Source organism: Staurois parvus, unplaced genomic scaffold (genome assembly GCF_062004578.1).
Source record: "Staurois parvus isolate SC_StPar_1 unplaced genomic scaffold, SC_StPar_1.0 ptg001819l, whole genome shotgun sequence".
Classification (NCBI taxonomy): domain Eukaryota; kingdom Metazoa; phylum Chordata; class Amphibia; order Anura; family Ranidae; genus Staurois; species Staurois parvus.
The window spans coordinates 47,501-180,000 of NW_028319615.1; the positions used below are offsets into that span (position 1 = coordinate 47,501).

Below are 132,500 nucleotides of genomic sequence, written 5' to 3' on the forward strand. Positions count from 1 at the left end.
AGATACAAGATATATACGCTCAGGGGACAATCTCCCCTCCCTGCATAATGACACAGGGCGGGCAATCTACATTTAGTAACAAGAGACACACAGGTATTCAAACTTCACACAGCAGACAGTCCCATCAGGAGGGAGGGCTGCTGGAGACACCCCCCATCAAGCCAATACACATAAACACATACATTCCATAACAGTTTGCTCCCAAGCCAGACAAACAATAGAACAATGGGATGCAGCCAGATGACATTAAACAATCAACAACCCCCCACCCCACCTATCTCCTAAACATGTCTACACAGTCTGAGACAAAGCCCACCTCAATATTAGGACAGATCACGCTGTACCCCTAACAGGCACAGGGTGATTTACACATAAAAGGGATATGGGGAGCTGAGACAGGGGTCTCCCCACCTCTCCAAAGTGAGCTGGGTTCTATGGGCCCCCCACCCAAAGTGACTCCCGTCACAGTGATTATTTGAATGGGGGAGATGGCGTTTGCCAAATACCTTAATAAATGGCAAATATATGTGAATTGATTGATTAAAGCAGTAGCAAACTTTTACTTTGCATTGTGATTGCTTATTGTGCTTAGTAAAAAAGTGAAGCTGTGTTGGTTGAGATGGAAGAAAGAAAAGGAAAGTCGGAAGAATATCCAGAAGAGGGTGTGATTGGACAAACGTTCCCAACTGTCTGCATCAACGGATCATCTGTCTAAGGATAAAGACTTTCTGAATATTCAGTTATAGACAGGAGTTCTCCTGCCTTTCCTAACCTCTATTTCTATCTATTTAATATCTATCTATCTATATAAACTCACCGGCCATTTTATTCGGTCCACCTATTCAATTGCTTGGTGACACAAATTGCTAATCAGCCAATCACATGGCAGCAACTCAATGCATTTAGGTATCACAAGGTGGTGAAGACGACTTGCTGAAATTCAAACTGAGCATCAGAATGGGGAAGAAAGAGGATTTAAGTTACTTTGAATGTGCCATGGTTCAGATGGGCTGGTCTGAGTATTTCAAAAACTGCCTATCTACTGGGATTTTCCCACACAACCATCTCTAGGGATTACAGAGAATGGTCCAAAAAAGAGAAAATATCCAGTGAGTGGCAGTTGTGTGGAGGAAAATGCCTTGTTGATGTCAGAGGTTAGAGGAGAATGGGCAGACTTGTTGCTGTGACATTCAGATGGTAGGGTCAGAATTTGGTGTAAACAACATGAAAGCATGGACCCATCCTGCCTTGTATCAACCGTTCAGGCTGGTGGTGGTGGCGTCATGATGGGGTATAGTTCCTTGGCACTAGCAAGGTGTAGCCAATAAAATGGCCAATGCACGATGATATTGATCTGCTATAGTGCCTAACAATCTTCAACCCTCGTTGGTTTATGTATGTAAACAAGCCTGTGGGAATCCTGGATGATGTCATTGATCAAATATGCCCATGATGATATTTGGTCAATGACGGCCTGGCCAGTTGGCACCCAGCTGAGAATTACAGGAAGGATGGCATGTCCCTAGCCCTTGCCTACTTGTCTGGAACCTTTCCCTACTGCTTTTCACTTTCTCTGACAGACAGGTGACCTGTCCCTACTCTACCCACTTGCAAAATGCATGCCAAGTCCAGGAGCCAGGGTCTTAATAGACTCTGCCTGACCCAATATGGCCACCAACAACACATAGGTTAGCAGTATCCAGCCGGATAGCTTACCCAGTGACCCAGGAAACCATATAGGAGCTTTGTTCCTCTTGACTCCCTCTGCCATGCCTCTGCAGTTGAGTGCCACCAGCAGTGGAGAAAACAGACCACACCAGCCTACAACCATCTATATAAATGGTGATTATTTAAATTGGGGAGATGGCCTTTTCCAAATACATTAACAAATGGCATATATATGTGAATTGATTGACTAAAGCAGTAGCAAAAGGTTTCTTTGCATTGTGATTGTTTATTGTGTTTAGTAAAAAAAAGTGAAGCTGTGTTGGTTGAGGTGGAAGAAAGAAAAGGAAAGTCGGAAGAATATCCAGAACAGGATCTATCTATCTATCTATCTATCTATTATCTATCTATCTATCTATCTATCTATCTATTATCTATCTATCTATCTATCTATTATCTATCTATCTATCTATCTATCTATTATCTATCTATCTATCTATCTATCTATCTATCTATCTATTATCTATCTATTATCTATCTATCTATTATCTATCTATCTATCTATTATCTATCTATCTATCTATCTATTATCTATCTATCTATCTATCTATTATCTATCTATCTATCTATCTATCTATCTATCTATCTATTATCTATCTATCTATCTATCTATCTATCTATCTATCTATCTATTATCTATCTATCTATCTATCTATCTATCTATCTATTATCTATCTATTATCTATCTATCTATTATCTATCTATCTATCTATTATCTATCTATCTATCTATCTATTATCTATCTATCTATCTATTATCTATCTATCTATCTATCTATCTATCTATCTATTATCTATCTATCTATCTATCTATCTATCTATTATCTATCTATCTATCTATCTATCTATCTATCTATTATCTATCTATCTATCTATCTATCTATCTATCTATCTATCTATTATCTATCTATCTATCTATCTATTATCTATCTATCTATCTATCTATCTATCTATCTATTATCTATCTATCTATCTATCTATCTATCTATCTATCTATCTATTATCTATCTATCTATCTATCTATTATCTATCTATCTATCTATCTATTATCTATCTATCTATCTATCTATCTATCTATCTATCTATTATCTATCTATCTATCTATTATCTATCTATCTATCTATCTATCTATCTATTAACTATTATCTATCTATCTATCTATCTATCTATCTATCTATCTATCTATCTATCTATTATCTATCTATCTATCTATCTATCTATCTATTATCTATCTATCTATTATCTATCTATCTATCTATCTATCTATTATCTATCTATCTATCTATCTATTATCTATCTATCTATCTATCTATCTATCTATCTATCTATTATCTATCTATCTATCTATCTATCTATCTATCTATCTATCTATCTATTATCTATCTATCTATCTATCTATCTATCTATCTATCTATCTATCTATTATCTATCTATCTATCTATCTATCTATCTATCTATTATCTATTATCTATCTATTATCTATCTATCTATCTATCTATCTATCTATCATCTCTGTCTTTGCAAGAACTAGCATCTGTATTGGATGGTATCAAAACTTTTTTCAGTACATTACATTGTTATTTTTTAAATCAATGATTGCCTTACATTAATAAAGGGCATATGTATCTGTACTGAATTACTAAATTATTGGAGAATGTTTACTTTGCACAATGACTGTTTGCTGAAGATAGTATCTAAGTTGAAGGTGTGTGAATGTGGCTGAAGAACAAAATAGGAGGAACAAAAAAAACATTCAGCATCATATGATTAGCTATTATAGAGATAACACTAACATGCACAAAGCCTTCTATTGAGTGACATCGAAGGATCATCTGTCTGAGGATAAAGAATTTCTGAACACAGAGGTACAGTCATGGGTTCTCCTTCATTTCTAAACCTTTATTGATTATAGTATTCTAATTTTATACCAGCTGTCTATCCATCAATATCTATTATTGATCTATATTTTATCTGAATATCTATAAGATATGTATTAATCTATCTATCTATCTATCTATCTATCTATCTATCTATCTATCTATCATTCTATCTTCTTTCCCCCGCATTCACTATATCCGCTCTCCCCAGACCCCGCATTCACTATATCCGCTCTCCCCGAACCCCGCATTCACTATATCTGCTCTCCCCGGACCCCGCATTCACTATATCCGCTCTCCCCGGACCCCGCATTCACTATATCCGCTCTCCCCGGACCCTACATTCACTATATCCGCTCTCCCCGGACCCTGCATTCACTATATCCACTCTCCCCAGACCCCGCATTCACTATATCCGTTCTCCCCGGACCCTGCATTCACTATATCCACTCTCCCCGGACCCCGCATTCACTATATCCGCTCTCCCCGGACCCCGCATTCACTATATCTGGGCTCCCCGGACCCCGCATTCGCTATATCCGCTCTCCCCGGACCCTGCATTCACTATATCCGCTCTCCCCAGACCCTGCATTCACTATATCTGGTCTCCCTGGACCCTGCATTCACTATATCTGGTCTCCCTGGACCCCGCATTCACTATATCCGCTCTCCCCGGACCCCGCATTCACTATATCCGCTCTCCCCGGACCCCGCATTCACTATATCCACTCTCCCCAGACCCTGCATTCACTATATCCGTTCTCCCCGGACCCCGCATTCACTATATCCGCACTCCCCGGACCCCGCATTCACTATATCCGCTCTCCCCGGACCCCGCATTCACTATATCCACTCTCCCCGGACCCCGCATTCACTATATCCGCTCTCCCCAGACCCCGCATTCACTATATCTGGTCTCCCTGGACCCTGCATTCACTATATCCGTTCTCCCGGACCCTGCATTCACTATATCCGCTCTCCCCGGACCCTGCATTCACTATATCCGCTCTCCCCGGACCCCGCATTCACTATATCCACTCTCCCCGGACCCTGCTTTCACTATATCCGTTCTCCTCGGACCCCGCATTCACTATATCCATTTTCTTCGGACCCTGCATTTACTATATCCGTTCTCCTCGGACCCTCAGTCCCGAGTACTAAAAACCTTCTGGGAAAATCCTAGGTGCCAGATGGATTGCTCCTCTACTAGCCTTGCAGTTCCTTTACAAAATCTGTGTTCACTTTTTTTCAGTGAGACCACCTCTCCTAATTCTAGGTTCTTAACTTCTGAGTTGCCTCTTAAAGTCTGAATATTCCACTTCTCAGTCTGAGTCTGCCTCTTAAACATTTGAGTTCACTTTTTTTCAGTGAGACTTTCTCTACTGAGTTTGAGTGCGCCCCCTCAGAGTTTTACACTTCTAAATTTACCCTTTTTTAATCAGTTTGCTTCTTCTGAATCTGGGTTTCTCACTTCTGAGTCTGATTTCTGAGTCTGAGCCTGCCTCTTCTGAGTCTGAGTTCACTTCTTTTGAGTCTGAAGTCACGTTTTCTCAGTGAGTCTGCTTCTTCTGAGTCTGTCTCTTCTAAGTTTGAATCTACCCCCTTTGAGAAAGTCCCCTAGGACTCCAGGGGTGTCTCTTCTGAATTTAAACAAAACTTTCCTGTATATCTTCCTCATCTGAGTTGACCTTTTTCAGTAAGTCTACCTCTTCTGAGTCTGTGTCTTCTGAGCCTGAGCCTGCTTCTTCTGAGCCTGCTTCTTCTGAGCCTGAGCCTGCTTCTTCTGAGCCTGAGCCTGCTTCTTCTGAGCCTGCTTCTTCTGAGCCTGCTTCTTCTGAGCCAGAGCCTGCTTCTTCTGAGTCTGCTTCTTCTGAGCCTGCTTCTTCTGAGCCTGCTTCTTCTGAGCCTGCTTCTTCTGAGTCTGCTTCTTCTGAGCCTGCTTCTTCTGAGCCTGCTTCTTCTGAGCCTGAGCCTGCTTCTTCTGAGTCTGCTTCTTCTGAGTCTGCTTCTTCTGAGCCTGCTTCTTCTGAGCCTGCTTCTTCTGAGTCTGCTTCTTCTGAGCCTGAGCCTGCTTCTTCTGAGCCTGCTTCTTCTGAGCCTGCTTCTTCTGAGTCTGCTTCTTCTGAGCCTGCTTCTTCTGAGCCTGAGCCTGCTTCTTCTGAGCCTGCTTCTTCTGAGCCTGAGCCTGCTTCTTCTGGGCCTGCTTCTTCTGAGCCAGAGCCTGCTTCTTCTGAGTCTGCTTCTTCTGAGCCTGCTTCTTCTGAGCCTGCTTCTTCTGAGTCTGCTTCTTCTGAGCTTGCTTCTTCTGAGCCTGAGCCTGCTTCTTCTGAGCCTGAGCCTGCTTCTTCTGAGCCTGGGCCTGCTTCTTCTGAGCCTGCTTCTTCTGAGCCTGCTTCTTCTGAGTCTGCTTCTTCTGAGTCTGCTTCTTCTGAGCCTGCTTCTTCTGAGCCTGCTTCTTCTGAGTCTGCTTCTTCTGAGCCTGCTTCTTCTGAGTCTGCTTCTTCTGAGCCTGCTTCTTCTGAGTCTGCTTCTTCTGAGCCTGCTTCTTCTGAGTCTGCTTCTTCTGAGCCTGCTTCTTCTGAGCCTGAGCCTGCTTCTTCTGAGCCTGAGCCTGCTTCTTCTGAGTTTGCCTCTTCTCAGCCTACCTCTTCTGAGCCTATGTTTGCCTCTTCTGAGGCTGAACCTACTTCTTCTGAGTCTGCCTCTTCTGAGTCTGAGTCTACTTCTTCTGAAGAAAAGGATAAAAGAAAGAGCGCACCAACCTTTGCGCATTACCTCAGTAAACAATGAATAATTTTATTGAAGAAATATACTCACAAGAGTAGTGATAAAACAGGCATAAAATAACCAAAGTCAACACAGGGTTACAGGTCACGTAATTTCATTCAAAGGGGATAAACAATCTTTGTTCGAGCTAACACGTTTCAAAGGGTGATCTCTTCTTCATCAGAGCTGGTCAAAAAGACAAGTTCCCCTCAAAAAAAAAAAAAAAAAAAAAAAAAAAATATATATATATATATATATATATATATATATATATATATATATAGTATCATTTCATCTTACATAAAACAAAAATAGCATACATGGCATATATATTTTTGAGGGGAACTTGTCTTTTTGCCTTCGGATGAAATTACGTGACCTGTAACCCTGTGTTGACGTTGGTTATTTTATGCCTGTTTTATCACTACTCTTGTGAGTATATTTCTTCAATAAAATTATTCATTGTTTACTGAGGTAATGCACAAGGTTGGTGCACTCTTTCTTTTATCCTTTTCTACAGTTTTATCAAGCTTCCCCAGCTTCATGATGGAGCTGCACAACCTTTGATCAGCATCGGATGAACCCTCTGTTCTTCAAATAATCTTCCTTTGATCGGAGTTCTTGAGCGCAGGAGATAGTGGATGTTTAAATAACAAAAAAATATATATTGTGATGAAGCGCTCAGCTTATACAGTGTATAAAAAACAATTAATACATAAAATCCCTTCTAGAATAATAATAAATATCATGATAACAATGATGAATAAGTGCTCACATACACATAAATTATACAAAAACCATTTATAAATAAATAGTGCCAATTCTCACTCCTATTAAGCCACCTAATGGTCAACAAAACCAAGTGAAATATATAACGAAGTGGTAACACTTGCAAAGTGACAGGTGTATCCAATTAAATAAAATAAATCAAAAAACAGAGGAGGCATTTTGGCTAAATCCAGGGGAGTCACATCAGAGTGTCACTAGGAGCACGTTTGCAGCATGGAAGGAAGTTGTGAATCACTGTGTACTGAACACTTATTATTTGCACAGTTTGGGATCACATGTAATTTACAACTTCCTTCCATGCTGCAAACGTGCTCCTAGTGACACTCTGATGTGACTCCCCTGGATTTAGCCAAAATGCCTCCTCACCTTAAAGCCTTAAGTGTAAAGAATCTCAGACTGGTTTTTATAATCCACTGACTGAGTGGCGAGATTTAAGATGACGACTACCCTTCCAGTGTCTCACGTCCAGAGCACCAGGAGTAGGTCTTACATACTCCATGCATAATCCCCTTATGCATCCGGTTAGTGCAATCTACATCCAGTCCTACTACCACAAGAGTCACGATTACTCTGCTGTGTCATTCTTTGACGCATCACGGAAGTCACGTTTATTTATTTTTGCTTGAACTTTATATATATATATTCATTTTTGCTCTATATTTCATATTTTAATCTGACAAATAGCGCTACATTTTATTGATCATTCTTAGTTCAGAAGTTTTTAGAGGTTTACTTCTCATGTCAGCGGCCAGCCTTCCTTGTTATTAGACATCTAGCGCTTGTTATTGCTCTTCTTTTTATACATGTGAGTGTTCATTTGTTTGGAGCTTTTAAAGTGCATTAAAACAGTGTTGCACTATGGAGGTCTGTCCTTGTCTCTACATATACGTCCTGTATTTATGAGTCCATATTGTGAGGAGAGTGGTCTGAGAGGAATTCATTGCTCGGAGGGGGACCTTAATTGAGTCGGTGGAGTCAGGGGATTATAAAAACCAGTCTGAGATTCTTTACACTTAAGGCTTCATGACCCGCAAGGGTCGAATTTGGATGGTGAGGAGGCATTTTGGATAAATCCAGGGGAGTCACATCAGAGTGTCACTAGGAGCACGTTTGCAGCATGGAAGGAAGTTGTGAATCACTGTGTACTGAACACTTATTATTTGCACAGTTTGGGATCACATGTAATTTGGACTGTTTTTGGATTTATTTTATTTAATTGGATACACCTGTCACTTTGCAAGTGTTACCACTTCATTATATATTTCACTTGGTTTTGTTGACCATTAGGTGGCTTAATAGGAGTGAGAATTGGCACTATTTATTTATAAATGGTTTTTGTATAATTTATGTGTATGTGAGCACTTATTCATCATTGTTATCACAATATTTATTATTATTCTAGAAGGGATTTTATGTATTAATTGTTTTTTATACACTGTATAAGCTGAGCGATTCATCACAATATATATTTTTTGTTATTTGCACATATCCTATGGTATAAGAAAAAGGTGACAGCAGCTGGCTTTGATTAAAGATTCCGTGGAGCGCAGGGGGACCTCTTCTATAGATAGTGGATGTTTGTCTACTTCTTCTGAGTCTGAGCTTCTTCTTCTGATTCTGAGTCTACCTCTTCTGAGTCCGAGCCTGCCTCTTCTGAGCCTGCTTCTTCTGATTCTGAGTCTACCTCTTCTGAGTCCGAGTCTACCTCTTCTGAGTCTGCTTTTTATGATTCTGAGTCTACCTCTTCTGAGTCCGAGCCTGCCTCTTCTGAGCCTGCTTCTTCTGATTCTGAGTCTACCTCTTCTGAGTCCGAGTCTACCTCTTCTGAGTCTGCTTTTTATGATTCTGAGTCTACCTCTTCTGAGTCCGAACCTGCCTCTTCTGAGCCTGCTTCTTCTGAGTCTGAGTTTGCCTTTTCTGAGTCTGAGTCTGCCTTGTCTGAATCTACATCTTTTGAGTCTGAACCTACTTCTTCTAAGTTAATTTCTTCTGTATAAGGGAAATCCTTTTTTGAATGTGGGATGGCCTCTTTTATAATGAAAGAAATCTTAACTTGTGCTTGAACCTCAACTGGTTGTCCCAGCTCTCCCAAGACTTTACCATTGTCACACATTCCCGACGCTTTTCAGTGCCACACAATTCCAAGAGTTTCGCACACTCCAAAGACTTTGCCAATACCATGCACTCCCAAGACTTTGCCAGTGTCATGCACTTCCGAGACTTTGCCAGTGTCATGCACTTCTGAGACTTTGCCAGTATAATGCACTCCCAAGACTTTGCCGGTGTCATGCACTCCCAAGACTTTGCCAGTGTCATGCACTTCCAAGACTTTGCCAGTGTCATGCACTTCCGAGACTTTGCCAGTGTCATGCACTCCCAAGACTTTGCCAGTGTCATGCACTTCCGAGACTTTGCCGGTGCCATGCACTTCCGAGACTTTGCCGGTGCCATGCACTTCCGAGACTTTGCCGGTGTCATGCACTTCCGAGACTTTGCCAGTGCCATGCACTTCCAAGACTTTGCCAGTGTCATGCACTCCCAAGACTTTGCCAGTGTCATGCACTCCCAAGACTTTGCCAGTGTCATGCACTCCCAAGACTTTGCCAGTGTCATGCACTCCCAAGACTTTGTCAGTGCCACGTTATTAGCTGTTAGCTCTTACTTTCCCTAAAGAATTTCCTCCTACCAACTTCTGATCTAGTATCTCTGATTCTGACATATCTGATGCTTCTGATTCTGTGCCTTCAGATCGAGAGCTTAACCCCACAGAGATCAGGAAATATTCCCACAACCAACACTAATAGCACGTCGACAACCTTCCAGTGTGCTTTTTGTGAAACTTTCTCTAAACAGCCAAATACTAAAGGGAGCATCATCTTTCATGCTGCAAAGTTGTAAAACTTGCACACAAATCCACAGAAACAATAGGGTACCAGTACTGGGATCACAGTGGCAGTACAGAATAAGAGGGTACTTTTTACAAATACATATAAATATTCAAAAATCTAGACCACTGATTCTCAGCTGTTTTGAGTCCAGGGCTCTGGTAAATTCTTCCAAAACCTTCCATGCCCCAGCAGTAAAGAATGAAATATATACTTACACAATAAAACTATGGGAAGGCAAAAACGTGTTAAAATGCTGGAAAACTCTGGATGGGTCTGGGTGTCACTGCAGCTGACTTGGTAGTCCTGTATGAGATGATTTTTCTGGAGGGGGCTGTGGGAAGTTGGTGGACATTATGGGACAGTGATGGAGGTTGGGAGCACCATGGAGGTCTGAAGGCTCTAGCAGGCAGGGGAGCACTTTTGTAGGCTGCACTGTGGGAGGCTTACAGATACTCTAGAGGGGTGCCCGGGTGGGCTACGCCCCCCCATATTTCAGTTGGCCCCCTCAAGCTAGTCTTTCCATGGATGCTGTGCCTGGCCACTGAGTGCCCATCACAGTTGGGACAAGGGGAGAGCAGCCTGGAGAAGTGAAGCCTGCAAAGGAGAAATTACAGGAGAGAGGTGGGAGGTGCGGGTTGTGCTCTCCTCTCCTGTCAGTGGAGCGATTCTCCATAAAGCAGATGACACAGGATCGCTCTTACATCGACATGTCCAGTGTTTGACTCATTCCCTGGCTCCCTGCTGCCGAGAAATAAGCAGTCGTTGGAGAAGAAAGGGGGTGGGGTAATCAAACTGTGCACAGCCCAATCCAAGAGCGATCCTGTGTCATCTGCTGTATGGAGGATCGCTCCACTGACAGGAGGGAGAGCACAGCCCACACCTCTACCTGGTTTCCCGCCTTACAGGCCTGGGGACTGTATAAAATGAAAGGGGGGGGGGTAACAATCATTTGTGCTGAGATGAGAGGTTTCTGCAGGAGGGGGGACGGGGGCTATTTGTGCTGGGAAGGGTAATGGTGATGACGGGGGGCGAGGGGGGGGTTGTGCTAGGAGAAGGAATGGGGGGGATATGTGCTATGAGTAGGAAGGAGGTTTTGGGGGGAGGGGGATTTATACTGGGGGGGGGGATTTGGGTAAAGTGGGAAGATTTTAAGCTGGGAAGGGTAATTTCGAGGGGTTTTAGCTAGAAGAGAGATTTTAGAGAATGTGTCCCATGTGAGCAGTTTGATGGAAGAGGATTGGTGTTGGGAGTGGGAATTGGGGTGATTTGTACTTGAAGGGGGATTAGTGGGGAATTTGTGCTAGGAGAGAGGATTGGGGGGATTTGTGCTAGGAGGGGGGATTTGTGTTGGGGGGGGGGATATTGTGGAGGAAAATTGTGCTAGGAGGGGAGATTGGGAAGGGTTGTGCTAGGAGGGGGGATTTGGGTGGGGAGGAAGGCATTGTGCTGGAAAGAGTAATTTGGAGGGGATTTGTGCTAGGAGGGGAGATTGGGAAGGATTGTGCTAGGAGGGGGGATTTGGGTGGGGAGGAAGGAATTGTGCTGGAAAGAGTAATTTGGAGGGGATTTGTGCTAGGAGGGGAGATTGGGAAGGATTGTGCTAGGAGGGGGGATTTGGGTGGGGAGGAAGGAATTGTGCTGGGAAGGGTAATTTGGAGGGGATTTGTGCTTAGAAGCAGGATTGGGGGGATTTATGCTAGGAGGGAGAACTTGGGGAGAGGATTTGTGATAGGCTGGAAATATTTGAGGGAACAGAGGATGTGTGCTAGGAGGGGTGAAGTAGAACTATAGGGTTTTTTTTTTGGGGGGGGGGGAAGTAGCTGGTGTTGCCTATGGTGCAAAATAGTCTAGCACCATCCCTGTAGGTACTGGTGCAAGTTGAGGTCTCTACAGCTGTCAGAGACAACAGCCCTTTTGTGAACCCCGCCCCGGGGGGTTGAGAACCACTGCTCTAGACTGTGGTCGGAAAAGGGGCAGAAAGTTATGTCCATTTGAATTTTAATCAAATATTAGACTTCTGACAATAAAGCATGCCCGGAGGACTAAAAGCTTCTTCCTTCACCATATCTCTGAAAGTAATGATTAAAAGCGTATTGTCAACTAATCATGTATAGTAAACAGGTGACGGCACACCGATGTGTGTCAACTGTTTGGAACAAATGTCTACATTCCCATCGCACGTGTTCCTGGAAAAGCCTTGAGGATGGGGGGGGGGGGGGACTGTAGCAACAACCATCTGGAGAGTGGAAATATAGGAGGATAGTGTACATATTTGCCAACACGCCACAGATCTCCAAATAATGTCCAAGTGGATTTTATTGGAAAATGAATACATTGCCTAGATCATCAGCAGTGACCTGAGTCTGCCTTACAGGAGAATGCTACTGCTGCAGTGTGTGGTGGGTTTCTGTGCCCACCAGAGACTGTATTACTGTCCAGGACTGAGCTCTCCTGCTGGAGGGAAAGCTGCAGGAACACGTGTCGCTGAGAGCTCAGGCAGGAGCTGCTGTGAAGAGACCATGCATAGCTGAGCCGTACAATGTGTTGAGTGACAGCTGAGAGAGGTAAGACGTGATGGCTTCAGAGGTAGACCCAAAGCCTGGTGGGCTACTTTCACCTGTTTATACTTTGGAGGGACAGCCTAGTTTTGTCTTCCTTTCGTTCTAAGTGTGGGCTCATCCATCACTAGATCACAAAACGTATAGAATTTAGAGGAATCACTAGGTGTGACAAGACGTACTGGGGTGACATGGCATATTCTGGTGACACTGGGACACACGGGAAGATGAAGACACAGGGATCGCTAGAACAGATATAAGTGGGGACATGGGGGTCATTGGGGCATTGGAGCCACAGGAGTTCAGAGGGGTGACAGATACTGGAAGGGCAGGAATGCTTGGGTTACTGGAGGCTCTGGTGTCGCAGGAGAGCACAGAGCCACACTCAATGGAAGCACGGGAATACAGGGGTCAGTGGAGATTCTGGGGTTTACATGAATGCAAGGGGACACTGAGGATTGCCTAGTCACTGGAGGCTGTGGGGTCAAAGGAGTGCAGATGTCTATGGAGACAAAGCAATTCAGGGGTCCCTGGGGGCATGGCAGTACATGGGTCTCCAGAGACATGGTAGGGAAAGGGCATCTGGAGGTATTGCATCACAGGGTTCTTTGGATGCATGCTAGTGTCTTTGGAGGTATGGCAGTGCAGGGTTCTTTTGAGGTACTGAAGTGCTGGGGTCTCTTCAAGGAGCAAGTGCAAAGGTCTCTGGATGCACAGAAGTGCAGGGGTCTCTGGATGCACAGAAGTGCAATCTATCTATCGATCTCTCCATCTATCTCTCCATCTCTCCATCTATCTATCTGTCTATATCTATCCATCTCTTCATCCATCCATCTCTCCATCCATCCTTCATCTCTCTATATCTGCTCTCCCCGGACCCAGCATTCACTATATCCGCTCTCCCCGGACCCTGCATTCACTATATCCGCTCTTCCTGGACCCTGCATTCACTATATCCGCTCTCCCCGAACCCTGCATTCACTATATCCGCTCTCCCCGGACCCCGCATTCACTATATCCGCTCTCCCCGGACCCCGCATTCACTATATCCGCTCTCCCCGGACCCCGCATTCACTATATCCGCTCTCCTCGGACCCCGAATTCACTATATCCGCTCTCCCCGGACCCCGCATTCACTATATCCGGTCTCCCCGGACCCCGCATTCACTATATCCGCTCTCCCCGGACCCCGCATTCACTATATCCGGTCTCCCTGGACCCCGCATTCACTATATCCGGTCTCCCTGGACCCTGCATTCACTATATCCGCTCTCCCCGGACCCCGCATTCACTATATCCGCTCTCCCCGGACTCTGCATTCACTATATCCGCTCTCCCCGGACCCCGCATTCACTATATCCGCTCTCCCCGGACCCCGCATTCACTATATCCGCTCTCCCCGGACTCCGCATTCACTATATCCGCTCTCCCCGGACTCTGCATTCACTATATCCGCTCTCCCCGGACTCTGCATTCACTATATCCGCTCTCCCCGGACCCTGCATTCACTATGTCCGCTCTCCCCGGACCCCGCATTCACTATATCCGCTCTCCCCGGACCCCTCATTCACTATATCCACTCTCCCCGGACCCCGCATTCACTATATCCGCTCTCCCCGGACCCCGCATTCACTATATCCGCTCTCCCAGGACCCCGCATTCACTATATCCGCTCTCCCCGGACCCCTCATTCACTATATCCACTCTCCCCGGACTCTGCATTCACTATATCCGCTCTCCCCGGACCCCGCATTCACTATATCCGCTCTCCCAGGACCCCGCATTCACTATATCCGCTCTCCCTGGACCCTGCATTCACTATATCCGCTCTCCCCGGACCCCGCATTCACTATATCCGCTCTCCCCGGACCCCACATTCACTATATCCGCTCTCCCCGGACCCCGCATTCACTATATCCGCTCTCCCCGGACCCCGCATTCACAATATCTGATCTCCCACAGTACACAGAACATGGAAATGCAATTATTTTAGTAAATATAAACTGCTAAATACCTTTTCTCATCAGCAGTATAGAGCAGTCTTGTGTCCAGCAGAGTGCTGGTGAAAGCTTGTAGGATGAGTTTTCATTCTGCTCTAGGAGGATGCAGGACCCCTGACCTCTGTCTGGACTGTGCTGATTGGCCCTGTGCTGATCACATGCACCCTCCCAAGAAAAAAAAAAAGAACACACCAAACTGAGCATGTGCAAAGTGACTGCACACAATATGTCTTATCAGGAAATAAGAGGAAGGACACTGGAAGAAGGGGAGGATCAGAGAAGACAGGATCAAACAGCCTTTTTACACAATTCGGAGGATTAACCCCTTAGGTTCCTCAGCGAGTATAAAAAGAATGCTTTGTTACATCTACAGACTGATTGTACTGTTGTGGGTTTAGTAACACTTGAATTCCACTGGACATAACCCGTCACATACAGGAATGCACAAGCAGGGATAAGTAAATGGGCATTATCATTGCTAGGAAGAGTTGATTTAACTCAAACTGGTTGCCAGTAGTCAATAAATATGAAATGCATTTGTGTGTATATATATATATTTATTTTTTATTAAGTATGTTATTAATAACAATTGGTTATCATGAATACACTGCCCTTCATAACGACTTGATTTTTTATTGTCCGCAGCTTGAAGAAATGCCATCTCCCCCGGCTTCACAGATTCTCATCTGTCTCAGTTTCATCATCTTTCCTGATAGTGAGCGATTTTATACTTCGTCCCTCTAAATCCTCTGGAAGTGTTACAAATGCATTATCCATGTCAAGATTTCTTTACCGTATCTTTTTCGTAAAAAGATTTAAAAAGTGGTATGATAAAGAAAATATCTCTCTCATCATTTGAGAGTTGTGGGCAGTTGGGCCATAGGGACCCGGGGCACCAAGAGAGAGAGAGATGTAGGGAACATGCCCTGGGTTTCCCGTGCTGGCAATGCTCATGCAGGTATAGAGTAAAAGATGGTGTCCAATATCATGAGAAATAGGTTTTGGGTTTACATACACTGTACAGCTATTCATAATTTAATGACAGGTGCTCTTTAATCCCTTGACTCGCTGTTTTTTTAATTATTTACTCCCCCTATAGCAATGGCAGAGAAATACATCCATCAGGTACCAGAGAGGACGAGCCATGAAGTTGGCCAGTCCACCAGCATACAGTGTTGGGTCGAGAAAACCATCGACATTCGAGGACTCTCTCTGTACAAACGCAACTCGCTCATTTTCACACTTTGGACGAACAGTGACACCTTCTCCAAAAGGCTGAACGTTTCTGGCACATATAATAATTTTACCTGGACCTTAAACCAAGACGGAGGAGGAACGTTCCCATGCACCTCCGGTAAGTAGTGCACTTCAATGACCTTCAATGACAAAAAAATGAATGGTGACTGTGGTCCCAGCTGCCTGGAGATCATTGACAAGATCCTCACGTGTAGTTCTGGGATGATTCCTCACTGTTCTCATGATCATTGACACTCCGCGAGGTGAGATCTTGCATGGTGCACCAGACCTAGGGAGACTGACACTTGTTTTGTGTTTCTTCCATTTGTGAATGATTGCACCAACTGTTGTCACCTTCTCACCAAGCTGCTTGGCCATAGTTTGGTAGCCCAGTCCAGCCTTGTGTAGGTCTACCATCTTGTCCCTGACATCCTTGGACAGCTCTTTGGTCTTTGCCATGGTGGAGAGTTTGGAATCTGATGGTTTGATTGCTCCTGTGGACAGGTGTCTTTTATACAGGTAACACAATGAGATTAGCAGCACTCCCTTTAAGAGACTGCTTCTAATCCCAGCTTGTTACCTGTATGAAAGACACCTGGGAGCCAGAAATCCTGCTGAATGATAGGGGATCAAATCCTTATTTCCCTCATGAACATGCAAATCAGTCATCATTTGTTAGACATACATTTTTTTTCTTGGTGACTGTGGTCCCCGCTGCCTGGAGATCATTGACAAGATCCTCACGTGTAGTTCTGGGATGATTCCTCACTGTTCTCATGATCATTGACACTCCTCGAGGTGAGATCTTGCATGGTGCACCATACAGTCAATGGTGGGACAGGAGGGTCCTCCACCTAGGGGAGGGGTGTTTTGTGGATCCTTGTGGGGGTGTTCTGAAGGGTTTGGGGGTGTCAGAGGGCTGGTAATATCTCCCTCAGCTCCTCTCCCTCCTCAGTGAGGGGGATGGTGGGACAGGAGGGTCCTCCAACTAGGGGAGGGGTGTTTTGTAGGTCCTTGTGGGGGGTGTTCTGAGGGGTTTGGGGGTGTCAGTGGGTTGGTACTATCTCCCTCAGCTCCTCTCCTTCCTCAGTGAGAGGGATGGTGGGACGGGAGGGTCCTCCACCTAGGGGAGGGGTGTTATGTGGGTACTTGTGGAGGTGTTCTGAGGGGGTTGGGGGTGTCAGTGGGTTGGTACTCCTCAGTGAAGGGGCTGGCAGGACAGGAGGGTCCTCTACCTAGGGGAGGGGTGTTTTGTGGGTCCTGAGGGGGTTGGGGGTGTCAGTGGGTTGATACTATCTCCTTCAGCACCTCTCCTTCCACAGTGAGGAGGCTGGCGGGACAGGAGGGCCCTCTACCTAGGGGAGGGGTGTTTTGTGGGTTCTTGTGGAGGTGTTCTGAGGGGGTTGAGAGGGTTGGTGGGGTTGACTGTATCTGGGGTTGGGTGTTGGAGGGTTTGGTTTAGGATAGTCCCAGTGGACCATTTTCTATCCTTGGTCCATTCTTGAGGGTCCCCTCTTGTAATCTCTGAGGGGGAGTTATGGTCCTCTGTCATGCAGGATTGTCATGTCTCCGATGGCTTATATCTGTCTATGGTGCATAATAAATTCCATTGAGGTTAGCCTTTTTTTTGGTGCGCAGCCTTTTTTTCGTCCCCCTTCTTTTGTTTTTGTTATACTAGGGCAACATGCTGCTTTGTATTTCTCTGCTGTGCAGAGAGATACAAAGCAGCATGTCCTTGCTGGCAGGAGAGAGACCTGTGCTGTTTACTGTCAGCTTTGCCCGATGATCGCCGGGTGCTGGCAGGGATTCTCCAGCCAGGACCCATTGATTAACATCCCTAGCCACCAGTGGTGGCGCAGGTAAGGCGGCTCGCGTCCCCCTACCCAGAAATGCAAATCACATATACAGTTGCAAGAAAAAGTATGTGAACCCCTTGGGATTACGTGGAGTTTTGCATGAATTGGGCATAAAATGTGCTCTGAATGTCATCTAAGTCACAACAATAGAAGAACACAGTCTGCTAAACATAATACTACACAAACATTAGCTGTTGCCATGGTTTCATTGTACATAACATGTAAACATTCACAGTGCAGGGAGGAAAAAGTATGTGAACCTTTGGACTTAATAACTGGTTGACCCTCCTTTGGCAGCAATAACCTCAACCAAACGTTTCCTGTAGTTGCAGATCAGACCTGCACAATGATCTGGAGTCATTTTGGACCACTCCTCTTCACAAAACTGTTTCAGTGTAGCAATATTCTTGGGATGTCTGGTGTGAATCGCTCTCTTAAGGTCATGCCACAGCATTTCAATCGGGTTGAGGTCAGGACTCTGACTGGGCCACTCCAGAAGGCGTATTCTGTGCTGTTGCAGCCATTGTTTTGTTGAATTACTTGTATGCTTTGGGTCATTGTCCTGTTGCATCACCCATCCTCTGCGGAGCTTCAGTTGGCGGACAGATGGTCGTACGTTTTCCTGCAAAATGTCTTTATAAACTCTGGAATTCATTTTCCCATCAATGACAACAATCCGTCCAGGCCCTGAGGCAGCAAAGCAGCCCCAAACCATGATGCTCCCTCCGCCATGTTTTACAGTGGGGATGAGGTTTTGATGTTGGTGTGCTGTGCCTTTTTTTCTCCACACATAGCGTTGTGTGTTCTTCCCAAACAACTCAATCTTGGTTTCATCTGTCCACAGTATATTTACCAGTAGTGCTGTGGAACATCCAGGGGCTCTTTTGCAAACTTCAAACGTGCTGCAATATTCTTTTTGGACAGCAATGGCTTCCTCCGTGGTGTCCTCCCATGTACTCTATTCTTGTTTAATGTTTTCCTTATTGTAGATGTGTCAACAAAAATGTTAGCATGTGCCAGAGATTTCTGTAGGTCTTTAGCTGACACTCTGGGATTCTTCTTTACCTCATGCAGCATTCTGCGCTGTGCTCTTGCAGTCATTTTTACAGGACGACCGCGCCTAGGGAGAGTAGCAACAGTGCTAAACTTTCTCCATTTGTAGACAGTCTGTCTTACCGTGGACACATGAACATCAAGGCTTTTGGAGATACTTTTGTAACCCTTTCTAGCTTCATGCAAGTCAACAATTCTTGATCGTAGGTCTTCTGAGAGCTCTTCTCTGCGAGGCAAGGTTCACATCAGGCAGTGCTTCTTGAAACCAGTAAACCCAAAACAGGTGTCAGCAACACATCCAATATCATCACACTGATTGGAGTCAAGGTTGGCTCACTCCTGGCTCCAATTAGCTCTGGGAGAAGTCATTAAGCTAGGGCCTCACATACTTTTTCCTCCCTGCACTGTGAATGTTTACATGTTATGTGCAATTAAACCATGGCAACATCTGTTTGTGTAGTATTATGTTCAGCAGACTGTGTTCTTCTATTGTTGTGACTTAGATGACGTTCAGAGCACATTTTATGCCCAATTCATGCAAAACTCCACGTAATCCCAAGGGGTTCACATACTTTTTCTTGCAACTGTATATACGTGATTTTGCGCAGCCCTGCCGCCCTGTAGCAATATTTCTACTATAGGGCGGAGGGCAAGCGGTTATACTGTATGTGCTTTCCCCTCTGATTTCATACTTCACAGATGGGTCCACCTGGGGGTATGAGAACAATAGAATAGAGAATATTATAGAGTGTCACTTACCTATCACCCACTTTCTTTATTTTTTCTTCATTTGCAAGCAAGCTCTCTAGAGTCGCCCACCATGGCCTGCCGTGGCCCAGATGAGAAAGATCCAAAAATATATTTGTCAAATGGAGCTGAGAACGTGGCCTCATTTTTGGTACACAGCATATTGGATTACAGGAGTCGTATCCGGCTTTCCGGTACCATTCTGAACCTCACCATGACGCTGACCGGTCTAAGCGAGAGCGACCGGGACTGCTATAGATGCCACGGGACTGCAGAAGGAATTGGAGGCGATATTACAGGACGGGAAACTTGTGTTATTGTAGGTAAGATATGTACGGGTATATTTATATGGTGAATAAAGAGCACTTTACAGGGTACGTCTGCTCATTCACACAAAATACTGACACAAGGGGGGGGGATCCTTTTTCCAACTCATTGATTCTGTTTTTGCATTTTTTTTTATTTTTTTCTGACATGTTGGTGTTTTAAAGTGGAGAAAATTATGATTTGATCCCCTGCAGATTGTGTACGTTTGCCCACCACCAAAGAAATGAAGGGTCTATAACTTCTATCATAGGTGTATTTTAAATGATAGAGACAGAATATCAACCAAAAATCCAGAAAAAACACAAAAATGTTATAAATGGAGTTGCAGTTCAGTGAGTAAAATAAGTTTTTGATTCCCAAGCAAAACATGGCTTAGTAGTTGGTGGAGGAACCATTGTTGGTGAACACAAAGGTAAGATGTTTCTTGTAGTTGGTTCCCAGGTTTGCACACATCTCAGGGGGGATTTTGGTTCTCTCTTCTTTACAGATCTCTAAATCCTTAAGGTTTCTTGGCTGTCGCTGGGCAATTCGAAGTTTCAGATCCCTCCATAAATTTTCTATAGGATTAAGATCTGGAGACTAGCTAGGCCACTCCATGACCTTAATGTGATTCTTCCTGAGCTACTCCTTTGTTGTCTTGGCGGTATGTTTTGAGTCATTGTCATGCTGGAAGACCAATCCATGACCCATCTTCAGTGTTCTGGCTAAGGGAAAAGGGTTCTTATCCAAGATTTTACAATACATGGTCACGTCCATTGGCCCCTCAATGCGACAAAGTCGTCCTGTACCTTTAGCAGAGAAACAGCCCCAAATCATAATATTTCCACCTCCACGCTTGGCTGTAGGGATGGTGTTCTTAGGGTCATAGTCAGCATTTTTCTTCCTCCACACAACGGTAAGTCGAGTTAATGCCAAAAAGCTCAATTATGGTCTCATCTGACCACAGCACTTTCTCCCAGCCCTTCTCTGAATCATTTAGATGTTCATCAGCAACTTTCAGATGGGCCTATACATGTGCCTTCGTGAGGAGGGGGACCTTGCGGGCCCGATAGGATTTCAATCCATGGCGGCGTACTGTGTTACCAATGGTTTGTTTGGCGACTGTGGTCCCAACTGCCTTGAGATCATTCACAAGCTCCTCCCTTGTAGTTCTGGGCTGATCCCTCACTTTTCTCAAGATCATCCTTATCCCATGAGGCAAGATCTTGCATGGAGCTCCAGACCGAGGGTGATTGATGGTTATTTTGTATATCTTCCATTTGCGAATAATCTCTCCAACCGTTGTCTCCTTCTCACCAAGCTCCTTGCTGATGGTCTTGTAGCCCATTCCAGCCTTGTGCAGGTCTACAGTCTTGTCCCTGACGTCCTTCAACAGCTCTTTGGTCTTGCCCATGGTGGTGAGGATTGAATGGAAGAAAGAGACCTGTGGACAGGTGTCTTTTATACACATAACGAGTTGTCGTTAGGAGCGCCTTCTTACATTGACAGGACTGATCTGTGTACCACACGAGCACATGGCCAGTCTGTGGGAGCCAGAATCATTGTTGGTTGGTAGGGGATCAAATACTTATTTTACTCACTGAACTGCAACTCCATTTATAACATTGAATCGTGTGTTTTTTCTGGATTTTTGGTTGATATTCTGTCTCTATCATTTAAAATACACCTATGATAAAAAATTATAGAACCTTCATTTCATTGTAAGTGGGCAAACTTACACAATCTGCAGGGGATCAAATCATTATTTTCTCTGCTGTATCTTTCAGTGACACCCAGTCAGTTCCCCCCCAGTATCAGAATGCCAGCCGCAGTCCCGCTATAAGTCGCTGATCGCCGCCAGTACTCCCACGTATTGGGATTTTTTTTTTTAGCAAAGACACGGAGCAGAATATATTTTGGCCTAAATTTATGATGAAATTCAGATTTCAAGTCTCCATGCACACGTTTGTGGGAGCTGGTAACATTAGCTGTGTAAAGTCACATTAAAAATGTGAGTTTTTCAGGGTTTTTTTAACGTTTTTGTATCTGCGTTTAGCCGCCTCTTTTTGCATTTGCATTTTTTTTGTGTTTTTTAGAGGTTTTTTTTACCAAAATAAATTTTTTTTTTTGGTCAAAAAACATCCAAAGATGCTGGTTTGCCGCGTTTTTCAGCGTTAGAGCACATTTACAATTAAAAAACTCATCTAGAAGCCAGGGGTGGACTGACCATTTGGCACTGCCTGAGGGCCCAGGGTCAGTGGGGGCCCCATGAAATGCCCCTGGTACCTTTTTCATAGGCTTTTTTGAGTTTGGGCAAGGACACAGGGGCCCCACGATCCCCTATTGCCCGGGGGCCACATGAGTTGTCAGTCCGCCTCTGCTAGAAGCCTACTAGTCCCGAGTTTTTTTCAAGCCAAAAAATGTCCCAGCCAAAAAACCATTGATTCCAGTCTCTGTGTGTATGGACACCTAGGAGAACATGCTGGGGGGTTTACTGGCTGTAGAAAAAAACACCCAAAAACGTCAATGGTTTGCGTTAGTGTTTAGCGGCGTCTTCCTGCATTTTTCCGCATTATCGGTTTTTAGCAGTTTTTTTGACCCCCAATTTTTTTTTTTCGGTATAAAAAAGTCAAAAAACACCGGTTTTCCGCGTTTTACCACATTTTTCACTGTTAGACCGTTTTTACAGCTAAAAAACTCCTCTAGAAGCCCACTAGTCCCGGGTTTTTTTTTCCAGCCAAAAATAGTCCCAGCCAAAAAACCGTTGATTCCAGTCTCTGTGTGTATGGACACCAGGAGAACATGCTGGGGGGTTTACTGGCTGTAGAAAAAAACATCAAAAAACAAAACAGTGGCTGTAAAAACGTCCCGTGTGTGTGAGGACTTCAATTTTTTTTACTGGACACGTTTAATAGCAAAAAGCAAAAAATATTGTTTTGTTTTTTTTCAAAATTGTTGATCATTTTTTGTTTATGGCGCAAAAAATTAAAATCACACATGCGATCAAAAGCCATTGAAAGAAAGCTCCATTTGTGGGAAAAAAGGACGTACATTTAATTTGGGTGCAGCGTTGCATGACCGCGCAATTGCCAGTTAAATTAATCGCCAAAAAATGGCCTGGTCAGGAAGGGGGGGGGTAAATCCTCTGGAGGGCAAGGGGTTAAATGTGCGTACAAAAAAAAAATGCAAAGGTGGCTCTGGCAGCAAAAGGCAAAGCCCGGGTTCACACATACATGCGATGCGGTACATCCCATGTGATTCGCACAGGAACTGTGCTGCCATTCCTGTGCCAATCACACGCGATTTGTGTGCCGTGCGATCGGAGTCATACATTATGTATGACTGTAAATGCACCGCACCCGCAACAAGAACACGCAGGACCCTTTTTTGGTTCCGCACTAGAATTGGATTGCACGGGTATTCACACCTATGCGATCCGATTCTGCACATCGCACTGCGTTCTGCGGACCAATGTGGGGGTGTCGTTAACATACACACCCGCATTGGTCCGCTGCATCTTCATCCGCTTACATCCGTTGTGTTGCGTTAACCACTTCCCTTCCGGCTGCTGTATATAAACGGCCAGACGGTGGCAGTCCAGGGGCGGGTTGCCGTTCATAAACAGCGCCTGACATTTTGGATTGTGTGCGCTCCCTGAGAGAGCGCAGCACCGTGATCCGGTGCCCGCTGTGTCCTCCGCTGTACGGGACCTCTGTGTGAGGTCCCGATCATGTGATCACTGATTAGCCAATCAGTGATCACATGAACAGTAGTAAGCAATGATGTCACTTCTGATACCACTGTACTGTTAGGGTGACAGTATGTTAATAAATATGTGTGATAGCGCTGAAAGCTGAAAATTGGCCTGGACAGGAAGGGGGTGAAAGTGTCCGAACAGGAAGGGGTGAAAGTGTCCGGACAGGAAGGGGTGAAAGTGTCCGGACAGGAAGGGGTGAAAGTGTCCGGACAGGAAGGGGGTGAAAGTGTCCGAACAGGAAGGGGTGAAAGTGTCCGGACAGGAAGGGGTGAAAGTGTCCGGACAGGAAGGGGTGAAAGTGTCCGGACTGGAGGGGGGGAAGTGTCCGGACTGGAAGGGGGTGAAAGTGTCCGAACAGGAAGGGGGTGAAAGTGTCCGGACAGGAAGGGGTGAAAGTGTCCGGACAGGAAGGGGGTGAAAGTGTCCGGACTGGAAGGGGTGAAAGTGTCCAAACAGGAAGGGGGGGAAAGTGTCCGGACAGGAAGGGGTGAAAGTGTCCGAACAGGAAGGGGGTGAAAGTGTCCGGACAGGAAGGGGTGAAAGTGTCCGGACAGGAAGGGGGTGAAAGTGTCCGAACAGGAAGGGGTGAATGTGTCCGGCAAGGAAGGGGGTGAAAGTGTCCGGACAGGAAGGGGGTGAAAGTGTCCGGACTGGAAGGGGGTGAAAGAGTCCGGACAGGAAGGGGGTGAAAGTGTCCGAACAGGAAGGGGGTGAAAGTGTCCGGACAGGAAGGGGTGAAAGTGTCCGGACTGGAAGGGGGGTGAAAGTGTCCGGACTGGAAGGGGGGGTGAAAGTGTCCGGACTGGAAGGGGGGGTGAAAGTGTCCGGACTGGAAGGGGGGTGAAAGTGTCCGAACAGGAAGGGGTGAATGTGTCCGGACAGGAAGGGGGTGAAAGTGTCCGAACAGGAAGGGGTGAATGTGTCCGGACAGGAAGGGGGTGAAAGTGTCCGGACAGGAAGGGGGTGAAAGTGTCCGGACTGGAAGGGGGTGAAAGAGTCCGGACAGGAAAGGGGTGAAAGTGTCCGGACAGGAAGGGGGTGAAAGTGACCGGACTGGAAGGGGGTGAAAGAGTCCGGACAGGAAGGGGGTGAAAGTGTCCGAACAGGAAGGGGGTGAAAGTGTCCGGACAGGAAGGGGTGAAAGTGTCCGGACTGGAAGGGGGGTGAAAGTGTCCGGACTGGAAGGGGGGGTGAAAGTGTCCGGACTGGAAGGGGGGGTGAAAGTGTCCGGACTGGAAGGGGGGTGAAAGTGTCCGAACAGGAAGGGGTGAATGTGTCCGGACAGGAAGGGGGTGAAAGTGTCCGAACAGGAAGGGGTGAATGTGTCCGGACAGGAAGGGGGTGAAAGTGTCCGGACAGGAAGGGGGTGAAAGTGTCCGGACTGGAAGGGGGTGAAAGAGTCCGGACAGGAAGGGGGTGAAAGTGTCCGAACAGGAAGGGGGTGAAAGTGTCCGGACAGGAAGGGGTGAAAGTGTCCGGACAGGAAGGGGTGAAAGTGTCTGGACTGGAAGGGGGGTGAAAGTGTCCGGACTGGAAGGGGGGGTGAAAGTGTCCAGACTGGAAGGGGGGGTGAAAGTGTCCGGACTGGAAGGGGGGTGAAAGTGTCCGGACTGGAAGGAGGGTGAAAGTTTTCGGACTGGAAGGGGGTGAAAGTGTCCGGACTGGAAGGGGGTGAAAGTGTCCGGACTGGAAGGGGGTGAAAGTGTCCGGACTGGAAGGGGGTGAAAGTGTCCAGACTGGAAGGGGGTGAAAGTGTCCAGACTGGAAGTGGCATCTGGACAGGAAGGGGGTGAAAGTGTCCGGACAGGAAGGGGGTGAAAGTGTCCGGACACTTTCACCCCCTTCCTGTCCGGACACTTTCACCCCCTTCCTGTCCGGACACTTTCACCCCCTTCCTGTCCGGATGCCACTTCCAGTCCGGACACTTTCACCCCCTTCCTGTCCGAACAGGAAGGGGGTGAAAGTGTCTGGACAGGAAGGGGGTTAAAGTGTCCGGACTGGAAGGGGGTGAAAGTGTCCGGACTGGAAGGGGGGAAAGTGTCCAGACTGGAAGGGGGTGAAAGTGTCCGGACTAGAAGGGAGTGAAAGTGTCCGGACTGGAAGGGGGTGAAAGTGTCCGGACTGGAAGGGGGTGAAAGTTTTCAGACTGGAAGGGGGTGAAATTGTCCAGACTGGAAGGGGATGAAAGTTTTCGGACTGAAAGGGGGTGAAAGTGTCCTGACTGGAAGGGGGTGAAAGTGTCTGGACTGGAAGTGGGTGAAAGTGTCTGGACTGGAAGTGGCATCCGGACAGGAAGGGGGTGAAAGTGTCTGGACTGGAAGGGGGTGAAAGTGTCCAGACTAGAAGGGAGTGAAAGTGTCCGGACTGGAAGGGGGTGAAAGTGTCCGGACTGGAAGGGGTGAAAGTGTCCAAACTGGAAGTGGCATCCAGACAGGAAGGGGGTGAAAGTGTCCGGACAGGAAGGGGGTGAAAGTGTCCGGACTGGAAGGGGATGAAAGTTTTCGGACTGGAAGGGGGTGAAAGTGTCCGGACTGGAAGGGGGTGAAAGTTTCCGGACTGGAAGGGGGTGAAAGTGTCCGGACTGGAAGGGAGTGAAAGTGTCCAGACTAGAAGGGAGTGAAAGTGTCCGGACTGGAAGGGGGAGAAATGGTCCGGACTGGAAGGGGGGTGAAAGTTTTCGGACTGGAAGGGGGTGAAAGTGTCCGGACTGGAAGGGGGTGAAAGTGTCTGGACTGGAAGGGGGTGAAAGTGTCCGGACTGGAAGGGGGGGAAAGCGTCCAGACTGGAAGGGGGTGAAAGTTTTCGGACTGGAAGGGGGTGAAATTGTCCGGACTGGAAGGGGGTGAAAGTTTTTGGACTGGAAGGGGGTGAAAGTGTCCGGACTGGAAGTGGGGAAAGTGTCCGGACTGGAAGGGGGTGAAAGTGTCTGGACTGGAAGGGGGGGGGGGAAAGTGTCCACACTGGAAGGGGGGGAAAGTGTCCGGACTGGAAGGGGGTGAAAGTGTCCGGACTGGAAGGGGGGGAAAGTGTCCGGACTGGAAGGGGGGGAAAGTGTCCGGACTGGAAGGGGGTGAAAGTGTCCGGACTGGAAGGGGGTGAAAGTGTCCGGACTGGAAGGGGTGTGAAAGTGTCCGGACTGGAAGGGGGTGAAAGTGTCCGGACTGGAAGGGGTGTGAAAGTGTCCGGACTGGAAGGGGGTGAAAGTGTCCGGACTGGAAGGGGGTGAAAGTGTCCGGACAGGAAATGGCTAAAGTGCATACATGTTGCATTTTAGCGCAACGCAGCGTTAAGGTGCAAATACGACACGATGGAAATGATTGTTTTTCAGATGTCCTTCCGTTGATCTGCATAAAATGCAGATCAGCGCACCTGTGTGAATTGGCCCAAATGATCCAAAATTCGTTAAGATTCGAACATTTCTGTAAACCTGCACTAAAATCTAGAAATATTTCCACAGAAAAGCCCGCTCTGCATTCCTCAGGACACATCGGTCTTGGAGTTGGAGTTGCAGCAATCATCATCGTCATCGTGGTCGGATTATCGGTACGTAGTGCAACATTGTAGCTCATCATACACGTGTACATGCATTCTTCGTGCATTTCATCTATGACAACAGGCTCCTCCCCCTAGCAACCTTAACACATCCCAAAAATGCAGAACGCATCAAAGACGCAATTAAAACGCATCAAAATGTGCAATTAAAAGGCATAGAACAAAAAAAAATTTGAATGCCTGTAAAAGAGTGTTTTGTTTCGTATCGATTTGTTAACATTCTCGTTTTATTTTGTTGCATTTGTAACAAAATTTGTTTCCTTTATTCGTTTTCAACCAGATTTTTCCAGTAAACTTGCAGTATTCAAATCTTATTCGAATTGAAAATATTGAATCAATTCGAATTCATTGTGAAGAACAGCTGGTTCTATTCTGTTTGAAAATCAAATTTCTTTTTATTTTATTGAATTTTATCCTCTTCTATTCTAGTATATTCTGGTTTATTCTATTCTTTTCAAAATTCGAATTTCACAAGACGGCTGTATTCTAACACTAGTACACTCCAGGGGCGGACTGACCATTCGAGCACTTGGGCACTGCCCGAGGGCCTGGGGTCAGTAGGGGGCCCCATGAGATGCCCCTGGCACCTTTCATTGGCTTTTTCATAGGCTTTTTTGGGTGTTGGTGAGGACACAGGGGCCCCATGCTCCCCTATTGCCCAGGGGCCCCATGAGTTGTCAGTCCGCCCCTGGTACACTCAGGCTTTGAAGGAAATCAGCAATAGTCAGCAATATGTTTACATTTTGAATTTGCTTCTAATTTGGATAATTCAGACGAAATTTTGTTTCGTTATTTCAGATTCATGTAAATTCGTCACTATCGTCATTTGGAAATTTGGATATATCCAGATCTCCGAATGATGAAATTTTTGGTTTAGAACGAAACGAGCCGCACATTTCTTCCTATCCAATGCATGGGGGGCAACACCTCTGACTTCACCTGCCGCTTGCTGATACAACCAAGGCGGGGTGTGTCTTTCTTTCTTCCTTCTTTACCTCCTTCACTCCCCGCATGCTTCCCTTCTTTCCATTCTCTCAGTTTATTTCAGTTTTGTAATTTCTCTCTCCTTTCCTCTTTTTTTTTTTTTTAGATATTTGTTATTTATAGAAAATGTCAGAAAAAAAGGAATGAAGAAGAAGACCACAAAACAAGTAGTGTGATCTGATGCTGCACTAGAGAATAATCGCAGATTGAAGAATGAATCTGCTTTTGTTGAGACATTTCATTTTTAATATTTTGTTGAGAATCCTTTACTGGCAATGACTGCCTGAAGTCTGGAACCCATGGACACGACCAAAGACTGGGTTTCCTCCTTTCTGATGTTTTGCCTGAAGTCTGGAACCCATGGACATGACCAAAGACTGGGTTTCCTCCTTTCTGATGCCTTGCCTGAAGTCTGGAACCCATGGACACGACCAAAGACTGGGTTTCCTCCTTTCTGATGCTATGCCTGAAGTCTGGAACCCATAGACGTTACCAAAGACTGGGTTTCCTCTTTTTTGATGCTTTGCCTGAAGTCTGGAACCCATGGACATGACCAAAGACTGGGTTTCCTCCTTTCTGATGCTTTGCCTGAAGTCTGGAACCCATGGACATGACCAAAGACCGGGTTTCCTCTTTTCTGATGCTCTGCCAGGCTCTAACTGCAGCTGTCTTCAGTTGTTCTTTGTGGGTCTTTCTGCCTTTAGTTTTGCCTTCAGCAAGTGAAATGCATGCTGAATGGGGTTGAGATCAGATGACTGACTTGGCCATTGCAGAATATTCAACTTCTTTTCCTTCAGAAGCTCCTGGGTTGCTTTTGCAGCGTGTTTTGGATCATTGTCCATCTATACTGTGAAGCTCCGTCCAATCAACTTTGCTGCATGTGGCGGAATCTGGGCTGACAGTATATCTGTAAACACGGCAGAATTCATCCGGCTGCTTCTGTCTTCTGTCACATCATCAATAACCACCAATAACCCAGTGCCACTGGAAGCCATGCATGCCCATTCCATCACACTGCCTCCACCCATGCCATCACACTGCCTCCGCCCATGCCATCACCCTGCCTCCGCCCATGCCATCACCCTGCCTCCGCCCATGCCATCACACTGCCTCCGCCCATGCCATCCCCCTGCCTCCGCCCATGCCACCACCCTGCCTCCGCCCATGCCACCACACTGCCTCCGCCCATGCCACCACACTGCCTCCACCCATGCCACCACCCTGCCTCCACCCATGCCACCACACTGCCTCCACCATGCCATCACACTGCCTCCACCCATGCCACCACACTGCCTCCACCATGCCATCACACTGCCTCCACCCATGCCATCACACTGCCTCCACCCATGCCACCACACTGCCTCCACCATGCCATCACACTGCCTCCACCCATGCCATCACACTGCCTCCACCATGCCATCACACTGCCTCCACCCATGCCACCACACTGCCTCCACCATGCCACCACACTGCCTCCACCATGCCATCACACTGCCTCCACCATGCCATCACACTGCCTCCACCCATGCCACCACACTGCCTCCACCATGCCATCACACTGCCTCCACCCATGCCACCACACTGCCTCCACCCATGCCACCCCACAGCCTCCACCATGCCACCACACTGCCTCCACCCATGCCACCACACAGCCTCTACCATGCCATCACACTGCCTCCACCCATGCCATCACACTGCCTCCACCATGGTTTACAAATGATGTTGTGTGTTTTGGATCATGAGCTGTTCCAAGTCTTCTCCACACTTTTTTCTTCCCCTCATTCTGGTACAGATTCATCTTATTTTCATCCGTCCAAAGAATGCTTCTCCAGAACTGGTCCGGCTTTTTTAGATTTTTTTTTGGCAAAGTCTAATCTGGCTTTTCTATTCTTCAGGATTATGAATGGTTTGCACCTTGTGGTGAACCCTCTGTATTTGCTCTCGTGAAGTCTTCTCTTGATTGTAGACTTTGACAATGATACGCCCACCTCCTGGAGAGTGTCCTTCACTTGTCTGGATGTTGTGAATGGGTTTTTCTTTACTATAGAGAGGATCCTATGGCAAAATCTACACATTCAGGAGGTGGACAGAACAAGCGGGCAGAATGGAGCGCAGTTTTGTATCTATAGGGATCTGAGAATGAAAAGCAGCTATCATTATAAATCCAGCAATTCTACTGAAACATCGAATGAAAAGTGAATGGCGGCAAGAGGTTGCTTGCTCAGCATGAGCGCCATTCAGGGAACATTTTGCATTTTCTCATTGGACGAAGACAAGGTGGAGATCATGACGTCACTTCTCAATGAATGAACATGTTGTAAGGAATTATTTTACATCAGATGCCCCCTTCGCATCAGCAGTCCTCTCTTCATATCAGACACCCCCATCACATCAGCAGTCCTCCCTTCATATCAGACCCCCCCAATCACATCAGCAGTCCTCCCTTCATACCAGCCCCCCCATCGCATCAGCAGTCCTCCCTTCATACCAGACCCCCCCCCCCTCAATCGCATCAGCAGTCCTCCCTTCAAAGCAGACACCCCCATCGCATCAGCAGTCCTCCCTTCATATCAGACACCCCAATCACATCAGCAGTCCTCCCTTCATACCAGCCCCCCCCATCGTATCAGCAGTCCACCCGTCATACAAGACCCCCCCATCACATCAGCAGTCCTCCCTTCAGATCAGACACCCCAATCACATCAGCAGTCCTCTCTCATATCAGCCCCCCCCCCTCCATCACATCAGCAGTCCACCCTTCATATCAGCCCCTCCATCACATCAGCAGTCCTCCCTCATATCAGCCCCCCCCCCTCCATCACATAAGCAGTCCTCCCTTCATATCAGCCCCCCCCCCCCCTCCATCACATCAGCAGTCCTCCCTTCATATCAGACACCCCCATCACATCAGCAGTCCACCCTTCATATCAGCCCCTCCATCACATCAGCAGTCCTCCCTCATATCAGCCCCCCCCCCCCTCCATCACATAAGCAGTCCTCCCTTCATATCAGCCCCCCCGTCCATCACATCAGCAGTCCTCCCTTCATATCAGACACCCCCATCACATCAGCAGTCCTTCCTTCATACCAACCCCCCCCCCCCCCTCAATCACATCAGCAGTCCTCTCTCATATCAGCCCCCCATCACATCAGCAGTCCTCCCTTCATATCAGCCCCTCCATTACATCAGCAGTCCTCCCTCATATCAGCCCCCCCATCACATCAGCAGTCCTCCCTTCATATCAGCCCCTCCATTACATCAGCAGTCCTCCCTCATATCAGTCCCCCCCCTCCATCACAAAAGCAGTCCTCCCTTCATATCAGCCCCCGCCCCCTCCATCACATCAGCAGTCCTCCCTTCATATCAGCCCCCCCCCATCACATCAGCAGTCCCCCCTTTATATCAGCCCCCCCCCCATCACATCAGCAGTCCCCCTTTATATCAGCCCCCCCCCCATCACATCAGCAGTCCCCCTTTCATATCAGCACCCTCCTTCCATCGCATCAGTAGTCCTCCCTTTATATCAGCCCCCCCCCCCCCATCATATCAACAGTCCTCCCTTCACTTCAGAAGCACCCATTACATTTTAAGTTCTCTCTCATATCAGATGCAAACCCCCCCCCCCCCCACCATCACACCAGAAGTCCTCCATTCACATCAGAAGTTCTCCCTTCACTTTAGAGGCCCCCTCATCACATCAACAGTCCCCCTTTCACACTGGAAATGTTCCCATCAGATCAGAAGCCCCCCATCATATTAGAAGCCCCCCGTTACATCAGATTCCCCCTATCCCATCAGAAGCCCCCCATCACATCTGAAGAGCTCCCTGCACTTCAGAAGCTCCCCATCACATCATAAGTTCTCCCTTCATATCAGATACCACCCCCCTTCATATCAGAACCCCGCCATTGCATCAGAAGTCCTCCCTTCACCTTAACCCCCCCCCCATATCTGAACCCCCCATCACATCAAACATCCTCCCTTCACATCAGATCCCCCCCCCCTTCATATCAGAACCCCCACCCTATCACATTCAAAGTTCTTCCTTCACATCAGATACCCCCCCCCCCCCCTTCATATCAGAATCCCCACTCTATCAGATCTGAAGTTCTCCCTTCACATCAGATACCCCCCCCCCCTTCATATCAGAATCCCCACCCTATCAGATCCGAAGTTCTCCCTTCACATCAGATACCCACCCCCTTCATATCAGAACCCCCCCATCACATCAGAAGTCCTCCCTTCACATCAGATACCCCCCCCCTTTCATATCTGAATCCCCACCCTATCACATCCGAAGTCCTCCCTTCACATCAGATACCCCCTTCACATCAGATTCCCCCCCTCCCCCTTCATATCAGAATTCCCACCCTATCACATCCAAAGTCCTCCCTTCATATCAGATACCCCCTTCCTATCAGAACCCCCCTTCCATCACATCAGAAGTCCTCCCTTCACATCAGATAACCCCCCCCCTTTCATATCAGAGCCCCCACCCTATCACACCAGAAGTCCTCCCTTCACATCAGATAACCCCCCCCCCCCCCCTTCATATCAGAACCCCCACCCTATCACATCAGAAGTCCTCCTTTCACATCAGAAGTCCTCCCTCCACATCAGATAACCCCCCCCCCCTTCATATCAGAACCCCCACTGTATCACAACAGAAGTCCTCCCTTAACATCAGATCCTCCCTCCCCCATTTCGTATCAGAACTCCCCTGACCCCTGCACTCTGTACCAGGGGTGGACTGACAACTCATGGGGCCCCCGGGCAATAGGGGATCATGGGGCCCCTGTGTCTTTGCCCAGACTCAAAAAAGCCTATGAAAAGGTACCAGGAGCATGTCACGGGGCCCCCTACTGACCCCGGGCCCTTGGGCAGTGCCCGAGTTTCCAAATGGTCAGTCCACCCCTGGTCTGTACATTCCTAACTCCTGACCCCTGAAGGCTGAACCTCCAGTACAGAAAAAAAATATCTATGGCCTTTGCATGCAGACAGACAGTGTAGGAGGTTATCAGCTTATAAGATTGCTGGCATCTGGATCAGCAGATATTTGTTCTTCTTATTGAACAGATATTTAAAAAAAAAAAGAACTTTCAATGGTATATTTATCAGACCAAAAGGGAGCAGATAATAAAATGTCATTGTACGGCTTTTACACACAATTCAGAGTTATCTGATAGTAATCAAAGAACAATGTATTTGTGACTTTGTTACTTCATTTGCCACTTTACTATATAGGAATGTTAACATTGTTCTAGATGGTCTTCTGTAATTTGGCCACTAGATGGCAGCAGGGTTTAAAAAAATTCAATTACCACATCCTGATGATTTTCCTGATATAAAACATTAATATTCGTTATATTTCCCCAAGTATTGGACCGCCGGCCTTTCCACGAACATGACCTTTAATGGCCCCCCAGTCTTTGTCCATAGGGTTCAATATTGAGTTGGCCCCACCCTTTGCAGCTATAACAGCTTCAACTCTTCTGGGAAGGCCGTCCACAAGGTTTAGGAGGGTGTCTATGGGAAGGTTGGACCATTCTTCCAGAAGCACATTTGTCAGGTCAGGCACTGATGTCGGGGGAGGAGGCCTGGCTCGCAGTCTCCACTCTAATTCATCCCAAAGGTGTTCTATGGGGTTGAGGTCAGGACTCTGTGCAGGACAGTCAAGTTCCTCCACCCCAAACTGGCTCCTCCATGTCTTTATGGACCTTGCTTTGTGTACTGGTGCGCAGTCATGTTGGAACAGGAAAGGGCCATCCCCAAACTCTTCCCACAAAGTTGGGAGCATGAAATTGTCCAAAATGTCGCCTTAAGAGTTCCTTTCACTGGAACTAGGGGGCCAAGCCCAACCCCTGAAAAACAGCCCCCACACCATAATCCCCCTCTGTGACGGAGGAGTGGGTGGAACAAAACAAACATGGAGAGCAGGAATACACACAAGTCTTTTATTGAAAGGCAAGGAAAGCAGAGTTCTGGTAGGCAAAGGGGTAAATCTGTAACACAGGGCTGAACACACTACAGGGATAGCAGGAATCCAGCAGACAAAGGGTTAAGTCCAGCACACAGGGCAAAAGATCCGAGCAGAGCAGAGTTAAGTCCGGCGCAAAGGGCAAAAGGCCCAGGCAAAGCAGAGTTATGTCCGGCACGCAGGGCAAAAGGTCCAAGCAGAGCAGAGTTATGTCCGGCACACAGGGAAAAAGGTCCAAGCAGAGCAGAGTTATGTCCGGCACAAAGGGCAAAAGGTCCAAGCAGAGCAGAGTTAAGTCCGGCACAAAGGGCAAAAGGTTCTCGGCAGAGCAGAGTTAAGTCCGGCACACAGGGCAAAAGGTTCTCGGCAGAGCAGAGTTAAGTCCGGCACACAGGGCAAAAGGTTCTCGGCAGAAGGGGGTTTAGTCCAGAGTCAAAAGCAACAGTCCATCCAGGCTAGATCTAGGGGGGTGCTGGGGTGGGCTGTGGCCCCCCCAGATTTCATTTCTGCCCCACAAAGCTTACTGGACTCTGTGCCCTGCCGCTGGGCTCCTGTTCCCAACCCTGTACTGCACACACAGAAGACACTGGCAGTGCAGCTCCCCGTCTCCCGCACAGCAGAGTTCACGTTCCTTTACATAGAGCCAGGACAGTGCACAATGCAATGTGAGGGGATGTAAACTGCAGAAGAAGAATAAGTGGGAAAAGTGTGAAATGGAGATGGTGACCATACCATCATCCTGACTCAGAGGGTAGGGGGCGCACCCCTCTGTTACTCAGTGACCATACCATCATCCTGACTCAGAGGGTAGGTGGAGCACCCCTCTGTTACTCAGTGATAGTACCATCATCCAGACTCAGAGGGTAGGAGGAGTGCCCCTCTGTTACTCAGTGATAGTACCATCATCCCAACTCAGAGGGTGCCCCTCTGAGTCGGGATGATGGTACGGTCACTGAGTAACAGAGGGTAGGAGGGAGCGCCCCTCTGTTTTCTCAGTGACCGTACCATCATCCTGACTCAGAGGGTAGGAGGAGAGTCCCTCTGTTACTCGGTGATCGTACCATCATCCGAACTCAGACTGCAGGAGGAGAGCCCCTCTGTTACTCTGTGGCCGTACCATCATCCCGACTCAGAGGTTAGGAGGAGCGCCCCTGTTTTTCTGCAACCGTACCATCATCCCGACTCAGATTGCAGGAGGCGAGTCCCTCTGTTACTCTGTGACCGTACCATCATGCCGACTTAGAGGGTAGGAGGAGCGCTCCTCTGTTACTTGGGGACTGTACCATCATCCAAACTCAGAGGTTAGGAGGAGATCCCCTGTTATTCTGCAACCGTACCATTAGTCTAACTCAGAGGGTAGCAGGAGAACCCTCTCTGTTACTCTGTGACTGTACCATCATCCCGACTCAGAAAGTAGGAGTGCCCCTCTGTTTCTCAGTGACTACCATCATCCCAACTCAGAAGGTAGGAGGAGCGCCCCTCTGTTTCTCAGTGACTGTACCATCATCCCAACTCAGAAGGTAGGAGGAGCGCCCCTCTGTTTCTCAGTGACTGTACCATCATCCCGACTCAGAAGGTAGGAGGAGCGCCCCTCTGTTACTCAGTGACTGTACCGCCATCCCGACTCAGAAGGAAGGAGGAGCGCCCCTCTGTTTCTCAGTGACTGTACCGCCATCCCGACTCAAAAGGTAGGAGGAGCGCCCCTCTGTTTCTCAGTGACTGTACCATCATCCCGACTCAGAAGGTAGGAGCGCCCCTCTGTTAGGAAAAATGAATAGGAATAGCAGTAGAGACACCTTACAGAACCACATTCCTTTGAGACAAGTCCTCTTGTATTTCTAGTTATTGAGAAGACTGCTTATCCCATAATTTAGCATCTTTAGAAGCGTCCAGTTTCCCGGGTCTTCCATCCGAGCATTAGGCTGTCGAATGGGTGGAGTTATGTGTTAAACATTAGAGGACTGTAAACTATAAAAAGGCTTAAACCAACTTCAGAGCCTTTGTAGGACAGATAATTGTGCAAGTTCAGGGCAAGGCGGAGCAGAATGGCTCTGCCTAAGGACTGCTGCTGGCATTGGATATCAGCCACACATGGAGAGCATTGTTTTCAGTGAGTCGGCCGACTCCACAACTGCTATACAGCACTGCAAAGTAGGATGCAATGTTGGAATATGTAAAGCCAACATCTACATAGATAATCACAATCCATACATAGATGCATTTTTTTTTATTTTGTTTTTCAAAAACAAAAACACAATAATAACATTTCATATAAAACTCATCTCTTTTACACGTCATAAAAAATAAGACTATACAATTCTCTTTACAGTGGAAATCCCCAATAAACAAGTATCATTTTTTATTATAAATAGAGTCACATAAAAAGACATGATTCTGCAATTGAAATGATCCAGGATCTGGCCGCACTTTACAGGGGCCCAGCTATGGCATGACGAGTCATTTGGCAGAGATCGGCCTCACGGTCCCAATGTTTTTGTTGTTCTTTTTTGCGTTTCTGCACTTCGATCAATCCTGTCCCGTAGATTCCTGTAGATACAAATAGTGATCATCATCAGTATAAAAGCAGATAAGATCATCCTGAGATTCAAATGTCACAAATGCATGAAAAAAATAATGTGAACCCCACAGTGGTCCGAATATATTGTCACAGTGTGAGAACCTGACAGTGTAAAAGCAGGCAGAAGGGACACAGGGTTCGCAGAGTGAGGGGTCCCAGAATGTCCATGATAAATGGAAAGGCTTTGCAACTTTCTCTTGGTTCTGCAATTTCCAAATTGGGTTCCAGAGTCCAAAGGCTTCAAAGAGTCTCAGGTGGGATGAAGCCTTTAACCCTGGAGACCAGCAGGGTGTGTGCACAGCCCTTATAATAAAGTGCCTGCCAGCAGGTCAGGGCTCCCATTAGGAGACAGGTGTGCTCAAGTAGGAAAAACTGACGAATAGATTTATCACTGAAAGCAACTCAGATCCCTACACAGAACACTCACCTTCTCCCTATAGCATCACCCCCTCACTGTCAGGACCTAGGTCTGAACCTGCGACCTCTGCTGTGTCTGGCAATGTGTCCTCTCGCTGAGCCACCTGAGATGCTGGACAGCACCCTGTCTGAATCAATGAACAATCCTGCCTTGAACCTTGTTCCTGCTACTCCATGAACTTTCTATTTAAGCTATGCCTTTGCACTTCCTGTTTGCCAGAATATTGTACTGTCTGCAGCCAATATCTTGCTCTAGTCACGCCTGCTGTCATCTATATCTCTGCTACCACTCTTTACCTATTTTTGCCTTGTTCCTTGATTACGCTTCTGCTTAATCCCAACCTGGGACCATTTGTTACCGACCTCTAGCTAGTTAACTGACTACGCTTCTGCTTGATCCCTACCTGCTATATCTGCTACTGGACCCCACCTTGCTCACCTCCTAGTGGGGCGATCCTGAGGACCACAACCTGGTACTAACATGCAGCAAAACCCATCTCCACCATCAGGGGCTCTGGTGAATACCAGTTAGTGCCTCGACTTCGCACCTCAGGTGAGCCAGGGTCATCCTCCAGGGTGACCTGCTGTTGCACTTATCCAGCTGGTCGGTGAAAGCCTCTCTACTGCGATAGCTATGGGACTCTGAGCCTGACCCCTGATACTCAATTACCAAAATGCTGCAATAACTCGGTCGCCAGGGAGGCAGGAGCAATGAAGGGATACCACTGGAGCAAATTAGTGTTCTGCTCCTAATAATCCTGTCGTTGGCAAGTTGCCACTTATAATGTGCCTTGGGCCTTGAAGAGTCAGATCATAGACTGATATGGGCCTTTGGTTGAAGAGTTGATGGATCTTACAATGACATGGGACTTTGGTTGAAGAGTTGGATCATAGTGTGACATGGGCCTTTGTTTGAAGAGTTGATGGGTCATAGTGTGATATAGGTCCTAGGTTGAAGAGTCAGATCATAAACTAATATGGGCTTTTGGTGGAAGAGTTGATGGATCATTTAATGATGTGGGCCTTAGGTTGAAGAGTCAGATCATAAATTCACATGGGTCTTTGGTTGAAGAGTTGATGGATCATAGTGTGACACGGGCATTGGTTGAAGAATTGATGGATCATAGTGTGATATAGGTCTTAGGTTGAAGAGTCAGATCATAAACTAATATGGACTTTTGGTTGAAGAGTTGATGGATCATACAATGATGTGGGCCTTAGGTTGAAGAGTCAGATCATAATTTCACATGGGTCTTTGGTTGAGGAGTTGATGGATCATCGTGTGACACAAGCCTTTAAAGAGTTCAGATCATAACATGACATGGGCCGTATTATGAAGGGAAAAATTGTAATGTGACATGGGCCTTTGGTTGAACAGTTGAAGAATCATAGTGTGACATAGGCCTTAGGTTGAAGAGTCAGATCATAGACTGATATGGGCCTGTGGTTGAAGAGTTGATGGATCATACAATGATGTGGGCCTTAGGCTGAAGAGTCGGATCATAGTGTGACATAGGCCTTAGGTTGAAGAGTCAGATCATAGACTGATATGGGCCTGTGGTTGAAGAGTTGATGGATCATACAATGATGTGGGCCTTAGGCTGAAGAGTCGGTTCATAGTGTGACATGAGCCTTAAGTTGAAGAGTCAGATCATAGACCGATATGGGCCTTTCGTTGAAGAGTTGATGGATCATACAATGACATGGGCCTTAGGTTGAAGAGTCAGATCATAATTTCACATGGGTCTTGGGTTGAGGAGTTGATGGATCATCGTGTGACACAAGCCTTTAAAGAGTTCAGATCATAACATGACATGGGCCGTATTATGAAGGGAAAAATTGTAATGTGACATGGGCCTTTGGTTGAACAGTTGAAGAATCATAGTGTGACATAGGCCTTAGGTTGAAGAGTCAGATCATAGACTGATATGGGCCTGTGGTTGAAGAGTTGATGGATCATACAATGATGTGGGCCTTAGGCTGAAGAGTCGGATCATAGTGTGACATAGGCCTTAGGTTGAAGAGTCAGATCATAGACTGATATGGGCCTGTGGTTGAAGAGTTGATGGATCATACAATGATGTGGGCCTTAGGCTGAAGAGTCGGTTCATAGTGTGACATGAGCCTTAAGTTGAAGAGTCAGATCATAGACCGATATGGGCCTTTCGTTGAAGAGTTGATGGATCATACAATGACATGGGCCTTAGGTTGAAGAGTCAGATCATAGTGTAACATTGGCCATTGAAGAGTTCACAGATCATAGCATGACATGGGCCTTATTATTTTTTCCCCAAGTGCAGTACAAGAACTAAAAAAGCCTCCTGTTTTCAGAAAATAAAACTTTCAAACCTTACCAGTCAAAGCCCAGTGTCCTTCATGTTAGGAGATGAATCGTCTCCATTACAACTAATATGTTTCCTCTATTGGGAATTGTCAGTTGTATGGGCTACAATGGTAGACTCACCCTGGCTTGCAGTGATTTCTGACATCTGTGAATTCTGCTCCTCCTCTCATATACTGAATGGAGTCTTACAATCAGGAAGCGTTTATCCTCTCCTTCCTAGGGCAGACAGGAGAAAAGACAAGAGTTAAACAAGAGCTTGATTAGATCTGACCTTCAAGAAGATAGTACGGTTGTGTATTCCTTTAGACAGAATTACATGTATGGTTACGTACAATTAGTGTGATTGTTGTATCAGCCAAGAAACAGGATCCCAGAACACCTCCCCGCTGTACTGCGAAGATGGGGAAAGGTGGAGGTGTGGTTTAGCCCTAACACATTTCATCCCCAAGGATGACAATGGTGATACTCCATAGTTAGAGTACAGGACAAGAAGCGGGTTACTGGCAGGATTACAGGTGAAAATAAAGGAAAAAAGCCTGATAAAGAAAAAGAATGCAGCCATCACATCTAAGGAATGGTAAGGAGCTATAATATATTTTTGCATTTGGCAGCACACATTGATTTGTGTCCCACTGGTGGCAATCAGGATGGGCCTTGTTGATGCCTTTAGTTGCCACAAAGCAGTTCTCCGAGAGGAGGCAATCAAATCTCACCCACCCCCACTCAAAGGAATAGAACAGTGGGGGGAGCCCCTGAGGATATCCCATAGGACGAAATGCTTTGGGCGGATCTAGCAGATTGACGTCATACTCAGGCAGGAGTCTTGCCAACAGTGTCTGCTGTATGTTTTAGCTGGCTTGCCTTAATTTTTAGCTCATTATTTTAAATTGCACCAATGGTAACACTATTTGTAGCTTCTTTCTACTCTTTCCTGGGGATTTGGAGAACATTTTCCACCCTTTCAGACTGGTGAACAGTGGAAGGCCTAAAGAACAGTTTGTTTCCATGTTGACTTCTATATCTGCGAGGTCCTACTGTCCGGTGAGTGTGCACCCAGGTAACTTTTTAGTGGTTGGTGTCCATCATAGAGGTCTCAGCCTGTATAGGAGCAGTGTGAATACAAAGCATTTGCAGAGTTTCAGCAAGCTTTGTTGAAGCTTTTAAAGTACCATTCAGCTCCAGTTTGTAAATGCTGAACACAGATACTAATGGGAGTGCTGATTGCCACATTAAGCAAACTGCTAGCAGGCTTCAGCAGCTTTCAACAAGCTTCAAGAAGTTCTGAAGCCTGCTAGCAGCTTGCTTAAAGTGGCAAGCAGTGCTCCCAATAGGATCTGTGTTCAACATTTACAAACTGGAGCTGAATGGTACTTTAAAAGCTTCAACAAAGCTGTGCTAAAGGTTCTGCAAATGCTTTGTCATAGCTTGCTATTCACACTGCTCTTATATAGACTGAGGCCCGTGTGAAACAGGCCCAAAAGCCTTTTGTGCAAGCATTTCCTCCTGTTTTGGAGGGCTGATCTCCAGGATTTTAGGATTGGACTTTTTGGATTGTTATGGAGGATATGGACTCTCAACATGAGATACATATTCTGACATTGGTCTCTTTTATATGAGGTGGTATACAAGGACTTTATATATCGTTCTTTTTCACTGGCTGTTTGTAAGTATTATTGTGGATTGAGCTCTTTACTTTGTTGTAATGGGACATGCTCACCACTAATGGTGAGTAGAAGAGACCTTAGGGATCCTTGTAATAAATGGACTTACGTTGGCGATCTGCTCCTTCAGCAAGTTGATGACTTTTCTCTGTCCTTTTACAATCTGGATATGGAAGTAAATTACCACCCTGGGAAAACAATATTATCATTAGAATATTTCTCTCTTCAGATTATATAATGCAGTACTTTGTAGACGTTCATCACATTCAACAGGAAATGCTCAGCAATTAAAAAAAAAGTCTCATCAACCATCTATGTATCTTCTGCAGCTCTGATGATACTATCTGGATGAGTATCAGAAAGTTCAACAGATGAAGGACATTTATATGTGACCAATTAGGGGTACCTTGTCCTGGGTAGTTGAGAACCTTCACAAACAACTCTTTATTTATCCAACCTATACTCTCAAAGTCTACTTATTCACCATAGTTCCACAGATTATTTCTTCTCTTTCATGTAAAAACTTCCCTGGCATTCAGTCCCACCAAGAAGCCAAGGCATGGCTTAGCCTGGTGGAGCCAACATCTATTAAAGGGGGTACTACCACAAACAACTCTTTATTTATCCAGCCAATACACTCAAAATCCACTTGTTCACCACCATAGTTCCACAGAAAAATTTTCTTCTTCCACGTATAAATTTCCATGACACTCATTCCCACAACATTAACCTGGTGGAGCCAACATCTACTAAAGCAGGGGTGTCCAAACTGTGGCCCGAGGGCCCTTTGCGAGCCTTTATCCAGCCCTTGGGGCACTATTCCTCCCAATGATATGAAGCAGTATTCCTCCCACTGACGACAACAATGGGGCACTATTGATAACACTTATGTGGTCCTATTCCTCCCATTAATACCAATGATGGGCACTACACTTCCTCCTACTGACCACCATCCTTGAGGCCATGTTTATTCTCACTGATGCTGGGCCCTAAACATTTTCTACCCCCACTGGCCACACTCCGGCCCATAATCCAAAGGACCATAATCCGGGGCCTTTGTTTGAGAAGATTAGAGACCCCTGTAAAGGATGAGTGCACTCACTCTAGCTCTTCTGACCTAACCCATTGATTGACCCTTTAAGTGCATTCTTTGAATTTTTTTTTCTAGCAGAGAAGTATTTATCATCCAGTACTCTCCAGCAACTCACAACAGGACTGAAGATGCCACGTATATGAACAAAGTATTCTCCCAGAGGTAGTGGTGGATCCAGCTGACCCAGCTCAGGCGAGGGTTCAAGACTTCTAGTTGCCGGACGTAACTTTTGCCGGCCTCATTCATTGTGCTGAGAGATTGGAATGGGCCGCAGGATTTTGAAGGCGTTACCCTGTCAAAGAGAGAGGGATGGTGGTGTCACTGCATATGGTATTAAAGGGAACGTTCTGTATAGTGGATCAGCGCACAATCTGAACATTAATGTTCCTCAGCAAGTTGCCCAATGTAAATTCCATAAAAATTATCCTTATTGTGAGAACCACCAGCCGACACTTTGCCTGGCTGGTGGTTCTCAATCACGGCAGCTCCGCCCCCCACTGACAATTGAGAACCAGAGTGGTTTCCAGTCATGTGATGCAGGCTGGAGACTTCATTGACAAAACAAGACTTGAACTCTTCAAGCTGTAGTAGTGTGCATCTGTTTAAAGTGTTACTAAACCCAGGACCCTGCATTCACTATATCCGCTCCCTCCGGACCCTGCATTCACTATATCCGCTCCCTCCGGACCCTGCATTCACTATATCCGCTCCCTCCGGACCCTGCATTCATCATATCCGCTTTCCCCGAACCCTGCATTCACTATATCCGGTCTCCCCGGACCCTGCATTCACTATATCTGCTCTCCCCGGACCCCGCATTCACTATATCCGCTCTCCCCGGACCCCGCATTCACTATATCTGCTCTCCCCGGACCCCGCATTCACTATATCCGCTCTCCCCGGACCCCGCATTCACTATATCTGCTCTCCCCAGACCCCGCATTCACTATATCGGCTCCCTCCGGACCCTGCATTCACTATATCCGCTCCCTCCGGACCCTGCATTCACTATATCTGCTCTCCCCAGACCCTGCATTCACTATATCCGCTCCCTCCGGACCCTGCATTCACTATATCTGCTCTCCCAGGACTCTGCATTCACTATATCTGCTCTCCCCAGACCCTGCATTCACTATATCTGATCTCCCGGACCCCGCATTCACTATATCCGCTCTCCCAGGACCCCGCATTCACTATATCCGCTCTCCCCGGACCCCGCATTCACTATATCCGCTCCCCCGGACCCCGCATTCACTATATCCTCTCTCCCCGGACCCCGCATTCACTATATCCGCTCTCCCCGGACCCCGCATTCACTATATTTGCTCTCCCAGGACCCCGCATTCACTATATTTGCTCTCCCCGGACCCCGCATTCACTATATCCGCTCTCCCCGGACCCCGCATTCACTATATCCGCTCCCCCGGACCCCGCATTCACTATATCCGCTCTCCCCGGACCCCGCATTCACTATATCCGCTCCCCCGGACCCCGCATTCACTATATCCTCTCTCCCCGGACCCCGCATTCACTATATCCGCTCTCCCCGGACCCCGCATTCACTATATTTGCTCTCCCAGGACCCCGCATTCACTATATTTGCTCTCCCCGGACCCCGCATTCACTATATCCGCTCTCCCCGGACCCCGCATTCACTATATCCGGTCTCCCCGGACCCTGCATTCACTATATCCGGTCTCCCCGGACCCTGCATTCACTATATCCGGTCTCCCCGGACCCTGCATTCACTATATCCGGTCTCCCCGGACCCTGCATTCACTATATCTGGTCTCCCACAGTACACAGAACATGGAAATGCAATTATTTTAGTAAATACAAACTGCTAAATACAAGATATAGCAGTCTTGTGACTTCTATCAGTGTCCAGCAGAGCACTGGTTAAAGCTTGTAGGAGGAGTTTTCATTCTCCTCTGACTGTTCTGTGAGGCTGCATGACCCCTGACCCTCTGTCTGGATACCGCTGATTGGCCCTGTGCCTATCACATGCACCCTCCCAAAAAAAAAAAAAAAAGCAATTCACACCAAACTGAGCATATACAGGGTGCCTCCTAGGGCTCTGTACTATCAGCAGATGGATTGGGGACTTTGGAAGAAGGGGAGGATCAGAGAAGACAGGATCAAACAGCCTTTTTTACACAATATGGAGGATTAACCCCTTAAGTTCCACAGCGAGTATAACAAGCATTCTTTACTGCATCTACAGACTGATTTTACATTTGTGGGTTTAGTAACACTTTAATACAGTACTTGTCAGGTTCAATTACAGCATGAAGAAAACTATTAAGAAAAAATGTTTTCATTTTTGTACATTTCATAGCCTATAATAAAAAGACAGCACAATATTTATTTTTAAAAGGTGTACTAAATAAAAGCCTTCTATGTCCTTAAAAAAAGGCCATATATATTATGCATAGAGTCTCTTTCATGCTGAATACATTTGGCCCCATCTAGGCATTAATCACCTTTGGTCAAAAAAGGATTAAAAACAATAATCTTCTCTTTCAAACTTAAATAAAAATTTTTTTTTAAATGACCACAAATGTTAGGTGTACACCTTTGTGCCTGCATTTTCATACTTCTTTTTTGCATTTTTTAAATGCGCTGCCACTGAAGTCTATAGGGTCAAAAATGTGCGTTGGTGCACCAAAAAAGCACCTGCGGTATTTTTCACGACTCAGGGAAGTGCAGCGTACAAGGGTGAATGGGACCCATGGAAAAGAATGGAAATCATCTTGTCGTGCGTTGTTACGTGTCAGGCAAATGCACGCTAAATCACACACGTGTGAACAAGGACTAGGGACTCCTCTATTAACAAGCACAAAATATGAAGAATCATCTTTTGGCTGCATCGCCACCTACACGTGTATCTTGGTACTGCAGCCATAAGTATAGAACTCGGGTAAGTACAGCGCTCAAGTCTAAGTATAGGGCTCAGCACTAAGCACACAGATTGACCCTAAGCACACATCTCGGCCCCAAGCACACATCTCGGCCCCAAGCACACATCTCGGCCCCAAGCACACATCTCGGCCCCAAGCACACATCTCGGCCCCAAGCACACATCTCGGCCCCAAGCACACATCTCGGCCCCAAGCACAGAACTCGGCCCCAAGCACACATCTCGGCCCCAAGCACAGAACTCGGCCCCAAGCACAGAACTCGGCCCCAAGCACAGAACTCGGCCCCAAGCACAGAACTCGGCCCCAAGCACAGATCTCGGCCCCAAGCACAGAACTCGGCCCCAAGCACAGAACTCGGCCCCAAGCACAGAACTCGGCCCCAAGCACAGAACTCGGCCCCAAGCACAGACCCCGGCCCCAAGCACAGACCCTGGCCCCAAGCACAGGTGGCGGCACCAAGCACAGACGGCGGAACCAAGCACAGATGCCGGCACCAACCACAGATCCCGGCACCAACCACAGATCCCGGCACCAACCACAGATCCCTGCACCAACCACAGATCCCGGCCCCAAGCACAGATCACGGCCCCAAGCACAGATCACGGCCCCAAGCACAGATCACGGCCCCAAGCACAGATCACGGCCCCAAGCACAGATCACGGCCCCAAGCACAGATCTCGGGTCCAAGCACAGATCTCGGACCCAAGCACAGATCTCGGCCCCAAGCACAGATCTCGGCCCCAAGCACAGATCTCGGCCCCAAGCACAGATCTCGGCCCCAAGCACAGATCTCGGCCCCAAGCACAGATCTCGGCCCCAAGCACAGACCCCGGCCCCAAGCACAGACCTCGGCCCCAAGCACAGGTGGCGGCACCAAGCACAGACGGCGGAACCAAGCACAGATGCCGGCACCAACCACAGATCCCGGCACCAACCACAGATCCCGGCACCAACCACAGATCCCGGCACCAAGCACAGAACCCGGCACCAAGCACAGATCTCGGCCCCAAGCACAGATCTCGGCCCTAAGCACAGATCACGGCCCCAAGCACAGATCACGGCCCCAAGCACAGATCACGGCCCCAAGCACAGATCTCGGACCCAAGCACAGATCTCGGCCCCAAGCACAGAACTCGGCCCCAAGCACAGATCTCGGCCCCAAGCACAGATCTCGGCCCCAAGCACAGATCTCGGCCCCAAGCACAGATCTCGGCCCCAAGCACAGATCTCGGCCTCAAGCACAGATCTCGGCCCCAAGCACAGATCTCAGCCCCAAGTGCTGAGCTCGGGTCTAAGTACAGAACTTTAATTTTTCAGATACAGACATAAATAAACATTTCACACACTGCTGAGTTCTTGGGGGGGGGAGGGGGGGTAGAGCTAATGTAAACCTTCTGAATTATATACAGTAGCTCATATACTATATGTACTGTAAATACACGTGCATTTCATCTACTTACGACCACACAGTGTAAGAGAGGAATATGGACGCCCCGAGAAAAGACGGAAAGCACAGCAGAGTCAGAAACACCGTACTCATATGAGAGGCCCTCCACGGCTTACTGGGCGATCGGCAGTTCCGCATCAGGCTGGCCTACAAAAGTTTAAAATAAGATCTTATTTAAAGTGTTTGAAAACATCCAAAAAAAAAAATGAACAAAGCATAACAAAAGCATATGTGGTTCCTATTTGATCTCTCCTTTATCTGCATGAATCATTCTGACAGGCTATGTAGACACCACAGACACCTACTCCCCCTCCAGCACACAGAAGATGGTTGACAGCCAGGGAGGTTTGTCCTTTCCCTCCACTCGGGTCTCAGATTACACTCAGGTTAAACATTGCACAAGTTGAAAGAGGAGAGCTAAGATCCTCACCCCCTGTTTGCTGGAGCTGAGCAAAAGCCTTTGACCTGTGTGATTTAGAAGGCTGTAGACGAGAGAGGGCTGCAGATAAACAGGTACAACGTATGCAGGAGGAGTTGTTACATCTCTGTGTATCACATGAGGCCAGTCACTTACTGAGTATATGTAAGAAAGCGACCGCTTAACAAGATTAGGTCTACACCATTTCCAGACCTACTACAGGATGAAACATATCCACATCCAAACTGCACCCAGATTCAGTGTCTAAAACCGTCTAAAAAAATCCATAATATTATAACATTCAAATACACGTCAATTCTGCTAGAAGTCCAGTGAGCTCCTCTGCTGTACTGAAATGTAAGTGCTTTCAGCTCCGCTCATGATCTTCCCTGCTTGACTCCCCCCTTAGGTAATGCCGAGGGGAGGTGTTCTATAGTCCAGCAGAAGAGAACTGAGTGGGGCTGGCCACACTGTTTGGGATTTCACTGTAGCAGAGGCAGCATTGTCAGCTCAGTACAAGAAGTTAGGAGTACACTGGAGTATTGGCTGGTCAATAGGTCATTTCTTTGTAACTCTGACTTTGTAACCTTTTTCCTGTGGGAAATTGCATGAAAAACTAGACATAATAAATGCGTGCGAGCAGAGTTTTACTGATTATCTACAGAGAAAAATCTGGTGATGTGTGGGCTCCCCCAAGGGCTGCATTGTCATGCTGTGTACACCAAGATCAACAATACAGCCATCAGTCCCTCCCCTCATGCCAGGGTACTAGGTGTAATCCTGGAGTCCCATCTGTCCTTTCAGCCCCAAATCCAATCGCTGTCCAAATCTTGTAGACTTCACCTCTGCAACATCTCCAAGACACGCCCGTTCCTAACCCCGGAAACTACTAAGCAACTTATTCACTTGTTATCTCTCGCCTACACTATTGTAACTCCCTCCTCATTGGCCGACCTCATCGCAGGCTATCCCCTCTTCAGTCTATCATGAATGCTGCTGCCAGACTCATCCACCTTATTAACCGTTCTGTATCTGCCACCCCTCTCTGCCAATCCCTCCACTGGCCTCCATTCAGTGTCCTCCATCCCTCTCTGCCAATTCCTCCACTGGCCTCCATTCAGTGTCCTCCATCCCTCTCTGCCAATCCCTCCACTGGCCTCTACTCAATGCCCTCCATCCCTCTCTGCCAATCCCTCCACTGGCCTCCATTCAGTGTCCTCCATCCCTCTCTACCAATCCCTCCACTGGCCTCCATTCAGTGTCATCCACCCCTCTCTGCCAATCCCTCCACTGGCTTCCCATTGCCCACCGCATAAAATTCAAAACTTTAACAATAACATATAAAGCCATTTATAACTCCGCCCCCAATTACATCACCAATCTTGTCTCCAAATATCACCCAAACCGTACTTTCCAGAGCCTCCCCCATCCTCTGGAACTCTCTACCCCAATTTATCAGACTATCGCCTACTCTGTCCACTTTTAGGTGATCTCTGAAAACCTATCTCTTTAGGGAAGCCTATCCTGCCTTAAGCTAATAATGGAATCTTCTATTCCTCCTACCAGTTCATCCCTCACAGTTATTACCTTTTGTACCACTAGCCCCTCCCTCTTAGATTGTAAGCTCCAAGGATCAGGGCCCTCCTAACCCTCTTGTATTGAACTGTATTGTTGCTGTATTGTCTCCCGTTATATTGTAAAGCGCTGAGCAAACTGTTGGCGCTATATAAATCCTGTATAATAATAATAATAACCTCCCTTATTGATGGGCTATGATCGGCGGTGAACACATTTCAGACTTTGGGTATAAACAAGCGTGTTGCTATGGTTATTTTAATGATTTTTATAGGATAAATATAAGAATGATACATTTTAGTTACATGTGTTGTTTTCAGAAGTTAGGCTTCCCCTATTCATAGGCTAATGAACCCGTTGGACAGGTTCATGAGCTCAGGACAGGGAGTGATGCTACAGGAAGTGAGAGGAGGGAAAAAAGGAATTGAACAGTCTTGTGCTGAACAAAAAAAAGCCAAAAGTTTTGTAGGACCTTGAAAAGCAAGGAGCAGTCTGGAGAGATCCTGGATAAAAGGAAGAAGATTTCATCACCAGGAAGAATCAAGTTAAGAAATGACTGTATACCTGTTGCATACATTATCCATGCTAATTTGTTGGAAGCAGTACCAGGACACGTATAATTAGTACCCTGGGCAAGGATGCTGTCTTAATCAGGGGTCTCGCTCGAAGACCGGTTGCTATAGCAGTGGAAAGGCTCACACCGAAACCAGCAGGATAGGTACTCAGGCAGGTCACCGTGGCGGAGGAGCGGGATCACCTGAGGTGTGGAGTCCAAGTACTAACCGGTGTTCACTAGAGCGAATGATGGTGGAGATGGATTTTACTGCGTGTTAGCACCAGGTCGCGGTCCTCAGGATCACCCCACCAGGAGGTCAGCAAGCGTATTAAGCAGGTAAGCATCAAATGGAAGTGTGGTCAGTAAACGAGCCAAGGTCGGTAAGGAGCAGTCACAGGTTGTGATCAGGCAGAAGCATAGTCGAGAACAAGCCAAGGTCGGTAATAAGCAGTCGCAGGTTGGGATCAGGCAGAAGCGTAGTCGAGAACAAGCCATGGTCGGTAATGAGAAGCCGCAGGTTGGGATCAGGCAGAAGCGTAGTTGAGAACAAGCCAAGGTCAGTATGAGCAGTCGCAGGTTGGGATCAGGTAGAAGCGTAGTCGAGAACAAGCCAAGGTCGGTAATGAGCAGTCGCAGGTTGGGATCAGGCAGAAGCGTAGTCGAGAACAAGTCAAGGTTGGTAAGGAGCAGTCGCAGGTTGTGATCAGGCGGAAGCGTAGTTGAGAACAAGCCAAGGTCGGTAAGGAGCAGTCGCAGGTTGTGATCAGGCAGAAGCATAGTCGAGAACAAGTCAAGGTCGGTAAGGAGCAGTCGCAGGTTGGGATCAGGCAGAAGCGTAGTTGAGAACAAGCCAAGGTCAGTATGAGCAGTCGCAGGTTGGGATCAGGTAGAAGCGTAGTCGAGAACAAGCCAAGGTCGGTAATGAGCAGTCGCAGGTTGGGATCAGGCGGAAGCGTAGTTGAGAACAAGCCAAGGTCGGTAAGGAGCAGTCGCAGGTTGGGATCAGGCAGAAGCGTAGTCGAGAACAAGTCAAGGTCGGTAAGGAGCAGTCGCAGGTTGGGATCAGGCAGAAGCGTAGTTGAGAACAAGCCAAGGTCAGTATGAGCAGTCGCAGGTTGGGATCAGGTAGAAGCGTAGTCGAGAACAAGCCAAGGTCGGTAATGAGCAGTCGCAGGTTGGGATCAGGCAGAAGCGTAGTCTAGAACAAGCCAAGGTTGGTAATGAGCAGTCGCAGGTTGGGATCAGGCAGAAGCGTAGTCGAGAACAAGCCAAGGTTGGTAATGAGCAGTCGCAGGTTGGGATCAGGCAGAAGCGTAGTCTAGAACAAGCCAAAGTTGGTAAGGAGCAGTCGCAGGTTGGGATCAGGCAGAAGCATAGTCGAGAACAAGCCAAGGTTGGTAAGGAGCAGTCGCAGGTTGGGATCAGGCAGAAGCGTAGTAAAGAACAAGCCAAGGTCGGTAATGAGCAGTTGCAGGTTCGGATCAGGCAGAAGCGTAGTCGAGAACAAGCCAAGGGTCAATAACAAGTGGTTGCAAAATATGGATAACAAAAGAGAAGGTAAGGAGCAAGATACTGGCTGGAGAGCACAATAATCTGGCAAACAAGAAGTGCAAAGACATGGCTTATATCAGGAAGTTCATGAGAGGAGCAAGGGGTTCAAGGTCAAAGGTCAAGGTAGGATCATCCAAATAATTGTCAAGGGAGCTGTCCAGCATTCCAGGTGGCCCAGCAAGAAGAAACATTGCCACTCACTGCAGAAAGCCCAGGTTCGGATCCAGGCTCTGACAGATGCAAAACTGCACCCTCTCCCCCACCCCTACTGCATGCCTTCACTCGGGCGTACCACCTTGTGCCTGTTCACCGCCCCCTTGCACAAGCTGTCCATAGTTGGTATGGAGTGTGCACTGCATATTCGTGGCCATTTTCTTGATTTTTGCAACAGTAGTTGTCATAGTAGATCCTTTGGCCCTGCTTACTAGCCACTGTTCTAGAGCTTGGGTGCCGAAAGGGGGTCCCCTTTCCTGCTGCGCCCTGGGCAGCTGCCCCTCCTGCCCACTCCTTGTCTAGGCCCTGGTTGGAAGGATAGATAACTAGTGCATGTGAATACTGTATGCATTTTAATTGATACTCTGCATATTTTGTGGCGTATGCTGTGTAATATTTTTCCTACAAGTGAGTACAGCATTTTTGTTTAGTAAAGCAAATTAACATACACTACCTTAAAATGAAAAGCAAAACAACAGAATGGGGTTTTGGATGGTGGCATAATAGGCAAAAAATATTTCCCACCTGAAGAGTAGAACCTTGGATTTCATAAAGAGATTTTTGTGTGCGTGCCACACTTTTCTATTTCAATGGTTTTTATTAATTTTTAAACATTATAAAACAGAGGCAATAAAACACGCCCACGCAGGGGCTATCAATTGCCCAGAAAAAAAAAAATGCAAAATAAAAAAAAGAAAGACAGTGCTCTAACGCCAACAGGGCAAAAGGTACACCCACGCAGGGGCTATCAATGGCACATAAGGTACAAAACATTAATGCAACTGACTAGAAAAACTAAAGGCAGCTGTCCAGTCACACCGAAAACAGAGAGAGAGAGAAAGGGAGAAAAAAAAAAAAAGGGGGGGGGGGGGGCAAAGAGCAGGGGTCCAAGAGCGCCAGTATTGAACGCCATTACATCCCCAGACTAGCCGGGGGGAGTGTGGGAAAGACATATTGCAAGCACGGCTCCCATATTTTCAAAAATTTACGTTGGGAGTCATTGCGGATACTCGACATCTGTTCGTTGAGCATCATAGTGGTCATACGATCCCGCACCTCCTGAAGAGGGACAAACAGACTCTTCCAGGCCTGAGCAATTGTTCTAGTGGCCGATAAAAACAAATAGGAAGCCAACTTCTGCTGGTGAGCCAAGAGGCCCGGTATGGGGCAATGAAGCAAGGCATACGGGGCATCCCGGCGTATGGAGAGATGAAACAAGGTGAAAAGGAGGCCAAACACATGAGACCAAAAACGAAACAGTCTCGGGCATGACCACCAGATATGCAAGACATCTCCACGATGGCCACAGCCCCGAAAACATTGATCACTACAGGCAGGGTTAGCCCGGGCCAACCGGGCCAGAACCCAATACCACCGAAAAAATACCTTATAGGCTGCCTCCAGTTTGGTCGTATTAAATGAGCATTTAGCTATGAGTGACCAGGTCTTATTCCAGTCCTCCGGATCCACAGCCACTCCCAGGTCGCTACCACTGAACAACATATGGAAGAGAAGTATGCGACGAGCATCTGTTCAGAGCTGCATAAAGAAGGGATATAAGGCCCTGAGTGCCTGGACGCTGTTGGCAAAGCTGTTCAAAGGCAGATTTCTGGTACGGGAAAGCAGAAGTGCCCCGCAACAAGAGCAGCCAGTGTTGCAATTGAAGGTATCGAAAAAATTCCGCTAGGGGGACATTCCGCGATTCCCGAAGAGAGTTCCAGGTGGGAAAGGACCGAGAAATCAAGAGTTCCACACTTTTAATGATTCTGAATGTAGATCGTAAATTAGACAAAATTTTGTATGATCTCTCTTACCTTTTTGACATAAAAAAGCAGAAGTAATTTCAACATCTGGATGACTGGAAGTAGAGGACAAAACAGAACGCCCAGCCTGCAACCCAAGGGGAAAACATTAAAAGATTTATTAAAAGAAAAAATAAATTAAATTGTATCTAACTCCAAACATTTAAAGTATAACGAAAGGCAAAACTTTGGAGAGAGTGCCGGGGGATTAAGCGCTTGTCAGTTTTTCTCTGCTGTCTGTGGCCCCGTTAAGGAGATTCGCCTTCTATTTTTCCTGTCTACTAATATCAATGGAAGTGAAAGTAAAAGAAAATCCCAAATTTTGGGTCGTCCCCAAAAAAGTAATAGAGGGGAAATCTTCAGATGGGGACATTAGTTCTGATCTCCAAGGAATTACCTTAATTTGCAGGGATTTCTTCTCACTTCCTGTTTGCAGAGATTTCCCTCCACTTCCTGTCCCACTGCCAATGGGACGCAGATGGCAAAACAAAAATCTGACAGGGGTTATACCTCTCCCTTACATCCAAAATGAAAAAAAAAAGTTTTTCCTATAGTTCTACTTTAAACCAAATATGTTGTTGTACACGTGCCTGTGACAATACATTTAAGATGTATGTAAAGCAAAAAACATATTTTGGAAAGTGTGAGGAAGGGTTAGACTGTTGAAAGAGAAACAAGGAGAAAGAGAAAGAGAAAAAAGAGAAAGAGAGATAAAAGAGAAAGAGAAAAAAAAGAGAAAGAGAAAAAAAGAGAGAGAAAGAGAAACAGAAAATTGGCAGTGATGAGTGTTGGTACCAGAGTATTAAGTCCACTATTTAATACTGTATTGTTTTGTCTGAGTTTCTCTCCTTCAATGCATACATCATTGTACAGCGCCCTGAAAAAGTATTCATACCCCTTGAAATTTTCCCCATGTTGTCATGTTACAACCAGAAATGTCAATGTATTTTATTGGGATTGGATGTGATGGACCAACACTAAGAGGCACATAATTGTGAAGAGGAAGGAAAATGAAAAATGGTTTTCAAATTTTTTTACAAATAAATATGTGAAAGGTGTGGTGTGCAGGGGCGTCCCTAGGGTTGGTGTCACCCGGTGTGGTAACACTTGGTGACACCCCCTCCGACGATCCCCGCAGAATGGATCGGATCTGCAGATTGAGCATAATGGATCAGACTCCGATCCATTATGCTCAATCCGCAGATCCGATCCATCCTGCTGGGATCGTTGGCTTTCTTTACAACTTACCATTTCGTGGAGCGGTTCCGGTGTCACCCCGTATAGGTTGCATGCTGACGATTCCCGCAGGATGGTTCGGATCTGTGGATTAAGCATAATGGATCAGAGTTCAATCCATTATGCTCCCCAATTCACAGATCCCATCTATCCTGAGGGGATCGTCGGCATGCAACCTATACGGGGTGACACCGGACCCGCTCCACGAAAAGGTAAGTTGTAAAGAAAGCCGACGATCCCCACAGGATGGAACACTTTTTCAAGGCACTGTACTAGGCGGGTATATACACCGATAAATTTCCAGTCTCAGGGAAGCCCTGCTAAAAATGACTATATCTGCAACTCATGATACATTAGTGTGATGGTCAGTGGGATGGATGATCCTTACATTGGTGGTCATTGGTAAGAATTACTCCCTTACAGATAGCCAAGATTAATGATGTGAGTGGGACCTTATCTGAGAGGCAGAAATTGCTCATTGCTGAAGGAACCCCTAGCAACCTCTGGAGGAACCCTAGGATTCCATTGGTGGTCAGTGGGAAGAATGCTCTGTACACTTGCAGTCATTGAAATTAGTTGCCCCCTTACAGATAGCTAAAAATATCAATGGTGTCAGTGGGAACTTATCTGAGAGGCAAAAATTGCTCAAGGAACTCCTGGTAACCTCTGGAAGATCCCTAGGATTCCATTGGTGGTCAGTGGGAAGAATGTTCCTTACACTTGTGGTCATTTGGATGAATTGCCCCTTCCAGATAGCTAAAATGATCAATGGTGTCAGTGGGATCTTATCTGAGAGGCAGAAATTGCTCAAGGAACTCCTGGTAACCTCTTGAAGATCCCTAGGATTCCATTGGCGGTCAATGGGAAGAATGTTCCTTACGCTTGTGGTCATTGGGATGAATTGCTCCTTCCAGATAGCTAAAATGATCAAAGGTGTCAGTGGGAACTTATCTGAGAGGCAGAAATTGCTCAAGGAACTCCTGGTAACCTCTTGAAGATCCCTAGGATTCCATTGGCGGTCAATGGGAAGAACGTTCCTTACACTTGTGATCATTGGGATGAAAAGATCACTAGTGTCAGTGGAAACTTATCTGAGAGGAAAAAATAGCTCAAGGGACCCCTAGCAACCTCTGGGAGAACCTAGGATTCCATGGAACCGTTTTAGAAACCCAACAGTGAAGGGATGAATAGACAATGAAGATGAGGTGCCTATGGACGATGAAGATGCTGCAGTCTAGAATGCTGAAGGAGCCTTCTATTGAAGGTAACCCATTCTTGTTCTCTACACTGCCGATCTTACTCGTCGTGGCCCCATAGATAGACTGGGACACACAGACAGCAGTAGTCATTGAGATGATCTCACCATGCCAGCGTCTGCCCATAAATGAGCTCCAGAACATTGCGAGCGATGTCAAACTCAGTGCGATACTTTTCATTCTTCTGTCTCTTCTGCTGGATTAACCTGTCACAAAAATCACACACAGACGGGTGAGTCGGCAAAGGCAGGCGAAGGGTGGTGGGGCTGGAAGAGGCAGGCGGAGGGTGGTGGGGGCTGGAAGAGGCAGGCGGAGGGTGGTGGGTGGTGGTGGAGGCTGGCAGTGGCAGGCAGAGACTGGTGAGGGCTGGCGGGGGGGGGGGGGGGGGGTTGGGTTCCACGACAGCCTGAACCGACAGATTTACCTGAATAATTGCTCTCCAAAGAGGGTGTCCAGCAGATTGAAGATCAGATCCATGACGACGAAGCGGTACAACTCCTGCCCCACCAGCGTCTCCCAACACTGAAACAACAAATACTGAACTCAGCATTGAATAGAATGAGTCTTTGTGAATTCATGAGAAGTACAGGGGGTCACCGGCATGGAAATCTCCCATCACCCTGCAATACGCTTTTCATCTATTAGTACACAAAGCAGGAGGGAAGGGAGGACAGCTCATGCCAATGTAATGCCTATATCTAGGCAATTAAAAAACATCCTTTTTCTAGATGTGGACTTTCAGCGTCCACATCTAGTGGACATTACCCACTGGCTCCAAGGAGGGCCCAACAAAGGGTTTTCATAGGGCCCCTTCGTTTTACAGCAACAACATCAGGACTCTTACTGGTTAGCTGCCCAAGGAGCTGCTTAGAATCACTGGCCCCCAGCAGATTCATGTCACTAAATGAGGATCTTAGAACATTTTTATAAAAGGCATAGTCCAATTTTTGGACCATGTTTATAGTGTTACTAAACCCCAAACCCTGCATTCACTATATCCGGTCTCCCCAGACCCCGCATTCACTATATCCGCTCTCCCCGGACCCCGCATTCACTATATCCGCTCTCCCCGGACCCCGCATTCACTATATCCGCTCTCCCCGGACCCTGCATTCACTATATCCCCTCTCCCCGGACCCCGCATTCACTATATCCGCTCTCCCCGGACCCTGCATTCACTATATCCGCTCTCCCCAGACCCTGCATTCACTATATCCGCTCTCCCCGGACCCCGCATTCACTATATCCGCTCTCCCTGGACCCCGCATTCACTCTATCCGCTCTCCCCGGACCCTGCATTTACTATATCCGCTCTCCCTGGACCCCGCATTCAATAGATCCGCTCTCCCCGGACCCCGGCATTCACTATATCCGCTCTCCCCGGACCCGGCATTCACTATATCCGCTCTCCCCGGACCCCGCATTCACTATATCCGCTCTCCCCGGACCCCGCATTCACTATATCCGCTCTCCCCGGACCCCGCATTCACTATATCCCCTCTCCCCGGACCCCGCATTCACTATATCCGCTCTCCCCGGACCCCGCATTCACTATATCCGCTCTCCCCGGACCCCGCATTCACTATATCCGCTCTCCCAGGACCCCACATTCACTATATCCGCTCTCCCGGACCCCGCATTCACTATATATGCTCTCCCCGGACCCGGCATTCACTATATCCGCTCTCCCAGACCCGGCATTCACTATATCCGCTCTCCCCGGACCCCGCATTCACTATATCCACTCTCCCCGGACCTCGCATTCACTATATCCGCTCTCCCTGGACCCCGCATTCACTATATCCGCTCTCCCCGGACCCCGCATTCACTATATCCGCTCTCCCCGGACCCCGCATTCACTATGTCCGCTCTCCCCGGACCCCGCATTCACTATGTCCGCTCTCCCAGGACCCCGCATTCACTATGTCCGCTCTCCCCGGACCCTGCATTCACTATATCCGCTCTCCCCAGAGCCCGCATTCACTATATCCCCTCTCCCCGGACCCCGCATTCACTATATCCGCTCTCCCCAGACCCCGCATTCACTATATCCGCTCTCCCGGACCCCGCATTCACTATATCTGCTCTCCCCATCAGAATCCCGCCAACCAACATCAGGATCTTTATCAGAGTCCCCCCTTACATCAGATGACCCTATCAGAGTCCCTCCACATCAGGTGGCCACATCAAAGCCCCCCCTTACATCAGGTGTCCCAACCAGTTCCTCCCTTCAGGGTCCCCATTAGAGTCCCACCTCACATCAAGGTCCCCATCAGAGCCCCCCCCCCACACACACACACCCACACACACTAGGGTCCCCTTTAGAGCCCCCCCCACATCAAGGTCCCCATCAGAGTCCCACCGCACATAAAGGTCCCCATCAGAATCCCACCAACAAACATCAGGGTCCCCATCAGAGTTCCCGCTTACATCAGGTGTCCCTATCAGAGTCTCTCCACATCAGGCTCCCACCTTTTATTAGGTGGCCACATAAAAGCCCCCCTTACGTTAGGTGTCCCTACCAGTTACCCCCCTTCAGGGTCCCCATCAGAGCCCCCCACACAAACACACACTAGGGTCCCCTTTAGAGCCACTCCCCCAACATCAGGGTCCCCATCAGAGTCCCCCCTTACATCAGATATCCCTATCAGAGTCCCTCCATATCAGGGTCCCACTTTACATCAGGTGGCCACATCAAAGCCCCCCCTTATGTCAGGTGCCTCTAACAGTTACCCCCACTTCCCCATCAAGGTCATCAGAGCCCGCCCCACCCACACACACACACACACACACTAGGGTCCCCATCAGAGTCCCACCCCACATTAAGGTCCCATTAAAGGCCCCCCCATATCAGGGTCTCACATTACATTAGGTGCACCACCAGAGTGTCCCTAAATCAGGTGTCCCCTCAGAGTGCCACTGTAATTCACAGTCCCCATAGGAGTTTCACCCTACATCAAGGTCCCCATCGGAGTCCTACACCACATCATAGCCCTTCATCAGTGTCCCCACCCCACATCAAAGTCCCCATCAGAGTCCCCCCTCACATCAGGGTCCCCATTAGAGTCCCACCCCACATAAAGGTCCTCATCAGAAGCCCCTCCCCCACATCTGCATCTCCATCAGAGTCTCACCTTACATCAGGTGTTCCCATCAGAGTGCCCCTGTAATTCACAGTCCCCATTAGTTACATGTAACAAAGCATGGTGGTGGTTTTTTAATATCTGCCCGGAGTTCAGTTGGAAGCTCTGTCACAGTCCAGGTTCCATGTCCCATAGCAGTCTGTGGAGGTGCGGGGCAGTCGGGTGTGATACGGACAATCGAATCTAATAAATCCTGAGATATTGATGCATTTGCCATTGTTGTCACCTTTTTCCTGCCCCCTCCCACTAACTGTTAGTTCTTCCCTTTTACAGGCGCTTCTCCATACTATAGGGCCAACCGCCAACTCTCCAGCAACCAATGCCATGGGGAGATTTTCACCTCGTGGAAAGTGAACGGAATTCAACGGCATACCTTATAATCTGAGTAATTGGCCTTCCTTCTCAACCAATGGTAACACAGAATGCCAAGGATGACAATCTTCAGCAGAAGGTTTCTAGTAAAAAGAGTGAAGAAAAGATCACCAACAAAAATAATAACGACAGCTAATGTTAAAGATGTACTCCGTCTGAAAGTGGTGTTCTACCTTCAGATAGATACGTGTTCAGAAGGTGACTTAGCCACAGGATAGATATACACCGATCAGCCATAACATTCAGACCACTGGCAAGGACAGTGAATAACATTACCTCCTGACAATGGTCCCTGAAAGTGGCTGGGATATATTAGGCAGAAAGTGAACATGTTGTCCCTGAAGTTGACGTGTTGAAAGCAGAAAAAAATAGACAAGCATAAGGATTTGAGCAACTTGACAAGGGCCAGGTTGTGATGGCTAAACAACTGGGTCTGAGCAACTCCAAAACTGCAGCCCTTGTGGGACATTCCAAATGTGGTCCAAGGAAGGAGAACCAGTGAACTAGCAACAGCTCTTTGATGCACATGGGGAGCGAAGGCTGGTGTATGTAGTCCAATCCAATAGAAGAGCTACTGTACATCAAATTCTGATAGAAAGGTGTCAGAACACACAGAGCATCGCAGTTTGTTGTGTATGGGGCCGCGTAGCAACAGACCGGTCAGGGTGCCCATGCTGACCCCTGTCCACAGCCAAAAGCACCTACAATGGGCATGTGAGCATCAGAACTGGATTACGGAGCAATGGAAGAAGGCCTAGTCTGGTGATTTCAAGAATGGTTTGAGGAACCAGATGATTTCCCGGTGTTGACCTGGTCTCCAAATTCTCCAGATCTCAATCCAATCAAGCATCTGTGAGATGTGCTGGAAAAACAAGTCTGATCCATGGAGGTACCACCTCTCAACTTAGAGAATCAGAACTGGATTACGAAGCAATGGAAGAAGGCCTAGTCTGGTGATTTCAAGAATGGTTTAAGGAACCAGATGATTTCCCATTGTTGACCTGGTCTTCAATTCTCCAGATCTCAATCCAATCGAGCATCTGTGAGATGTCCTGGAAAAACAAGTCTGATCCATGGAGGTACCACCTCGCAACTTACAGAAGGATCTGCTACTAACAGCTTGGTGCCAGCATACCATCAGAGGTCTAGTGGAGTCCATGCATGGGCTATGGTCATAGTGGTCATAGTGCTGTGGCTAATCGGTGTTTCTTTTGGGTTTAGATATGCTTTAAAAACAATTCAGACTGAGACAATGCCTCAGTGGAGATTGTTGTCTGGAGCTTTACTACTGGTTGGGGAGGACACCTATCACATTGCACACTGCCCTAGTAGTCCTGTTCTATGACACCTAAGGCTCTTACCTGCAGATGGCAATGTAGACTTCCAGTATAGGAGAGTCCAGGCGCTCCCAGAGTCTTAGGGCGTTATACATGTATGGCAGTAGAAGGTTACACAGAGATACAGCCAAAGGCAGTAAGAGCAGCATAGCTTCCTCCTCCAGGTCTCTCTCACTATTCATCCGCGCCCGATGATCCTGCACAAATCATAACAACAGAATGTTAAAGTGACCTTCGTATCTTCTGTGAGCCAAGCGGAACCACCAATCCTTCTGTTAGTGAGAAGCCTACATCTGATCCTACGACTCAGCCAATGCCAGGTCCTACACCTCAGCCAATGCAGGATCCTACACCTCAGCCAAGGCCGGATCCAGGCCGGATCCTACGCCTCAGCCAATGCAGGATCCTACGCGTCAGCCAATGCAGGATCCTACGCCTCAGCCAACGCCAGATCCAGGCCGGATCCTACACCTCAGCCTACGGCGGATCCTACGACTCAGCCTACGGCGGATCCTACGACTCAGCCTACGGCGGATCCTACGACTCAGCCTACGGCGGATCCTACGACTCAGCCTACGGCGGATCCTACGACTCAGCCTACGGCGGATCCTACGACTCAGCCTACGGCGGATCCTACGACTCAGCCTACGGCGGATCCTACGACTCAGCCTACGGCGGATCCTACGACTCAGCCTACGGCGGATCCTACGACTCAGCCTACGGCGGATCCTACGACTCAGCCTACGGCGGATCCTACGAATGAGCCCGCACCTGATCCAACGAATGAGCCCGCACCTGATCCAACGAATGAGCCCGCACCTGATCCTATGAATGAGCCCGCACCTGATCCAAGGAATGAGCCCGCACCTGATCCAAGGAATGAGCCCGCACCTGATCCAAGGAATGAGCCCGCACCTGATCCAACGAATGAGCCCGCACCTGATCCAAGGAATGAGCCCGCACCTGATCCAAGGAATGAGCCCGCACCTGATCCAAGGAATGAGCCCGCACCTGATCCAACGAATGAGCCCGCACCTGATCCAACGAATGAGCCTGCACCTGATCCAACGATCGGGACCCGGGACTCCTGATTCCGGGACACACGATCGCTGTGATAGCCTCTGATTGCCTATCGCAGTGATCAGTCACTGTGAAGCCCGCCCCCTCCCCTTGTTTTCTCTCTCTGAATAGAGAAGAGAGATACATTGTATCCTTATATACATTATATTATACATTGTATCTCTCTCGGTTCTTTCAGAGAGAATAAAAAAACAAAACAAGTATGAGTAAAAAATAAATAAAATAAATACATGAATAAATCAAAATAATAAAAAAAAATATAAAAAAAATAAACAAAAATACCTAGATCAAGGTTTATATAGTGGCAGAATTAAAAAAAAAAAAAGCAAAATTGCGCACGATTGTTTCTGGGCCGTACTACGGGTACAAACAACAACTAACATACACATATATGGCATCGTTGCGATTGTCAAATTATTTTGGGTTGTTCTTCAGTGGTTGGTTGTGGTAGTAGCAAGAAATATACAGCTACATTTAAAAAAAGTTTTGTTTTTTTATATTATTTTGGCCCAGTTTTCCTTTGGTAATAAAAAAAAGTTCAGGAGATACATACATTACCATTCACCGATCTGTCCTGAAATAAACGCGGTATAATCCACATGGATGCACGAAGTAGTTGCGATGATATGGACGGTTTTACTAACACTAATGTCAAAGTTGCAAAATTGTGCTTAGGCATTTAGATTTGTTTTACCCTCGGGCGGGAAGGGGTTAAGGAAGAGCCGAGTCCTTCACAGAACGGAAGAGAAAAACGTTTTTAAAGTCTGAAAGACGCCGCCAGGAACGTACCTTGTGCAGATATTCTGAAAGGACGTAAACGGCCAGAGCGGAGCCCAGCCAGCTGACCATACACAGCACCCAGGAGAAGACGTGGATGAACATGGTCTGCATCTTCTTCCGAAGATCAGGACGGAGCTCGGTCTGCAGCTCACTCAGCAGCTCCTGGAAGGACAGCAAGGGGAAGGTTCCTCAAACAGAGACCTACAGCAGTCTAATGGTGGCCAACTGCGCAAGAGTCCTCTACCACCATCAGCTAGAGCTCTGCCTCATTTCCTGGCTGGAGGACGTCCAGCATCATCCAGATCTTTCCTCCCCAGCCTGACTGTCCCACATGGAAGAAAAATATATTTGAAATATATTTTAAAAATATTCCTCCAAAAAATATTGCCATATATTTGAAATGCTACAATTTTGGCCATATTCAATAGATTTCAATTATTTATATATATATATATATATATATATATATATATATATATATATATATACACATACATACATACATACATACATACCTACACACATACATACACATACACACTGCATGTTGAAAATGCGTTTCTATTACAAAATATATGAAGACTGTTTTTAAAAATACATTTCAAATATACTGTATGTCTTTAAAAATGCAAAATCTACATTTTTGGGATGCATTTACATATATATGTAAAAATATATGTTAAAATGACTTTTTTGTATGTTAAAAAAAATCTAAAGAATATATTTAAAAAAATATATATTTTTTAAAATATATTCTTCAGATTTTTTTTTAACATATATATATATATATATATATATATATATATATAAAGTAATTTTAACATATATTTTTACATATATTTGTAAATGCATTCCAAAAATGTAGATCTGTATTTTTAAAGACATACAGTATATTTGAAATGTATTTTCAAAAATATTTTTCATATATTTTGTAATAAACTTTTTTCACATATTTTTCATATATTTTGTAATAAAATTTGAAATGAATTTTTAAAAATACTTTTCATATTTTTTGTAATAAAAAAGCATTTCAACATACAGTATATATATATATATATATATATATATATATATATATATATATATATAAATATATTGAATATGGCCAAAATTGTAGCATTTCAAATATATGGCAATATATTTGGGAAGAATATTTTTAAAATATATTTCATATATTTTTATTCCATATGGGATCCCTGGCGCCGCCCCTTTTATTAATTGGATTTCAGTTCTGTCAATCAGGGAGGCTCAGCATTACCTGTGGGCATTGCTTATGTAAATACAGCCTGCCTAGGAACACCCACTCCTCCAGACTGACACCCACCCAGTCGACCCTCTCTTTGCATCAGGACTGTGGGCTCTTGAGAGGAGTACTGAGGCAAGGTGCCATGATGGTTTCAGTACAGCACCTTTCCAGCCTCTCCCACCAGTCATGATCTGCCTGCATTGCATAGAGTAGCATAGAGATCCAGTTATGACATCAATGGGTCCAAAATAAGGAAAAATGGAAATATTTTGTTTCAAAATTTCATTATCGTATTGATGAAGGGGGGAGGGAGACCACTGAAGGTCTGCTTGCATTGCATAGAGAAGCATAGAGATCCAGATATGACATCACTGGCTCTAAAATAATTTGCTTTCTTTATTTTCACCTGGTGATCTGGTCTGTTAATTTTCAGCAGAACTTACAGTCATGCGGAAGTAGCAGTTGGAGGGCTCAGACAAAATATTTACCACTGATGGGGGTGCTAAAAAGGATCAGCTTTTATTTATGTAAAACCTTTAACCCAAAAGGAACAAAAAAGTTTGCTGTAACTTTTTATAATGTATTATATGGAGTTCTAAGACTTCCCCTCCCTCAGACTGACAATGCTGCTGTCTAAATGTGCCTCCTGTGCTCCTTCGTCCAGTGGCCAGATCACCAGGTGGAAAAAGGAGGGAAAAAAGCCTACAAAAAAAAAAAGAAGAAAACTAATGCAGCCATGATTGGCAAGCTGCAATATATCACATTTTTGGTTTTGGGTTCAACTGCAATAGTCGGTGATTTGGCCTCACCTTCAGCTGCATGTGAATGTTGTCCTTCTGGCGGTGCACGGATCGGATCCGGGTCACTTTGAAGTCCCAGGAACCAAAGACTTTCAGAGCTAGAGCTCCAGAGAAGAAGCCGACTCGGAAACTCTCCCCGAATGAACATGACATCCTAGAAGGTGACAAATGAGGACGGGGAGGGATCAGTGTCACCTGGTAATGCGGTGTGGAGTACAGCAATACGGCCCAACCAGAGAGTGGCATTAGTCCAGTGAAAGAAGAATTCTGATTGGCTCTTATGATCCTGCTGGGGGGAGCCCTCGTCTCTGCTCCCACCTTGTCTCAGCAGTCGGCAACAGAGAGGAGAAGAGAACTCCTCTGCCAGATCCTGCATTCTCTGTGCAGCTGCAGCACCCCCTCGTCTCTGCCCCCCACCTTGTTTTAGCAGTCGGCAACAGAGAGGAGAAAAGAACTCCTATGCCAGATCCTGCATTCTCTGTACAGTTGCAGCACCCCCTCTTCACCGCCCCCTCCTTGCATCAGCAGTTGGCAGCAAAGAGGAGCAGAGAACTCCTCCACCAGATCCTGCATTCTCTTCTGCAGCTGCAGCACCCCCTCGTCTCTGCCCCCACCTTGTCTAAGCAGTCGGCAACAGAGAGGAGGAGAGAACTCCTCTCCCAGAGCCTGCACTTCTCTGTTCAGCCGCAGCACCCCCTCGTCTCCGCCCCCACCTTGTCTCAGCAGTTGGCAGCAAAGAGGAGGAGAGAACTCCTCCACCAGATCCTGCACTTCTCTATGCATCCAGGGAAAGGCTTGTCTCTGCCGCCCCCCCCCCCCCCCATCTCAGCAGCTGGCAGAAGGGAGGACAACTCCTACAGATTCTGTGTTTTCTGTGCAGCCACAGCACCTCCTCATCTCCCTCCCCTCGCCTCCCCTGGTCTCTGCATTCAGCTGACTCCAGCCCTCCTCCAGACCCTGCACTTTCTGCTTCTTAGCTTCCTCCAGTCCAGCAGCAGCACAAGATAAATGGGGGGGGGGCACTGGGATGAAGGAGAGGGTGGGGGACTCTTGACATCTAATGTATGGGGGGAGGGGCTCTGGACATCTAGTCTTACAGATATAATTGGCCCTTTGAGGGGGCAACCATAATGCTGATGCGGCCAGCAATGAAACAGAGATTGACACCCCTGCCCTAGCAGGTACAACATTGGCGGCCATTACAAAAGGGATAGTTTACAACATGGAGTGTCTCCTGTAATTCTTGTGTATGCCCCAGAGGCACAACTAGAACCTTCAGAGCCCCAGTGCAAGAAACCATGAAGGGCCTCCAGGGCTCTTTCCATCGGTTCCAGGGTCCTTCCTTCTGAGCTCAGGGCCCTTTATTACGGTCCTGCAGTGAGACCCTTAAACATGTTTTGTAAAAGGGTTCTTCCTTGCTGCTGTCTTAGGGGGCCAGGGCCCGGTCGCACGTGCAACCTTTGCGACCCTGGTAGTTCTGCCACTGGTATGCCCTATACTCTCTACCGGTGACAGGATTCAGCTGGCTCTGCCATGAGGGATGGACCTTTGTTTTTAATGTTATGGCTGACTTAATATACTTTAATACCCTCTTGATATATATCTCCAACCCCTGAGAAAGATTTAGAACGAAACGCGTCGGGGCATCTCTCATGAAGTCATCTACTTTGCATAACGTGAACTGGATTGATACCTGTGTCATGTGGGAATGTTTAGAAGATATGGATGTTCCAATCACTGTAGTGTTATATTATATAGTAGGTCTTTTCAGTCGTTTTCCTTTACTTAGGAATTTTATATGTCTTTTGTAAAAAAAAAAAAAAAAAAAAACAACAAAACAAAAAAGTATAAAAAGTTTTTATTTTACCATTTCTTTTTTTATTGCTGTTCTTTGTTCCTTTAAAGTCCCATTCACAACTGGTTTGGGATTATGACACTGTCCCATCTGACTCCCAATTGCCATGTATCAACACTGTCACATGGGGTGGGGCCAGGGGCGTATTTACCACAAGGCATTTGCCTAGGGCGGCATTTTTAAGGGAGGCAGCACCGCCCCCCTGGAAGAGGGGATGGAAGAAGGGACACATGCGGATTGGGGACCAGGTGGGATCTGAGAGAGGCTGCAGGCTGCTTGAATCTCCTCCCTGGGGATGTTCAGAGCTGTGGAGGCTAGTGTCTCTCTGTTGCTGGGAGGGGAGTGGCCGGTGTATGGGGGCAACGGTAGCGGAAGGCTCTCTCGGGTGGGGTGGCAGGGGTATTGTTGGTCAATGACGGCGGGGGGGGGGTGAATTTTGTGTTGCCTAGGGCAGCACAAAACCTAAATACACCACTGGGTGGGGCAATGACCTTCAACCACCTAGGGCAGCTCAACCACCGTTGGATACCAGAGCTTACTCAGGGGAGGCTCCTTCGGTGTGGGGGCAAGGAAGGGGCGCAGATCTGTTGGTACTCCCACTCTACCATGTGACACCAATTCTTTATGCCCACACAAGGGCAACTTGAACTATCAGCAAAAGGAGTGCAACGTACAAAGTTTCTTACTTGTACACCAAAATGATGCAAGTGCTGAGGAAGACGAGTCCGATGGTGAAGAGGTAAGCCAAGGGCATGTGATACGGAAGCCAGGCAGGCTTGAGGTTTTGACACGTGGACATGTTGTACCCGGTAGAGCAGCCTTCATTCAGGGTCACGTTGCTGTAATAACCATAATACATCACCGTATCGGAGAAATAGCCCTAGAAATATTAAAAGACTTGTAACTTTTTCCTGTTTCTTGTGTGACAAGCACTTTTGGTGCCCATAACTACAATGTTTAATCTGCGAGTGTGCCATGTTTCTAGGTCTTTTCACTTACCGCCCCAGTGAGAAGCTCCAGGCTGGTGAAGGAACGAGGGTTCGAAGAATTATGGGGATGTACAGCCTGAGGGGTGACAATAAACAGGAGGCACAAGAGGCTCATAAAGATATTAAACCCCAGGAGAGTCTTCAGAAAGAGGAAATAGGAGAGGACGCTGGAGCCAAACCGCCCTCCAATCTGCTTGAGAGCCACGTGCCAGGGCCGCTGGGCGCAGATCATAGACAGAAAGGACAGCCAACACCTGTGCATGGTCTGAAGGAGGACAGAGATGTCTTAATTATGAAAAGCACAAAAAGGGGTAACCACTACTATTATTATATATACCACTTACACTATATCAAAAACCTAAACTTTTCTTTTTTTAATTTTGGATAAACCAGGGAATAGATCAAACCTCTGTCTGTTTTTTGGAGGAATCTGAACATCATCGCTATTAGTGAGTTTCTAAAGACTTGACAGACTATCCACCAATCCCACCATAGCTGGTTACCACCATGCTACTCTCCCACTAACAGCAGCCAGCCAAGAGCTTGGTGTCCGGTTGTTACTTGAGAGATTTATTCACATTGCTGCTGAAGCCATACTGCAATCTCACCATGCTGATACTGTCTGAGATGTTGCTGCAGCAAGGGTTGGCATTGCTTCTCTTCAAGACTGAACCAGGTTCCAATGTCAAGTACCTGAAATAGAAACAAAGCACAATGAACAGATTCTGGATTATTTAAAATGTTTCACACCAATTAGGAACAAGCAATCACACACACAATCATTTTACATAAGGGGGATATGATCTCCATGTATAATACATAAGGGGGATATGATCTCCATGTATAATACATAAGGGGGGATATGATTTCCATGTATAATACATAAGGGGGGATATGATCTCCATGTATAATACATAAGGGGGGATATGATCTCCATGTATAATACATAAGGGGGATATGATTTCCATGTATAATACATAAGGGGGGATATGATTTCCATGTATAATACATAAGGGGGGATATGATCTCCATGTATAATACATAAGGGGGGATATGATCTCCATGTATAATACATAAGGGGGATATGATCTCCATGTATAATACATAAGGGGGGATATGATCTCCATGTATAATACATAAGGGGGGGATATGATCTCCATGTATAATACATAAGGGGGATATGATCTCCATGTATAATACATAAGGGGGGGATATGATCTCCATGTATAATACATAAGGGGGGGATATGATCTCCATGTATAATACATAAGGGGGGGATATGATCACCATGTATAATACATAAGGGGGATATGATCTCCATGTATAATACATAAGGGGGGATATGATCTCCATGTATAATACATAAGGGGGGATATGATCTCCATGTATAATACATAAGGGGGATATGATCTCCATGTATAATACATAAGGGGGGGATATGATCACCATGTATAATACATAAGGGGGATATGATCTCCATGTATAATACATAAGGGGGATATGATCTCCATGTATAATACATAAGGGGGGGATATGATCTCCATGTATAATACATAAGGGGGGGATATGATCTCCATGTATAATACATAAGGAGGGATATGATCTCCATGTATAATACATAAGGGGGGATATGATCTCCATGTATAATACATAAGGGGGGATATGATCTCCATGTATAATACATAAGGGGGGATATGATCTCCATGTATAATACATAAGGGGGATATGATCTCCATGTATAATACATAAGGGGGGATATGATCTCCATGTATAATACATAAGGGGGATATGATCTCCATGTATAATACATAAGGGGGGGGTATGATCTCCATGTATAATACATAAGGGGGGGTATGATCTCCATGTATAATACATAAGGGGGGATATGATCTCCATGTATAATACATAAGGGGGGGTATGATCTCCATGTATAATACATAAGGGGGGGGTATGATCTCCATGTATAATACATAAGGGGGGGTATGATCTCCATGTAGAATACATATATATATATATATTTATATTTATTGAAATATTTATTGAAATATATTGAATATGGACACAATTGTAGCATTTCAAATATATGGCAATATATTTGGGAAGAATATTTTTATATTTTTAAAATATATTTAAAATATATTTTTCTTCCATGTGGGATCAGGCAAGGGAATAATAACCACTTAAAAATCATATTTCATTTGTACGGCTAATAACAGTTACTCCTATGGCACACCATCACTGATGATGAGGTTTCATCAATAAACACCGCAGATTTGGATAGCTCAGGTAAAGGTACTCTGTTACCTCAACTCCCTTTTCACCTGAAGACTTAATGGGAAACTCTTCAGCAGGCGAATTCTCTGGGTTCCCGACGTCTTCTGCAGCTCCAGCACCAGCAGCCTTTGATGTTCTATAGGAGGTACATACAGTACAAAACATAAAACGAACTGAAATTTTTTCCTTCTCCTCCCCTTCAACAAAATGCTTTCAAAGGATCAAAGCCTTTACAAACCCAAATATATATGACTTTCATTGGATGAAGACCCATTTCAACATGTTAAAGCTTGTGAGTAACATATACTTCCATTGGGTCACATACACGTCCAGTGGGTCGCATACACGTCCAGTGGGTCGCATACACGTCCAGTGGGTCGCATACACGTCCAGTGGGTCGCATACACGTCCAGTGGGTCGCATACACTTCCAGTGGGTCGCATACACTTCCAGTGGGTCGCATACACTTAAACTGCCAAATTCATATTAAAGCCCAACTCCAAGTATGAATGAACTTTAAACAGTTCAAATGGAACACACGGTTCTTCTCGGACACGCGCCTGCGGGCAGTGCTGTAGGAATCATATATATGATCATCAGCTACATACAGTTTCTATAGCGTTGACCACAAGCGTACCTGCAGGTGAAAGAAATATGGGAATAGATTTGATGGAATGGGATTTTTAGGGTGCTACATCCATAAACCAAAACATAACGTATTTTTCGCTCCATAAGACGCACTTTCCCCCGCCCCCCAAAAAAGGGGGGGAAATGTCTGTGCATCTTATGGAGCGAATATTGACCAGGACTCCCCCCCCCCCCCCCCCTCCCCGCCACCGTGTTAGAACACCGGGACGGCCGCTCGGCTCTTCTGTGGCAGAAGAGAGGAGGAGTGTGATTCAGCAGGGCAGCAACGCCAGGCAGGGCCCAAAGCAGATGACCCTTAAAGCGCAGTTCCAGCTGAAGACAAAAAAAAAAAAACTGTAGCTGCTGACTTTTAAAATACAGCCACTTACCTGTCCATGGGTCCAGTGATGTCCTCACCACCGTTGTTTTCACCGGCCATCTTCTCTCCCTGGCGTCGGCATCTTCAGTGTGGGCACCCGGCTGTGGCAGCTTGCGGCTTCACAGCCGGGTGCCCACTGTGCATGCGTGAGAAGCGCTGTGCTTTGTGAATAGCCCCGTTGTTTTGTGGGACCTGTCATGTGTCTCAGAGTACTACGGGGAGGGTGGGGCATGGTGGACAACGTCCGCTTCCGATTGCCTAGGCGATCGCAGCAGAAGTGGGAGCGGGTACCTGTCAAATGCGGGTACCCACTCCCCAAAGGTCTGCAGTCTCTGGTCATCTCCTGTACTATGTCCGCAGTCTCTGGTCATCTCCTGTAGTATGTCCGCAGTCTCTGGTCATCTCCTGTAGTATGTCCGCAGTCTCTGGTCATCTCCTGTAGTATGTCCGCAGTCTCTGGTCATCTCCTGTAGTATGTCCGCAGTCTCTGGTCATCTCCTGTAGTATGTCCGCAGTCTCTGGTCATCTCCTGTAGTATGTCCGCAGTCTCTGGTCATCTCCTGCACTGTGTCCGCAGTCTCTGGTCATCTCCTGTACTATGTCCGCAGTCTCTGGTCATCTCCTGTACTATGTCCGCAGTCTCTGGTCATCCCCTGTACGTCCGAAGTCTCTTGGTCATCCCCTGTACTATTTCCGCACTCTCTGGTTATTTTCTGTACTGTGTCCGCAGTCTCTGGTCATCTCTTGTACTATTTCTGCAGTCTTTGGTCATCTCCTGTACTGTGTCCACAGTCTCTGGTCATCTCCTGTACTATGTCCGCAGTCTCTGGTCATCTCCTGTACTATGTCTGCAGTCTCTGGTTATCTCCTGTACTATGTCTGCAGTCTCTGGTCATCTCCTGTACTATGTCCGCAGTCTCTGGTCATCTCCTGTACTGTGTCCGCAGTCTCTGGTCATCTCCTGTACTACATCCGCAGTCTCTGGTCATCCCCTGTACTGTGTCCACAGTCTCTGGTCATCTCCTGTACTATGTCCGCAGTCTCTTGTCATCTCCTGTACTGTGTCCGCAGTCTCTGGTCATCTCCTGTACTCTGTGTGCAAACTCTGGTCATCTCCTGTACTACATCCGCAGTCTCTGGTCATCCCCTGTACTATGTCCGCAGTCTCTGGTCATCCCCTGTACTGTGTCCGCAGTCTCTGGTCATCTCCTGTACTATGTCCGCAGTCTCTGGTCATCCCCTGTACTGTGTCTGCAGTCTCTGGTCATCTCCTGTACTGTGTCCGCAGTCTCTGGTCATCTCCTGTACTACATCCGCATTCTCTGGTCATCTCCTGTACTACGTCCACAGTCTCTGTACACATACATCCTAAAGAAGCCTTGCGGTGAAATATGTAAAAGAAAATGCATAGAGGACCCTGCTAATATGTTTACAAGTGTAGAGGATATCCATCAAATTTATCTCTGTGAAATCTTTCTATGGCTTTAATATAGACTTGTAATAAATATTACTGATTTTTAATTGTTTATGGATGTAGCACCCTAAAAATCCCATTCCTACCAAATCAATTTCAAGAGTCAAATACCCTCCCAGCAGCCAGCTTCCGGTGAAGGCGATTACTGGGATCTGCTGGATGCTGGGAGACACCCACTGGTGGACACTGGAACTGCAGCCCTCCTCCCAGGGAATTACAGTGCCACCAGTAGATGATCCAGATCCAGAGAGCAGCAGTGGGTGGTCTTTACTAAAGGAAGTCTCATGCTGGATTACTGCACAGATCTGGAAGAAAGACACAAAGCTCACCAAGATTCTAGAAGAACACACATGACACACGTGTTTTGACAATATCTACTTCTCCCAGAGTTAAGTAGTAAAGTTTCTTTAGGTGAATCCTTACCTTCTTCTCCACCGGCCACCTCGTCTCTTTGACGCACACTGGGTCTGGCACTGCGATCCATGGTGTACAAAGACGGCCGCTTCTTTGACTGTCTCCTCCTCACTGTGCGATTATAATACTCAGACAACATGGCTCCCTTACAACGTCCTTTGGTGTTATGGAGGGATGAAGAAAGAAAAAGAAATGGTGAGTAGAGAACCCTGGATGGCATATGGCCTTCAAGAAAATCTTAGTATTCAGTCCACAGATGTAAATTACAGCAACCTAGAGCAAAGAGAATTCTGATTTTACAGATATTACTGCTCTAAATTATGAAAACTGATTGATCACGGTTTCCATTTGCACACCTTTGGTATTTTACTGCAAAAATAGAATGGTAAATCAATGTTTTGGTGTTGGTTGTCCAAAATAACTTCATTCCATTTCAAGTTGCCAAAAAACAAAAAAAAAATGGAGACATCCTGAAACCGAACTTTAGACAGGCAGCCATATACAAAGTTGAAAAATATGTATTGAAGCTGTTTTACATGCCAATGAATTTGTTATTCCGTATAATCAGTCTTATGAGACCCTCACTTGACCAGCACAGCCTGGTTAAGAACACAACCTCAGCCTGTGTTTGGACAGTGACAGAGCAGTGGAAGAGTGATTGGGTCACCACTCTTCTCTCTTCTCCTGTCAGCACGATGACCGGTTGTTCAAATGCACAGCAGTAGACCCTAACAGGCTCCTAGATATGTCCCTCTCCTAATCAGAGTTCTGTTATATAGGGGGAATGACGAAGGATTACCTTAGATGCATTAAATTACTTTTTTGGATAGATAAATTGTTTGTTCTTTGATAGATACATTCTTTTGTTGTATTTCTTCCTGGACTTAACCTTAAAAGCCAATGTCCACCAGAAACTATCTATCAGAGTTCAGTAGATATTGACTGCTTGTACCATTAAAAGCACTTGTGTATCTCTCTGGGTCTCCGGCCCTACAAAGTCCACCAAAGACAGTCTAACTGCTATGCTAAACATTTACTTCTCATGCCAAATAGATCCTGGCCAAACAAGCGTAAGCCTATGACCTAAACAAAACAAAAGTAATGACATTTGAATAATTGGCTGATAGACCAACCAGGAGCACAGGGCCTGCAACATCCTGAAGACCAGAGAGTTGGATAGGGCACATTTGGGACATGTGGGTGGAAGGCGTTGAATCCGAAGGTTGGTTTAGTCTTGCAATGCAAAGTGAAGTCAATGGTATAGAGTTTACTGACCTTGGTTGAGCAGTTCTCATACATGGAAGGGCCTAGCCAGGACACCATCTAGAACAGAGGTGCATATGTGCAAGCACACAGGCCTGGCACATCCACCAGTATGCTGCGTGGTCAAGCATTCAATTCCAGAACTGGCTCCAAACACCCTATTTAAGGAAGGAAGCAGTGACCATGGACTATAGATGATCTTCAGCTTGCCCGTGTTCTTTGCTCCTGTGTATCCTGCATGTATCCTGATCTCTCCGTACCGGCTTGCCTGCCTATCAATTTCCCTTCTGCTCAATCTCTAGTTGTGACCCAAAATTGTTTTAGGACTCTTCTTCTGACCACCTGTGTATGACTCTATTTCCTCCTAACTATTGCTGCCTTATCCTCCTGATTCCCATATATGACCCTGGCTCTGACTTCTGACAACATTCTTAGCTTGTATTCTGTTGACCCTCTCTGTAAGACTCAGATCTTGACCTTGACCTCATTTCTCCAGTTCGGCCTTTCCAGTCTGTTCCTGAATCTTCTATGAGTTTTATCACACCACCTACAGCTGCACCTGACTTGCTCCACCACTATTGTACCCTGTGTTCCTGTGGCTCTTGGCCGCCTGCCTAAGAACCACCTAGTTGGACACTTCCTGAAGCTGCTACCAACAGACCAACGTAAACAGCACCCATGATTCTTTGAGCTCTGCACTCCCTGTCGTTACCGCCAAAGGTGCTAGGAACTTAGCAGTAAGAGAAGCTCTCTTGTCACTTCGGCCTCCAACCAGATGCCTGACAGGCCTAGAGAGGGCATTCTGGTTGAAAGCAGAAGAGATGAGAATTCAAGGACATTTATTTATATGGTAAAAGTCAAACAAAACAGGACAAACCTTTTGATTGTTGTGTACTCTACATTCATCAGGGCTCAAGATGAGGATACGAAGTAACATAAAGAAGAAGGCTTCAGCAGCTGGTAGTGGCAAACGACTCTTTCCTATACACTTTACACTCTGGAATTCCAGTTTGAGTCAAGTGCCTCTTATCATGACATTTAAAATAAGTAAACTGTTAAAAACTCTGAAACATGTTGGACAGTTTATCCATAATTTTATGGTGTGAATAATAAACATCCCAGTTATCAGTGTGGCTTTTCTACAATTCTTAGACCTTTAGCCAAAGTAGCTTTCTATGGTTCAAGTTTTGACAGAACCAAGCATGGGAACCTGTGTACATGTATTATACTAGCACAAGTGTGCCCAATTGTCACATCAGGGATCAGGCATGCAAACAGAACAATTAATTTTATATAGGAATCATTGTACCTACCAATCGTACGACTTGGCATGTTGGAAAGGATTCTCATGGTGGCCATGTAGTGGTCATCATGTCTCTGAGATCTGTGGCCTGTCAGAAGGATAGAAGAGTGAAACACAACCTCCTAAACATTTATCATACACATTACTAATTGTAAGAATGAGATCACACAACATTTCAGGACTTATTAAAGGATAGGGGGGTCCTTTGGCTCTAAAACCCTTATACAGGTTCTCCCACCCTGCTATCTATTATACCCAAATACAGACCTCAGAAGAAGCTAGGACCCACTTTATATTGTCTGTCTGGATCTATGCTGGGTTGGACAGGGCATAGTTTAAATCCATTTTCCTCCTAGAACCTCTACTGAGACTCTGCAGTGTTATCGGAGAGCCAAACCAAACATGATGAGAGGGGGTAAGGTACAGAAACCCGCCATGCTTATAAAATAGCCTCTCATCATGAACGACCAAGTTGGTTTAAAGTTGGTCACCATCCCTTAAAGAAAAAAGAGCAATCCACCCATACCTTTCCTCATCTGCCACATTCTGCATTTTCATCTTGCCCTGTCCATCTCATCACTTGCATCAATCCCTCACATCAGGCTCTACTTCTACAGCCACCATCTCATCATCTTTCCCTGGTAGCATTGTCATCCTTAATCCATCTATATTTATGGGTTTTTTCATGACCCCATTTTCCAGCCTTATTTTGCTGTATGTTCAGACATTACCCAAATTAAACCAAACCTCCCTCTCTCTCCAGATCACATCCCAGCATTCAGTTTTTTTACATCACCAGGGTGTACAGGATGCAAGGGATGTCTACCAGATGGGAGATATGTGTCCCTATTATTTTGGTTGCGGTCCCTTTAATGGGGAGGAAAATAAGCACTGTGGAGTCTTCAGGGATTCTCACCCATACAGGATGAGGGGTTCCAGGCTGATCCAGTAAAGAGGTAAACCCGATTTAGCCCTGGTTTACGCTGATGCAATTTCTGAAGTGTTCCAGAATGCATGGAATCGCATGACAAGTGAAGTAACATGAGTTTCTATGGAGGCCTTTCACATATAAAGGATTTTTTTTTCCCAGCAGGAGCAAATTGTATCATGCTTTGCTCTTTTTTTTGCCCTCCTCTGGATCAACTATGGGTATAGGATTATAACTTTTTTTTTTGCTGGTGGTGAGCCATATCTTTTTTTGCTGGTGGTGTGCCATATTGTTTTTTCTGTTTGGAAGAAATAAAGACTACTTGCTGTTATCCCGTGGCTGGCGGTGATCTGGACTCCCCCAAATATCACAAGGGATAGCTGCTGGGACCTTAGTTACTATGGACAGAGGCATGCCATCTGGCACAACATCTCCCAAGAGCCATGTTCCTATACACCGTATGAGCAAGGCTCTTGAGAAGCGTTTCTCAACAAGGGCTCCTCCAGAGGTTGCTAGGGGTTCTTTGAGCAATGAGCCATTTCTGCCTCTCAGACAAGTTCCCACTGACACCATTGATCTTTTTAGCTATTTGTAAGGAATTCTTTCCAATGACCTTCAAACTAATGTATAATGAGTTGTAGCTATTGTAATTTTTAGCAGGGGTTCCCCGATACCGGATAGGGTTCCTCTGTGTTGAAGAGGTTGAGAAAGGCTGCTCTTGAGAGTCAAGGCAGCAGTGATGTTTTGCTGGGAAGGAACCAATGTGGAGTGGGACAGAGAAGGGTTAAGGAAAGATGGAGTTCTTGTCCGGGCATTGCATATGGTTGTTGTAAACATTTCATATCAGTAGCAGCTTTGGCAACAACCAGGACTCTGCCACTTCCACCGAGGTTCCCAATATATGGTCACATGGTCTGCCTAGCACTTCCATTAAGTGCATACTGTATAGATTCCAGTTACAACCATTAAAAAGTAATATGTTTTATTCCTACGCAGTAAATCTATAGATGAAGACTTTTACATTTTATATTGACTCCTGTTACTAAGCTCTTGCTGATGGATTGGTTAGATGGATGGTGCTCAGCTCTGGATGAGCAGGGATGTGTGTACAAGATGTGTACAAGATGTATACTTTTTTTATATACCAGCAGAATAAAGGTCTGCAACAGCGATCTGGGTATAGTGAAGTCTGTGTCCCCGGTGGATAGATTGACCAACTCACTCAGGGTGTCCTGAGGACCATGGTCACCAGAAGGGAATCCGAGGGAAAATCCAAAATTTAGAGTTGTCACCAGAACATGCATAGAGGGGAAATCTTCCATTGGGGACACATGTTCTGAAGACAACTGTCACAGTGGCTTAGTGGTTAGCACTTCCGTCTGGCAGTACTCGGGTTGTTGGTTTGAATCCCAACCACGGCACCACCTGCCTGGAGTTTGCATGTTCTCCCTGTGCCTGCGTGGGTTTCCTCCGGGTACTCCGGTTTCCTCCCACACTCCAAAGACATGCTGGTAGGTAATTGGCTCCTGTCTAAATTGGCCCTAGTATGTGTATGTATGAATGTAAGTTAGGGACCTTAGATTGTACACCCCTTGAGGGTTAGGGACCTTAGATTGTACACCCCTTGAGGGTTAGGTACTGATGTGAATCTACAATATATATGTAAAGCGCTGTATAAATTGACGGCGCTATATAAGTACCTGAAATAAATAAATAAATAAATAACTGTCAACAGATAGTTCTAGGCAGGGTTGGAGTTCCAAAACCACTTTACCAATAAAGGAATATGTTTCAGATTGTAAGGATCTTGTAGGTTTCTGGGGATGTTCACCCCCACGTATGTGGTGTAAGTAGATTTATCTTACAAGCCACATGGGGTAGCCCAATCAATCTCTGCATTTAGGGGTTATCTGGCCAGATACATGAGCTTACTTTGATCCAGGTTTATATTTATGCCTAAAAAGATGCTTATGGGTAGGTGCCGCAGCAGAAAACACACAGAGCCCAAGTGTAAAAACAGGAATATATTAGAACGGAAGTCCAGTAACACACAATGTACCTGGCGGGAAGGAAACCCAACCCGGGAACACTCACAGGTTACTGCAGTGATTCAACAGTAGATAGAAGACCAAGAGGTGCTGACAACGTCTATCTCCAGGGGCGGAATGTGGTCTGGCCGGTCTGTACCCAAGTAGGGAGGCTTAAAGGAAGATTGTCGTGTCCCTGCACTTTCCCTGCTCCTCCAGAATGTTCCTTGACAGATGGGTATCCTGTCCCTACACTAGCCACATGCAAAAATGTGTGCCAAACCTGGGAGCCAGGGTCTTAAATAGACTCTGTTTGATCCAAGACGTTACATGGGGTGCCAGCATCCAACCAGATAGCTGTCTCCTTTACCAAGGAATACATTTTAACGGAAGTCCAGAAGCGTGCAACGGAGCCGGTGGAAAGGCAACCCAACTGGGAACAGTCACTGGTTATGGCAGTGATCCAACAATATATATAAGACCCAGAGGTGCCGACAATGTCCGTCTCAAGGGGCGGCCTGGCCAGTCTGTACCCTAGTGGGGAGGCTTCCAGGAAGGCAGACAGGTAGGGTGCCCTGCCCCTACACTGCCACTTGCAAAAATGCGCACCAAGTCCGGGAGCCAGGGTCATAAATAGACTCTGCCTGACCCAAGATGGCCACCAAAGATACATGGGGCGCCAGCATCCAATCGGATAGCCGTCTGCTTGTGGCCGAGGAAACCATAGAGGAACTAGGTTCCTCTCAACCTCCTCCAACTAGAAGAATGGCACTTGCATGGAGAAAATAGACTGCACCTACCTACATGCTGAACCGGGAGTCAGATAGTATTAAGATTAGGCCATCAGCAAACACCTGTCTACACATGGCTCCTGAAATATGTCAGGAAAGGTAAAAGATCTCAGCAAAGGCTCTAAAGATATGTTAAATGTAAGCTGGGATGGAGGGTACCCCTTATGGTAGTGCAATAGGGCAGACAAGGAACTAGACATAAATATTTAGCCACAGAAGCCAAGTACATGTGCCCACTATACCCATTCATCTTAGACCTTTCCATACTCCCAAATCACATTGATGAAAGCCTTCTCTGCATCCAAGGCTAATAAGGCCACTAACGGTTGAGAAGGGTCAGACTAGCAAATGTGTTCCATCACCGCCATGATTTTGTGAACATTCATCACAGCCACTCTACCCAATATAAAGCCCACCTGGTCAGGACACGTCAGTTTCGCAGGAGAGTGGCTGGTCTATTGACCATCAGCTTAGACAGGAGCCTAGAGAAGCTAGCCACCGAGGTGTCCTCGTCTTTCTTAGGTGATAAGAACGTTTATTTATCCGTAGCGGTATGTTGGCCGCCTATTCATAACAAATGGCCTGTTCCCATGTAATGCACATTAACGCACGGCATCAGAATGCTTACGTGTATTTGGGTCTTCATAGTTCTCTGCAAAGTGCTGCATTACATGCGCCAGCGTTAGATACCTGACTAATAGTGAATCAAAATAGTTCAGATCTTTCTGCTATGAATCATTTTCAGGATGGATTAAATGAAATCTGATCCTTACAGGTCTTGCACAACACACTTGAGATAATTCCATATCTGCACACCCTGAACAGTTTAAAGGAGACATATAATATATTCTCCAATGTAAGCGACATTATTCCCACTGACCACCAATGTAAGGAGAATTTCTTTCAAGTGACCACCAATGTAAGGGACATTCTTCCCACTGATCACCAATGTAAGGGACATTCTTCCCACTGACTCCCAATGTAAGGGACATTCTTCCACTGACCACCAATGTAAGGTACATTCTTCCCACTGACCACCAATGTAAGGAGCATTCTTCCCACTGATCCCCAATGTAAGGAGCATTCTTCCCACTGACCCCCAATGTAAGGGACATTCTTCCCACTGATCACCAATGTAAGGGACATTCTTCCCACTGACCACCAATGTAAGGAGCATTCTTTCCAGTGACCACCAATGTAAGGTACATTCTTCTCACTGACCTCCAATGTAAGGGACATTCTTCCCACTGATCACCAATGTAAGGGACATTCTTCCCACTGACCACCAATGTAAGGAGCATTCTTTCCAGTGACCACCAATGTAAGGTACATTCTTCCCACTGACCTCCAATGTAAGGAGCATTCTTCCCACTGACCTCCAATGTAAGGGACATTCTTCCCACTGACCCCCAATGTAAGGACATTCTTCCCACTGACCCCCAATGTAAGGGACATTCTTCCCACTGATCACCAATGTAAGGGACATTCTTCCCACTGACCCCCAATGTAAGGGACATTCTTCCCACTGACCCCCAATGTAAGGGACATTCCTCCCACTGACCTCCAATGTAAGGTACATTCCTCCCACTGACCTCCAATGTAAGGTACATTCCTCCCACTGACCCCCGATATAGGGAACATTTTTCCCACTGACCACCAATGTAAGGAGCATTCTTCCCATTGATCACCAATGTAAGGGAAATTCTTCCCACTGATCACCATTGTAAGGATCATTCTTCCCACTGACCACCAATGTAAGGGACATTCTTCCCACTGATCACCAATGTAAGGATCATTTTTCCCACTGATCACCAATGTAAGGGACATTCTTCCCACTGACCCCCAATGTAAGGGACATTCTTCCCACTGATCCCCAATGTAAGGGACATTCTTCCCACTGACCACCATTGTAAGGAGCATTCTTCCCACTGATCACCAATGTAAGGGACATTCTTCCCACTGACCCCCAATGTAAGGGACATTCTTCCCACTGATCCCCAATGTAAGGGACATTCTTCCCACTGACCCCCAATGTAAGGGACATTCTTCCCACTGACCCCCAATGTAAGGGACATTCTTCCCACTGATCACCAATGTAAGGGACATTCTTCCCACTGATCACCAATGTAAGGGACATTCTTCTCAATGAGTCCCAATGTAAGGGACATTCTTCCCACTGATCACCAATGTAAGGGACATTTTCCCACTGACCACCAATGTAAGGGACATTCTTCCCACTGATCACCAATGTACGGGACATTCTTCCCACTGACCACCAATGTAAGGGGCATTCTTCCCACTGATCACCAATGTAAGGGACATTCTTCCCACTGATCACCAATGTAAGGAGCATTCTTCCCACTGATCACCAATGTAAGGGACATTCTTCCCACTGACCACCAATGTAAGGAGCATTCTTCCCACTGATCACCAATGTAAGGGACATTCTTCCCACTGACCACCAATGTAAGGGACATTCTTCCCACTGACCACCAATGTAAGGGACATTCTTCCCACTGATCACCAATGTAAGGGACATTCTTCCCACTGATCACCAATGTAAGGGACATTCTTCCCACTGATCACCAATGTAAGGGACATTCTTCCCACTGATCACCAATGTAAGGGACATTCTTCCCACTGATCACCAATGTAAGGGACATTCTTCCCACTGACCCCCAATGTAAGGGACATTCTTCCCACTGACCCCCAATGTAAGGGACATTCTTCCCACTGACCCCCAATGTAAGGGACATTCTTCCCACTGATCACCAATGTAAGGGACATTCTTCCCACTGACCACCAATGTAAGGGACATTCTTCCCACTGATCACCAATGTAAGGGACATTCTTCCCACTGATCACCAATGTAAGGGACATTCTTCCCACTGATCACCAATGTAAGGGACATTCTTCCCACTGACCACCAATGTAAGGGACATTCTTCCCACTGATCACCAATGTAAGGGACATTCTTCCCACTGACCCCCAATGTAAGGGACATTCTTCCCACTGACCCCCAATGTAAGGGACATTCTTCCCACTGACCCCCAATGTAAGGGACATTCTTCCCACTGACCCCCAATGTAAGGGACATTCTTCCCACTGACCACCAATGTAAGGGACATTCTTCCCACTGACCACCAATGTAAGGGACATTCTTCCCACTGACCCCCAATGTAAGGGACATTCTTCCCACTGATCACCAATGTAACGGACATTCTTCCCACTGACCCCCAATGTAAGGGACATTCTTCCCACTGACCCCCAATGTAAGGGACATTCTTCCCTCTGACCACCAATGTAAGGGACATTCTTCCCACTGACCACCAATGTAAAGGACATTCTTCCCACTGACCACCAATGTAAGGGACATTCTTCCCACTGACCACCAATGTAAGGGACATTCTTCCCACTGACCACCAATGTAAGGGGCATTCTTCCCACTGACCACCAATGTAAGGGACATTCTTCCCACTGACCACCAATGTAAGGGACATTCTTCCCACTCATCACCAATGTAAGGGACATTCTTCCCACTGACCATCAATGCACCAAGAATAGTATAACTGTGCTCCCATAATGTAAACAACATAACTGGGAGGGACTAGCAAAGGCAGATCGTTTGTGAGGGTTAAGATGGATCTAAACCTAAGAACAAAAATGTCATAGCAGTAAATTTCCGATCCTTAGATGTGTCGGCTGCATTACTTTTTTTCTGGTTTGTTTTTTCTTTTCACCTGATGATCCTGCCAAGAACACATTTCCTGTCTTAGGTTGACAACACTTGCGGACTGCACTGTATTTCTGGAGGAGCAGCATTGTCACCCTATAACAGTACTACAGGACAACCCCTGTTCTCCCCATTCCCATAACACATGGGAGGTGTTCTATAGTCCACAGAGAGACAACTGGGAACAATGTAACAGACCCTGGAACAGTACTACAGGACAACCCCTGTTCTCCCCATTCCCATAACATATGGGAGGTGTTCTATAGTCCACAGAGACAACTGGGAACAATGTAACAGGTAATAGGGCAGCAGAGGGATAGAGCACAGGAAGTTTTCAGCTGACAAGATTTCTGGCAGGATCAACAGGAATTTATTTCTTATAGAAGAGACAGTTAACAGATCAGAAGGGAGCAAACAGGAAACCTTCATAGCCAGGGCTGTATTATCTTTTCTCCATTGTAAGGAAGGATTCTGCAACAGCTTTGATCAAAGTTCTCGTCACTTCCTCCCCCCAAAGCATATCCTGATCTTCAGCGGGACGGAACACATCAGGGTGACATACCTGAATCCCATTCCTGCAGCTCCAGCAGGGCTTCCTCTTCTGCATCTTGAATGACGCCTTGGAAGGAATGGTGAACATCACACTCATCGGAGGGGCTGGAGAGAAGACGAGACAATGTGAGGATGAGGATGACACACATGCACAGCATAGACTCCCAGGAACGCTCTCTGAGGCCCCTTTGCGTCAATGACGTATTGTTTATTTTCAGGGTTTTTGCACATTTGTCATGCAACAGCATAGGACAGCCCATTCACTTGAATAGGCTTCCCTGAGTGCGTCAAAGTAGCTCCTGCGCGTTTTTTTTTGCAGCGAGTGTTGTAAGACTGCTACGTGTGCGTTCGGATAGCCATTGAGGCTGGGTTCACATCTGTGCGGGTGGTGCGGCTGTGGATCCGCATGAAAATGTGTACAGCCACACCACCCGCACAGAGAAATGCAGACCCGCGAGCGGGTGCCATTACTTCTAATGGCACGTCGCCCGCACTGAAAAACGTGCCCGTGCGGGCTGCGTTTTTGGAAGAAGTGCAGGGACTTCTTCTCTGCCTGCGTGTCACGGGGCATGGAAGTCCATTCAAATGAATGGGCTCTCGTGCCCACGCAAAACACAGCCCGCACGGTCGCATAGATGTTAACCGGGGGTTAAAAATTAGGCCTCGTTCACACTTGAGATCAAAAACATTTTACAGGCATTTGATGTTTTTTTTTTTCCTTCTGCCTCTAAACTCCTCCCCATGTTAACCTATGTGTCCATGCACAGGAGTATAGAGGCAGAAAAAAAAAACCTATCACTTGCACATTCTGAAGAGGAGTGTTAAGGCTGAAAAACGCATAAATGTGCAACAATGCTCATAAGCACACCGATCAGCCATAACATTACGACCACCCACCCTAAACTGTTGAGGCATAGACTCCACTAGACCTCTGAAGGTACGCTGTGGTATCCGGCACCATGCCGGCAGTAGCAGATCCTTTAAGTCCTGTAAGTTGGGAGGTGGGGCCTCCATGGATCAGACTTGTTTTTCCAGCACATCCTACAGGTGCTCGGTTGGATTGAGATTTGGAGAATATGGAGGTCAAGTCAACACCGCAAACTTGTGTTCCTCAAACCATTCATGGATTCAGGCCACCTTCTTCCATTGCTCTGTGTTCCAGTTCTGATGATCACATGCCCATTGTAGGTGCTTTTGGCTGTGGACACGGGTCAGCATGGGCACCCTGACCGGTCTGCGGCTACACAGTCCCATACACAACAAACTGCGATGCTCTGTGTGCTTTGACACATTTCTAACAGAACCAGTATTAACTTTTCAGAAATTTGAGCTCCAGTAGCTCTTCTTTTGGATGAGACAACATGGGTCAGCCTTCCCTCCCCATCTCCATCAATGAGTCTTCCCCCCAACTCCATCAATGAGCCTCCCCCCCCCCCCCCCCACTTTCATCAATGAGCCTCTTCCATCAATGAGCCTTCCCTCCCCCCACCTCCATCAATGAGCCTCCCCCACCTCTTCCCTTCCAACCTACATCAGGGAGCCTTCCCTCCCTACCTCCAACAGAGAGTCTTCCCTCGACCCAACCTCCATCAATTAGCCTTCCCTCGCCCCCACCTCCATCAATGAGCCTTCCCTTCCCTCCACCTCCATCAGTGAGCCTTACCTTCCCTCCACCTCCATCAATTAGTCTTCCCTCGCCCCCACCTCCATCAATGAGCCTTCCCTTCCCTCCACCAATGAGCCTTCCCTTTCCTCCACCTCCATCAATGAGCCTTCCCTTTCCTCCATCTCCATCAATTAGCCTTCCCTTTCCTCCATCTCCATCAATTAGCCTTCCCTTCCCTCCACCTCCATCAATTAGCCTTCCCTTCCCTCCACCTCCATCAATGAGCCTTCCCTTCCCTCCACCTCCATCAATGAGCCTTCCCTTCCCTCCACCTCCATCAATGAGCCTTCCCTTCCCTCCACCTCCATCAATGAGCCTTCCCTTCCAACCTACATCAACGAGCCTTCCCTTCCTACCTCCAACAGAGAGCCTTCCCTCAACCCCACCTCCATCAACAAGCCTTTCCTCACCCCCACCTCCATCAACGAGCCTTCCCTCACCCCCACCTCCATCAATGAGCCTTCCCTCACCCCCACCTCCATCAATGAGCCTTCCCTCACCCCCACCTCCATCAATGAGCCTTCCCTCACCCCCACCTCCATCAATGAGCCTTCCCTCGCCTCCACCTCCATCAATGAGCCTTCCCTCTCCTCCATCTCCATCAATGAGCCTTCCCTCTCCTCCATCTCCATCAATGAGCCTTCCCTCTCCTCCATCTCCATCAATGAGCCTTCCCTCTCCTCCATTTCCATCAATGAGCCTTCCCTCGCCTCCATCTGAATCAATGAGCCTTCCCTCACCCCACCTCCATCAATGAGCCTTCCCTCACCCAACCTCCATCAATGAGCCTTCCCTCGCCCCCACATCCATCAATGAGACTTCCCTCACCTACACCTCCATCTATGAGCCTTCCCTCGCCTCCATCTATGAGTCTTCCCTCGCCTCCATCTCCATCAATGAGCCTTCCCTTGCCTCCATCTCCATCAATGAGCCTTCCCTTGCCTCCATCTCCATCAATGAGCCTTCCCTCGCCTCCATCTATGAGCCTTCCCTCGCCTCCATCTCCATCAATGAGCCTTCCCTCGCATCCATCTCCTTCAATGAGCCTTCCCTCCACCTCCATCTCCATCAATGAGCCTTCCCTCGCCTCCATCTCCATCAATGAGCCTTCCCTCGCCTCCATCTCCATCAATGAGCCTTCCCCCACCCCCACATCCATCAATGAGACTTCCATTGCCTACACCTCCATCTATGAACCTTCCCTTGCCTCCATTTCCATCAATGAGCCTTCCCTCACCCCCATCTCCATCAATGAGCCTTCCCTCACCTCCATCAATGAGCCTTCCATCCCCCACCTCCATCAATGAGCCCCCCCCCACCAATGAACCTTCCATCCCCCACCTCCATCAACGTGCCTCCCCACCTCCATCAACAAGCCTTCCCTCCCCACCTCCATCAACGTGCCTTCCCTCCCCACCTCCATCAACGTGCCTTCCCTCCCCACCTCCATCAACGTGCCTTCCCTCGACCCCACCTCCATCAACGTGCCTTCCCTCGACCCCACCTCCATCAACGTGCCTTCCCTCGACCCCACCTCCATCAACGTGCCTTCCCTCGACCCCACCTCCATCAATGAACCTTCCCTCGACCCCACCTCCATCAATGAACCTTCCCTCGACCCCACCTCCATCAACAAGCCTTCCCTCACCCCCATCAATGAGCTTTCCCTCGCCCTACACCTCCATCAATAAGCCTTCCTTCGCCTTCAACTCAGTCAATAAACCTTCCCTCGCCTCCATCTATAAGTCTTCCCTTGCCTCCATCTATGAGCCTTCCCTCACCTCCATTTCCATCAATCAGTCTTCCCTCGCCTCCATCAATGAGCCTTCCCTCTCCCACCTCCATCAATGTGCCTTCCCTCTCCCACCTCCATCAACGAGCCTTCCCTCCCCACCTCCATCAACGAGCCTTCCCTCGCCCCCACCTCCATCAACTTGCCTTCCCTCCCCACCTCCATCAATGAGTCTTCCCTCCCCACCTCCATCAACAAACCTTCTCTACCCACCTCCATCAACAAACCTTCTCTACCCACCTCCATCAACGAACCTTCTCTACCCACCTCCATCAACGAACCTTCTCTACCCACCTCCATCAACGAACCTTCTCTACCCACCTCCATCAACGAACCTTCTCTACCCACCTCCATCAACGAACCTTCTCTACCCACCTCCATCAACGAACCTTCTCTACCCACCTCCATCAACGAACCTTCTCTACCCACCTCCATCAACAAACCTTCCCTCCCCACCTCCATCAATGAGCCTTCCCTCCCCACCTCAATCAACGAACCTTCTCTACCCGCCTCCATCAATGATCCTTCCCTCCCCACCTCAATCAACGAACCTTCTCTACCCGCCTCCATCAATGATCCTTCCCCCCCATCACCCCATCAATGAGCCTTGGCCACCCATGACTCTGTTGCTAGTTCTCCTTCCTTGAACCCCTTTTGGTCAATCCTGACCACTGCAGTTCGGTAACATCCCAGAAGAGCTGCAGTTTTGGAGCTGACCCAGTCATCCAGCCATTAGATTGGTCCATGTCAAAGTCCCACAAATCCTTACACTTGGTAATTTTTTTCGGTTTTCCACACATCAACTTCAGGGACAACTTGTTCACTTGCTGCCTAATATATCCCACCCTCCTTCAGGTGCCATTGTAAAGAGATAATCAATGGTATTCACACATATATACAAATTCATTTATACGCACTATATACATTATTAAAAAAAAACACACACAAGTACTGAAGACCCCAAGATGGGTGGGGGCAGGGCAGGTGACTCCACCAACAGGTGAATAGTCAGTTCAGGGTGGATACAATGTGTAAAAGACAAAGACAGGACATGGAATGGGATTGGAGGGTCGGGGACTCACCTGAACTCCTCCGGAATGTCCACCAGGAAAGCCACAGACATGGTGCCCGAATCAGACCTTCTTCACACACCTGGAGGAGCAATCAGGAACAAGGATGACACATGACCGAGGAGCAGGATGACACTCCCCATACACAGGATCCCTCTACCCGGCCAACACTCAGCACATCGCGATCCTGCGGCTTCCAGCGCACTGTCCCAGGAATATCATATCCCCCCCTGTATAAAACTTGGTCTGACCCATACCCCCGGGGCATTCACACGCGGCTATACCATCCCACGTCAGGATGGGGAGGAGTGTGCCCCGCGGATTTGTTTGACTATGCAAGCCCCGCCCCTTCTACCTGTCCGGGCAGAGTCTGCGGAGGGAGTGTGCAGGTGGAGGAGGGGCACGTGACCTGAATCCGGACTGAGATCTATTGGGAGGGGGGAAATGAGGGGTGCCAGAGTGATACATTGTAACAGCTGGAGGGGAGCACGTGACCGGCCGGTTGAGGGAGGGGGGCTGACTTCTCTGCACTTTGCATTGTCAGATATAGAAGACTCAACTCATGGAGGGGGAGGGGAGGGGTGTGCAGACAGACATGGTCAGAATTTATATCCCACCAACCTGTATATATATATATACATTAATAGTATATACTCTATATTGACAAAAGTATTGGGCCGCCACCAGGGGCGGACTGACAACTCATGGGGCCCCCAGGCAATAGGGGATCATGGGGCCCCTGTGTCCTTGCCCAAACTCAAAAAGCCTATGAAAAAGGTACCAGGGGGCATCCCCTGGGGCCCCCTACTGACCCCGGGCCCTCGGACGGTGCCCGAGTTTCCGAATGGTCAGTCCACCCCTGGCCGCCACCCTTTCCATGCACATGGACTTTAATGGCCCCCCAGTCTTAGTCCGTAGGGTTCAATATTGAGTTGGCCCCGCCCTTTGCAGCTATAACCGCTTCAACTCTTCTGGGAAGGCCGTCCACAAGGTTTAGGAGGGTGTCTATGGGAAGGTTGGACCATTCTTCCAGAAGCACATTTGTCAGGTCAGGCACTGATGTCGGGGGAGGGGGCCTGGCTCGCAGTCTCCGCTCTAGTTCATCCCAAAGGTGTTCTATGGGGTTGAGGTCAGGACTCTGTGCAGGACAGTCAAGTTCCTCCACCCCAAACTCGCTCCTCCATGTCTTTATGGACCTTGCTTTGTGCACTGGGGGGCAGTCATGTTGGAACAGGAAGGGGCCATCCCCAAACTCTTCCTACTAAGTTGGGAACATGAAATTGTCCAAAATGTCGCCTTAAGAGTTCCCTTCACTGGAACTAGGGGGCCAAGCCCAACCCCTGAAAAACAACCCCACACCATAACCCCCCCTCCACCAAACTTTACACTTGGCACAATGCAGTCAGGCAAGTAATGTTCTCCTAGCAACTATCAAACCCAGACACGTCCATCGGATTGCCAGACAGTGAAGCATGATTGGTCACTCCAGAGAACACATCTCCACTGCTCTATAGTCCAGTGGCGGCGTGCTTTACACCACGGCATCCGCCGCTTTGCATTGCACTTGGTGATGGAAGGCTTGGATGCAGCTGCTCGGCCATGGAAACCCATTCCATGAAGCTCTCTACGCACTGTTGTTGGGCTCATCTGAAGGCCACACCAAGTTTGGAGGTCTTTAGCTATTGACTCTGCAGACAGTTGGCAACTTCTGCGCACTGTGCGCTTCAGCATGCGCTGACCCCGCCCTGTCATGTGACGTGGCCTACCACTTGGTGGCTGAGTTGCTGTTGTTCCCAGTTGCTTCCACTTTGTTATAATCCCACTAGGACCCCAGTGACACCCTATTGTCCACAATTAGAATGGTCATATCAGTATGGTTCCATCTTGGTCAGAGCCGCACCGATTTCTATAGTAGTGCATGCACTACTTTTGATGCACTTGCATAGACATCTAGGCAGATGTCTTGCACGTCGCACCACAAGTCGAAATGACATCCGAGTTTGAAATCGTGCAACTTCACTGTAAGTCGCACGATTTCAAAGCCAGGATCAGTGTGTATGGGGGGTAACAGTTCACGGATGGACATATTGCACAGGTGGCCACCTATCACGGGACCACGCTTGGAGTCACTGAGCTCCTGAGAGCGACCCATTCTTTCACCAATGTTTGCAGACGCCGTCTGCATGCCTAGGGGCCTGACTGTATACACCTGTGGCCATGGAGGGGATTGGAACACCTGAATCACATGATTGGGAGGGCGGAGACAATACGTTTGGCAATATTGTGTGTATATTTTTATATATATACACACGGCTCAAAAAAATGAAAGGAAGACTTTGAAAACACATCAGATCTCAATGGGGAGGAATCTCCTGCTGGATCTCTATACTGACATGGACGGGGGGTGGGTGAGGAATGTAAGGATGGCCCATCATTTGTTGGAAATGAAAAAGATTGACCTACAGAGGACTGAATTTTAAGACACCCCGAAAATCAAAGGGGAAAAATGATGCAGCAGGCAAGTTCATTGTGCTGAAATGTCATTGCAGCAACTCAGAATGGTCCTCAGTAGTTTGTATGGCCCCCACGTGCTTGTGCTGGAAGACACAATAAACCTTCTGGCAATGGTACGTATTGATGTGCCATCCTGGAGGAGTTGGACTGCCTGTGCAACCTCTGTAGGATCCAGGTATGGCCTCATGCTACCAGTAGTGACACTGACCCTAACCAAATGCAAAACTAGTGAAAAACAGTCAGAAAAGATGAGTAGGGAAAAAAATGTCAGTGGCCTCCACCTGTAACACCATTCTTGTTTTGGGGGTCATCTCCTTGTTGCCCATCTAGTGCCCCTGTTGTTAATTTCATTAACACCAAAGCAGCTGAAACTGATTACCAAACCCCTCTGTGACTTACCTGGCCAGATCAAGAGCGTCTTCAAAATTCACACACATAAATCTGCCTCTGTATGAAACATTTTTCACCTTCTACAGCATACTTATTACATTTGTTAAAATATTTATATATTAAATACATATTTTATGTATTATACATTTTGGAACTCAGAAGCAATTTGTCGGCTAATGAACATTTTGATATTTGCTGAAATAATTTGTTGGTGATGAACTAAACAGAGCTGCTTAAAGCAGAAATGAAGATGCTATAAAGTAAACTGGAATGTTTTTTTGTATCCATTGAATTAAACAAACAAATTCCAAACAGAATTTGTAATATTAAAGCCCACTAAATGTAGCCGAACAATAAGCCGCCTTGTAATCTTTCTTCATTTGGTGTATCTGCTTGGTAATTAAATATATTTGTAACGCAACCGGCCCCAGACTGCACTTGAGTACTTCCGTTATAATACCGCTTCCCCGTCTGAACACCGATCACAGACACCACCGCTGACCAAACAAGACTTTATGCCACCAGTCTTGAAGTAAAACACAGATACAAGATATATACATTCAAGGGAACAACCCCCCCCCCCCCCTGTATAATGACACAGGGTGGGGAAATCTACTTTTAGTAACAAGAGACACACCAGCAGACAGTCCCATCAGTAGGGAGGGCTGCTGGAGACACCCCCCCACCACCACCACCAAGCCAATACTCATAAACACATACATCCCATAATAGTTTGCTCCCAAGCAAGACACACAATAGAACAATGGGATGCAACCATATGGTAATAAACAATCCACAACCCCTCTACCCCAATATTAGGCCAAATCACCCTGTACCCCTAACAGGCACAGGGTGACTTACACATAATAGGGATATGGGGAGCTGAGACAGGGGGTCTCCCCACCTCTCCAAAGTGAGCTGTGTTCCATGGGCCCCCACCAAAAGTAACTCCCGTCACAATATTACTTTATGATCTTCCTCTATAATTATATTTTTCATTGATTTTAATTGTTGTTAGGTCCTTATACTATTCATTTCCTTTGCTTTATTATTCTCCTTCTTCTTTTTTTTCTAATGATTATGATTATTATTCAGGATTTATATAGCACTGACAGTTGAAAACCCCTTTCAATATAAAGGAGACAGCCGTGTTACAATACAATTCAATACCAGAGGCTTAGGAGGGTCCTACCCATGAGAGCTTACAATCTAATATTTGTTTATCCTTCTAGTTTCGGCATTTTATTACTTCCTGTACCTCTGATGGAAATTTCTGAACCTAATTACATATATAAAGACAGAACGAGCCATGGACCGTGCAACAATTATACCTAACGCTACATTCAGGGCAGCCGTGTGACATCTGTGCTGCTTGTGGTTTACTTCTCTGGTAAGGAAAAAACAGAGAATTTGAATTTAAGAAGAAAAAACATTCACCCGGCACTTCCTGCTGTGATGTACTGCGCCACATAGATTCTACCTGAAAAGTGGACCTTATGGAATGATAACTGAAAACAGGAAGACAGAAATGTAAACATTAATATTTAAAAGTCCTAATTGATTAATAAATAAAAAACAAAATCCAATGATTTGGAGGGGTGTCCCAATACGTCCGGCAGTATAGTGTGAGTCAGACACCTGCAACACCAGAGAGCAGAGAAATTTCTCCTGACAGTGATCACTGTGTCTATCCCCTCTGTTGTCTGCTCCCTACAACTCCCCCAGTAATTCTCCCCCATCCCTCTCATTCTCTCTCTCTCCCCTTCCCCTCCTCTTTCTCAACCTTCCACTCTCCCTCCCCCTCTCTCTCTCTCCCTCCCCCTCTCTCTCTCCCCCCTTCTCTTCACCTCTTCTCCCCTTTTTACCCCCTTCTTTCTCCCTCCCCCTCTTTCTTTCTTTCTCTCTCCCTCTCTCTCTCCCCCTCCCTTCCTCCCCCCCCCCTCTCTCTCCCCCCTTCTCTCTCTTCACCTCTTCTCCCCTTTTTACCCCCTTCTTTCTCCCTCCCCCTCTTTCTTTCTTTCTTTCTTTCTCTCTCTCTCCCTCTCTCTCCCCCTCCCTTTCTCTCTCCCTCTCTCTCTCTTTCCCTCCCTCCCCCTCTCTCTCCCCCTCCCTTTCTCTCTCCCTCTCTGTCTCTTTCCCTCCCTCCCCCTCTCTCTCCCCCCCCTACTCTCTCTCCACCTCTTCCCTCCTTTCTACCCCCTTCTTTCTCCCTCCCCCTCTTTCTTTCTCTTGCTCTCTCTCGCTCTCCCTCTCTCTCTCGCCCCCTCTTTCTCTCTTCTCTCCCCTTTCTCTCCCCCTCTCTCTTTCCCCCCACTTTCCTGCCCCCCCTTCTCTCCCCACCCTCTTTTTCCTTTGTCTCCGCTCGCTTTCTTCCTCTCTCTCCCCCCTCTGCTCCTTCTCTCCCTCTCACTGCCCCCTCACCCCCATCCCTCTCTCCCCCTCTCTCTCTCCCCCTCCCTTCTTTCACTCTCTCCCCTTTTTTCCTCTCTTTCCCTCCCCCCATTCTCTTCCCCACTCTTTCCCTCCTGTCCTTTTCTCTCTCTCTCTTCCTCCTCTCCTCCTTCTCTCCCTCTCACTGCCCCCTCACCCCCCCCCCTCTCCCCCTCTCTCTCTCTCCCACTCCCTTCTCTCCCTCTCTCCCCACTTTTCCCTCTCTTTATTTCCCCCCATTCTCTTCCTCTCTCTCTCTCCCACCATTCCTTTTCTCTCTCTCCACCCTCTCCCCCCCCCCTTCTCTCTAACCCCTTTTTTTCTCCCTCCCCCCTTTATTTCTCTTCAACCCCCTCCCCCTTTTCCTCATTGTCCCCCCTTCTCTTTCTCCCTCTCCCCCCATCATTCTCTTCTCTCTCTCTCTCTTCCTGCTCCCCTCTCATTACACACTGTCACCCCTATTTCTCTGTTTCCTGCAAACTTCAAACCCAAATATGTGAATACCCCCCCAATCTCTCCTTGCTCTCTCCTCTAGTCTGTGGTCACCTCTTGAAATTAATGTTTAGAATTGGAGCAGATCTGATAGAATTCTCCCCAGAAGCTGAGGGACACCCAGAATTTACTGCCCCCCCATCCCCCCAGGATATGACCAGCAGAGCCCCATCTGAATCATATTGTATGAGATGTCAGTTCCTGCCCTCACTCTGCTTCACAATCATTGTATTGTCCTGAGGAGCCCCTGACATGCTGACAATACGTGTCTGTTACACGGCGCTGAGCACGGAGTCCGTCATCACGTCTCAGCTGACACACAGTCACCAGAAAGGAAAACCTCATTAATTACAACTTGATTATCAATATTGAACTCCAATTACAACGAACCCCTCATAATGGGCACCACAGGTGTACAGATTCCAGAACTCAGCACAGGAATGGTGGGAACCCCTCATAATGGGCACAGCGGGTGTACAGACCCGAGATCTCAGCACAGGGATGGTGGGAACCCTTCATAATGGGCACAGCGAGTGTACAGAGCCAGGAATTTAGCACAGGAATGGTGGGAACCCCTCATAATGGGCACAGCAGGGGTACAGACCCGGGAACTCAGCACAGGGATGGCGGGAACCCCTCATAATGGGCACAGCGGGTGCACAGAGCCGGGAACTCAGCACAGGAATGGTGGGAACCCCTCATAATGGGCACAGCGGGCGTACAGACCCAGGAACTCAGCACAGGGATGGCGGGAACCCCTCATAATGGGCACAGCGGGCGTACAGACCCAGGAACTCAGCACAGGGACGGCGGGAACCCCTCATAATGGGCACAGCGGGCGTACAGACCCAGGAACTCAGCACAGGGACGGCGGGAACCCCTCATAATGGGCACAGCGGGCGTACAGACCCAGGAACTCAGCACAGGGACGGCGGGAACCCCTCATAATGGGCACAGCGGGCGTACAGAGCCAGGAACTCAGCACAGGGACGGCGGGAACCCCTCATAATGGGCACAGCGGGCGTACAGAGCCAGGAACTCAGCACAGGGACGGCGGGAACCCCTCATAATGGGCACAGCGGGTGTACAGATCCCAGAACTCAGCACAGGGATATCCTGCTGTCAGTACACATGATGACATCATAGATCGGTAATCTCCGGCTATCAGTAAACAGGATGACGTGCTCACAGCCTCAGCTGCAAATGTTTCATACTGATAAACTTTAAAAACTTCCTTCTTTGTATTTTGTATCTTTTTCACCCAAATATTTGTAGCAAAGTATCTCGGGTCTCCAGAACACAAATCTCATGTATCAGCTGAGCAGTTCCTATATGATGAATGTATCAGTTTCTTCTGTATGTTTTCCCTGGTGATCCTGACAATAACAAACTCCTATTCACACCTACGGGTGTTGTAATTGGTGCATTTTTCCTGCATTTTTGTTTTTTTTTGTTTTACTTTGCAAATAGGAAAGCATTGAGTGTGACTTTGCTGCAACTTTACACTGTGTGGCACCCAAAGTCGCATCAGAGTACCACAGAACCTTTACAAATGTCACTGCAGCTTTGAAAATGTTCCTGCACTGCTGATGAGACTTGAGTACCAGAGAGTGTAAAAGCGCATCAAAATCGCACTCAATACTTCCCTGTTGGCCAAAAAAATGCATAAAAAATACAACGCTTGCGTTTGTGGTGCGGTTCCATTGAAGTCTCTTGCACCAAAACCGCAATCAGGAAAATAAGTCCCTGACCCTTTCCAAAAAACGCACAAATGTCCCGTAGAAAACCATGGTCAATGGACTGTAGTGTGTTTCTGCAAAACGCACTAAAAATCGCATTGATGTGAAGAACAAAGCCTTATGGAACAAAGAGAACAAACCGCACTGGGGTTGGTTTATTACCCGCCTCCCACCCTCCATATAAAGAAGTGATAGGAGGGCGGCGATTCTCTTGTTCTAGGAGGACGTCATATGACGTCCTCCCACTCTGCGCATGCGCCCCCCCACCCCCAATCACAGCTGATCGCATGTAAACAAGGAAAAGCCAGTCATCAGCAGTCATCTCCTCGTCAGTGCCAGTCAGTGCTGCCTATCAGTGCCAGTCAGTGTTTCCTATCAGTGCCATCAGTCAGTGTTGCCTATCAGTGCTAGTCAGTGCCCCTATCAGTGCCCATCAGTGCCATCCAACAGTTACAATCAGTGCCGTCTGTCAGTGCCAGTCAATGCCACCTATCATTGCCATATACTGTATGAGTGCTGCCTTTCAGTGCCCATCAGTGATGCCTGTCAATGCCCACAAGTGATGCCTGTCAATGCCTATCAGTGCCACCTACCAGTGCCTCCTCATCAGTGCCACCTATCAGTGCCAGTCAGTGCCGCCCATCAGTGCCCCCTATCAGTGCCCATCAGTGCTGCCTAACAGTTCCAATCAGTGAAGCCTCTCAGTGCCAGTCAGTGCCACCTGTCAGTGCCATATACTGCATGAGTGCTGCCTTTCAGTGCCCATCAGTGATGCCTGTCAATGCCCACAAGTGATGCCTGTCAATGCCCATCAGTGCCACCTACCAGTGCCTCCTCATCAGTGCCACCTATCAGTGCCAGTCAGTGCCGCCTATCAGTGCCCCTTATCAGTGCCCCTTATCAGTGCCCATCAGTGCCACCTAACAGTTCCAGTCAGTGCAGCCTATCAGTGCCAGTCAGTGCCACCTATCAATGCCATATACTGTATGAGTGCTGCCTTTCAGTGCCTATTAGTGATGCCTGTCAATGCCCACAAGTGATGCCTTTCAATGCCCATCAGTGCCACCTACCAGTGCCTCCTCATCAGTGCCGCCTATTAGTGCCCCCTATCAGTGCCCATCAGTGCCGCCTAACAGTTCCAATCAGTGCAGCCTATCAGTGCTAGTCAGTGCCACCTATCATTGCCCATCACTGCAGCCTCATTAGCGCACATCAGTGAAGGAGACAAATTACTTATTTACAAAATTTTATATCAGAAACTAATAGAAAACCTTTTTTTTTCAAAATTTTCAGTCTTTTTCAGTTTATTTAGCAAAAAATAAAAAAAACACCAAAAGAAAGCTCTATCTGTCTCAAACAAATGATAACAATTTGGTTTGGGTACAGTGTCGCATGACCGCGCAATTGTCATTCAAAAAGCTGAAAATTGGCCTGGGCAGGAGGGGGGTAAAAGTACCGAGCAGGCAAGTGGTTAAAGGCAAATAGACTGTGCACTTTGCCAGTACAGTTGCTCCAGAGCTTAGTAAATGAGGGGAAGCATCACTTTGTAAAGAATATCCAATTACGTACAAGGAAAAAAAAACCCTGCATTTTTGCTTGCACCTGATTGGATGATGGAAGTCGGCAGAGCTCCCCTTCATTTACTAAGCTCTGGAGCACCTGCACTTGCAAAGTCTATAGTCTATCTTTAGTAAATCAACCCAAGTGGTTTTCAGCCACTGCTGACCTGCCTTTGAACATGATAGCTGCCTTTCTGTCATGCTGATCCTGTGGTTTCCCTGTCTTGTTCCAGGCCTGCGACTCATAAAATACTGACGCCAAAGGCAGGGACAGCCAGGTGCAGGGGCGGACTGACCATTGGGGCTAGAGGTGGACTGACAACTCATGGGACCCCTTGGCAATAGGGGATCATGGGGCCCCTGTGTCCTTGCCCAAACTCAAAAAAGCCTATGAAAAAGGTACAAGGGCATCTCATGGGGCCCCCTACTGAACCCGGGCACTCAGGCAGTGCCCGAGTTCCCAAATGGTCAGTCTGCCCCTGATTTGAGCACTCGCGCACTGCCCGAGGGCCCGGGGTCAGTAGAGGGCCCCATGAGATGCCCCTGGTACCTTTCATAGGCTTTTTTGGGTGTTGTTTGAGTGTGGGCAAGGACACAGGGGCCCCATAATCCCTTATTGCCCAGAGGCCCCATGAGTTGTCAGTCCACCCCTGGCCAGGTATCAAGCAATTTTAGGAGTTCGGCCATGTTGCTCTCTGTATGGGTCTCCTTTCAGTCAAATAACTTGCCATTACACACAATGCTGGCTCATTGCAGCCCTGCCGTCACCCAGGGATCTATTGTGTTACCTTCTTGCCGTTGGCCACCTCGATGTCTTCTCATAGTCTGCCAGCTTCCGCGTCCTGTTACATTGTATCGACCTCGTTACTGACAGGTCCGCAGATCGCCATGGCTGAGATCTGCTGCCCCATACACCCGGAGAGGAGATGACACTCCCTAGCATTTCTTGTGGTTTCCTCTGTGCTACATGTGTGAGCATCACAACTTCCCGTCTGAACTCAGCAGTAACACAAGAGCTCAGAAGTGAAGAGGTCCCGAAAAACACCAAAAGGGGGGTGAGTGTCAGAGGGGACAACCTTCCTAATTCAATGTAAGGGACGGGGTCGGGGGGGAAGGTCATCCGGATTTAGGGAAGGCGATTCACAATGCTAACACGTCAGGATCTTCATTGTTTACATAAGTGGCAGTTATTTCCAATGAGATCTGAAAATGACAGTCACATGGCTGGACATAAAGACCCTTCTCCTGACATAAAGCTTAGTGAACTGATCCTTCGATGCCTTACAACGCCTCATGCATGCTGAGCCTACAGGCTTTTACAGGCGTTCGACTATTTCTTTTTTTTTTTTTTCGGCCTACAAACACACCTCTCTGTTAGCCTATGGCCCCATTCACACCTGAGCATTTTGGAGCTCCAAAGCGCTTGGGGAGCAAAAATCAATTATTCTCAATGGAGATGGTTCTCCACTCCAAGTTGCCTGAAGCCCAAACAAGTACGGGAACTTTTTTTGAACACCCCCCAGTTCACGGTTGAACATTTGAACCTAAAGAAAGTTCGACCATGAACTTCAAATGGAGGGAACAATTCAGTAAGCAACATCTTACCGCATCTTAGCCTATGGCCCCATTCACACCTGAGCTCGAAGATCCAAAGCGCTTGAGGAGCAAAAATCAATTATTCTCAATGGAGATGGTTCACATCTCCACTCCAAGTTGCCTGAAGCCCAAACAAGTACAGGAACTTTTTTTTTTAACACCCCCCAGTTCACGGTTGAACATAAGAACCTAACCAAAGTTTGACCTTGAACTTTAAACAGAGGAGACAATTCAGTAAGCGACATCTTACCGCATCTTAGCCTATGGCCCCATTCACACTTGAGCTCGAAGATCCAAAGCGCTTGAGGAGCAAAAATCAATTATTCTCAATGGAGATGATTCTCCTCTCCACTCCAAGTTACCTGAAGCCCAAACAAGTACAGGAACTTTTTTTGAACACCCCCCAGTTCACGGTTGAACATTTGAACCTAAAGAAAGTTCGACCGTGAACTTCAAATGGAGGGAACAATTCCGTAAGCAACACTACCGCATCTTAGCCTATGGCCCCATTCACACCTGAGCTCGAAGATCCAAAGCGCTTGAGGAGCAAAAATCAATTATTCTCAATGGAGATGGTTCACATCTCCACTCCAAGTTGCCTGAAGCCCAAACAAGTACGGGAACTTTTTTTGAACACCCCTCAGTTCACGGTTGAACATTTGAACCTAAAGAAAGTTCAACCGTGAACTTCAAATGGAGGGAACAATTCAGTAAGCGACATCTTACCGCATCTTAGCCTATGGCCCCATTCACACTTGAGCTTGAAGATCAAAAGCGCTTGAGGAGCAAAAATCAATTCTTCTCAGTGGAGATGGTTCACATGTCCTCTCCAAGTTGCCTGAAGCCCAAACAAGTATGGGAACTTTTTTTGAACACCCTCCAGTTCACAGTTGAACATAAGAACCTAACCAAAGTTCGACCTTGAACTTTGAACAGAGGGGACAATTCAGTAAGCGACCGTGAACTTCGAACAGAGGAGACAATTCAATAAGCGACATCTTACCGCATCATAGCCTATGGCCCCATTCACACTTGAGCTCGAACATCCAAAGCGCTTGAGGAACAAAAATCAATTATTCTCAATGGACATGGTTCACCTCTGCACTCCAAGTTGCCTGAAGCCCAAACAAGTACGGGAACTTTTTTTGAACACCCCCCAGTTCACGGTTGAACATTTGAACCTAAAGAAAGTTCGACCGTGAACTTCAAACAGAGGGGACAATTCAGTAAGCGATATCTTACCGCATCTTAGCCTATGGCCCCATTCACACATGAGCTTGAAGATCAAAAGCGCTTGAGAAGCAAAAATCAATTCTTCTCAATGGAGATGGTTCACATCTCCACTCCAAGTTGCCTGAAGCCAAAACAAGTACGGGAACTTTTTTTGAACACCTCCCCAGTTCACGGTTGAACATTTGAACCTAACGAAAGTTTGACCGGGAACTTCGAACAGAGGGGACAATTCAGTAAGCGACCGTGAACTTCGAACAGAGGGGAAAATTCAGTAAGCGACCGTGAACTTCGAACAGAGGGGAAAATTCAGTAAGCGACATCTTACCGCATCTTAGCCTATGGCCCCATTCACATTTGAGCTCAAAGATCCAAAGCGCTTGAGGAACAAAAATCAATTATTCTCAGTGGAGATGGTTCACCTCTCCACTCCAAGTTAGAAGGCATTTGGGTGGGAAACCTGACTAGCCCCCAGCTGGACTGTGCTTCAGAGCTGCAGGTTCTAAATTCCCTTATCCAGGGATTCACCCAGACAGCTGGATAGGGGAGATCTTTCTGGGGTTTTTTGTTGTTTTGTTTTTTTTACCACGTTTACCACAGTTTTAGCTAATATAGGAAAAAAAGGAACAGAAAATGATAATTGCTTAACGTGGTCAAAAAGAGGGTTTGGCCAACATAACTGCCGGTTTATGACTTAAATATATCAGGAACAAAAGTACAGCTCACTGAATAATGTTTGCATGCTGGAGGGGAAAGACACAACCCTGTCTATGTTCTTAGTGTAGTCCTTCGGTTCTTCCAAATGCTGCCTTATGTGTTTGAATGCAGAGCTGCTCTGATACATGCATTTGATCATGAACCGCAGGAAAAGGCTTGGGCTTGCTGTGCTTTGCCTACAGTGCATCCTAATAGGACCTATTATGTCCAAAGAAATGCAACACACGCAGCCAAATTACAGCCTCAGAACCGTTGTCCACACTGTACCACCAAAGTAAATGGGAATCCACTGACCTGTGTTTTAAATGCCCACCAAATGCAGGAAGAAAAATTATTATTATTATTATTATTATACAGAATTTATATAGCGCCAACAGTCAGCACTTTAAAATATAAAGGGAGACAATGCAGCAACAATACAGTTCAATACAAGAGGGTTCGGAGGGCCTGATCCTGGGAGATTACAATTTTAGAGGTAGGGGCTAGTGGTACAAAAGGTAATAACTGTGGGAGATGGACTGGTAGGAGGAATATGAAGGCAGGATAGGCTTCCCTGAAGAGATGGGTTTTCAGAGATCGCCTAAAAGTGAGTAGAGTAGGAGATAGTCTGATAAATTGGAGTAGAGAGTTCCAGAGGATGGGGGAAGCTCTGGAGATGTCCTGGAGATGAGCACGGGAGGAGGGGACAAGGGAGCTAGAGAGTAGGAGGTCGTGCGAGGAGCGGAGAGTATGGTTTGGGTGGTATTTGGAGACAAGATTACCGATGTAATTTGGGGCAGAGTTATAAATGGCTTTATATGTGATTGTTAATGTTTTTAACTTTATTCATTGGGCAATGGGAAGCCAGTGGAGGGATTGGCAGAGAGGGATGGAGGACACTGAATGGAGGCCAGTGGAGGGTTTGGCAGAGAGAGGTGGAGGACACTGAGTGGAGGCCAGTGGAGGGATTGGCAGAGAGGGATGGAGGACACTGAATGGAGACCAGTGGAGGGATTGGCAGAGAGGGGTGGAGGACACTGAATGGAGGCCAGTGGAGGGATTGGCAGAGAGGGATGGAGGACACTGAGTGGAGGCCAATGGAAGGATTGGCAAAGAGGGGTGGAGGACACTGAATGGAGGCCAGTGGAGGGATTGGCAGAGAGGGATGGAGGACACTGAGTGGAGGCCAGTGGAGGGATTGGCAGAAAGGGATGGCAGATATGGAACGGTTGGTAAGGTGGATGAGTCTGGCAGCAGCATTCATGATAGACTGAAGAGGGGATAGCCTGCGATGAGGTCTGCCAATGAGGAGGGAGTTACAATAGTCAAGGCGAGAGATAACCAGGGAGTGAATAACTTGCTTAGTGGTTTTGGTGGTTAAGAACGGCGTATCTTGGAGATGTTGCAGAGGTGAAGTCTATAAGATTTGGACAGCGATTGAATTGGGGCTGAAAGGACAGAACAATCCATATTAATGGCCTTGGGGGCGAAGGGACGGAGGCAACTCCAAATGAATGGCCATGATTTGGAAATGAGGTTTCCAACAGTCTCATATAGGAATGATGGTCAGAGGTCCACAAACTTTTGGCCATATAGGAAGGTAATATCTTCTACTTACAAAGTTGATGGTTTTACCATTCTGCTTCGGAACTTTTAGTGGACTGCCCTGTTAATATATGTATTTCACTTTGCACACAGAATATAGACACAAGTTTATGAAATGAATGACAAGCCTCCGGAAGAATGGAACACTGGAGCAAGAACATGGAGGACAAAGGCCAAGTATAGTGACCTCCGAGACAACCCAATCCCAATGAGAGAGAAGCAGAGTCTGAGGTGCGTGGCTTGAATGGCTATGTTCATGGTTTATGATGTCAGATGAGCACCACAAACATATTACCACTTTAACCCAGGCAGGGAGCCTATTAGGGAATGAACAGTTCACAAGTGTTTTGGGTGGTGTTGGATAGATTTCTACTTGCTTAGGTATTTCTTTACGCCACAAAGTTCTTCAGTAAAGCTATGAATATTGAAGACTAAAGTAGAGTATATTGCTCCCCCATGTTGGCCTTTTACTATATTATTACCTTACGTGGTTGACTTCAAAGTCTTTAGTAGAGTAGAAGGAGGGCTGTCTAATAGTTATCTGGTTCTACTGTATATGCCTGTTCATGTGCTTAAAGAATCTGGTCCCATATGACTCTTCATGTCCTTTAACCATCTGGTCCCATATGCCTCTCCATGTCCTAAAAGTATTTGGTCCTATATGTCTCTTCATGCCCTATAAACATCTGGTCCCATATGTATCTTCATGTCTTATAAGCATCTGGTCCCACATGACTCTTCATGTCCTATAAACATCTGGTCCCACATGACTCTTCATGTCCTATAAGCATCTGGTCCCATATGAGTCTTCATGTCTTATAACCATCTGATCCCATATGACTCTCCATGTCCTAAAATTATTTGGTCCTATATGTCTCTTCATGTCCTATAAGCATCTGGTCCCATATGACTCTTCATGTCCTATAAGCATTCGGTCCCATATGACTCTTCATATCCTGCAAGCATCTGGTCTCATTTAACTCTTCATGTCTTATAAGCATCTGGACTCTTCATGTCCTAAACGTATTTGGTCCAATATGCCTCTTTATGTCCTATAAACATTTGGTCCTATATGTCTTTTCATGTTCTATAAGCATCTGTTCCCATATGTCTCTTCATGTCTTATACACATCTGGTCCCATATGACTTTTCATGTCCTACAAGCATCTGGTCCCATTTAACTCTTCATGTCCTGTAAGCATCTAATCCCATATGATACTTTATGTCCTAAACGTACTTGGTCCTATATGCCTCTTTATGTCCTATAAGCATCTGATTCTATATGCCTTTTTACGTCCTATAGCATCTGGTCCCATATGTCTCTTCATGTCTTATACGCATCTGGCCCCATTTGACTTTTCATGTCCTAAAAGTATTTGGTCCTAAATGTCTCCATGCCCTATAACCATCTGGTCCTATATACCTCTTCAGGTCCTATAAACATCTGGTCCTATATACCTCTTCAGGTCCTATAAACATCTGGTCCTATATGTCTCCATGCCCTATAAACATCTGGTCCTATATACCTCTTCATGCCCTATAAACATCTGGCCCTATATGTTGTCTTATTTTTTATATTGTAAACATTGTAAACATCTGGTCCTATATACCTCTTCATGTCCTGTAAGCATATAGTCCTAGATGCCTCTTCATGTCATATAAACATGTAGCACCCTCTAGTGTGCTACCAGAATAGTGTAGTATGTTATAGGCAAAATCATTGTGGATGGCTCAAGGTAGTTGTGTAAGTCTGTCATTAAGGTCGGGTTATTGCAGGTCAGCTGGATCACTCAACGGGTTGTGGCTCTATCGCCTCCTCCTGACTCTGGAGGACCATAGAACCTTCCAGAAATCGGTAAGAAGAAAGGGGTGAAGGCCTAATCTGCATATTCATGGGGGGTTCCGTTAATCCCAGGTTTGGAGGACCTGGTAGAGTGGTGGACTGGCCGATAAATATGGTGGAGTCAGGGTGACAGGAAAGGAGTCGAGTGAAAGATGGAGGGCTGAGGAGACTGTCGGTGTCTAGGAAGAGGGGTTGGCCTGTAGGCTGGGCTCAGGCTGGCTCCAGAGGATACATTCTGCAGAGAGGCACGGACGGGATCAAGGCCTGGAGCAGTATGGAGCAAAGATGACAGAGTACAACAGCACACATTGGGATCTACAAGGGGAAAGACTGACAAACATAGCAATCTTTCTAAGGACAGTCTTGTCCCGGGAGATCTTCTGAGAATCCAGGTAGTGCTTGAAGGGTATGGATCTGGGAGCAGCTCTGTAATGGGGAGAGAAGTCATCTCTGGAGGTAGTTACAAGAAGTGAAGTGATTTTTGAGGGGCTGATAGTTCCTCGCCTGTAAGGGGCAGCTGCTACTACAACGACTTATGGCTTCCAGGACAGTTCAGGATTGGCTTTGTACATAGGAGGGGAGTGTCACCCTTCCATTTTTACCAATCAAATTGGGCATCCCATAATCCCTATTTTCCTATCCACGTTATTTCCCCTAATAAAACAACAAAACCAAGTTCATGGACTGGTCACTGTCTTTGGATGCAAGTCTGTGTGAGAAATAGTTTGGCAACAGCTGGAGGACGGCCAGTTTGACACCCGTGGCACATACTGTATATGGCAGTGTCTGAGGTTCTTGGCCAAGGTGTCATGAATGAAGTACATTCTTACCCTGGCACCAGAAAAGCGACTGTCACTTGTGGTGTGAACAGTTTCTGTGTAGCGAGGAAAGGAAATGAAACCCAGAAACCGAATCTTAAAGGACGTTTGTGTAACTATTGCATACAGGCAGAAATACTTATGTACACGTGGCATATGAGCAAACAGTGACTACATACATACTACATACATGCAGAACATGGGATTACCAGGTCACAGAAGATGTGCAGTTGTTGCAGATACAATCAGCTAAGGGGTCTTGGTCACTTCAGCTGGAGACTCTCGTTACAAAGAAGTATCAGCTTTGCACCAGGATTTTTATTGGTGTCAGGTCTTCTCACCAGGACCTTACTTACAGGCGTTGCAGGGGTCCCAATTGTGACCTGGCCCAATCCTCCAGCTAGGCCTCCCATGGTGGCTGAACGCCAGGGCCTGGTTGCAAGTACCACCTTTGTGACCCTGATAGTTCTGCCACTGGTGTCAGTATTTTTTTTTAATTTTTGTTATTTTATGATTTTTTAAAATTATTTTTTACCATTTTATTTATTTTACAATTGTGGCATGGCCCAATCCTCCAGCTAAGCCCCCCCCCCCATGGTGGCTGAACGCCAGGGCCTGGTCGCAAGTACCACCTTTGTGACCCTGGTAGTTCTGCCACTGGTGTCAGTATTGTTTTTTAATTTTTGTTATTTTATGATTTTTTTAAATTATTTTTTACCATTTTATTTATTTTACAATTGTGACATGGCCCAATCCTCCAGCTAAGCCCCCCCCCCCCCATGGTGGCTGAACGCCAGGGCCTGGTCGCAAGTGCCACCTTTGTGACCCTGGTAGTTCTGCCACTGGTGTCAGTATTGTTTTTTAATTTTTGTTATTTTATGATTTTTTTAAAATGATTTTTTACCATTTTATTTATTTTACAATTGTGACATGGTCCAATCCTCCAGCTAAGCCCCCCCCCCCCATGGTGGCTGAACGCCAGGGCCTGGTTGCAAGTACCACCTTTGTGACCCTGATAGTTCTGCCACTGGTGTCAGTATTTTTTTTAAATTTTTGTTATTTTATGATTTTTTAAAATTATTTTTTACCATTTTATTTATTTTACAATTGTGGCATGGCCCAATCCTCCAGCTAAGCCCCCCCCCCCCATGGTGGCTGAACGCCAGGGCCTGGTCGCAAGTACCACCTTTGTGACCCTGGTAGTTCTGCCACTGGTGTCAGTATTGTTTTTTAATTTTTGTTATTTTATGATTTTTTTAAATTATTTTTTACCATTTTATTTATTTTACAATTGTGACATGGCCCAATCCTCCAGCTAAGCCCCCCCCCCCATGGTGGCTGAACGCCAGGGCCTGGTCGCAAGTGCCACCTTTGTGACCCTGGTAGTTCTGCCACTGGTGTCAGTATTGTTTTTTAATTTTTGTTATTTTATGGTTTTTTTAAAATGATTTTTTACCATTTTATTTATTTTACAATTGTGACATGGTCCAATCCTCCAGCTAAGCCCCCCCCCCCCATGGTGGCTGAACGCCAGGGCCTGGTCGCAAGTGCCACCTTTGTGACCCTGGTAGTTCTGCCACTGGTGTCAGTATTGTTTTTTAATTTTTGTTATTTTATGATTTTTTTAAATTATTTTTTACCATTTTATTTATTTTACAATTTTGACATGGCCCAATCCTCCAGCTAAGCCCCCCCCCCCCCCATGGTGGCTGAACGCCAGGGCCTGGTCGCAAGTGCCACCTTTGTGACCCTGGTAGTTCTGCCACTGGTGTCAGTATTGTTTTTTAATTTTGTTATTTTATGATTTTTTTAAAATGATTTTTTACCATTTTATTTATTTTACAATTGTGACCTGGCCCAATCCTCCAGGCAGGGGACCTGTGCGGCCCCCTGTACACTTGGATAGGAGGGGCAGCGGGGGAGACATACAGATGAACTGATCTTCTCCATTTTTCTCTTGCAGCCTTTCAAAGGCTGCAGGAGGAGAATGGAGGGGATCGGTTTCTCTACTTGTCGCCCCTCCGATCCACCTCCTCCTGCCCCTCCTTTGTACTCCCCCAGTCCCCTGCTCATCCCCCGCAGGGATGCCGAGTTCTCCCCTTTTTATTAAAATTACACATTTACCAGCCCCTTCCCTGTTCTCCATCCTGACAGATCCCTGGCAGCAGCCGGCGGGAGAGGAGAGGAGGGAACCCAACAGCAGGATCTGTCAGGATGGAGGATGGGGAAGGGGCTGGCATATGTATCATTTACTGGCTCCTTCCTAGTCTGAATGAATAGAGTCTGTGATCTGTGCCGATCACTGACTCTGTTCATTCATCACTGAGGCACAGTAAGCTGTGTTTACTATGCTTCCGTTTATGAATGAACCTGATGCTCTGTACTATTCCTGCCCATTCATTCTGCGCAGCTGAGGCTACAGAGATGGAGACTGAGAGCTATTTCCATAACCTCCTTTCTCTATCTCAAAGGTGAAACATCAGAGGTCTGTTTAGACCCCAGATAGCTCACCAAAGCCCCCTAACAAGGCTCCTCCAAATTGAAAAAAAAAAAAAATAATTACAAACATACAACTCTAAAATAAATAAAATGGTTAACAAATAATTTTAAAAAATCATAAAATAACAAAAATTAAAAAAAATACTAACACCAGTGGCAGAACTACCAGGGTCACAAAGGTGGCACTTGCAACCGGGGCCCTAGTGTTCAGCGACCATGGGGGGGGCCTGGTTGCGAGTCAGGGGGGACCTTTATGGTTTCTTGCACCGGGGCCCTGAAGGTTATAGTTATGCCTCTGCTTCCCGCCCCTCTAATAGAAGACAAGTCCAACAATCATTTGGAGAAACCTCATTCTCTCTATTTAGCTGTACTTGTTCTGTAATGTTGAAGGCATTTTGTAGCTTCTCCAAGGAACTTCTTCAGTTCTAATGAGTGTCAGGAAGTTCCCCCAACATTTATATCCACATGGTTAGCACAAACCCCTTCGTCCAATCACAATGAAATGTGTAGGACAGCTTTTCTGAACCTTTCCAACACCAAGAGGAACCATTGAAATCATTTTTCAGGCTCACGGAACCCCTGCTAATAATTACTGTTTCTACATCTCATGATACATTAGTGTGATGGTCAGTGGGAAGAATGTTCCTTCAACTTGTGGTCAGTGGGAAGAATGTTCCTTCAACTTGTGGTCAGTGGGAAGAATGTTCCTTCAACTTGTGGCCATTGAGAAGACTGTTCCTTCACCTTGTGGTCATTGAGAAGAATGTTCCTTCAACTTGTGGCCATTGAGAAGACTGTTCCTTCACCTTGTGGTCATTGAGAAGAATGTTCCTTCAACTTGTGGTCATTGAGAAGAATTACCCCCTTTCTTAGAGCTAAAAAGATCAATGGTGTCAGTAGAACTTATCTGAGAGGCCAAAAATAGCTCAAGCAAGCAACTTCTGGAGGACCCTAGGTTTCCATGGAACCCTGGTTGAGAAACCCTGGTGTAGATGTTGATTGTCCAAGAACAGAAGGGGAGGTATGAAAGTTGTGGACACCATCTGTCTTTCGCATAGCACCATTTTAACATCCCTACCCTAGCGGTTTGACAATAATTGACAGCAATCTGTTTATATTTAAAATTTATGTTTTTGAATTCGATTCAAATTCGATTAGAATTTCGGACAAAATTTTCTTTGTTATTTTGGATTCTTTTAAATTCATTACTATTGTAATTTGGAAATTTGGATGCTCCCGAATCTCCGAATAACTAAAATTTTACCTGAATTTCAATTCAGATCGAAACGCACGTGTCTATGACCAACTACTGCAGGATATACCACGACCTGGATACATGAGAAGCTTCACTCATTCCACACGCTTCAGCCAGCGGCCTCCTCTTTCTGATGATTAAGCACCGCTCATAAAAAAAAGGTCAAACTGACAATAGGAGTGCCCAGCCTGGCTGCTGAAACAGGGAAGGAAGCAGAGGGCAGGAGTGACTAATACAAACACAAAATCCTGTATATAGTATGTGCTACATGGCGCTCAGATACTGAAATGTTTTAGGCACTAGGAATGGTTGGGGGAGATGTCCAGGCAGTTTGGGAATTTTGAAAGAAGTCAAGTCTGGAGGCAGATTTGAGTCTCCTTTAGACAAATAACTGCAGCCTTGGAAAACTGTGGTCTCGCCAGAATTTGTGAATGCTCTTCTACAACTGCAGACTGTTTCTTCTCTGCACAGGGAGGCTCATCAGACTCGAAGTACTAGATTCTGGAGTCCCTTTACCCCAAAATATTGCTCATGTCTACGTCCCGCCTGGGCCAAAAGCCTTCAGATCCTGGCAACAATGAAGCCGTGGCAGAAGACGCTTATCGCCATCAGAGGTGAGAGGCCAAACACAGAACATATGAAAAGAAAGCTTAACTGGGAGAACATTGTCTGACATTTCTGGTCTCCTTATGAAAACGATAGATGCATGGCCAAGCAGAAGCATGCAGCCAGTGAAATCACAACCCAAAAAGAGTTTTTGTTTCACAAAGCACTAACTCCAGAGGTGACACATTTATATAGTTAGTACGTTTGAAAAAACACACGAGTCCATCTCGCCCAGCCAATAACCAGTGTGACTGGTGGGGACAAAACTGGTATAGATGTGGTTGATGGGGAAGAGGTGCCCATTGAGGAAAGGGGGGTGTGACAAGTGGGGACATGGCTTGCAGAAGAGCCGTTGATTGGGGAGCGGTGCCCGGGGCAGGAAGGCGGTATGACAGGTGGGGACATGGTTCCAGAGGAGCAGTTGATGGAGGAGAGTTGCCCTGTGGAAAAGGAAGGGGGTGGGACTTTGTCACTGGTGGGGTGCTGTTAGAAACCACGAGACCCCATACAGCCAACCTGACAGCTCCCCCCAAAAAAATAAAAAAAAACACAGTTTATTATGCTTCAGTTATGAATGAACACAGTGAGTGATTGGTACTGATCACTCATCATTGTGTTAATTCAGGAAACGAATTACATATTTATCAGACTCTTCCCCCACTCTCCATCCTGTTGTGTGCCTGCAACTGCTGGTGGAGAGGAGAGGATGGAATCCAGCCGCACTGGGGTGGGGGGGGGGGGTGGGGGTTCCTGGGCAGCAGGGGAAACGTATGGTGCACAGGGAGGTTGTTGGGTGCTACCGGTGGGAGAGGGGCAATTACTAAAACCGATTCCCTTTTTTATGGCTCTCTCTGTAGCAGCTGAAGGCCAACTGGAAGGACAGAAGAAGCCAGTTTTCAGCTGCTGCAGAGAGAGCCATACAGGGGATCAGTCCAAGTAATTGCTCGCCTCGCCATGCCGATCACCATCCATGCCCTAATCTGGGCCTCCCAGGCAGTCTTGTTCGAGTACAGGAGGACTAGTGGTACCCCCTTATCCACCACCCTGCAGCCTGTACAGAAGCAGTTGATGGGGAAGAGGTGCCCAGGGTGAGAAGGTGGTGTAACTGGTGGAGACACGGTCAGTCCAGGAGCAGTTAATGGGAGAAGAGATCCCTGGGGAACCAGTGTGACTGGTGTGGACACAACTGGTGGAGGAGTGATTGATGGGGTAGAGGTGCCCAGGGAATGGGGGGCTGTGTGACTTGAGGGGACATGGTCAATAAAGGAGCAGTTGACGGGAAGAAGAGGTCCCTGGGGAGCTGTTGCGACTGGTGGGGACACAACTGGTAGAGGAGTAGTTGATGGGGAAAGGGTGCCAAGGGTGAGAAGGTGGTAAGACTGGTGGAGACACAGTCAGTAGAGGAGCAGTTGATGGAGAAGAGGTCATTGGGGAGCCAGTGTGACTGGTGGGGACACGGGAGGTAGAGGAACAGTTGATGGGAGAGATTTGCCTGGGTGAAAGGAAAGGGGGTAGGGCTGTGTAACTAGTAGGGGCATGGGCAGTAGAGGAATGGTTTTTGGGAGAGCTATGTACGGGGAGAGAGGTGCCTGGAGGGAAGTGGGGGCTGTGGGACTGCTGGGGACATGGTCAGTAGAGGAGTGGTTGATGGGAGAAGAGATCCATGAGGAACACAGCCGGTAGAGGAGTGGTTGATCGGGTAGAGGTGCCCAGAGGGGAGGGAGGAAGGGGATGTATGTTACTTTGAGGAGACTTAACCAATAAGAGAGTGGTTGACGGTAGAAGAGGTCCCAGGGGAGCTGGTGCTTCTGGTGGGGACACAACTGGTAGAGGAGTGGTTGATGGGGTAGAATGCCCTGGGAGGGAAAGGAAGAAGGCGAGGCTGTGTGACTGGTGGGGACACAACTGGTAGAGGAGTGGTTGATCGGGTAGAGGTGCCCAGAGGGGAGGGAGGGGATGTGTGTTACTTTGAGGGGACGTGGCCAATAAGAGAGCTGTTGACGGTAGAGGAGATCCCTGGGGAGCTGGTGCATCTGGTGGGGCCACAACTAGTAGAGGAGTGGTTGATGGGGGAGAGTGCCCTGGGAGGGAAAGGAAGAAGGGGAGGCTTTGTGACTGGTGGGGACACAACTGGTAGAGGAGTGGTTGATCAGGTAGAGGTACGCAGAGGGGAGGGAAGAAGGGGATGTGTGTTACTTTGAGGGGACTTGGCCAATAAGGGAGCTGTTGACGATAGAAGAGGTCTATGGGGAGCTGGTGCATCTAGTGGGGCCACAACTAGTAGAGGAATGGTTGATGGGGGCGAGTGCCCTGGGAGGAAAAGGAAGAAAGGGAGGCTGTGTGACTGGTGGGGACACAACTGGTAGAGGAGTGGTTGATGGGGGAGCGTGCCCTGGGAGGGAAAGGAAGAAGGCGAGGCTGTGTGACTGGTGGGGACACAACTGGTAGAGGAGTGGTTGATCGGGTAGAGGTGCCCAGAGGGGAGGGAGGGGATGTGTATTACTTTGAGGGGACTTGGCCAATAAGGGAGCTGTTGATGGTAGAAGAGGTCCCTGGGGAGCTGGTGCATCTGGTGGGGCCACAACTAGTAGAGGAGTGGTTGATGGGGGAGAGTGCCCTGGAAGGGAAAGGAAGAAGGGGAGGCTGTGTGACTGGTGGGGACACAACTGGTAGAGGAGTGGTTGATCAGGTAGAGGTGTGCAGAGGGGAGGGAAGAAGGGGATGTGTGTTACTTTGAGGGGACTTGGCCAATAAGGGAACTGTTGACGATAGAAGAGGTCTATGGGGACCTGGTGCATCTGGTGGGGCCACAACTAGTAGAGGAATGGTTGATGGGGGAGAGTGCCCTGGGAGGAAAAGGAAGAAAGGGAGGCTGTGTGACTGGTGGGGACACAACTGGTAGAGGAGTGGTTGATGGGGGAGCGTGCCCTGGGAGGGAAAGGAAGAAGGCGAGGCTGTGTGACTGGTGGGGACACAACTGGTAGAGGAGTGGTTGATGGGGGAGAGTGCCCTGGGAGGGAAAGGAAGGCAAGGCTGTTTGACTGGTGGGGACACAACTGCTAGAGAAGTGGTTGATCAGGTAGAGGTGCGCAGAGGGGAGGTTGCTGCTGGGGCTCATGTAGACAGCAAGTGGCTGAAAGAAGATGGAGGAGATTGGCAGCGCTGAGATGTAACAAAGGAGGTAAAAAAGGCCAAATCAGTATTTTTTATAAGAAAAAACATGAATGTTGTTTATGTCACACAAAGCTTTAATTAACTGAATGTCATTCAGTTATAACTTAGATCGACTTAACCCAACTAAAAAAAAAATATTGTTTTCCCATCATGCACCAGGGAAGTTCGGTTCCAGTATCAGCTCCTATTTCTCCTTCCTGCGTTTCCTGATTCTGCTGAATTTCACATCGCTTCTCCTTACCACCGGCCTGGTCATCCTTCCCACCGCGTTCCTCCGAGGCTCCACTCACCGTCCTCATGGTAGGAGGTCTTCTTCTGTGTAGAGGATTGTTGTAGCTAAGATTACCCGTCCTTAACACCCAATCAGAATCCTCTTTGCGTAGTCTAAATGTGCTGATGTGGCTGACATCTTAGAGATATTTTTGAGGACTGCAATATATAATTTTGATAACGTCTTTATATTTCATTCTCCTCCCAGCAGCCCCTTGTGGAAACTCAACTTCCTCTGCCAGTAGATCCTTCCATGGTGTTCTACTGGACGTCTTCACCGGAGAAGTGAGTGACATCGGTCAATGAAGACCTGTACTAAGGCAATAGACAGAGCTGTTCTATGAATGTGGATGACTTGTCCTCACTAAAAACTAAATAAATTACACACCGCACTCCCATATACATATTACAATATCCCCCCCGCCCCAATAAATATAAAGATGATACTGTGAATTTATTTGTGCTGTATGGAGAGGAGATACCTTCTTATGATAGAGCAGCCTTCACTAAATGGTGGACCACGGTCTAGATCCGGACCTACTGACAGCCCAGTCTGGACCATCAGCCCGCCACTCTGCTGTGTATTGAAATATATTTTGAAATATATTGAATATGGCCAAAATTGTAGCATTTCAAATATATGTTGATATATTTGGGAAGAATATTTTTTAAATATATTTCAAATATATTTTTCTTTCATGTGGAGGGGGCAGTTACTGGAACCGATCCCCTGTATGGCTCTCTCTGCAGCAGCTAAAAGGCCGACGGGGGGGAGGGAGAGGAGAAGAAGCCGGCTTTCAGCTGCTGCAGAGAGAGCCATACAGGGGATTGGTTCCAGTAATTCCCCCCCCCCCCCCCCATGTTGTGCCAATGACCCTCCCTACCCATATCCGATTTACCTAGTTACCCCCTGATGGCTTGGGCTCCGTACAGGACTGGTGGAACCCCCTTATCCACAGCCCTGCATATGAGTATGAAGTCAACCTACATCTCTTCTGACAAACACCAGAGCTGCCAGGCTTCCAGTCTGGGCCTGCTACTGGTGCACTCTTTTGCCGTTTTGTTTGCAGCAGCTGTAAAGTAACGCGGTGTTCTTTATGTGCAGAACTGGAAGATGAAACCTTCTATAGAGTAGATGATTGTTGGATCTTTTATCTTTCAGGGCTTCATGGAAGACACTTACCTTTTCTATGGACATTACAGTGAGATGACAGGATCAGACTCTTCATTCAACACCCGGCTGACTTACCTGCTCACCCCGCTCCTCTTCCTGTCTGTCGGCGGGCTCGGCCTCCTGCAGTGGTAGGATCCCATTTATAGTCAACGTTGCCAATAAGCCCCTTGTAGACGGATGTTTACCACCTTCTCCGTCTTCCATCACTTACTACTTCAGGCCAAGTGGGGTGGAGAATGTAACCGCTTGCTGCTCATAGGATATATATATATATATATATCCTGGTATAATTCTTTTACAGCCAGCGATTGGCTTTACTGTAAAGGTGATCCAAGCAGCTTTACAGCCACCTGATCACTTTCTCAGGTCCCCCTCCTCCTTACCATTCCCCGGCTTTCCTGTTCCACCAGTTTTGTCACCTGTGCAGAGAGGAGATGGAGGGACGTCTGTTCCCCCATCTCCTCTGCGACTAATGAAGCCGAAAGTGAAAAGGATTTTGTTCTATCCACAGCTGCAGGACAAGGACAGTGTGAGGACCTCTACGCCCCCAAGGCCTATCAGAGAGAAGCTCTTGGCAAGTCTTCAGGAGACAGTTTAATGCTTACCCAATCCCTTGCCCTGTTATCAGATACCATAGCCAGATGGGCTGGTATTTTGTTCACAAAGGGGACTAAGAGCTCCTACAAGTTGTCACTTTGCTGAAAACCCACTCAGGGGTCCCAGCTTGAGGAAAGTACTGCCGATAGCCAGCAATTGTCAGAGATGTGATCGGCACTGATGATCAGGGCACTGATGATCAGTGCCCTGATGATCAGTGTCCAGCAGTGCCGCCCACCTGTGCCCAGCAGTGCCATCCATCTGTACCCATCAGTGCCACCCACCTGTGCCTTGCAGTGCCACCCATTAGTGCTGCCCAGCAGTGCTGCCCATCAGTGCCCAACAATACCGCCCATCAGTGCTGCCTATCATTGCCGCCTATTTGCCCAACAGTACCACCCATCAGTGCCGCCTATCAGTGCACCATCATCAGTGCCAGCTCATCAGTACCACCTATCAGTGCCTCCAATCAGTGCCCATCAGTGCTGCCTATCCTTGCCACCTCAACAGTGCCCATCAGTGCTACCTATCCATGCCACCTCAACAGTGCCCATCAGTGCTGCCTATCCTTGCCACCTCAACGGTGCTCATCAATGCCACCTATCAGTGCAGCATCATCAGTGCCACCTATCAGTGCCTCCTATCAGTGCCCATCAGTGCTGCCTATCAGTGCCCATCAGTGCTTCTTATCAGTGCAGCCTCATCATTGCACATCAACGAAGGAGAAAATTACCACCAAAAGAAAGCTCTATTTGCATGAAAAAAATTCATATGGGTACAGTGTTGCATGACTGCGCAATTGTCATTCAAAGTGCAAAAGCGCTGAAAGCTGAAAATTGGCCTGGACAGGAAGGGGGTATAAGTGCCCGGTAGGCGAGGGGTTACATTTCATAATAAATAAAGAAAAAACAAGTCCATGGACTGTTTCTTGTGTCGGGAAAATGCATGTTGCCTGGCTGTGCAGGGAATAGGTAGGACCCACAAGCAGCGGCTCTCAGGGGGTAATCTGTTCAGTTCCTGCATGCACTGGCCAAGGAACATGGAAGGTTCTGGCCTTCAGTAGAGTTGGGCAGGAATGAGCAGATATCTCCCTCTCGAAGAAATATCTGTCCATGCAGGGGCGTCCCTAGGGTTGGTGTCACCCGGTGCGGTAACACTTCGTGACACCCCTCCGACGATCCCCGAAGGATGTATTCCGATCCATTATCCTCCCCAATCAGCAGATCCGATCCATCCTGCGGGGATCGTCGGCTTTCTTTACAACTTACGTTTTCGTGGAGCGGGTCCGGTGTCACCCCGTATAGGTTGCATGCCGACGATCCCCGCAGGATGGTTCAGATCTGCGGATTGAGCATAATGGATCGGAGTCTGATTCATTAAGCTCCCCAATCCGCAGATCCGAACCATCCTGCGGGGATCGTCGGCTTTCTTTACAACTTACCTTTTCGTGGAGCGGGTCCGGAGTCAGTAGGGGGCCCCATGAGATGCCCCTGGTACCTTTTTCATAGGCTTTTTTGAGTTTGGGCAAGGACACAGGGGCCCCATGATACCCTATCGCCCGGGGTCCCCATGAGTTGTCAATCCGCCCCTGGGTGTCACCCCCCCACCCCCCACCGCACCTGCCTCAGGACGCCACTGTGTCCATGGGCTATTCCTGCAAAAAGCAGCCAATCAGAATTCATCTATCAGCGTCTGTACCAGGGGTGGGCAAACTTTTTGACTTGAGGGCCGCAATGGGTTCATATATTGGACCCGGGGGCCGGACCAAGAGTAGATGAATGATGTGTATGTGTCATCCATAGTAAGTATAGTAATATTCCCCCATAGTAAGCATAGTAATTAATCCCCCATATAGTAATTAATCCCCCATATAGTAATTCATCCCCCATAGTAATTCATCCCCCATATAGTAATTCATCCCCCATAGTAATTCATCCCCCATATAGTAATTCATCCCCCATAGTAATTCATCCCCCATATAGTAATTAATCCCCCATATAGTAATTTATCCCCCATAGTAATTCATCCCCCATATAGTAATTAATCCCCCATATAGTAATTCATCCCCCATAGTAATTAATCCCCCATATAGTAATTCATCCCCCCTATAGTAATTCATCCCCCCTATAGTAATTCATCCCCCATAGTAATTCATCCCCCATAGTAATTCATCCCCCATATAGTAATTCATCCCCCATAGTAATTCATCCCCCATAGTAATTAATCCCCCATATAGTAATTCATCCCCCATATAGTAATTCATCCCCCATAGTAATTCATCCCCCATATAGTAATTCATCCCCCATAGTAATTCATCCCCCATATAGTAATTCATCCCCCATAGTAATTCATCCCCCATAGTAATTCATCCCCCATAGTAATTCATCCCCCATATAGTAATTCATTCCCCATATTAATTCATCCCCCATATTAAGTCCCCTAGTCCCCCCTGTGTCAATTTACTTACCTTTGCTCCGCGTGTTCCTCTCGCCGTGTTCCCGCTCCGTTCCGGTCTTCAGGGCGGACTATGAGAGGAGCCTAGCTCCCCTCACGTTCGTCACGCTGCCCCGCCTACACACATCCTGACAGCCATCCTGACAGTATCACGCTCCACGGGCCGGATTAAAAGGTCCGCCGGGCCGTAGTTTGCCCATTGCTGGTCTATACGGTGCGACCTTGATGGTCAAAATACGCAATTTCACATTCTAAAGTCTATTAATCTTTATGTTTCATTTTCTGTTCTTTTCGGCCATCTCAGCACAGTGAAGGGGATAACACGGAGACGAATCCGGACCCGAGATTACCGGACCCCCATCAGCATCCGAGTGTTCACCGGCTGGGATTTCTGTGTACGAGGAGCTGGGACGTCATCGCTTAAACAACGAAGCCTCAGCAATGACTTGAAGGTGGACTTTCTGTGGAATTGTTTTATTCAATACTAGTGATGGGCTTTATGTTCGAGTCGAACGTAAGTTTGACTCAAACATTGGCCGTTCGGGTGTTTGCTGTAGACATGAAAGGTAAGGGTGTTCGGCGGGCTGCTCACCCACCACGCCCCACAATACACAGTTCGCCCTGACAGTGCATTGTGATTGGCCAAAGCATTGCACCTGACAACAAGTCAGGTGCAATGCTTTGGCCAAATACAGTGCATGATGACATCACAAGGGGCAGGGTAACCCCACCCCCTTGTGACATCATCACAGTATTTAAGAACTGTCATCGCAACACAGCAGACAGACGGCCGGGAGGCGGCATCAAGAGAGTTTTATATCTTTTTTCAGTTTCCCGTTATATTGTAAAGCGCTGAGCAAACTGTTGGCGCCATAAATCCTGTATAATAATGATAATAATAAAACCGGTGTTCAATACTTTTTTACCCACTGTGTACATATATATATTATATATAGTGTATATAAATATATATGCACCCAGAAAATATGGGCAACATTTTAAAAACTTTTTAATATAGGAACACTTGCCTAATAATCCCTGCTTCTGGTCTGGATTTAGCAGCAGCACTTCCGTGGTAGGACATGTGGTGCCAGACCCTCTACTTCCTTCCTCTGGGGTTTTCAACCCATCCTCTCAGAGACAGGAAGTGCATACATAATTAACCGATTTTAAGCAGCACAGTTATTCACAAACAAAGGCAGTAGAGGGCAGCAGATCCATACACCCTCAAAACCACATATATGCTTTGTATTTATATTTATTTTTAGATTTTTGTCTTTCTTTGTTGAACAAGTGTGATTATCGGCCAATCTTTGGTAAGATGCTTTCCCTTCTTTTCAGTCTCACCTGGCAGAGGAGCGTTGGTTTTGGGAAAATTCACAAATGTCTGTTAATGAAAGGGTGCGCGTTGTCATCCTTCGCGTCCTGCTGAACTGCGTCATCCTGGCAATGATGGCGGGTGGATTCTATTCCATATATGTTGCCACAGGTATCTCTCAGGATTATCAGCAGGTAAGTACCGCAGAATCATCTCATTAACCACTTCCGGTCCGGACACTTTCACCCCCTTCCAGTCCGGACACTTTCACCCCCTTCCAGTCCGGACACTTTCACCCCCTTTCAGTCCAGACACTTTCACCCCCTTCTTGTCCAGGCCAATTTTCAGCTTTCAGCGCTCTCACACTTTGAATGACAATTACACGGTCATGCAACACTGTACCCATATGAATTTTTTAGCTTTTTTGAGACAGATAAAACTTTATTTTGGTGGTATTTTTTCACCACTGGGATTTTTATTTTTTTTGCTATATAAATGAAAATGTCCAAAAATTTTGAAAAAAGTGCAAATAAATAATCTTTCTTCATAAATCTTGGCCAAAACTTATTCAGTTATCTTTTTAGTAAAAAAAAAAATTACCCAAATTACTTTATAACCAAAAATTATATTTTTCAAAAACATTTTTTTGCATTTTTATTTTATTTTGTTATATTATTTTTTATGTTTTGTTTTTTAACATACTGCCACCCTAGCAGTACAGTGTCACCATAATGACACTGTACTACTTGTGGGGGGTGATGAAGATTTTTTTTTTTTTTACACATTGCTTTTATACCCATAAAGGCTGTAAAAGCAATCATTTCTCCATCTCTCTGGCTGCATTCTTGCAGCCATTGAGAAATACTGTGTGAGCTGTGATTGGTCACAGCTTGTCACATGGTACATGGCTGTTGTGAATGGCCCTGTACCATGTGATCTCTGTGATCATTCACAGATTTCACACGTAGCAAGCAATGATGTCAGAAGTGACATCTTGCTTACACCTATTCATGTGATCACTGATTGGCCAATCAGTGATCACATGATCTGGGCCTCACATAGAAATCTCGTACAGCGATTGGCATTCCGGATCGATGTACATTGGAAGAAAAGACTCGACAGGCTATATCCTCAGATGTTTGCAGGTAAGGCATTGATTTAAAATGACAAACACCACATGTGGCCACTAGGGTGAGGAAAGGGTCATAGGAATCTCCTGGAACACTTAGCTCCATCTAGTGGTCAAATGCTGTATATTCAAAATCAATTATTTACATTTGAACAGCAGGAGATACAGCCTATTACATTCCACTTTTGCCCCATTCACAAATGTACCTGCACTTTCACTGGGCAAATACTTAAAGTGTTACTAAACCCACAACAGTACAATCAGTCTGTATATACAGGAAAGCATTCTTGTTATACTCACTGTGGAACCTAAGGGGTTAATCCTCCGAATTGTGTAAAAGGGATGTTTAATCCTGTCTTCTCTGATCCTCCTCTTCTTCTACTGTTCCCGACTCATCTCCTAATAGAACAGAGCCTTGGGGGCAAGCTGCACATGCTCATTTGGGTGTGTATTGCTAGAGAGGTTTTTGGGGTTTTTTGTCTTGGGAGAGTGCATGTGATCAGCACAGTGCCAATCAGTGCTGTCCAGACATAGGGTCTGGGGTCCTGCAGCCTCATAGGACAATCAGAAGAGAATGAAAACTCCTACAAGCTGTAAACAGTGCTCTGCTGGACACTGATAGAAGTCACAAGACTGCTATATAATGCTGATGAAAAAAGGTATTTAGCAGTTTATATTTACTAAAATAATTGCATTTTCATGGTCTGTGTACTGTGGGAGACCAGATATAGTGAATGCAGGGTCCGGGGAGAGCAGATATAGGGAATGCAGGGTCCAGGGAGAGCGGATATAGTGAATGCGGGGTCCGGGGAGAGCGGATATAGTGAACACAGGGCCTGGGGAGAGCGGATATAGTGAATGCGGGGTCCGAGGAGACCAGATATAGTGAATGCGGGGTCCGGGGAGAGCGGATATAGTGAATGCAGGGTCCGGGGAGAGCGGATATAGTGAACACAGGGCCTGGGGAGAGCGGATATAGTGAATGCGGGGTCCGAGGAGACCAGATATAGTGAATGCGGGGTCCGGGGAGAGCGGATATAGTGAATGCGGGGTCCGGGGACAGCGGATATAGTGAATGTGGGGTCCGGGGAGACCAGATAAAGTGAATGCGGGGTCCGGGGAGAGCAGATATAGGGAATGCAGGGTCCAGGGAGAGCGGATATAGTGAACACAGGGCCTGTGGAAAGCAGATATAGTGAATGCAGGGTCCGGGGAAAGAGGATATAGTGAATGCAGGGTCCGGGGAGAGCGGATATAGTGAACACAGGGCCTGTGGAGAGCGGATATAGTGAATGCAGGGTCCGGGAAGAGCAGATATAGTGAATGCGGGGTCCGAGGAGAGCGGATATAGTGAACACAGGGCCTGGGGAGAGCGGATATAGTGAATGCGGGGTCCGAGCAGAGAGGATATAGTGAATGCGGGGTCCGAGGAGACCAGATATAGTGAATGCGGGGTCCGGGGAGAGCGGATATAGTGAATGCGGGGTCCGGGGAGAGCGGATATAGTGAATGCGGGGTCCGGGGAGACCAGATATAGTGAATGCGGGGTCCGGGGAGAGCGGATATAGTGAATGCGGGGTCCGGGGAGAGCGGATATAGTGAATGCGGGGTACGGGGAGAGCGGATATAGTGAATGCGGGGTCCGGGGAGAGCGGATATAGTGAATGCGGGGTCCGGGGAGAGCGGATATAGTGAATGCGGGGTCCGGGGAGAGCAGATATAGTGAATGCGGGGTACGGGGAGAGCGGATATAGTGAATGCGGGGTCCGGGGAGAGCGGATATAGTGAATGCGGGGTCCGGGGAGAGCGGATATAGTGAATGCGGGGTCCGGGGAGAGCGGATATAGTGAATGCGGGGTCCGGGGAGACCGGATATAGTGAATGCGGGGTCCAGGGAGAGCGGATATAGTGAATGCAGGGTCCGGGGAGAGCGGATATAGTGAATGCCGGGTCCGGGGAGAGCGGATATAGTGAATGCGGGGTCCGGGGAGAGCGGATATAGTGAATGCAGGGTCCGGGGAGAGGGGATATAGTGAATGCGGGGTCCGGGGAGAGGGGATATAGTGAATGCGGGGTCCGGGGAGAGCGGATATAGTGAATGCGGGGTCCAGGGAGAGCGGATATAGTGAATACAGGGTCCGGAGAGACTGAATATAGTGAATGCGTCCCGTGTGCATGAGGGCTTATAGCTGTAAAACGCTCTAACTCTGAAAAATGCGGTAAAACGTAGTAAAAGGCCCCCCCACAGTGTGCATGGAGCCTTATTAATATATAAATGGTCCATATAGTAAACTCGGTGCAAAGTTTGAAGGTCAATGCAAAATGATGAGGGGTGCTGCTTGCATCTGAAAGGAAGGATTAACCTTTGCCTATGCAAAGGGTTCTTCACAGTAAAAGCGGTGACAACATGGAATAGTCTTTTTGGTTCCATCATCTCTGTAGATTGCATCAAAAAAAGCTTGGTGTGTTTTTTTAATTCAGATATAATCAGTTATTATCATTTATCAGAAATAACACCTTGGGGGGGGGGGGGGCGTGGAGATTTACTAAAACTGGTGCTTGCAGAATCTTTTGCAGCTGTGCATAGTAACCAATCAGCTTCTAGCTTCAGCTTGTTCAGTTAAGCTTTGACAATAAAACCTGGAAGCTGATTGGTTACTATGCAGAGCTGCACCAGATTCTGCGTGCACCAGTTTTCGCAAATACCACCCCCCCCCCCCGGAATGGAGGATCCAGGAAATAAATGAATCGGGAGGAAGTTGGACTGTACTTTAATGGATTTTTTTAACCTTCCTCTGGATCAACGCCGAGTTTAGGAGTTTTATTTTATTGATGTATTTTTGTTTGTTTGTTTTTTTTGTTTTTTTTTCATCCAGTCTTTGTAACGTTTTTCTTTGTCCCGCAGAGGTCGGGTAGTCCAGTTGCTGGACTGGTGATCCAGTATCTCGCCCCGATTGTCATCTCGCTGGTTCTCTTCATCCTGCCTCAGTTCTTTATGCTGCTGGTGAAATTTGAGGGTCAGTCACCCCGTGCGGAGATCACCCTCACCCTGATCAGGTCAGTCGTAAAAACGATTGTAGATGAATTATACTGCATGTATGGATCACATTCGACTACTAAATATGGTAGAAGAAGAAGGGGTTTCCATGGACGGCCACAGAAATGTTTGCAATGAACGTTTTACACGTAAATATAAAAATAGACAGCAATACTTTATAGTCATTAAAATCCACTTATTCCATAAAATCACTTTTGAAAATAATGTCTCATTGCAACATTGCATCCAAGTTCAAGCATCAGTCAACGTGTTTCGCACATTTCCCCGCTTCTTCAGAACTGAGAAAAGCCTAAATATCAAGATATCTACAGAAATAAACAAGAATGAATCGACATAAGAGACCAACCCCATCACCACATTACCCTTCCCACCAATCCCTTACCTGCTTTACCCTTCCCATCAATGTCATCATTGTATTATCCTTCCCACCAACCCAAACACCCCATTACCCATCCCACCAATCCTTTCACCCTATTACTGTTCGAACCAACTCCATCACCCAATTACCCTTCTCACCAACCCCATCACCCCATTACCCTTCCCACCAACCGCATCACCCCATTACCCATCTCACCAACCCCATCACCCCATTACCCTTCCCGCCAACCCTATCACCTCATTACCCTTCCCACCAACCGCATCACCCTATTACCCTTCCCGCCAACCCCATCACCGCATTACCCTTCCCACCAACCGCATCACCCCATTACCCTTCCCGCCAACCCCATCACCGCATTGCCCTTCTCACCAACCCCATCACTGCATTACCCTTCCACCAATCCCATTACCACACTGCTCTCCCCATCAACCCAGTCACTGCACTACCCTTCCCACCAACCCCATTATCACACTACACTTCCCACCAATCTCATATCTGCATTACCCTTTCAACCAACCTCATTTCCTCATGACTTTTCCCATTAACCCTATCACCGCACTACCCTTCCCACCCGTCCCATCATTAAATAACCCTTCCAACCAACCCCATTACCCCACTACTCTTCCCACCAATCTCATCACTGCATTACCCTTCCCACCAACATAATTACCGTACTAATCTTCCCATCAACCCCATGACTGCATTACCCTTCCCACCAACCCCATTACCGCACTACCCTACCCACCAATCTCATCACGGCATTACCCTTCCAACCAACCCCATTACCGCACAACTCTTTCTGTCAACCCCATCACTGCATTACCCCTCCTACCAAACCCATTACTGCACTGCCCTTCCCACCAGTCCCATTGCTGCATTACCCTTTCAACCAAACCCATTACCGCACTACCCTTTGCACCAATCTCATTGCTGCATTACCTTTCCATCCAAACCCATTACCGCACTACCCTTTCCAACAACCCTAACACTACATTACCCTTCCCACCAACTCCATTACCGCACTACCCTTCCCACCACTCCCATAACTTCATTACCCTTCCAACCAAACCCATTACCGCACTACCCTCCCGACCAATCTCACCACTACATTACCCTTCCCACAAACCCCAATACAGCACTCATTTTCCCATCAACCCCGTGACTGCATTACCCTTCCCACCAACCCAGTTACCGCACTACCCTTCCCACCAGTCCCATCATTGAATTAAACTTCCAACCAACCCCATTACCGCTCTACCCTTCCCACCAATCTCATCACTGAATTACCCTTCCAACCAACCCCATTACCGCACAACTCTTCCTATCAACCCCATCACTGCATTACCCTTCCCACCAACCCCATTACCACACTATCTTTCCCACCAATCTCATCACTGCATTACCCTTCCCACCAACCCCATTACCACACTACCTTTCCCACCAATCTCATCACTGCATTACCCTTCACACCAACCCCATTACAGCACAACCCTTCCGACCAATCTCATCACTGCATTACCCTTCGCACAAACCATATTACCTCATTACTCTAGAATTACTCTAGAACCCTTTCCCACCAGTCCTATCACACATTACTTTTTCCACAAACGTAATCACTGTATTATTCTTCCCACCTTCCCCAACACCACATTACCCTCCCTGCCACTCTCATCACCACAATACCCTTCCCACTCTTCCCACCAATCCCATCACTGCATTGCCTTTCCCACCAACCCCATTGCTGCACTACCCTTCCCACAAACCCCATTACCTCATTACTCTAGAACCCTGCCCCTCACATCCTTACATCACCAACCCTATCAGGGCATTACCCTTCCAGCTAATCCCACCACCACATCACCTTTCCCACCAACCCCATTGCCTCATTACTCTTCCCACCAATCCCAATCCTGCATTACCCTTCCTGCCACCCCTATCTCTGCATAACCCTTCCGACCATCCCCATCACCACATTACCTTTTCCACTAACCCCACCAAGACATCACCCTTCCCCCAATCCAATCACTGCATTATCCTTCCCACCAACCCTATAACCACATTACCTTTCCTGCCACCCCTATTTCTACATTACTATTCCATATTGGTTTTGCAGCTGAAAGATGGTTGCATATAGTTGAAGATCCAAGAATGCTGTCCTTCACATCCTTACCCTTCCCTCCTACCCTATCACCCTATTAACCTTCCCGCCAGTCCCATTACATTTCTCATTAATCCCATCACAGCATTACCTTTTCCACTAACCTAATCACTGCATTACCCTTCCAACCAACTCTATCACCACCAGTATCCTTCCTACCAATCCCATCACTGCATTATCCTTCCTATCAACTCTATCACCACCAATATCCTTCCTACCAATCCCATCACTGCATTATCCTTCCTACCAACTCTATCACCACCAGTATCCTTCCTACCAATCCCATCACTGCATTACCCTTCCAACCAACTCTATCACCACCAGTATCCTTCCTACCAATCCCATCACTGCATTACCCTTCCAACCAACTCTTATCACCACCAGTATCCTTCCTACCAATCCCATCACTGCATTACCCTTCCAACCAACTCTTATCACCACCAGTATCCTTCCTACTAATCTCATCGCTGCATTACCCTTCCAACCAACTCTATCACCACCAGTATCCTTCCTACCAATCCCATCACTGCATTATCCTTTCCAACCAACTCTTATCACCACCAGTATCCTTCCTACCAATCCCATCACTGCATTACCCTTCCAACCAACTCTATCACCACCAGTATCCTTCCTACCAATCCCATCACTGCATTATCCTTCCAACCAACTCTTATCACCACCAGTATCCTTCCTACTAATCTCATCGCTGCATTACCCTTCCAACCAACTCTATCACCACCAGTATCCTTCCTACCAATCCCATCACTGCATTATCTTTCCCACCAACTCTATCACCACCAGTTTCCTTCCTACCAATCCCATCACTGCATTATCCTTCCTACCAACTCTATCACCACCAGTATCCTTCCTACCAATCCCATCACTGCATTATCCTTCCTACCAACTCTATCACCACCAGTATCCTTCCTACTAATCTCATCGCTGCATTACCCTTCCAACCAACCCCATTTCTGCACTGCTCTTTCCATTAACCCCATCACCACATTACCCTTCCCACAAACCCCATCACCGCATTACACTTACCACCAATCCCATCATAGCATTACTTTTTCCACCAACCTAATCACTGCATTATCCTTCCCACCAACTCTATCACCACGTTACCCTTCCTGCCACTCCCATAACCACAATACCCTTCCCATCAATCCCATCACTGCATTTCCGTTCCCACCAATCCCATCACTGCATTTCTGTTCCCACCAACCCCATTACCACACTACTCTTCCCACCAACCACATAACTGCATTACTTTTCCCACAAACCCCATCACCTGTATTACCCTTCCTGCCACCCCCATCACCATATTACCATTCCTACCTCCCTTATCTCTGCTGTTCTAGATGACCCTTTCTGCCACCACATCACCTGTATAACCCTTCCTGCCACCCCCATCACCGCACTACCCTTCCTGCTACCCTTGTCTCTGAATTACCGTTCCTACCACCCCCCTCACCCCATCACTCTTCCTGCCAACCCTATCTCTGTATTACCCTTCTCGTCAATCACAGACAGTACTCGTATACCAGGCCTGGACTACCCATTTGCTTGTGAGTCCAGCTTGGAGCTGGGGAATGATGGTAGTACCTGTGGAGGCAGTAGCTGGCCTAAGCTGATTGCAAGGCCTCCCCATCAGAGTCACCACTAGATTGCAGAACTGGTTTAAGCAGTGAATGAAAAGTGGCCCCCACTCTGCACTCTCTATAGATATCTCGCCTCCTACAGGCTCTACACGGTTCCCACCTGCACTACACAGGTCCAGGGAAAAGCCTGCCCCCCTCTGTACAGCAGCACACATTACCTTTTATTGCAGCCTGTAGACTGCCAAAGTCACTAGCAGGTAAGTACATAAAATACTTTTTGCAAGACTTTGGGGGGGAAGAGGTGCTCCTGGGGTTGGGGGCCCTGTCAGTCTGGCTGTACGGGGCCCCATGATTACTAATGGCAGCACTACTAACAGACACGTATTACCTTACTCCTTGCCCAGGTGTGTCTTCCTCAGGCTTGGAGCTCTGGGAATCTTCTTCTTTTCTCTGGGTCAGAAGTTTCTGTGCCTGGGGGGCAGTCCGGTGCCCTGTAGGACCTGCGGATACAACTCTCAATTCAAGGTAAAGCACGGTATGTGGTGTGGGGATTCAAGACCAAAAAATTATATTTTAAAGTTGTTTTAATGGCACATAGACATTATACACGGAGCAGAATAGAAGTGACAGCCCTCAATCTGCATACGTTTTGCAGGTCAGTGAATTTATTGGATTTACAGGTTCAGCACATTGGGCGCATGGCTGGCACTTTTCAGGAGAAGCTCAGCAATTTTCATAATACAGGTTTCCTTTACAGCTTAAGTTCATTCTGCTTGTAGTTCGCCTCTCCTGGTTCCTTCATCAAATGATGATGTTACAATCCTTATTATAGACACATATTGGTCTCTGTGCTTCTCTATGCTATTCGTGCAGATCATGGCTGGTGGGAGGGGCCTGCAGTGTGCTGGCTTCTGGAAAACATCACAGCACCCAGTCTCTGTACTCCTCAAAAGAGCCCCCAGCCTTGATGAAAGCAGTGGGCGGGCTCTTGGGAGGAGTTATGCAAATAAATGCCTTGGTGAGTGAGTGTCAGTCTGGAGGAGTGGGTGTTCCTAGGCAGGTGGTATTTGCATAGGTAACACCCACATGAGATGCTGAGCCTTCAGGATTGAAAGAAATGAAATCCAATGAATGAAAGGGGCTAGATCAGGGTTCCTCCAGAGGTTGTCAGGGGTTCCTTGAGCAATGAGCAATTGTTGCCTCTCGGGTAAGTTCCCACTGACACCATTGATCTTTTTAGCAATCTGTAAGCGGGTAATTCTTCCCAATGACCACAAGTGAAAGCTGAAAATTGGCCTGAACAGGAAGGGGGTGAAAGTGTCCGGACTGGAAGGGGGTGAAAGTGTCCGGACTGGAAGGGGGGGAAAGTGTCCGGACTGGAAGGGGGTGAAAGTGTCCAGACTGGAAGGGGGTGAAAGTGTCCGGACTGCAAGGGGGGGAAAGTGTCCGGACTGGAAGGGGGTGAAAGTGTCCGGACTGGAAGGGGGTGAAAGTGTCCGGACTGGAAGGGGGGGGAAGTGTCCGGACTGGAAGGGGGTGAAAGTGTCCGGACTGGAAGGGGGGGGAAGTGTCTGGACTGGAAGGGGGGGAAAGTGTCCGGACTGGAAGGGGGTGAAAGTGTCCGGACTGGAAGGGGGTGAAAGTGTCCGGACTGGAAGGGGGGGGAAGTGTCTGGACTGGAAGGGGGGGAAAGTGTCCGGACTGGAAGAGGGTAAAAGTGTCCGGACTGGAATGGGGGAAAATGTCCGGACTGGAAGGGGGATGAAAGTGTCCAGACTGGAAGGGGGTGAAAGTGTCCGGACTGGAAGGGGGTGAAAGTGTCCGGACTGGAAGGGGTGAAAGTGTCCAGACTGGAAGGGGGTGAAAGTGTCCAGACTGGAAGGGGGTGAAAGTGTCCGGACTGGAAGGGGGTGAAAGTGTCCGGACTGGAAGGGGGTGAAAGTGTCCGGACTGGAAGGGGTGAAAGTGTCCGGACTGGAAGGGGGTGAAAGTGTCCGGACTGGAAGGGGTGAAAGTGTCCAGACTGGAAGGGGGTGAAAGTGTCCGGACTGGAAGGGGGTGAAAGTGTCCGGACTGGAAGGGGAGGAAAGTGTCCGGACTGGAAGGGGGTGAAAGTGTCCGGACTGGAAGGGGGTGAAAGTGTCTGGACTGGAAGTGGTTAGGAGACTGCTTCTAATCTCAGCTTGTTACCTGTATGAAAGACACCTGGTAGCCAGAAATCCTGCTGAATGATAGGGGATCAAATCCCTATTTCCCTCATGAACATGCAGATCAGTCATCATTTGTTAGACGCATTTCTGCTGAATTTGTTGTTGCTATTCTGTCTGTCAGTGTTACAATACACCAAACATTCGATTTTTAAACCGATCATTTCTTTGTGAGGGGCAAACATTCAAAATCAGCCGGGGAGCAAATACGCATTTCCTTCACTGTATATCCAGGTGATTTATTGTACATCTTGCCTTCATTGGATGTGTTCGGTCTCTTCTCTGTACAGTGCTGGGAGACGTCGCTGGGACAGGAATTCTACAAGCTCTCTGTGTTCCACTTCCTCAAACTGGTGATGGAGTTCCTGCTTGTCCAGCTTCCCCGCAGGTAGGGATCCCCTGAGCAGTGGACAGGATTAGGCAATGCGGGATATTCGGCAATCCCCAGGTGAGGTGACCAATCAGGGATCATCGGTACCAAGCGTAAGAGATCTCCACCTAAAACTATCACTTTGGATGGATGGCAGTGTAGACAGGCTGGGTGTAAAGTCAGATTTAATACTGAAACCACCTCTGTTCAGCTCCAGCTCTGTGCAGTTGCTCTATCAATCTCCTACTTACCTCTCCGCCTCTCCAGAGTGGAAGATTGTAGTCCAGGGGAGTCAAACTCAATTTCATTGCAGACTGCATTAGCATTATGGTTGCATCTGTATGACTAGATGTCCAGAGCACCCCATCCCCATTACATCGGATGTCAATAGCCCCCCCACCATTCGAAGTCAAGAGTCCCCCACCCTCCCTTACATCACAGTGCAGCCCCTCTCGCCTTGTGTTGCTGCCGGGAAGAAACTGGGGGCAGAGATGGGAAGCAGGAAGTGCAGGATCTGGAGGAGAACCAGAAGAGGGCTGGAGACGGCTGAATGCTGAGACCTGGTGAGGCGGAGACAAGAGAGTGCTGCGGCTGCACAGAGAGGTGCAGGAGGAGTCCTGTCTGCTGCCAACTGCTGAAACAAGGTGGGGGCGGAGATTGGTGGGTGCTGCGGCTGCACAGAGAAGTGCAGGGTCTGGCAGAGGAGTCCTGTCTGCTGCCAACTGCTGGAACAAGGTGGGGAGGAGATGAGTGGGTGCTGTGGCTGCACTGAGAGGCACAGGATCTGTCAGAGGAGTCCTGTCTGCTGCCAACTGCTGGAACAAGGTGGGGGCGGAGATGAGTGGGTGCTGCGGCTGCACAGAGAAGTGCAGGGTCTGGCAGAGGAGTTCTGTCTACTGCCAACTGCTAGAACAAGGTGGGGGCGGAGATGAGTAGGTGCTGCGGCTGCACAGAGAAGTGCAGGATCTAGCAGAGGAGTTCTGTCCTCCTCTCTGCTGTCACCTGCTGAGACAAGGTGGGGGCAGAGATGAGAGAGTGCTGTGACTGCACAGAGAGGCACAGGATCTGACACAGGAGTCCTGTCTGCTGCCAACTGCTGGAACAAGGTGGGTGCTGCGGCTGCACAGAGAAGTGCAGGATCTGGCAGAGGAGTTCTGTCCTCTCTGCTGCCAACTGCTGAGACAAGATGGGGGCAGAGACGAGGGGGGTGCCACAGCTGCAGGAGAGTTGCAAGGGTCAAATGAAATGGCCCTGCGGGACCAGATTCAGCCCACGGGCCTTGTGTTTCACACATGTGTTGTATTATATCATTCTAGCCACCAGGATTTTTTGTTTTACAAATGTGTCAGTCTATAACCTTTACTGCAAGTTGATTAGTCCCGAGACATGGTCTATATGTCTTATCTTGTTTTCAATAAGCCTAGATGTTATAAAATGTCTCATAAAAGTAATTTTGGTATGTATAAATTCTTCCATCAGCCTTATAGTCTTCTGTTCGGAACCCTGGCATCTAGAAGATGTGGAATCCTTGACTTTTTTATGGAGAACAACGTATTATGAACTTAACACTTCCAGGGGTTCAGGTCTATGGTTGTCCAACTTTTTATGAGATTGAAGACTTCTCTCCAATAGGTTTGTAGGTGGGGACAAGTCCACCAGATATAGGAGTACCCAATGGATTACAACCTCTCCACCATGTTGTAGGTGGAGAGGGGCCCATTGACATAGCCGGGTCTGGCTGAGGATTGGGTTTGTCCATATGTCCTTCGCCTCAAGTTCATTATAGTCCTGAGACATGGTTTATATGTCATATCTTGTTTCCAATAAGTCTAAATATTATAAAATTTTGGTTGTGTATAAGTTCTTGCAGCCTTATATAGTCTTCTTTTTGGATTCATTTTTTAAATTGTGGACATCGCTGGTGATCCCCGGCATTTAGGAATCACGCAATAAGATGTGGAATCCTTTACTTTTTTATGAGTCTATGGAGAACGAAGTATCATGAACTTGACACTTCCAGGGGTCCAGGTCTATAGCTGTCCTACTTTTTATGAGATTGAGAGACTGAAGACTTCTCTCCAATAGGTTTGTAGGTGGGGACAAGTCCACTAGATATGGGAGTAAGTACCCAATGGATTACAACCTGTTTACCATGTTATAGGTGAAGAGGGGCCCATTGACGTAGGTGGGTTTGTCCATATGACCTTCGCCTCAAGTTGATTATAGTCCTGAGACATGGTTTATATGTCATATCTTGTTTCCAATAAGTCTAGCTATTATAACATTTCTTATGAAAGTCATTTGGTTGTGTATACGTTCTTCCATACTTATATAGTCTTGGATCCATTTTTAATTGTGGACATCACTGATGATCCCCGGCATATAGAAATCACACAACAAGAAGATGTGGAATCCTTGACTTTTTTTTATGAGTCTTTGGAGAACAAAGGTATCATGAACTTGACACTTCCAGGGGTCCAGGTCTATAGCTGTCCTACTTTTTATGAGATTGAGAGATTGAAGACTTCTCTCCAATAGGTTTGTAGGTGGGGACAAGTCCACTAGACACGGGAGTAAGTACCCAATGGATTACAACCTGTTCACCATGTTGTAGGTGAGGAGGGGCCCATTGACGTAGCCGGGTGTCCATATGACCATCACCTCAAGTTGATTATAGTCCTGAAATATGGTTTATATGTCATATCTTGTTTCCAATAAGTCTAGCTATTATAACATTTCTTATGAAAGTCATTTGGTTGTGTATAAGTTCTTCCATTCTTATACAGTCTTGGATCCATTTTTTAATTGTGAACATCACTGATGACCCCTGGCATTTGGAAATCACACAATAAGATGTGGAATCCTTGACTTTTTTTTTATGAGTCTGTGGGGAACAAAGGTATTATGAACTTGACACTTCCAGGGGAACAGGTCTATGGTTGTCCTACTTGTAGGTTTTATGAGATTGAAGACTTCTTTTATAACTTTGTAGGTGGAGACAAGTCCACCAGATAAGGGAGTAAGTTCCCAATGGAATACAACCTTTCCACCATGTTGTAGGTGGAGAGGGGCCCATTGACACAGCCGGGTCTGGCTGAGGATTGGGTTTGTCCATATGTCCTTCGCCTCAAGTTCATTATAGTCCTGAGACATGGTTTATATGTCATATCTTGTTCCCAATATGTCTAGATATTATAAAATTTTGGTTGTGTATAAGTTCTTCCAGCCTTATATAGTCTTCTTTTTGGATCCATTTTTTAATTGTGGACATCGCTGGTGATCCCCGGCATTTAGGAATCACACAATAAGATGTGGAATCCTTTACTTTTTTATGAGTCTATGGAGAACGAAGTATCATGAACTTGACACTTCCAGGGGCACAGGTCTATGGTTGTCCTACTTGTAGGTTTTATGAGATTGAAGACTTCTTCTATAACTTTGTAGGTGGGGACAAGTCCACCAGATCAGGAAGTAAGTACCCAATGGAATACAACCTGTCCAACATGTTGTAGCTAAAGAGGGGGGAGGATTGGGTTTCTCCATGTATTTGTAAGCCATTGACCTCCCTTTTTCCTCCACCAGGTTCCTGATCTCCAGGTTGCAGTGTCGTGTGGTGCGTTGGCTTGGCAAGGAAAAATTTCACCTCTCGCAGAATGTCCTGGATACAGTGTACAGCCAGACGCTGGTGATGGGAGGAATGTTCTACGCCCCCTTACTTCCACTTCTCAACCTCATCTTCATCTTTATCACCTTCTATATTAAAAAGGTGAGAGGACAGATCCTGTTATGTAAACCCCAAAAAGACTGTCTAGTCTTTCCACAAATCTTTAGTTTTACATGTTAAAGAGACCAGCCTGATGTAAATAACTTTCGGAATTTAAAAAACATATTTCTGTATAATATTTATGATGATATATATACTTGGGGGCACTTTTTTTCCTTTCATATATGGGCTCAGCACTTGCTGCTCCATCTCACAATGGAAGTCCTAGTGAAAACAATGCTCTCCCTGTGGGGCTGATATCTGAGCAGCTGGTAAGCAGAGAGGGAGAGTAAAACTGTGAAATACTGAGCTCCTTCTAGAGATTAATAATCAAAGGTCTATGTTTAACCCCTTTTATCCAGTTTATGATCCTCCAGACGTTTAGGGGGTCTAGACTATGGCCAGTGGGAGCAAAAAAATGTCATACTACCTGTGGTCAGTAGGAGGAATACTGTCAGTGGCAGGAATAGTGCCCCACCATTGGTGTCAGTGGCAGGAATAGTGCCCCACCATTAGTGTCAGTGGCAGGAATAGTGCTCCAT

At 47.1% G+C, this 132,500-nt stretch overlaps 3 protein-coding genes across 5 annotated transcripts in view; 2 read left to right on the forward strand and 1 right to left on the reverse strand.

Annotated features, from left to right (window-relative positions):
* The first annotated feature begins 15,256 nt into the window (after nt 1-15,256).
* Nucleotides 15,257-30,107, forward strand: LOC149434148 (uncharacterized). The gene is made up of 5 exons (XM_089664039.1): nt 15,257-15,317; nt 15,702-15,956; nt 19,545-19,817; nt 27,015-27,100; nt 28,200-30,107. The coding sequence occupies exons 1-5, from the start codon at nt 15,257-15,259 to the stop codon at nt 28,272-28,274; spliced, it is 750 nt and encodes a 249-aa protein (XP_089520165.1). The 3' UTR covers nt 28,275-30,107.
* Nucleotides 30,108-36,283: 6,176 nt separating this feature from the next.
* Nucleotides 36,284-97,080, reverse strand: LOC149434149 (transmembrane channel-like protein 6). 3 transcript variants are annotated; one of them, XM_089664042.1, is made up of 21 exons: nt 96,947-97,080; nt 87,047-87,116; nt 82,517-82,611; nt 74,486-74,563; nt 71,919-72,065; nt 69,046-69,151; nt 67,350-67,434; nt 66,752-67,006; nt 66,439-66,632; nt 63,907-64,051; nt 61,861-62,013; nt 60,016-60,188; nt 58,656-58,737; nt 55,564-55,661; nt 55,247-55,345; nt 52,660-52,735; nt 46,546-46,679; nt 42,280-42,456; nt 41,181-41,259; nt 39,531-39,626; nt 36,284-36,618 (listed from the first exon to the last, which is right to left on the reverse strand). In XM_089664042.1, the coding sequence occupies exons 2-21, from the start codon at nt 87,085-87,087 to the stop codon at nt 36,598-36,600; spliced, it is 2,334 nt and encodes a 777-aa protein (XP_089520168.1). In that variant the 5' UTR covers nt 87,088-87,116; nt 96,947-97,080; the 3' UTR covers nt 36,284-36,597. The 3 variants fall into 3 exon arrangements, with proteins under 3 accessions (XP_089520168.1, XP_089520170.1, XP_089520169.1); XM_089664044.1 differs by lacking the exons at nt 87,047-87,116; nt 96,947-97,080 and adding an exon at nt 83,404-83,813; XM_089664043.1 differs by lacking the exons at nt 61,861-62,013; nt 96,947-97,080 and having other exon boundaries at nt 87,047-87,384.
* A 4,306-nt stretch (nt 97,081-101,386) lies between these two features.
* LOC149434150 (transmembrane channel-like protein 8) overlaps nt 101,387-132,500 on the forward strand; it is a 39,571-nt gene continuing 8,457 nt past the window's right edge. The window contains exons 1-11 of the mRNA XM_089664040.1: nt 101,387-101,516; nt 108,172-108,314; nt 111,640-111,780; nt 111,959-112,035; nt 112,913-113,052; nt 116,280-116,427; nt 117,317-117,487; nt 121,328-121,479; nt 126,023-126,143; nt 128,116-128,213; nt 131,778-131,961. Of these exons, the coding sequence (XP_089520166.1) occupies nt 101,401-101,516; nt 108,172-108,314; nt 111,640-111,780; nt 111,959-112,035; nt 112,913-113,052; nt 116,280-116,427; nt 117,317-117,487; nt 121,328-121,479; nt 126,023-126,143; nt 128,116-128,213; nt 131,778-131,961 (1,491 nt within the window). The 5' untranslated portion in view covers nt 101,387-101,400. The remainder of the gene's footprint in view (nt 101,517-108,171; nt 108,315-111,639; nt 111,781-111,958; nt 112,036-112,912; nt 113,053-116,279; nt 116,428-117,316; nt 117,488-121,327; nt 121,480-126,022; nt 126,144-128,115; nt 128,214-131,777; nt 131,962-132,500) is intronic.

Excerpts from the sequence above, each read along its gene's own strand:
- LOC149434149 (XM_089664042.1), bottom strand. The coding sequence starts at position 87,087 with ATGTCTGTGGCTTTCCTGGTGGACATTCCGGAGGAGTTCAG. Across the intron at positions 74,564-82,516 it reads GCTGCAGGAATGGGATTCAG|GCCACAGATCTCAGAGACAT; the intron begins GTATGTCACCCT and ends TCCTTCTGACAG. Across the intron at positions 36,619-39,530 it reads AGAAATCACTGCAAGCCAGG|GAATCTACGGGACAGGATTG; the intron begins GTGAGTCTACCA and ends TTGTATCTACAG.
- LOC149434148 (XM_089664039.1), top strand. The coding sequence starts at position 15,257 with ATGCCATCTCCCCCGGCTTCACAGATTCTCATCTGTCTCAGTTTCATC. Across the intron at positions 19,818-27,014 it reads GGAAACTTGTGTTATTGTAG|AAAAGCCCGCTCTGCATTCC; the intron begins GTAAGATATGTA and ends ATATTTCCACAG. Across the intron at positions 27,101-28,199 it reads TCATCGTGGTCGGATTATCG|ATATTTGTTATTTATAGAAA; the intron begins GTACGTAGTGCA and ends TTTTTTTTTTAG.